The 144,179-nt window shown below is 47.7% G+C and overlaps 1 pseudogene; it reads right to left on the bottom strand.

Annotated features, from left to right (window-relative positions):
- Positions 1 to 117,351: 117,351 nt before the first annotated feature.
- Positions 117,352 to 118,699, bottom strand: LOC147737855 (uncharacterized; annotated as a pseudogene).
- Between the last annotated feature and the right edge of the window lie 25,480 nt (positions 118,700 to 144,179).

Raw genomic sequence — 144,179 nt, 5'->3', positions numbered from 1 at the left:
CTACGCTGCCTTGGTTCCAGAACTCGAACCCTCTTCTGGACTCAGTCTCTGTCTCTACCACTCCTGCATGTTGACATTACAGGACTCTCGATCTCTTCCTCCTCTTCTCTATAAGCTCTTAATTGGTATCAGTCTCTGCACCAGCTCTTGGACCAACTTCATCTGTCTGCTCCACACGTTGGCCTCTCTCTATCTGCTACCTGCTCTCTGATAATATAGATCTCCCTTTCTCTACGGAAATTTCCAGCACTAGGCCGACTCCCACCAAATTCCTGCACCGGTCTCCGGCTGCTTACGCCTTCCGCAGTGGCCACCTGCATATTGCCTCTACCGCCGAAGAGCCAAACACATTCCTTCGATAAGGGCCAGTCTTGACCGGTTCCTCACTAGCGAACAACACGTTAAATTATAAATATCACCTTTGCTCTGCAAGCGCCTCGGACAGACGAGGCAACTATCTAAGATGGACGAGGCAGCTATCCAAGATGGCTGCCCTATGGTTTTCGGGCCTGCAGGCCCGACTAACGGGAAAAGGCACTAAACCCTGTCAAAGCGCATAGTTAAGCCCTACAAATGGACGAAAGTGTTACTAAGACTGAAATGGTAGTAGATTATAGTCACTACTAGTCTAAGAATAGGCTTGAAATTACCCTGGCGTAACAACTTCTAACACATCTTTTGCAAAAAAATGTTAACTACATTGTCATCCGGAAATAGTCATTAGCGCCTACTCATAAGCAAATGACATTTAGAATTCTCTTTCACTTCAAGCTTTCAAAAGTAAATTGAAATAAAAGCAGTATTGAATTTTTTGATATTGTGTACTCTTACCAAAATTTAGAGCATCAATTTTTATATGACACGCCATAGAAAAAAGGAGTTCTTTATATATACTAAACCTTCAGAAACATTTGATTAACCAGTTATAAAGTCACGTCTAGCTTAGTTAGTTTATAATCTTCTTTTTTAATAGAAATTATTTCACATTGTTACTGGATCTGCATGGCTAAACACTTATAAGGTCCCAAAGGCGAGACCTATTGGCTATGCCAATGCTTGTTATTGATTGAGTACAATGAGCAGCAGCACTTTTGATTAGGTCCTGAAGAAAGCCGCAAACACCTCTTTGGAGGATTAATAGGCTGAAACATGTTGACCTCCTATTAACTTTCACTCTGCTGCCCCCACTACCCTGAGCTCATTTTTGTGGTATTTCGTATACCATTCTCTGTAACAAAACATGCCTGAACTCCTCCCTCTCAGTGAGGGGGCTGTACCCTGTACTCTAACTAGGTATAACGGTGGGAGGAGGTTCTGAATGAGGAAGCATGCCAACTATGGTGGGTGAGGGAAATCTTCCCTTTAAAGGGATATTTCATCTTAGCTAGGTCTTCATTTGCAACAGTAATCCTCATAGACCCAAGGGTTTCTTGATTGTGGTAGAAATACATTTTTGATTTTTAATACCACAACGTATAAGAAATTAGGGTACTTTTTTACCCCTTCATTGTACGTTTAAGCACAGGCCATTGCTTGAAATGTTGTGATCAATGTAGGAAAAATACTCTGTGCACTGAGAAAATGTGTTAAAATAACAGAAAGTTGATAATTGCATTTAATACCTTCTCATACCTGGATTTAGCTAGAAGAGAAGTCTGTTAATTCAAGCAGATTATTAATACCACAAGGTATAAGAAATTAGGGGATCTTTATCTGATATCTCTATCAGTAAATTATCTGAAATTATTGGACATAAACTTTTGCAAGTATTATTTCTAAAGATAAAGGAAATTCTATATTTGTCTTTTCTAAACTAACTCCAGTGTGTTTTAACTACAATAACCACCTCTCTCAAAGCAATATTGTGCTTGGTTTAGTGAGAAAGCGAAATGATCTAGGAGAAACCAGGACTGCGCGTCAGTATTTTTCTTAGGAAGCTTTAAGTTAGAGAGTGAAAACACTTTTTAGAATGCCCCAAAAATTGTGACATAGATATTTCAATATGTTTGACAAAAAGAATAGGTACATTTCATGACAATACTGAAATGGGAAATAAAATAATAGAAACAAATATTTACACCACATGACAAAAATATTAGAGACTACATTACAGCAATATATAGGAAATACTGAGGTTCATGTATTAATAATCCATTTGTTAAAAGTGGTTGCTTGTGGAGTAAGCACACTACTGTGTCTGTGATGGCTTTTAAATAAAGGCATTTTTAATGCACCCCATTTTACTTTCAGATTCACAAATGTCCCCCTGGGTTACTACCTCATGAGGCAGTGGAGCTGTGCTTATGACGAGCTGAGCTCGTCATGAACAATGGGTTTCAAAGCCTCTCAGCACAGAGGGGGAATTGCTGCAGCAGTGATGGTGTTAAGGAGGTATTTCGATTTAGAAGGGACACTATTAACATTCCCCTTCCAAATTCTGAATTGTTAAATGGGCTTAGTACATTTCAAAAAGGGGTTTAGCATTTGCAAACTCTGTGAATTACCGAACCAGTGGATTTTTTTTAACAATAAAACCCTTGGTACATGAGTCAATTTTTCTCAATTCCCTCCAAATTAAGTTTGCTAATAATGTTAGTTGAATGATAACCGGTGCACGTACCTATTTAGTGTTAGTGTTGCTTCAGATCAAATGAAAACCATCACACATAACTCTTACACAAGGCTTAAAGACAGAATTTCTGACATCCAGCTTTAATGTTGTGTTAAATAAATTTGCAAATGTTGTCACTTAAACAGGAAAGCATCTAAACCGGTCTCTGGACATAAAATAGGTTGTAATCATAATCTTTGATACATTTTCTGAGTTTCAGGAACAATGTGTGTCTTCTGTGTTTACTCTAAACCACTATAATAAATATATGCAATGCTTTTAGATTTGATCTGTTTGTACTGGTTTCTATTGCAGACAACGATCTAGATTTAGACCAAGGATCAATTCCACCCACAGCTTTTAAAACCTATTTATCATTGATCTTTTAGTGTTATCGCAAATAAAACTGTAATTGAACTGATCTGAGAGATGGACTTCAAGTATTATGCTCAGTCAATTTATTGAACAAACTATGGAGTTAAAATCTGAATAGATTAGATCCACAAACATTGCCTGACCACTGTATTTTACATCAATAGATTACTAATCCGCACATGTTGTCTAAGTACAATTCAATCATCTTCAATTTCTCACGGAGCTAATGCTGGGTCTGTGCGAATCCTTTTAAAATGACATTTAAATGTCAAAGTTCAGGTATTCTAGTTTCAAGCCTTGTCAAACTTTAATGAATGCTATACCTAAAGATGCCCTTCTGTTCCTACATTTTATTGTGCACCATGATTCAGACATGGCATGTTTTTGCTTTCAGAGGTAAAATTCTAAACATATTTATTGTTGTTGCCATCTGACACATTATCACTAATTATCACTAATTGGGAAAATAACAACAAGTGGTCCCGTAATGGACGACACCCTTTGCCTCCTCCAGGCCATGTACCGCATCACCGAGCCCCAGCGCCTCATGGGCGCCTGACCAGACCGTGTGGACCCCACGGCCCGACGCACCCCCGGACTACCTTGAGGCAGCGGGGTGGATGGGCTCTGAGACGACTTGATTTCATTACACTTACCCAGATCTCCGCTCCCTCCCTTTGTCCCGTAGGAAGTGACATTCCTGAGTTCGTCCAAACCCTCGGGTAGAGGATGTCCGGTACCTGGGACACTGTACACTGGCCCTGTTGGCCTGTTTTGGTTCTGTATACTCTCTGCGCCTTTTCTCTTTTTTCTCTCTCTCCTCTTCCTACTTTTCTCTTACACATCCCTCTCTTATTATTCTCTCCCCGCGCTTGCGGAGGGGTGGCATGGTGGGTCCTGCGGGGGTTGGCGCGCTGGAGGCGAGATCAAGCTGCCGCTGTCCTGTCTGCGGGGGGTCTGCTAGGCTGGGTCTTGTGCAACTCCACTCCCCCTTAGTGCTATGACAGCGAACATCCCTACACCCTTGAAGGTCCTTTCCCTCAACGTCAAAGGGCTCAACTCCCCCAACAAGCGAAAGCAGATATGGCGCTACCTCCTACACCACTCCCCTGACATTATTCTCCTCCAGGAGACACACCTTCTCAGGGGAGACATCAAACGCATGGTGCACCCTAGATACCCCACACAGTTCTGGGCATCCTCTGACACCAAGACAGCGGGGGTGGCAATCCTCTGCAGGGCTGGCATTAGGCGGGGACCCATGAAACCCTTCAAAAGCACTGACGGGCGTTTCCTCCGAGCCACGGTACAGATGGGCTGTGCACAGTTCACTCTAGGATGTGTGTATGCGCCCAACCTGTCGCAGGACAAGTACCTCCAGACACTTCTGCGGGATCAGTTCCCATCGGGAGACGCTAATGTAATCCTGGGCGGAGACTTCAATCTTGTTTGGGACCCCGAGCTAGATCGTGCGGGTGCCCCCTTTAACGGCGCGGGAGCAATGTCCTCTACCCTTAGAACGCAGCTTACAGACCTGGGACTCGTGGACGTGTGGCGCTACCACAACCCGGGGACCCGAGACTACTCCTTCTATTCACATTCCCATCGGACATACTCCCGAATCGACTATCTCTTCACCTCCCTTGAATTGGCCCGAGACTCCTTAGCTGCCGCTATATCCGACATCTCCCTGTCGGACCACGCCCACGTGGAGCTTTTGCTGCTGGACCCCCTGGCTCGTGCCACTCGTGAACGCAGATGGGTGCTCCCGCCGAGGGTCCTTCGGGACCCGGATGACGTCGCCAGCATCCCTGACGCCATAGACTCGTATTTCACCGTTAACGACACCCCTGACCTGCCCTTTCACACGGTCTGGGATGCCTTCAAGGCCACCATTCGGGGCCACATCACCTCCCTGGCGGTGGCGCGGAGGAAGGAGGCGTTCAAGATGGAAACCGACCTGGCTAGCGAGATCAAGCTGGCGGAGGCCCGAGACCGGGACTCCCCCACACGGGTGACAAAGAGAACTCTCGCCAATCTCAGGGGGCAACTCCGCACCCTGCGCACCAACAAGGCGGAGCACTCCCTGCTAGCGCTCAAGCAACGGTATTACGAGGGAGGGGACAAGGTTGGTCGCCTACTGGCCGGCAGGCTGCGGGCACGTGCCGCTAGGGCCCACATCGCTAATGTCAAGCGGCAGGATGGCACCTGTGCCACCTCTGAGAGGGCCAAGCAGGCCGCATTTGTCGATTACTACTCCTCTCTGTATGCTGAGGAGCCCACCTCTGCGGAGGCACGGGAGGCCGTTCTCGCGGACTTCGAGGGGTCTCCACTGTCCCCGGCGTGTGCAGCCACGCTAGAGGGCCCCCTGCAAGAGGAGGAAATAACGGAAGCTGTCAAAGACCTCCCCGTGGGGAAAACCCCGGGGCCGGACGGCCTGCCGTTGGCCTTCTATCGCCTGTTCCTGACCCAGCTCCGCCCGCATCTGCTGCGGCTCTACAGCTCCTTCTCTGACACCACTGGCCCGTCCCTCGATATGGGCCTGGCGGAACTTGCCCTGATCCCCAAACCTGGGAAGGATCCCGACCTATGTGCCTCCTACCGCCCCATCGCCCTCCTTAACACCGACCTCAAGATCTACACTAAGATCCTGGCCAAACGGCTGGACCCGCACATGCCGGGATTGGTGAACCCGGACCAGGTGGGATTTATACGGGACCGCCAGGGAGCCGACAATGTTCGCAGGCTGGCGCACTTAGTGGGAAAGGTGCACCATTGGAAAATCCCGGCCTGCCTCCTCTCGTTGGACGCAGAAAAGGCCTTCGACCGGGTTGACTGGGCCTTCCTGCGGGCGGTCCTCGAGAAACTAGGTCTTGGCCCTAACATGATCTCCAGGTGCATGGCCCCTTACCTTGGGCCACAGGCTAGAATTCGGGTCAACGGCCAACTGACATCGCCGCTCTCGATTCACAGGGGCACGAGGCAGGGATGCCCGCTTTCGCTGCTCCTGTTCGCCCTAGCGGTTGAGCCGCTGGCGGAGCTGATTAGGCGCGCTCCTGACATTCATGGCATCCCCCATGGGGGGCGCACTAACAAGGTAGCGCTGTTTGCGGACGATCTGATTCTTACTCTCACGAACCCCCGGGTCTCCCTCCCAGCGGTGCATGAAGTCCTCTCACTGTTTGAGCAGGCGTCCGGCCTTAAAATTAACCACACCAAATCTTGGGCGCTTAACCTCACCATCCCCGAGGAGAAGGTCTCCTTCCTGAAGGGGGTCACACCCTACCGTTGGGCGGATGACCACATTAAATACCTGGGTCTGGACCTCACACCCCACCTTGACTCGTGGTCCTCGAGGAACTGGGCCTCTTGCCGCAAGGAATTCCTGGCGGACCTGCGGAAATGGAAACCCTTGATGATTTCCTGGCTGGGGCGGCTCAACGCGGTCAAGATGTCGGTCCTCCCCCGCATTCTGTATGTTTTCCAGTGCCTCCCCACCCCGATCCCGATTCACTGCATCAGGAACCTCCAACGCGACCTCACGTCCTTCATATGGGGGGGCAAACGACCCCGGTTCTCGCAGAAAGTCCTCATGGAACCGCGAGACAGGGGTGGCCTCGCCTGCCCGAATCTTCTCCACTACTATTGGGCGGCGCATCTCCGGTTCGTGATAGAATGGGGTGCACGCGAAAGCGACAAGCACTGGTTCCACATGGACCGAATGGTCACGGGGCGCACCATATGGGACCTGCCTTGGTTACCGCGTGTGGCGCGCTCCAGAAGTGCATACATGGCGGTCCCCACGAGGACGGTTCTTGAAGTATGGGACAGAGTGGCAGTGTCCAAGGGTCTAACCACGTTCCCCTCTCCACACACCCCCATTGCAGGTAACCCGCACTTTACCCCTGCTGCTCAGACCCGAGCTTTCGAGAGCTGGATACAAGGAGACTGCAGGGTTGCAGGAGATCTTTTTCTTGGTGGGTCGCCTAAATCATGGCTGGACTGCAGGGAAGAATTTAGCCTCCCTTTAACCGCCAGCTTACAGTATGCGCAGCTGCGCCACTGGGTCTCGGGAGACGACATGTATCAGGCTGCTACCAGGGCATATACTCCATTTGAGAAGTTGGCACGCTCCCTCGGGGGACTGAAACGGCTCATCTCCCAGATTTACAACATCCTCCAACACCCCACCACTCCGCCCGCGCATCCCTACCAGAGGCAGTGGCAATCGGCGACTGGCGCTGATATCACGCCATCTCAATGGACTCGACTCTGGAACGACATCCCCAAAACCTACTGCAGCATCCCGCAGAGGGAAAACGGGTACAAGATGCTAACGCAATGGTACTACACCCCCCTGAGACTCAGCAAAATGTTCCCCACTTCCTCGCCACTGTGCTGGAGGTGTGGCACTGCGACTGGTGACTTCGTACACATCTGGTGGTCGTGCCCTACCCTAGCTGTCTTTTGGAAGGAGGTCCTTAGTCACATTAAGAAGATGTTGGGTTTTCCCCTCCCTGAAGAGGTTTGCACGCTCCTGCTGGGCATTCGACCCCCCACACTTAGGGCCCTCACGCGCAGCGACTGGATCCTCACCCTTCACATGTTAGGCGCTGCCAAGCAACTCATTGCTCTGTACTGGAAGCGGGCTGAGGCACCGCCGATAGCATCCTGGTTCGTGCGCCTCTGGCAGGTCCTGACTATGGAGCTGCTCACGGCGCGGATACAATCGAGGGGGGTACGCTTCAAGGCAGTGTGGGAACCTCTCGTGCGTCACCTGTGCTCCATCAGCTATGCCCGCCACATGCCCCCCAGGCTCCGCGCTCTGCAATTGTTCGAGGACGCCCTCATCCCTGCTGACCCGAGCAGACTAGGCTCTTAAGCGCTTCCCCCAGTACTGGTTTGCGTTTCATATCTCCTATCGGCGACCGCAGACACACCCCTCTGACCCTTCTCCGCCCCGCCACTGCTCACTCTTCTTCCGACTTTTTCTTCTTTCCTGCTTGCCACTCTGGCTTCCGCCCCTCTTTGGGGCAGTTTGGTCCCTGTTGGGCCTTTGAAAATGTGACACCATTGCTCTCCCTCACATACGCGCCTCCCCCGCACAACGACACATTGCCAGCATATGGCCGCCTCCTGCTGTATTTTCCCCTAAGCCATGCGGCCGGCCCCCTCCGGGGGTTGTAGGCAGGGCGCTGTGTTAATGGTTCTACCTCCCCTGGTTAGTTATACCTACTGGCTTTTCTCTGCGCGGCCGGCCCCGATACGGGGTTGTAGGCTTATCGCTGTGTTCACAATAAAAACAGATTTGAACAAAAAAAAAAAAAGGTGAATTGAATTCAAATTTAGGTGACAATTTTACAAAAGTGTATGGATTTTGTATATATTTAAAATTGTTGATTTCCAAAAAGGCCTAAATCAATAAATCATTTTGAAATTCAAGTTTATAATTTTAATCCTATTGTTAGAAAAGATTTGATTTTGAACCCCATGAGGCGGTTTCTTTCCAGAAAGCATTCAGATTGTAATCCTGAGTCAAATAATGCTGAGAGTAAAATATTCTAATTGAATTCTAATTACACATGAAATGTTCATTGTTCAATATATTTCTCTTAGTATTTTAATGTAAGGACTTTATTGCTTAAGGAAAATAATTAGTATTTGTTTTTCTATATGTAGGAAGCATTACATTAATGAAACCACTGTATCCCACCTTCTTTTTTTCCTTTCCTGTTCTTCATGAATGTTTCTATTGTTGAACTTTAAAGACTGCCCGAAATTAAGAATTGTGCTCTATATAACTTGCCTGGGTTACAGTTTGTTGATTTTTATGTACAACTTTCGTCTCTTATGTGTATGGCAACTGATGTTCTGTTTTGCTTTAATAATCAACTTATGTTTATTAGGTTTTAATATTCAATAAAATATTTCAAACACAACAAATGGTAGTTGATATGTATTTACAACTGCAGCATTTTTATTGTATGGGCACTTTCAAAGGGGCCAAAAATATGGTCTGCGGGTTGACGGAGTACCACATTGGCATCAAGAGGGAGAGGTTTGGGCAGGTGATTGTGGATACATGAAAAGTTGGAAGTAGGGGGAATAACGCATGTACATTGTGTGGACTGTGACTCCTCGAGTTATTATGAGGGATACCACGCTACCCTGTAAATGAATCCCCTATTGATTATTATCAACAAACTTTATTCGGTTTTATAATAGAAAACCATAAAAGTCATACATAAAATGATGAAACATTTTCCAAGTTACAGATTGACAAATATAATATGTACAAGTTAATCAAAACACAAGATAAAAATTCATGAATTACAGTACCGAAGTTATTCGCAGCTTCACCTGAGTCTAACAGCGAACCGTAAAGCGTATGCAAAACAGTTTCTTTAGAGAGGAGTTGTAAAAAGATAAGAGCTGGTCTCAACCGCCTAAAACCTGTTTTTTTGAGAATGGTAATAATAAATAACTTTCTAGGAACAGCATAAAAACTACAAAACATAAAGTGCATCATGTCCTGACGAGACTCACTGTTGCAGATACAGGGCATGAGGCTCTGGCCTCTGTGGAAGCCGCAAGGGTGTGCCATGAGGTAATGGAAGAGGTTGAGCCGAAACCGGGTCATTGAAAATGATTATGGATGCTTTTAAGCCCTAGAAGATAAGGTTCGCTGGTTGGTACGGTTTTTAAAACGATGTACATACGCACACTAGGCTTACACAGCTCTTTTCCCCCTCTATCACAGCGGCTCATTCCTAAAAAACATTCTTTGACCAGTGAAAAGTCACTCTTACATCTGCGCTCGGGGTTAGCGAAAAGTTCCTACCTACCCAGGAGAGGCCAACTCATATATACTGGAACCATCGGATGCGTGAGACACTGTCAAGTGAAAGGCATTCCCGTAGGATGTCTTTGCTAAGTGTATTTTCTTGCTTAGCCCAAATATTAAGCCACAATGCCAGGGGACGGAAAGTCAGTACATTTGAGCAAATAGGCATTCCCAACTCTTTGTGTACGACATAAAACGAAGTGCTTTGTAGGACAGAAAGGGCCCTTTGCAGGAAAGAGTTTTCAGTACTTTGCGCTGCTCCTACCCCAATGTGGCTGAAAGTCTCTCTCCCATAACTAACCTTTGAGATATATTGGTCTTCATATGTCTTCAAAAGAGCCCCTATTGGCTTCCCTCCCCCTCTGCTGGCAAAGTTAAAAACAGCTGCAAAAGCTTTCACTAGATCCCCTTTCTTCCAAGTAAGCAAAGGGCACCAACTCAAGGAATCGTCAAATTCAACTCCCAAATAGGAGAAAACATTGGTCTTCGGTATTGATGAAAGTCAGAATTTAAAAGTGAACTGCTTAGCTTTACGAGGTCCCACCTGCATAATGAACGACTTGGCATGATGAAACAACAGGTCCAAGTCCTCCATTAAAAGGGCAAAAGAATTCAGAAGAAGTTATAGGCCCCTACCTGTCCTCGCCAAGAGGACTGCGTCGTCTGCGTATAGGAGGACTGGCCGGCTATGCTTGCCTACCTGTGGACAATCCGCATTTGTGGCCAAAAGGGCCTTCTCTGAGGAATTAATATATAGGTTAGATAGAAAGGGTTCTAAAATGCACCCCTGATGCACAACTCTCTTGATGTCAAGCTGACAGGACACGTTCAGGTCCTTTGAATAGCGGACAACTGCAGTTTAATCACGGTGAATAAAATGATGTTACTGTCAATGCCAATGGAGGACATCAACTGCCACAGCTTAGACCTATTGACCCAGTGAAATGCTGAGGACAGGTCCATGAAGGCTAGGTATATGGAGCGGGAACAAACCACAGTGTATTTGTTCAGAACCATGTACAGGTTTAAACACTTCCAAAATGGAACGACGTGGGCGAATGCCGTTTTGGATATCGGATAAAAAGTTGTTTTCCTCAACCCATGATACTATTGTGTCAAGTACCATGCGGCCCACCACCTTCACCAGAGTCCAGCAGAGAAATGGGCCTATAACAATAGGTACTGTCCCGTTATCCCTTTTTAAATGCCGGCACTATAATCGATAAAGCCCAAGAATTTGTGCGGCCAATCTGGACTGCAGTATTGTTGACAGCTGTAAGGACAGGCAACCAGGTTTTCAAGTGGACGATGTAGAGATCTGGTGGGATTCCATCTGGCGCGGGGGCCTTGTTTTTAGATAGACCCAGAATACCGGCACTCACCTCTTGCGTGGTGAAAATAAGTTCTGACTTGCCTTCCACCCTTTCCTGCCCCTCAATACCCTCGAAATTATGTACCCAATCGTCCTCTGTGATTTGGGCATCCAGTAAATTAGCATTATTTCCAGATAGAAATGGGCTGTTAATAATGCCCCAGAACTTTGAGCTATTACGCAGTGTACTAGCCTCCACTAAATTGATCCAGGCCTCCTCCTTCAGGACAGACTCGCGAGTTGCTAGAGCAGCCTTATATGCTCTTCGTAGTCCTTTGACTGCCACCCAGTCTCGGGGCTTAACACCCAAGGCCTGTCTGAGGTTCCTGGAAGCCTGGGAGCACCCAGAGTCAAACCATCGTGGACCTGTTTGCTAACAGGCCCCGTAGAAAGTTCCTTATGACAGTAGACATGGAACCAAATGCATCCATGATGTCCGGAGCACTTGCCTCATCGTCGAGACAGGTGGCAAATTCGCTGCGACACCGAGTTAAAAGGGACTCGTGGAGTAGCTCGTGGACAATACACCCCCACTTTACGCTCATTACCGCTTCCACCTCTTTAAGGGGGACACCAGCCCCCCGCCCACCTTGGTTTGTCCGAGTGTTAGGGTCCAGCCAGTTGAGACACAAATGGGGTTGTGGTCTCTGCATTCACTCGCCTGCACAGAAAAATCGGTAACCAGAGAGTAAAAGGCGGTATATACAAAGGTGAAATCAATAACGGTCTCACACCCTTGCCAATAAAGGTGGGAGTAATGTCTGTTTTCCCCAGAGGCAGCTTATTTATTACAGATGTTAGATCAAATTCAGGCAAGATGAAGTTAAGCTCAACACCCTTGGGAGTATGTTCCACGTGTAAGCCTGCTTGTCGTGCACAGCCCATAGCTTCCACTCCTCCTTGCATGATGTCCCTACACATGCAGTATAAGAGGACAGTGTTAAGCAATTGATGTACACACTTAGTCAGCAAATGAATTCACACACTCCAGAACTGAACTCTAGGCCAATTGTTTTTGTATAAAAAATATACTGTTTTATTTTTAGAACCAAGCAAGCCTGGCACAGGTAAGCATAAAAATACTTTGCGGTAATCATTTACTTGTATGAACACAGTTCAAGTATGCAGTAGAAATTGTACTTTGTTTGATTTACAGGGGAGAAGTAGTATGCAACACTTAGCAAATACAGTACATTGATATGAATAGGCTTTTTCACTAAATTGCAGGTAAGTAACTGTTTGCTTTTCTTTTCTAACTCAGTGCTGGATACCTAGATTCAGCACTGGTACATTTCCTACAAACAGCTAAGTAATTAAGTTTTGGTTATTCACATGATTTTTAAAGAATATTTTCAGTTTTCAAACCTCCACACTTGGAAACTTTTTGGAGCAGTACATTGAAATGAATGGGCTTCTACAATAAATTGCAGTTAAGTTACTTTTTGTGTTACTTTTCTAACTCCGTGCTGGATACTGTCATATAGCTACTTCTTTTCTATATACTGTGCTTAGTTAGCATGAGCTTGTTAAATGTTTAAACGCCATTTTTCCTTTTTGCTTTACTTTTGCACACGACACATAATTGTTATTTTAGCTTTCAACCTAGAAGAGCGTTGTGATTTACTTGGGAAATAATATGTTATTGCTTTGATATCAACTTTGCTCGGTACACTGTCTGCACAGTGCTTCCACGGATAACTCGACACAGTGTTGTTTTGAAGTCTGATCTTCGCACCTTTCTAGACATAACATAAATGCAGCTGCTGCCAGAATCTGGCTCGAAGCAGGTTTTATATTGCTTTGCTGAAAACACATGTAACACACTTGATGGTGCTTCGCATGCAGAGAGCTGGTGGAAGATGATGTGATCCTCTGCCACTGAGATTTTGAGGTATGGGCCCGCCCTGCTAAAACCCAAATGAGACCATTTGGGTTTTAGCTAAATAGGGAGGGTGAGAATTAGGTATTGTTAATTCCTATTCATTACAGCATCTTAGTATGCTGTCACCGTTCGCTTTCTTTGGACTAGTAACTATGCTGATAACTTTGTTTCTTATAATATGTTTGCTTGTGTTATATAAGATACTGCGTTTGAGAACCCTGCATTAGTAAATAAATATTTCAAATATGCACGTGTCCTCATTTACTCCAAGTTCTGGTTTGAAATGATTATATAGCGAAAGAGTGTTCATGTGTTCCACGATACCTGAGGTTCTTTAAGTTCATGTTCTGGTTTGTCTAAACATTGGGAGTTTGTTATGACCAATGAGACACTGTAGCTAGCTCGGTAAGGGGATTTTGGGTACTGAGGTGAGTTTTGGGCCATCCTAATTCACCGAGGTTCCAGGTCTCTATGCACAGTTCTGTAGGAGAACTGAATTCCCGCTACATGGCACCCAACGTGGGGCCTTATATCATGACACTCGAGTAGTATATCATTCAATCCTTAACCCCTTCGCTGTTGTTTCCGGAAAACGGTGCTGTCGGAAAAAACCTACCTATTTGTGAAATAGGTATTTTCAAGCTTGAATTTTACTAAAAAGGTTTCCTTGAATTACTACCCAGTTGTGCTATAAAGTTTGATTGTTTTCCTTAGTTCCTGTGCTGTAATGGCTGCTGTGGACATTCCGCAGCATAGTCTCATTGCGGTGCGCGATCATTTGCGGCAGTACAATGTGCCTTTGGAGGGCTTGGCTGTGATAATGGTGGTGAGTGCGGATCATGCTTACCCTTACGAACTGTTTTATTTGTGGGTGACATTTCCGGAGGTGGACGCTAATTCTGGTGTGTTCCACTCTTACACTCCCTCTGTTGTACCAAATGAATATGCTCCGTTCAGAGCACAGGAAGTTCCTATTGATGTTTGGCAGCATCGAGTTTGGTTTGGTGGCGCCCTACCCCATTCTTTGACCACTCCGCGGTTAGGTCCTTTGTCCATTCCAGGCGCAAGTTGACCTGTTTTGGCTAGTTTTACTCCTCATACTCTGCACAGCAATTGTAACGTAGCTGAACTTCGGAGACTGCACGTGGTCTCCATTGCCGTGATTAGAGCCTTAGTGCACTACATGGGCCGTAATCTTCCTGTTGGACCTCCGGGAGGTGCGGCATTTCCAGCCGGACAGGGTAGTTTGAAACTCAGTCCCGTGATGGTCAATGCTGTAATGGGCAAGAAGCCCCAGATTAAGGATGATTTTCCTTTCTGGCTTGCCGAGAAATTTGACCAGCTGGAAGCTGTATTTCCTAATACGACTCCTGGTGAAAAACACAGGATTCTAACACTTAGTTTGCCGAAAGATTTGGCCCCTGAACTAGTTGACTGTGAGTCCTGGGGTAAGACTTTTGCAGCAGTCTATGCAAGGTGCTACGGCACTCCGTCTATGGCTGTGCTGCCTACGGTCCTTAAACGTGTTCAAGATGATCACGGACCGGAGTCTGCGGTTGAGTTGGGTATGCGCCTGTGTGGCTCCTTTGATGTAGTTTGCGATCTGATCCTTGCTAATGTCAAGAGGGATGCAGTGAACTTTCAGGTAGCGAACGCTTTGGCAGCAATTCCTGATGCCGATAAACCCCGGCAGTTGGCGAGAATTATTGTGGCGGCTTATAAAACGGTGGGCCGCAATAGTAAGGGTCTTAAGCCTTTTTCTGTTAAGGAGAAAAAACAACCCCAGGGGCAAGCTTCGGAAACAGATGTTCAGCCCAAGTCCAAGAAACAGAATTGGCCTAAAAAACAAAAACAGGGAAAGCACAGCAACAACAACAAACACAGGTTTCACGCTCTGCGTCTCCGTTGCCTGGGCAAACAGAACGTTATGACTTGCGCGATCGCGCGACGATTAAAACTCCTGGTCGATTTCAGGCTTCTGATCAACGCTCTCCTCGTTCCTTTCAGGACACATCGGCCTCGTCGACCGGTGGTGGAGGGGGCGGCAGGGGTCGGGGTGGCCAGCAAGGACGTGGCCAGCCCCGCCAGAAAGACGGTGAGGGAAAGCAGGATGACTCGACTCCGAGGAGACCACAGTTTGCCAAAAAGAAAGTCGCGGCTTTAAAAGCGCATCAATATGCCACAGATTGTGAGAACGCGGCTTCGGAATCTGACGTGGGCTCTGACCTTTCTGGACAGTGCGGCGGAGATTACCATAGTGAGAGAGGCCCTCCGTCCACTACTGAAGGTGACAGAGACTGATTCTTATGTTGTGATAGAGACAGCTGATACGAGAGTTGCACCCCCTGATAGACTTTTTGAAATTGTCCTGTTAATCGAAGGTGACATACAGCGAACCATTAAAGGGGTATTTTGGGAGAATCTTTCGTCTACGTATGACATTTTGCTTTCTGAGGCTGACTGACCCCCACCTTTTGTGCTCGCAGCTCCGCGAGGGGAGGAGTTAATCCTCCCCAGTTTCGCGAACACCGTCTCAAAAGAGGATGCGCTGCATTTTGCAGAAGAGTGGGCTCTGGCTCTAGCGCCGGCTGTGTACCGCAATCAGTGTGGTTGGGATAAATTGTCCCCGTGCCACGAGATTCCTTTACGGTCTCAGCCGCAGCCTCAACCTCAATATCCCATACGACGGGAAGCCAAAGCTTCCGTCGCGGCAATCCTTGAACAATTGGAATATCAAGGTGTAATTGAAATATTTGTGTGTCACCGATGAATAACCCTCTTTTTACTGTAAACACGCCTGACGGTTCATATCGTTTGGTGTTGGATTACCGGCATTTAAACTCGCATTGCCGTAACTGTGCAGTACAGAACACCCACGGCTCTGCTCTAGTGAATAGTCTTGTGCATAAGCGGTTCAAAACCACGCTTGACATTTCTAATGGTTTCTATGCCCATAGATTGGATGGTCTGAGTTCCCAATGGACCTCCTTTACTTGCGGCAGTGTCAAAAAACAGTTTCGACGTTTGCCTATGGGCTATAAGAATAGTCCTGGGATTTTTACTGCCCGCATAGTCTCTCTTTTGGAGAGAATCGACCCGGATGCTTGTTCGTATGTGGATGACATATATCTCACAGACAACGAACTTTGGGAGCATCTCTGTCGAGTAAACGGAATAATTTGTAACTTTGCAGATATGGGTTACAAATTTGACTTTGCAAAATCGCACATTGCAGAGTACACAGTGTTGTTTCTGGGCTACGAGCTCAACAATGAAGGAAAAGGTTTGGCTCCTCACTTCCAGGAGAAATGCGCACAGCTGCGCGCTCCAACGACACTGAAAAAATTACAATCTTTACTGGGTTTTTTAAATTTCGGGAGGACATACATTCCGGAATATGCCCAGCGTATCAAGCCTTTGTATGCTTTGATACAACCATCATTTTCCAAATCATGCTGGCTGCCTGAGCATTCAGCTATATTGCAGTCTTTGCAAGCTGATCTGCTCGCCTCTAAATTCTTACAGACTCGTGATAACCAGACCAACCTGGTGATAAGAATTATCCCTGGGACGGTAGGTTTCACGTACCTAACTTTTAACGAAGGAGACACAGTACCTATTGCTTACAAGTCACACTTGTACACTTCGGCTGAAATGCGATTGTCCACTGTGGAGAAAGTGTTGACGGCTTTGCAGATGGCAATTCTTAAAGAACGTGCCCTGTCACAGGGAAAACACATGTTGGTTGTTACCCCATGTCCTGTCTTGGAGGCAGTTACGAAAGCCAGAGTACCTAATTCTAAAGCTTTGCACCCTCGTGGATTCAATGGGCTGCATCCTTGACGTCCCAGGACGTCACGTTTATTTTTGACGCCTCATTACGGTCGCAGGAGTACTTACAGTATGAATTTGTTCATCCGGCTCCTTTAGCAATGCAGCCTTTTGAGGATTTCCATTGCATCATTTACATTGTGGTCGGTGCCATGGTGAACGATGAGTTCAAGTCCAGTGTCGTGCACACGCAGGCACTAGGGGACTGCACCGCACAATTAGCAGAACTTCGTGCTCTGATGCTTGCATTGGAGTACGCAGATCCTAGTATGATGACTTTAATTGTAAGTGATTCTTACTACTGTGTCCAGTCTTACAATGAGAACTTGTTCTTTTGGATTCAGAATGAATTTCGTGATTCCAAGGGTAGCACAATAAAACATAAAATGATCTGGGTCCGAGTGGCTGAGCTTAAAGAGCAGTTGCCACTTGTGTTTGTAATTCATGCTCTTGGCCATCAGCGTGTTGGAGTTCACGCTGTCGGTAACTCGCTTGCTGATGAAGCGACAAAATCAGCAGTATCAAAATATTTAGTTGCAGCAGTTACACGGTCCAAAAGTAAAATAGATGATGACATCTTGGCGGCAGTAGCTGCCACTGAGAAGGGAGGTAAATATCCTACTGGGTTCCCTTCGAAGTACACATACCACTTAAGACCCGACAAGGTTCCTTATGTGAAAATTCCTGAAGTCTGATTCCCAACTTGGATCGCAGAGCTACGTTGATTACAGCGGCGCATGAAGGTGTGGCGTCTGCGGGCGTCTCGGCCACTGTAACTCAGCTACAACAACGTTTCTGGTGGGGGCTGTACAAACAGACGCACGATTATGTCCTTCTATGTGACATCTGCCAGCAGATTAAGCCTTTGACTGCTGCGCGTCCGCCTCAGACACAGTTGTACATATCTAATAAATCATTGGGTTGCGTTTATTTAGATCACTGCGGTCCTTTTTCTTCTGATACTGCGTATAAGTACATCTTAGTAGCTGTTAATTCATGCACACGCTTCGTGTGGGTCTGGCCCCATCGCAGCGCTGATTCACGGACTGTCATATGAGATTTGCGTGTCTTTGTAGGGATTTTTGCCTGTGGTGCCTTCCATTCGGACCAGGGTCCGGCTTTCGCCTCTAAGGCGTATAAGGATGCTATGGTTTCATTGGGGGTCCAAGTCAAGTTTTCGTCTTCATGCAGACCTGAGGGTAATAGTGTAGTGGAACGAATGAACCGTGACTTAAAGCAATCTTTGACAGCTCAAGTTATAGGCACTGGCAGAAACTGGTTGGCCCATCTCAATGGCGTGCAGCGTGCTCTTAATAATCTCCCTAGAAGGTCTCTGGGTGGGCGGACCCCATACAAAATGCTCTTTGGTATCAAGATGTATGTCCCTGACCTCAACGGTCTAGACTGCGTGGCTCAAGCCACAGCCTTTGACGTAGATGAACATTGCAATGTTTTACAGGATCTACAAAAGACCAGAGACAGTCTTGCAAAGGAACATTTGCCCTCCACATCGGATGATGCGTTGCAGATCCCGGTAGTTGGCTGGCTACCCCAAGTTGGAGAACTGGTTCGAGAGAAGATCGATAACAAGAAAGAATTTGGTCCTTCCTACCGAGCTCCGGTTCCCGTTCTTGGAGTGAAGGGCACGAGAACAGTCATTTTACCACCACTTCCAGGTCGTAAGGAAAACAGGTTTATCTCAATTGACAATGTCAAGATACACAGGGTGGCGATTCTTCATAGTATGACACCGGCGGTCTCCTGTCCTTCGATTGTGAGAAATTCTGTTTTGGCCACTACTTCTAATGCTGAGCCAGAAGTGGCCCTGGAGATGCCTGCTTTTTCCCATCCTTTATTAAGTACTTTGCCTATTAATAACATTGATGACCTAGACTACGCCTATCCTGCTGACTTATCGATGCCTGATTTGCAAACACGTTTGGCCACGGAATCCAGATTCTCCTTTGACTCTGTTTCAGTGAATTTGAAAAAACCCTCACGTTTTGCAGTTTATGCCACTTTATTTAAAAAACATTTTTTGGTTCCCCCTTGGACATATATTTGGCTGGTACTTTTTTCATTTTACCTTTGTATGTCAATAGGATTTGTGTTTTATTTTTTCCGTATTATCGATGGACACTATGTCGAGGAGAGAACATGCATTCGGCATCTTAATGGTACTTTGGCCCCCCTTTCCTCGTCGCATTCTGCACACAGACTGAAGAGAGAATTGAGTTTTGTTAACATCACTGCTTGGCCTGTCCTTGATGGGATTGTGTGGGATGCGGTTACATTTCAAAACCATGGCCCTACTGAAGTGGTTAATGTCCCTAATGTACTCAGAGTGAACATGGGGGATGTGGTGAAACAAAACATACGTTCTGATGATTGGGATATACAGGCCGTCGAATCTCTTTTCTCTGATTTTAAATATTATGCTGCCTTTGATGCTGAAGATTTGTATTTAGAATCTGCTAATTATGGTGATTTGTTTTGCTTCCAACATTTTGGTAACCATTATCTACATAAAACAAATTCCAGAAGGAGTACTGTTAATTACACACAGTGGGAACACTGTCCAGCACCGTTACATGGCAGCTCTAGTACATTTTTGAAAAAGTACACTTATTTTACCGACTTTAATCAATCGAATCCTGAGTACTTTTATTTTAAAATGACACAAAAGCCCATGTCCAAAGTTAGACTTACCGATACTAAATTGCTGTATTCGAAGTCCTTCCTAGACAATTTAGCTGTAGAGGGCTATGAGCTATGGAAGGAAACCATTGACCTTAAATCAGTTTGGGGTTCTAAAAGTACAAGGTATTGAGGCTTTGCACCGTGCATGTCTCATCCCAAATCATATGTTGTTTTTGAATTCTACTATTTTCAAGACAACATGCTTTGGATTGGCTACTTCTAAAAAATTAAATACACCTGCTATCTCTGATTTAGAAAAATATTCCGGTTGGAATAATTTTACACAGTTTTCCATTCGAGAATTGCAAACACAGTTGCACAATTCATCCTTTAATATATCCAGTTTGGATCCGAAGGGTTGGGTGATGTGGCACAGAAGCTCGGATTCTTGCCAACGTCGCTTTCTGGGTTTAACTGAAGGATTTACATAAGTCAGGCCTGATCCCCGGTTTGATGTTGACCATTCTGTCACCACTTACTCAGTAGGCAAATTGTGTCAGAATTGGCTTCAACATTCTACATTGGCTGCAGTTAAGTTACATCTATCCAAACTGACCGATGATGTTGATTTGGATGATTTCATAAAGGGCCCGGCTAATGGTAGATCTAAAAGATGGATTTATGCGATTTACAATGAAATCTGGAAAACTTCGCAAGTTGAGGCTGCTAAGCGCCTTAGGGCTATTGATCAAGCTAATTTGGAAAAGGTGCTTGCAGTTGTAGATAATAGTATTAACATGCTTTCTTCGCGCACGTTGAATGAAATTGTATCTTCTGTTGTTGATATTGTGCATGATGAAGTGTCTGTGTTATACCATGGTCAAAATCAATTGCGTTCCATTATGCAATTTGCGTGGACCCTGCAAACGCTTAAGGCTGGTAGGTTGCCTTGGAATTACATGAACGTGTCGTCCCTCTTTGCCCCTTTTAATTTAACGGACAAGCAACGCATGCTTTCAATGCGTGATGCATCCTTTTCCATGTTACACATTGAGAGGTTGGAGTCTTTACCGTTCTCTGTAGCTGAGGCCACTGCTGCAACGTGGCTTATCCACAGATTGATCACATTTCCATTTGCCTTGTACAAATTTACAAATTGTATGCGATATATTGCGATAGGGAGATATGAACCATTAGGCAGCTCGTTTCTCCCTGAAGCATGGTCGCTTCCATTCACTTATAGGTGCCTGAAAGACGAGAAAGAAATGTATCTTAAGGGGGAGGAATGCACAGAGACACCTGATCATTCATTAATATGCAGACACATCCAGTTACACGGTTCTTGTAACCAGGACCGGCCTAATTCAGCCTGTGTTTTGAAAGGTACTCCGGTTCCCGCTATTGTTCCCACGTTCACTTTGCTGGCGAATGGTAGTTATTTACTGTTGAATAACGAGGAATGTTGTGGGTTAATTAAAGGTATCGCTTATGTGGTAACAGTATCAGAACGTGTGGTCTGTTGCAAAAACGTTCTGTATCCTCCTACACATGGGAACTGTGAGGTTTCCATCTGCCCGCGCATCCCAACCTTGAAAGCAGAGTTCAATTGTATGAGTAGAATAAGAGCCCTTTTGTCTCAAAAAGAAGTGGCCCTGAGTTCGGCCCGAGAAACATTTGTCCTTCACATTGCTAACACGCGCACAGAGGTGCAGGGGCTTTTAAATACTGATTTGCCATTACATTTCAGCAAGCTGGTTCATCAAGTCTTTAATGCCTCCTCCACGTCTGGCCTCGCTCATTTTTTTAAAATAGTTAGCAGTGGTCTTATAACTTCCTTCGAGAAAATATTTGGAGTCATCCCTGCTTTCTTTCATTCTTTGTTTTCAAGCCTGTTTGGTGGCTTCCCAGTTTTGCTAGCATTAGCTGCAGGCGTTTTGGTGATATTTTGTTTTATTAAACATGGATGCCCGTCCTGCGTTAATGGCCGCACAGCCCCTCCTGTCAGTGTTTCGCAACCGGATGCTTGATTACTATGGTACACTGCCGCTTGCGACATTAAGCACGGCGTTTGGATTATCGTTTCGGTTTTCCTATTTTACTTGTGTCCAGCCTGTGTTTCATTGCCTGAGCTGCGATTTTGACTGGGCCCTTGATTTGTGTCTCTGCAAGATGGTGTCTCCTGACGTCGATTTCAATCATCTGATGAGCCCCGTAGTTGCTCACGAGTTGGTTTGTTCTGGCGACAGGGTTATGGCCTTGGCAGCGATGCATGGACTAATGGGTCGTTGGGACTTCCTAGCAGCAGCGCATGAATTCTTGGCACAGAGCTTTCTTTAGAACCCACGAGTTGTTGAGTTGTCCTCTGATGATGCTAGAGGATCCAGTGCTGGATTAGCACGTATGTTCTTTCCCACTACTTGATTGGATGGCTGAACTGTTTTCGGATGATGACAGTGATTTCATGCTGGAGGCTGTTGCTGCATATTTTGCATATTCAGTCCTGTCCTGAGGGACCTTCGGGACTTTTTGCTACTTGCACGTTCCTGATTGCATTTTTTTATTACGAAAAGGTCCTTTGTGTACATAGACTTTTGTCAAGCATAGGCCCTATTGAAATGGTTGAATTTGGGCCTTGCTTTAATACGTTTAAGACTTTTTAATTTGGCCGCTGTAAGGCCTTCGCATTAGCTTTTGAATATTGCCTTAGCTCATTATTATTGGACTTTGCTTTCATGTTTATGCCCCTGTTCTGGTCTTGCCTTACATTACTTTTGACCGTGCTCGGATCATTGGGGGGTGTCATATAGCTACTTCTTTTCTATATACTGTGTTTAGTTAGCATGAGCTTGTTAAATGTTTAACCGCCATTTTTCCTTTTTGCTTCACTTTTGCACACAACACATAATTGTTATTTTAGCTTTCAACCTAGAAGAGCGTTGTGATTTACTTGGGAAATAATATGTTATTGCTTTGATATCAACTTTGCTTGGTACACTGTCTGCACAGTGAGTGCTGAAGCTTCCACGGATAACTCGACACAGTGTTGTTGTGAAGTCTGATCTTCGCACCTTTCTAGACATAACATAAATGCAGCTGCTGCCAGAATCTGGTTCGAAGTGGGTTTTATATTGCTTTGCTGAAAACACATGTAACACACTTGATGGTGCTTTGCATGCAGAGAGCTGGTGGAAGATGATGTGATCCTCTGCCACTGAGATTTTGAGGTATGGGCCCGCCCTGCTAAAACCCAAATGAGACCTTCATAGATATAAATACTATGCTAAATAGGGAGGGTGAGAATTAGGTATTGTTAATTCCTATTCATTACAGCATCTTAGTATGCTGTCACCGTTCGCTTTCTATGGATAGTAACTATGCTGATAACTTTGTTTCTTATAATATGTTTGCTTGTGTTATATAAGATACTGCGTTTGAGAACCCTGCATTAGTAAATAAATATTTCAAATATGCACGTGTCCTCATTTACTCCACATTCTGGTTTGAAATGATTATATAGCGAAAGAGTGTTCATGTGTTCCACGATACCTGAGGTTCTTTAAGTTCATGTTCTGGTTTGTCTAAACATTGGGAGTTTGTTATGACCAATGAGACACTGTAGCTAGCTCGGTAAGGGGATTTTGGGTACTGAGGCGAGTTTTGGGCCATCCTAATTCACCGAGGTTCCAGGTCTCTATGCACAGTTCTGTAGGAGAACGGAATTCCCGCTAGATTCCGTCCATCATTCCCTTTTGTATCGCTTTGTTCGCCCTATGTTCAGGGTATGCTCAGACGTGAGTCCCTTGCTCACTTTGCCACTTGATTCAAGATAGCCTGGCTGATGAGGGTTATGAACCCGAAACCGGTCCCAGGATACTTGTTTCCGGTCCAGGGAAGGCATGGCTTGGCAGTTCGGGCTGGACTGTTCCCATGAGGCACAGGGTCAGACTGATTTGCATATGGCCATGTCTGAACTGGGGTAGCGGAGTGAGCTAAAGAATGGTGATGGATTACACCCAGATCAGTTGACTGGGGGTGAGTGTTTGGTTTGCTCAAACGCTCTGTCCATCATCCCCTTTTGTATTGCTTTGGATACCTAGATTCAGCACTGGGACATTCCCTTGAAACAGGTAAGTAAACACGTTTTGGTTATTTGTGCAATTTATAAAAATATTTTTAGATTTCAAAACTCCACACTTCGAAACATTTTGGAGAAAAAGTGTCCATGTTATCCTATGGAGGGAAAACAGGTTAACGGTTCTCAGGTAAGTAATTGACTGTAGGAGTTAAGGTTCTGGGGTTAGACTCAGGGGGTCTCCCAGGGTCAGTGATGCACTGTTGTTGCACCCTCAGCGGCACTAGGACGGGCGGGTGCAGAGTGAGGCCCAATGTTATCCTATGGAGGATAGGGGGCTTCGTTTGGTGGCGGCTGGCAAGCAGGCCACAGGATTGTGGGAGCAAAGCTCCTAGGGTTTAGCTCAAGGCAAGTTGGGGACCAAAGGTGCACCCTCAGCGGCACTAGGGCGCTGGGCGCAGGGGCTGTTTTGAGGTCGGGTGCCCTGTTGATTTCAATGGAGATTCTCCGGGACAATGAAACACTGCAGGCTTGTGGACGAGGATCTTCCAGGAGCGACCACCACTTCTAGTGGTAATTTGGGATCTTGAAGGTTGGTTAGGCACTGCTGGGTTGGGCACACAAGGCCGTGGGGCGTCGGATGTAGGGGTGCCTTTGGACGTCGGATTTTCTTACCCGCTCCGGTCACGGTAGGGGGGTCCTCCTGGATTGAGGCTACAGACGTCTTCTGGAGGCTTGAGGCAAGTTATGGCTCGCCGCATCTCTGGTCAGGATCGCTGGGGGGATCTCCTTGTGGTGTTTTTCCACTAGAGCTCGGGCCTGGTTCGGCGGGTGTGGAGTGGGCTGGATTCAGGCTGGCACCAGAAGCTGCAGTTTAAACACGTCCCCGGTGTTCACAGGAGAAACAGTCTTGAAAGTGAAGGCAGGCGGGTCCTCTGGGTTTTGTGAGGGTGCTGGCTGCTGGAAAGGCCGTGGTTCGCAGGAGCAGGTTCAAGGGGAGAAAGGCCTGTAGGGCTGGGGCCAAGTCAGTGGGCGTCAGCCTCTTAGCTCTGCACGGCTTCTCGTCCTTCTTCTCTTCTTGTCTTGTTGCTGGATCTGAGGAAGGAAGGTTCAGGCTGCCAATAAATACTAAATTTAGGGGCGTTACAGGTAGGTAAAGGGCAGGTACCAATGGGTCCCTTCCCTGGGGTGGGTACAACCCCTATTCTGTCACAATTCAGTGGGAGGGGGGGCAGGAGCCTGTCCCTGGTTGGCTGGGTCCCCCCATCCTCAAGATGGTGGGGACTCGAGGTTGTGCTTCACCTCGCCTCCCCCAACTTAGGGGTGGAGTTGGCAGAGGTGGGCACGCCTCTCTTCCGCACTTGTTTTTCCCGCCAGTTCTCCCGCCCAAAGTGGGGGGTAGAACCAGTGGGGACCCATTGCTGAAAGCGGCAAATGGTCTGGAGAGTCTCACAAAGGTGGCATGCCTTTGAAGCTTCCCCTTCGCGAACCCTGCCTATCCTGGGGGAGGAGGCTTGGCACCTCTTCCCAGGATGTGCATTGTTTCAGGCCCCCGAGAGCAGCAAGCTCTCGACCCAGGCGTCCAGAAACATGTCTGGTGGTGGCAGCCTAAGCAGCCACTCAGTCAGGTCACTAGGAGTTGGTCGAGTTTCAGGGGGCATCTCTAAGATGCCCTCCGTTGTACATTTTACATTAAATACCACACTGGCATCAGTGTGGGTTTAATGTGCTGAGAAGTTTGATATCAAACTTCCCAGTCTTCAGTGTAGCCATTATGGTGCTGTGGAGTTCGTAATGACAAGCTCCCAGCACCATATATTCTTTTTTTTTTTTTCAAATTCTGTTTATTAGCAGTATCATTGTGTACTTAATACAACAGTTCAGTAGAGACATAGTACAGACATTCTAAAAGGTACACATACGTGGGTCAGGTGTCAATGCAACGTATCACATTTTCATTTTGAAATTCTTTTATCCCATCTTCAAGTAAACTAAACTAACTCCCCCCACCCACGCCCACCCACAGCCAGCACTCTGTATGTACATTGAAAAGTATATGTTACATGGCTATAACTGGCATTGCGGCGTCTTATGTTACAATACATCACGGCGTGGTTGGGGACTGTATATCAAACATGCAGACTATCCGTTCCCTGACTGCGCATCCAGGTCTGCCAGGGCTACCGAGGTACACAATAGCATGTACACCTTGGTAGCGAGTTCACATTCTCTCCGCCTCCCAACTTCTACACACCTGAGGTCTCAGAGCTCGTATCTGGGGACCCCTCTGCCTCGAATGCCCCAAGCGTCACATTCCATTCTAGTGAGGACAGGTTCTTCCTTAGGCCTCTACGCTCTTCTCGCTGAAGCGCCTCGCCTTCCGCCTTTCCCCAACGTATTACCTCCGCCCTCCATACCTCTGGGTTCATGGGTCTAGCTGACTTCCATTGCATGGTGATTGTGCGTTTCGCCAAAAGCAAGGCTAGATCCGCGAATCGGGTTGTGACACTTTTTTTACGCTCTGACGGACCAAGTCCGAGTATAGAGTGAGCCAGAGTGGCATATGGCCTGGACGGCGCCAGTTTAATTAGTGCACCCTGTACCGTGTTCCAGTAATACCCCAGCTTCGGGCATTCCCACAGCATGTGTGTCAGACACGCGTTCGCCATACCGCAACGTGGGCAACTATCAAGTGTGGCAGGGAACATTACATGTAGACGGTGTGGCGATAGGTAAGCCCTGTGCAAAATCATGAGTTGTATGAACTTGAATTTGGGGTTCCTGGAGACTTTCTTGGGGAATTTGAGTATACGTTCCCATTCCTTGTCCCTGAATGGTCTTCCCACGTCGTCCTCCCATTTAGTTCTCAAGGGTTGTAAAGAAAGCGCCCTCCCCGTCCTTATGCCGTGTGTGAGCCATTTTGTTAAATGGCTTCCCGTACCCATGAGGTATTGCATCGTCAATAGGGGGTTCGTGGGGGGGTCCGCACCCTCGGTCACCCATGTACTGGCTATGTACCTTCTCACTCGAGCATGTAAGAGGAACGTGCACCCTGGCACGCGGTGGGTCTCGCGAAAGTTCTCGAATGACATAACCTGGCCATTCGCGAACAGGTCACCTAGTTGCGTGACTCCCGTGTCCTGCCATGTCGTGAGCGTCTGGCATGAGAGCAATTCCGTGCCTAGCGGGACCCCCAGAAGTGGTATCGTGGGGGCGTACGAGGACGTCGGGGATGTATACTTCACTGCTCTTTTCCAGTATGTGAGAGCTAGACGTAGCAGTGGGTGGGCATGTCTAGGTATCTCCGCCCCAGTAGTAACAGTGCGTGGATGAACCCTTTCGACTTTTCCGTTTCTGACATGCTAAGTTCGTGTAGGTTGCGGCCCGCCAGCCAGTAGGCCAGCCACTGCAGTTGGCAAGCATAGTTATACGCTCTAAAATCCGGTACACCCATTCCGCCTGATGCAGTAGTAAGTTGTAATTTGGAGAGACTAATTCGTCTACGTCCCGACCCCCACACACATTCTGTCAGTGTCGTATTCAGTTTTTGGAAGACAACTGCTGGGATCAGAAAAGGTAACCCCGTGAAGTAGTAAATTAATCGCGGTAGGACCACCATTTTAGATATGGCTATTCTGCCAGCCACCGACAGTGGTAGCGCGGTCCAGAATTTAACCTGCGATTTCAGTGCTGTAATGCCTTGCCTAGGTTGCCTTCGATCATGGCCTCCGCTTCCCTGTAGATTTGTATCCCTTAATATCAGAAGGTGGACTCAGCTATTTGGAAGGTATGTGGCGCGAACAGCAGCGGGGTGATTGCTCCTGTGTCATGGAAGTGGAACCCGTATGACTTAGGTTCGCTGATAGTAAGGCCCGAAAGTGTACGGAAGTCCTCAAAAATGCCGGGGATAGGGTTTAGGTTACCTCTCAGGTCACGCAGGTATAGAATAATATCGTCTGCATAGGCTGAGACCACATGTGTTGTATCTGCCCTCTGTATGCCCCGGTGTTGGGCCAGTGTGCGAAGTTTGCAAAGTAATGGCTCGAGGGCCAGTATAAAAATGGAGTGGGGATAGTGGGCAGCCCTGCCTGGTCCCCTTCTCTATAGCCAGTGGGGCAGAGATGCACCTGTTTGTGCGCACCCGAGCCGTTGGGTGGGTGTTTAACAGCTTGACCCATGCCACGTATGCAAATGGTATTCCGAAAGCGGTGAGCGTCGCAAACATGAAGTCCCATCTGAGGGAGTCAAAAGCTTGTTTTAGATCTAGGGAGATACACCCCTCTGTCCCCGTTTGTGATTGGCCACTCAGCATTAGTTGACTCAGGCCCCACAGGTTCAGTGCCGTGCTCTTGCCCGGAACAAAGCCACATTGGTCAGTATGTATAAGGTGTTGGATGTACTGAGCCAGTCTCGTTGCCAGGATCTTGCTTAATATCTTCTAGTCCGTATTCAATAAAGATAGTGGTCTGTAATTGGCCAGTTGCATTTCGTTCCTTCCTGGTTTCAGTAGGGAGACAATTAAAGCCTGTAGGGATGATTGCGGCAGGGTGTGCGTACGCAGCGCCAGTGCCTCCCCCTGTCTGTCCTCTAGGCGTGGGAAATCGAGTCCCGACATAAACTCCTCAAATGCCGCGTCTGCGAGGGGTTGGTGTGGGCCATATAGTGTCTCATAGTAGTCCCTGAAGGCGGTGTTAATGGATGTTTGTGTCGTGGCTTGAGCCCCATCCTTATCAGTGACCTCCAGTATGGGCATGTACGCCGGGCCATCTTTCACTATGCGCGCCAGCAGTGGGCCTGATCTATCTGCTTGTGTGTGCTGTTTACATGTGTATTCCCTGTAGTCTACTACGCGCAATTCCTCCAACAGTATAGCATGTTGTATATGAGCCTCTTGCAGTGGTGTGAATGGCAAGTTCGTGCCCGCGGCTTCAGTCTCCAGCATAGCCAGGTGCCCCTCCACCTCCCTAAGTTTCTCCAGTACATTCCTTCTCATACCTACGCGCGCACCCATTGCTTCCCCTCTGATCGACACCTTAAAGGCATCCCATTCGATCTGACGAGAGCTGGCAGTATGCGTGTTTACCGTGAAATAGTGCGCAATCGCCTCTGCTATTGTTGTTTTAAATACAGCATCTTCTAGTAGTTCCGTGTCAAGTCGCCAGATCGGTATAGGCGTCGGGGCCCTCCCCCACTGTATTGTAATTTGTACAGGATTATGGTCTGATAACATTTTCCCCATGTGCTCTGCTAGTGGTAAGGTTTTGGCGCAGAAAACCCAGTCTATCCTGGTGTGTAGGTTATGTGGCGGGGAGTAAAAAGTGTATTCCCTGTCCAGTGTGTGTTTAATACGCCACGCGTCAGCTAGTTCCCAGCCCTCAGCCCATTGCGCCAGTGCTTCTGCTTGCCGCCTGCTTTCAGTAGCCTGCAGGGGTGGGTGTGATCTGTCTAATGCCAGATCTAGAACCGCATTGAAATCCCCGCCCAATACCCAAGGGTATTCTACCCATTACGCCAGGACACCATTGATGCTCAACAAGAAATCAGACTGACCTGAATTCGGTGCATAGATACTACCAAACACAATGGGGAGGCCATCTAACACACCACGTACAAACACATATCTCTCCTCAGGGTCAATTAGTTTTTCCACCAATTTAAAGGGCGTCGAGTTTCTAAACCATACAGCTGCCCCCCTAGAAAACGCTGAGTAGGAGGTGGCAAACAATTGTCCTTTCCACTTTTTTTGAAGTTTCGCCCCTCCACACTGTTCAGATGAGTTTCCTGGGGGCAGGCCACCATTACTTTACGTCTATTAAGTTGTGCTAGGAGTCTGTGCCTCTTTTGTACGGACCCCATCCCCCTCACATTCCAGGTGCACAGTTTGTAGTCAGTAAGGGTCCCCATCAGTAGCCGCAGATGATATAGTCAATAAGCCTCGTGCCAGGGAGGCCATGTGTAAGGTAAGTATAAGATCGAGTGCCCCTTGAACTTGCAACCCCTGAACATTAAGGTCCCCGAGTAAGAACCCCCGAGGTCCAAACGTTGCCGCCCAACGTGGGCGAAAGTTATACAGAAACATGTCTATTCGTTGGGGGGCAGAGACCCACTCACTCTCGCTCAGTGCCTGTCGATGGAACCACAGCGTGCCTAAGCTTGTGTGTGTCCCAAGCCCACAAACCCATCGTCAGTCATACACAAGTTTCATACGTTACCGACCATCACTACGGCGAGCCCCTCAGAATTCCTCAGCCATCTGTGCCGTGATCTTGGGGAACAGCTGTAGGCTGTCCGCGGATCCAGATACCTCTGTCTGTGTGCCTGTTTTACTGCCCGTGTCGAAGGAATCCCTTGCATTATGAGCTGCCACTGCTGCTGTCGTCAGCTGGATCACGTCCGTCGATTTCCCAGAGCGGTCCATACTCGGCCCCCCAGTCGCCGTCGGTGCTTTCGTGTGACTTCCTCCTGATACGGTACGTTGCCGCCCTGCGGTGCGCGTGGAGCCTTCCTCAGCATCTTCTCCAAACGGTTCTTGGGAGGTCGTGGGCGTCAAAGTCACCTCCAACCATTCCGCCGCCTCCTCAGGGGAGTCGAAAAAGTGTGATTTGTTCTCGTTCATGATCTTAAATCGAGCTGGGAACAGCAAGGCATACTTCAAGTTCCTCTCCCGTAGTCTGCGTTTCACGCCCATGAACGTCGACCTGGCCCTTTGTACTGCTGGGGTGAAGTCAGGATACACCGAGATAGTTTTGTTTTCATATCGTAGTGGCGCTTTTTCTCTTGCCACTCTGAGGACCGCGCCCCTATCCCTGTAGTTCAGTGGTCTCGGCGGTGCACCTGGTTTAGGAGGTCTTGCTGGCATCCTGTGCGCCCTCTCGACACTGTACAATTGGGTCAGGTCTTGCGGTCCAACCATTGCCTTTAACCAGTCTTCGACAAATTGTGTTGGGTTCCTCCCCTCACTCCGTTCCGGAATACCCAAAATGCGCACATTATTGCGGCGAGCCCGCCCTTCTGCGTCTTCCAGTTTGTCCCATATTAGCTTGACCTGTTTCTCCATATTCTCCAGTTTAGTCGAATGGTCCGTTTGCTGAGGTATAAGATCACCAAGTGCGAGTTTGTGCTCTGTTACCTTTTCGGCCAGTTTATTATGGTCCGCCCGAAGTACCGACAAACCCGTCGCCATATTGTCCATGCTGAGTTCCAACGCTTCCCGAGAGGCCTTGATTTCGGCCAGGATGAGGTCCAGCTTTGCATCCTGTGTGCATTTTCCCGTCGGTGGTATAATTTCCACGCAAGAGGAGGCCAACGGGTCCTCCGAGCCAGTGGACTGGGTGTTGGCGCCCACGCCCCGGTCATGCATTTTGGTCCGATGTTTCCCCATGGCTCTCGTCTGCAGGGTGGCGGTGGTATGGTACCGCTTGGTTCTAGCAGGATAACGTTCGCCCGTTATTAACACTCCACTTCCGACGACGCACCACGCAGCACAGTGGTCAGCGTAATGGGGCTGGTAAGTGGGGCCACTCGGGAAGGTCCCTTGCTGTAGAAATGTCCCAGCGCCTCGTTATAGTTTGCTCACACTCGCCACACCTGGAACTGCGGCGGGATCCCAGTGATAGACAGCGCCGTGCCTACCACTCCGACGGGCCGCAAGTACCGCCAGTGTAGCAGCGTCCCTGATGTGTCCCTGGGGGGGCTCCTTCATAGGTTAGGCGTCGGCAGTCATGCGGCCCATCCACCATGCATCCCCAGTAGTCCGGTGTGTTTTTGTGTTCCGCGTAGCAGCGTCACTGATGTGTCCCCCGGGGGGGGCTCCTCCATAGGTTAGGTGTAGGCGGCCATGCATCGCCAGTAATCCGGTGGGTGGGCGGCGTTAAGTCAGTCCCGTACCAGACGCCGCAGCCCAGCAGCCCCTCTAACAGTAAGGGCGGCGATTCCGCCGTTATGATGGTCAACAAGATGGTGCCGGGCTCCGTGCCCTAATAAATATGAGGAGCGGCTCGTCGGCGCAGCGCCAGGACCCAGTGCCACGGTGTTTGTGCATCCGCTCTCCTATCTGGGGACAGCCAGGCACCATGCGCTATTCGCCCGCCAGACTCCCAGTAGCGTCACCCCAGTTCTGGCCCTTTGACGGTGAGAGCACCCGTGCCGCGTGTATACTCCCCGGGTGAGTCACCGGTACCTGCTCAAGGGCGGGCGTATGGTTGTCCTCGCTTCCGCTGTCCTTCCTGCCAAGACCTCCTCCAGACAGCGTTCGTCGCCGCCGGCACCCGCGGGGCGCGGACTCCGCTGTCCGATTTCGGCCCGGCTCGGCTGGTAATCGAGGCCGCGGCTTCGCTTTGTGTAATTAGGCAGCACCGGTGCCGCTCGTCCCTTTTGCACACAGTCCTTCCTCAGGACCTGCCGCTGGTCTGTGGCAGTCGGTTACTCCCACCTCGATCTTATGGCGCCGCGATGGGTCGGTAAAGGCCCGGGAACACAGGATATACTGCAAGTGTTGCGGGCATGGGACGGAGCTAACTCGCTACACGTCCGCCATGCTCAGCTCGTGGCCACGCCCCCCAGCACCATATATTCTTAATGGCAGCACTGCACTTACGAATCCCAGGAATAGACTTGGGCACTGTAGGGATATAGGGCTCATGCACCTGTACACTCACCACTGGCATAGGGCACCCAGCTAGAGGGGTGCTGATGTATACCCGGGCAGTGGTTTGTGGGCATGGCACACAAGGATGTGTAACATAGATGAGAGCAGAAGTGCTGCTCACGATTTGAAGGAATGCACTTTTTTTATATGGACATCCAAGGTCCTATTAATTTAAATCCATTCTATTCCAAAAATAAAAGTCCATACGCATTTTTATATATCCATTCTTATTTTTTACTTCTTAGTGATTGTTTCACATTATTATCCAAGTATTGACAATTTTCATACTTGATGCATTTCACATTCAACCCAATGCATTTCGGGTGCAAATGAACCCTTCGTCGGGGGTTTCTAAAGGAAAAAACAAAAGAGCAATTTTTGAGCCCAGAGCTGTGTTTGCATGCATAATTTTCATTTACATAGTGTCAAAACGTAAACATTGTCACTGTTCTTGCTACCTTCGTAAATCAAACTCTAACCTTATCCAAGTTATGCACGATATTTAAGAGCAAAAAAACAACATAAGCGCAACTAGAGTCTAAAAAAGTTAAATTTGTACATCGAATCGGCAAGCGGCAAGCGTTCCGTGTCAGTTACTTACAGAAATGCAATGCGGTGGCCTCGTGCATCCTCTCCTCCAATGGCAATCGAGTTACAATCGCCATCAGAGTTCTATTCTATTTAAGCTACTCCGGTTGGTGGATAATTAATCACGTGGTCGCAACTCGATCGGAAAGCCGAGGAGTTCCAATAACTGAACGTGATGTCAAAAATATTGATGGCCAATCATGTTACAACATTACGCAATGTGTTCCTAGTATAGTCTTATATAAAAGAATCACCTGCGTGATCTCCATAGGTACAATATTACAATCTGCGTAAATTCTATCTACATGGTCTATATGATATTCACTACCCGGCAATCACAATAAAATTGAAAACCGAGTGGAAACCCATTCAGTATGATAGAGATTAAAGTGTAAACTAAATAATCTGGCGGCCATCTTAGAACGGAGTGCTGAACAGAGGTTGAATACACAGATATCAGTAAGCACAATTATGTAACTACATGGTGGCTGTGATACTCGCTTATTAAACCATAAAGAATTGTAAGACATCTAATCTCAAGGTAAACAAATGTTACGGCAGAACATCACAAATTCAAATCTCATCTATCATAAAAAACATGTCAGTTCCAGTCTGTCATTGAGCCCATCCGGCTGCAGACTCCCCATTTTTTTGATCCAGAAATACTCAGATCTTAGTCTCATTTTATGTGTGTCCAAGCCTGGACGTGCTTCCACTACTTCCAACACGGTGAACCTTAATTGGGAAATATTATGACCTGCTTCTGCCCAATGTCCTGCCAATGTTGATTTCAGGTTCTTTTGCCTTATATTGCTTTTGTGTTCTGTTATTCGTATTTTAACTTTACGCTCAGTCTGGCCCACGTATAGTTTTTTCCTTTAGAAACCCCCGACGAAGGGTTCATTTGCACCCGAAATGCATTGGGTTGAATGTGAAATGCATCAAGTATGAAAATTGTCAATACTTGGATAATAATGTGAAACAATCACTAAGAAGTAAAAAATAAGAATGGATATATAAAAATGCGTATGGACTTTTATTTTTGGAATAGAATGGATTTAAATTAATAGGACCTTGGATGTCCATATAAAAAAAGTGCATTCCTTCAAATCGTGAGCAGCACTTCTGCTCTCATCTATGTTGCATTTTCAGAAAGTGTCCCTAGACAAGACACCAACGAGGGAGTCGCACAAACACACAAAGGGAGATTATATACAAATAAAAGTGTGCAACTGGTGAACAATTAAATTTGACACAAGGATGTGTGCCATGTCGACTCTTCACTTTGTTCTGCACCAAGTTACTGCAACAGAAACCCTCTGTTCGAGGCATATGAGCTGCAGAATTCACACTCTGTGCATAGATCGCCATCTGGTGTTGGGTTTGGATGCTTGCACCTTGTTGTCTTTGAAAAAGTCTTTTGTAGTCACGAGATAGGTGACCCCTCCCTTGGACGATAGTGTGCATGGGCATCGACTCCATCCTCAGATTGTTTTTTTCCGCCATCGGGTTCGGATGTAACTTCTGCGCTCCGGTTCGGCACCATATCTCCAAACCTTTTCGACACGCAAACCATCATAAAATTTGACGGTATTGTTTCTCGATCGCGTGACCTTCGACGCGCTCCTCAAATATCCCATTCCGGTAGTCGGCACGGGCCGCTGGGCCTAGCGACGCCATTCTGGCCTACGGCTCATGGAAAGGACTCCACACAGTGACCACCACAAGGTCTGTAATCTGGGTCTCTCGACAGAGCACAACGAGAATAATTTGATCCAAAAAGATCATCCGTGATCGCCGCGCCCGACGACACATCATGGCGCAGCAAGCAGCTCTGGTACCGGTGGACATCTTTGATGAAGGCCAGATATCCCGAAGGAAGATTGTGAGGAACTGCAAATCGTGTCCGAAGCAGACGACTCAGATCACCCCATCCCTCCAGATCAACGAGTGAGTTCCACTGCCGCAACCCCAACCCCACCTGCAAAATAGAAGGCCCTGGTCAAGACTTCGCCTGTTGGCCCCAGCCGTGACCGAAAACAATGTTCAGAAGCCCCGCCCCCGGGCTCGGTTCAAAAGACCAAGGACACGCCTTCAGGCAGCTCGTGACCGAGCAAGCCGCAAATAAGTGTCCCACAGGCTCCATTAGCACCGAAGTCTGGAGCACAGCCTACTCCCAGAAAGAAATCAGCATCGACCACCCCGGCGCCGAAAGAAAAGGCATCTGATCCGAAACCAACACATTCGGAACTGAAAAAGATGTTCAAGGCATGTGGGCTGCTGAATTCATATCTGTGCATAGATCGCCGCCTAGTGTTGGGTCCGGATGATTGCACATTGTTGTCCTGGAAGAGTCTTCGAAGTATCACGAGATAGGTGGCTCCTCCCCTGGACTACAGTGCACATGGGCATCCTCTCCATCCTTAGATTGGTTTTTTCCCCCATTGGGTTCGGATGTGATTTCCAACTCGGAGTTCGGAATCGATAAAAAAACTATTCTAAAAGGCCAAAAGGCCTTCGGGGGCGTCGGTATTGTTATTGCGATCGGTACCGATAACTTTCTTTCTGTAGTTTATACTCGGAACGTCGAATCGGGCCGCGGGGCCTTTTCGACACCAAGGGACGATCGTCGATGGAACGAAGTCCACATAAAAGATGCCCCAACTGTAACTCAAAATTTCCACACATAGATAAACACACTGTGTGTAACAAGTGTTTTTTCTCCGGAACACAATGAAGCCGACTGCTTAGCTTGTGCGCAGTTTCGATCGAAGAAACCGCTTAGGCTTCGAAGAGCAGCGAGGCAGACGATGCAGAAGCAAGCGCCTGAGCCGTAGAACATCTTCAAAGACGACGAAGAAGTCGTCGAAGCTGAGGACTCAGACCAACAGTCGGAGCAGGGGTCGGAACATGACTCCAACTAATACCTCGACGATGAAGACGACATCGTCTAGGTAGGGGACGACAATCCAGGCATAGGAGCCGTCGAGGATGACTCCGGCAAGGACACGGGGCCAACCGTGAGTACGGAGCCCAGTAATGTTACTGAAACGCTTCCAGAGGCTCAGGTCGAGGCATCGCCGGAAGGCCTTAGCCAAGTCCCTACCATCGATTCTATAGCCCCGCAATTCAGCCCGGCTAAGAATATAAGACAAGAGCCGTCACTGCAACATTACCATTCATTGGTAATATCGAAACAGAAAGTGAAGGAAGCAAAACAGAAACCGAAACTGATAGACTTTACAGTCTTCGGATCGAGAGGGGCAGATCCATCGGCGCCGACCATAAAGAAAATGGCCGTCGACCCGGCCGGGTCGCATATGAGGGTTGTCGAGCCGAGGGCCAGTACACCCAGAGACATGCCTACGCTGAAGGCCGTCGAACCGACAAGGTCGATGTCGACGCCAGGCAGCATAAAAAAGAAGGTTGTCTAACCGAAGCAAAGCGTCGACAAGCCGAAGACGGTGCAGACAAAAACACTCGACCCGAAGGCAAGGATCGAGGCTAAGGGGTCCATCGAGCCAAGGCAAGAAATCATCGCTCCAAGCAGCAGGCTTCGAAGACGACACAAGCCCAAAAAGTGATTTTCGAGCCAAAGAAAACGATCGGATCGATAACAATTTCGGCACCGAAGAAGAGTGTCATCCAGACGAAAAAGACTATGGAGGCACAAAAGCCCCTCGGACCGATAAAATTTGGACTTCCAACGCACATGAGGCAAAAAACGGTTGAACCAACAACGGAAATCGACCCGACGCCAACAAAGAAGGCAATAATTGGGAAAAGAGCTCAGCCACATGAAGAGCAAGAGCCCTCAACAGAAGAACAATCAAAGCTGTATGTCGACCCCGATATTGGCAGAGTTACCCTATTAAAAAGGAAAATCAGACCAGATACTTATGGTGAAACCTACCAAATTCCACTAAAGAAAAAAAGAGACTCTTCAACATCTCCTACTCTCTTTGAGCCTATCAGACCACATGTGCAAGAGACATATACATATTCTCCCACACACACAGATGAGGATGTAGAATATGAGGATAATGAAATTTTTAATTATCCTGTGGACAATGACTAGGACAACCAAACTGAACAATGGTCTGACCCTGTAGATCCTGTAGACTCTCAGCCCATGCAAGACAATACTACATACCCTGTAAAGACTTCACCTACAGAGGACACAGCTGGTTTCAATGCATTGCTACAAAGAGCAGCATACAACCACCACGTGGAAATGCATGCAAACCCCATTGAGGAAGACTTCCTTTTTGATACTTTCAACACCTCTGAAAGATCAGTGAAAACATTGCCAATGTTAAAGGGGGTGCTTAAACACGCAGGGGACATATTTAAAGAAACAACCAGGGCACGAGTCATTAACCCTAGGATAGAGAATAAATATAGGCCAGCACCAGTAGACCCTACCTACATTAAGGGACAGCTACCTTTAGACTCTTTGGTAGTATCCAATGCGCGCAAACGTGCAAATTCGCAGACTACTGGCGAGGCTCCACCTCCAGACAAGGAGTCTAAGATTCTGGAGGCCTCGGGCAAAAGGGTAGCTGCTCAAGCAGCTAACATATGGAGAATCTCAAACACACAAGCCCTGTTAGCCAGGTATGACAGGGCCCATTACGACACACTTGAGCAGATTCTCCAGCATCTGCCTGACCTTTATAAGGAACAGGCAGAATACCTAATACAAGAGTGCAAGCTCATATCTAACGCCTCCATCAAGTGTGCGCTAGATGCGGCAGACACAGCAGCCAGGGCTATCAACACCAATGTCATGCTTAGACGACATGCGTGGCTATGCATATCTGGGTTTAAAAATGAGGTTCAAAGCACTTTACTTAATCAACCAGTGAACCCTGATTATTTGTTTGGCCCTAATGTGGACACAATACTGGACAAAATGAAGAAGGATACCGAGACTGCAAAGTCTATGGGAGCCTTGCAGTCACAACAATACAGAGGTGGTTACTTTCGTCGCTCCAGCAACAGAGGAGCTGCGAGAGCAGGCTCAACACAGCAAACCTCATATAACAAGGGGAACACGCAAAACACCTACACCAAGAACAGTAGAGGTGGATACTGGCAATAACAGCAAAGGTAGAGGACGAGGGAATAACACCACCAGATCCTCTGCCAATACCAAACAGTGACTTTCTGTCACTACCCCCAGACCATGTAACACCGGTCGGGGGAAGATTACAACAGTTCCTGCAAGTCTGGGAAAACATAACCACAGACAAGTGGGTGAGGCAAATTATAAAGCATGGCTATTGCCTAGAATTGACCTCCACACCACCCAACATTCCCCCAAGACACCGTCCTATGTCCGCAGAACACCTACACGTATTGCAGCAGGAAGTCATCAGCATGCTACAAAAAGGGGCCATAGAACTAGTACCCTTAGAACACCAAGGTACAGGGGTGTACTCGCTGTACTTTCTAAACCCCAAAAAGGACGGGTCTCTCAGACCAATTTTGGACCTCAGGCCCCTAAACCAATACATTTTATCAGAGCATTTTCACATGCTCACTCTACAGCAGGTGCTACCACTGTTGCGTCAAGGAGACTTCCTCGCAACACTAGACCTCAAAGAGGCATATTTCCATATACCAGTACACCTGGCACACAGGAAATATCTCCGGTTTACAATACAAAACCAGCACTACCAATTCAAAGTCCTTCCTTTTGGGGTGACAACAGCCCCAAGAGTGTTCACCAAGTGCCTCGCGACAGTAGCTGCACATCTGAGAAGACAGCATATTCATGTCTATCCGTATCTGGACGACTGGCTGATACAAGCACAGTCAGCCCAGCAATGTGCCAGCCAAATGTCACGCACAATTCACCTCCTGCACAGTTTAGGTTTCTCGCTGAACTATCCAAAGTCCCATCTTCCGCCGGCCCACGTACAACAATACCTGGGAGCGACTATAGACACTCTGGCAGGAAAAGCACAACCAAATTCTGTCAGAATAAACAGCATTCAGACGCTAATCCAAAAATTCAGGCCACAACACTCGCTCCCAGCCCGAGTGTTTATGCAGCTAATAGGCATGATGGCCTCATACATTTTCATAGTCCCTCACGCAAGACTACACATGCGTCCGCTGCAGGAGTGCCTAGCACGTCAGTGGAACCAGGCTCAAGGACAATTAAGCAACCTAGTGTTGGTGACCAGTCGTGCATACAACTCTCTGCATTGGTGGAATCCACAAAACCTTTGCAAGGGACGACTGTTCCAAGAGCTTGTACCACAAATAGTCTTAACGACGGACGCATCCCTGATAGGGTGGGGAGCCCATGTCCTCTACCACACAGTGCAGGGCTTATGGACCACACAGCAAAAGAAAATGCACATCAACCTACTGGAGCTGATGGCAATTTTTATGGCAATAAAAGCTTTCAAAGTACATCTCTGCAACAAGACCGTGTTGATCCGGATGGACAACATGACTGCGATGTACTACATACAAAAACAGGGAGGAACACACTCTCCGCAGCTGTCGCATCTAGCTCAGAGCATTTGGAAGTGGGCCATTCAAAGGAACATTTTTCTGATGGCAGAACACCTCCCAGGCAAGGACAATCAGATAGCGGATCTGCTCAGCAGACACAGCCAACAGATTTACGAGTGGGAGATTCACCCCACAGTGCTTCAACCATACTTCCAACAGTGGGGACAACCAGAGATAGACCTGTTTGCCACAAAAGAAAAGGCAAAATGCCAGTACTTCGCCGCAAGGTTCCCACACCCGCAGTCTCAGGGCAATGCGATATGGATGAACTGGTCAGGCAAATTTGCCTACGCTTTTCCACCAGCACCGTTGATACCGCTAGTGGCACGCAAATTGCGCCAGCACTCTATGACGCTAATCCTGGTTGCTCCAACATGGGCGAGGCAACCGTGGTACACCACGTTCCTAGAACTTTCCGTGGTGCCTCATCAAAGACTAAAACTAACACCCAGTCTCTTAACGCAGAGCCATGGAGACATTCAGCACCCAGATCCGCAGCAGCTGAACCTTGCAATCTGGCTCCTGAAGTCATAGAGTTTGGCTACCTAAACTTACCTCCTGACTGCATGAACATTATCAAGGAGGCTAGGAGATCTACCACAAGAGCATGCTATGCGGCAAAGTGGAAACGTTTTGCCATTTACGGTAACAACAATGACATAAACCCACTGGACGCATCAACTCAAAATATCATAGGCTATCTTTTGCACCTACACCGCTGCAATCTAGCCTACACATCCATTAGGATACACTTAGCTGCCATAGCAGCTTACCTTCAAAACAGGCAACACCTTTCGCTATTCAGAGTGCCTGCTATTAAAGCATTCATGGAGGGGCTCAAACAAGTGATCCCCCCCAACACACCCACCTTCACCTGTCTGGAACCTAAATGTTGTTTTAACCAGACTAATGGGACCACCTTTTGAACCTTTACACTTGTGTGAAATACAATTTTTAACATGGAATGTGGCTTTTCTCGTAGCGATTACTTCGCTTAGAAGAGTTAGCGAGCTGCAAGCCCTAACTATTCAAGAACCATTCTTCCAAATTCACACAAATAGGGTCGTGCTTAGGACAAACCCTAAATTCATGCCAAAAGTGGTATCCCACTTCCACATCAAACAAACAATAGAACTTCCAGTGGTCTTCCCAAACCCACAGTCAGTTCCTGAAAGGGCTCTACACACACTAGATGTTAAAAGGGCTCTCCTATATTACATAGACAGGACAAAAGATTTCAGGAAAACAAAACAGTTGTTCGTTGCCTTTTCACCACAACACAAAGGAGACCCAATTTCTAAATCTGGACCAGCCAGATGGATAGTTAAGTGCATTCAGATATGTTATCTTAAGGCAAAACGCACTTTAACAGTTCCCCCAAGAGCGCATTCTACACGCAAAATGGGGGCATCCATGGCTTTCCTGGGAAACATTCCTCTAGAAGAAATATGTAAAGCAGCCACGTGGACAACCATACATACTTTCACAAAACACTATTGTGTTGATGTACACTCCAAACAGCAAGCTGCTGTAGGACAGGCTGTTCTAAAAACTCTGTTTCAGACTGCTGCAGCTGGCACAGGTAGCCACTGCTAAGGGAGAGACTGCTATACATTCTATGAACAGATATGAATTCAGCAGCCCACATGCCTCGAGCGGAATATGCTACTTACCAGTATGCATCTGTTCTTGGCATGTCGGGCTGCTGACATTCATATCGCCCACCCTCCTCCCCGGTGCCTGTCGCAGCTGTAGCATTCATTCTAACTCACACTTTCTTGCATGGACATCTCTTACTGTACAATACTCCATCTCTGCCACAATGGCGAAAAACAATCTAAGGATGGAGAGGATGCCAATGCGCACTGTAGTCCAGGGGAGGAGCCATCTATCTCGTGATACTTCGAAGACTCTTCCAGGACAACAATGTGCAATCATCCGGACCCAACACTAGACAGCGATCTATGCACAGATATGAATGTCAGCAGCCCTACATGCCAAGAACAGATGCATACTGGTAAGTAGCATATTCCTTCCGCCTCCACATCGAAGCCGAAGGATCCAAAAACACCTTCCAAGGCTCCGGAGCAGAAATCCAAACCTTGCTTGGACTCGAAAAGATCGGCACCGAAAGCATCTACCGAAGAAGAAGAACTTTTTCGACCGGATCCTATCGATCCGAATAAAAAAACACTCCACATAGACACTAAAACCGGACATGTGTCTACTGTTCCACCCAAGAAGAGGAAACTATATATACCAGGCATTCCTGCAGTGCCTGTTAAGAAACAAAACTGTGCTACTAAACCTATACAACCCTCTTCTCCTGTTCCTCGTACCATCCTATCTCTCCTCCACACTCTCCTACACTTCCACCAAACTCACCATTACCACAGGTCGATGATGATTTATGGGATGGGGGAGGCAACAATGACCCTTTTACAGACCCTGATACCAACACAGACGTACCACAGGACGACTGGGACGATTACGACGACCCGTCGACCCTCCAGACCTCAGTGATCCCCAGGCATACCCAACAAAGCCATCTCCCCCAGATGACAATATTGGTTTTAGTCAGTTGGTAAATAGGGCAGCTACATACCATGGTGTTTCAATGCATTCAGACACTTTTGAGCAGTCAATAAAGAATGTACAAACCCTGCCAATATTAAAAGGTGTCCTTAAACATGCCCCTGACATATTTAAAGACCCTGTTAGGGCTAGAATTCTCAATCTGAGAATTGACAAAAAATATATACCTCTCAATGATCCCGCCTATATCAAAAGTCAACTCCCTTAAGATTCCCTGGTGGTACCTAACGCTAGAAAACTGGTTAATTCTCAGACCTCTGGTGAGGCACCACCTCCGGACAAGAAGTATAAATTATTAGCTGCTTCCGGCAAACGAGTTGCTGCTCAAGCAGCTAATCCCTGGCGGATAGCCAACACACAAGCATTACTTGCTAGGTATGATAGGGCTCACTATGACCAACTAGAAACCCTATTGCAACATTTACCAGATTAATACAAGACCAAGGCCAATGATCTCATCCAAGAGGGTAAATTAATAACCAATGCATCAATCAAGTGTGCCCTTGATGCAGCAGAGACCGCCTCTAGGGCATTTAACACTAGCATGTTCTCAGAAAACATGCTTGGTTGAGGATAGTTGTTTGTACCTCATATTTGAAGCCAGAAATGTGCAACCAGGTGTTCAATCAGCCACAACTTTTTGGACCGGCTGTAGACACCACTCTGGAAAAAATAAAAAAGGACCCGGAGACTGCTAAGTCCATGGGAGCATTACAGTCTCCATCCACACGTGGTTCCTTTCACCGCTATTTCTACAGAGGATAATCCAAGAACATTGGTACAGACACTACTTCCTCTTCATACAAAAACACCACACAAACATCTCCCAGTAGGGGATATTTTAGAGGTGGATACAGGGAAAGTAACAACAAAGGGAGAGGTCGAGGTAACAACAACACTCGCACCTCCTCCGCCAGTAAGCAGTGACTTTCCTCCAGCCCATTCCACTCCGGTCGGAGGGAGACTATCACAGTTCCTACCTGTATGGAATTCCATCACTATGGACAAGTGGGTAAGACATATTATCAAGTATGGTTACTGCCTGGAACTTTCTGCTACTCCCCTCAACTTACCACCCAAACAGCGTCCAATGTCCAGGGAACATCTAACACTCCTCAAACAAGAAGTTCTTTCACTGCTTCAAAAGTACTCAATAGAACCAGTTCCCATAGAACATCAAGGAACAGCTGTTTACTCCCTGTATTTCCTAATCCCCAAAAAAGACGGGACTCTAAGACCAATACTGGACCTCAGACCTCTCAATTTCTACATTCAATCAGATCATTTTCACATGATCACTCTTCAGCAGATTCTTCCACTGCTTCAAAGAGGCGACTTCCTTGACACACTAGATCTCAAGGACTCCTACTTCCAAATTCCCATTTACCCTGCTCACAGGAAATACCTAAGATCCACAGTGGACGGCCAGCTTTATCAGTTCAAGGTCCATCCATTTGGGGTGACCACAGCACTCAGGGTGTTCACAAAGTGCCTTGCAGTAGTAGCAGTGCACTTAAGAAGGCAGCAAATCTACGCATATCCACATACCTGGACGACTGGCTCTTAAAAGCCAAGTCATACTTCAGTGTGTTCATCACACTTATCAAATGATCCAGCTATTACACGACTTAGGGATCACACTAACCTACACCAAGTCACACCTTCAACCCTCCTACGTACATCAGTATCTATGAGCTACAATGGACACTTGCAAAGCTCTGGCATACCCCAATCCAGCCAGAATAGCCAGCATGCAAACCCTCATCACCAAGTTTCAGCCTCAACACTCTCTCTAAGCACAAGTGTTTATGCAGCTAATAGGGATGATGGCCTCTTGCATTTTCATCGTACCTCACGCAAGACTTCAGATGCGCCCTTTGCAAGCATGTTTGGCATGTCAGTGGAATCAGGCTCAGGGACAACTTACAGATCTGGTGTTTTATAGACAGCCAAACACATCGCTCTTTGCAGGGGTGGAACACACAAAACCTTTCCAAAGGACAGCCGTTCCTAGAGCCAGTTTCACAAATAGTGCTAACAACAGACGCATCACTCACAAGTCCGGGAGCCCATTTCCTAAATCACACAATTCAGGGCACGTGGACTGCTCAACAAAAAGCACTCCACATCAATCACCTAGAACCACTGGCAATATTTCGAGTTCCAAGTACATCTTCTCAACAAGGCTGTCTTAGTCCCGATGGACAATATGACAGCAATGTACTACATACAAAAGCAAGGAGGAACACATTCTTTGCAGCTGTCTCACCTAGCGCAAAGTATATGGAGGTGGGCCATTACATAAAACATATATCTCCTGGCAGAACATCTTCCAGGAGTAAACAATCAGATGGCGGATCTGTTAAGTCGTCAGACACGAATGGGAACTTCATCCACAAGTCCTTCAACCTTTCTTCCAAATGTGGGGCCAACCAGACATAGATCTGTTCACCACACACTTTAACGCAAAATGCCACACCTTTGCTGCCATGTTCCCAAACCCATTGTCCAAGGGCAATGCAATATTGATGAACTGCGTACGCTTTTCGGCTACTCCCACTCATCCCACCAGTAGTACGCAAGTTCAAACTGCAGTCTTTCAAGATGATCCTGGTTGCTCCCACATGGGCAATGCAACCATGATTCACAACACTCCTCGAACTCTTAATAGTTCCACACCAAAAACGACATCTGACGCAGAACCCTGGAGAGATAAGGCACCCACATCCAGCACAATTGAATCTAGCAATCTGGCTCCTGAAATCTTGGAGTTCGGTTACCTGAACCTCCCACGGACTGTATGAATATTAGTAAAGAAGCCAAACGCCCCACTACTGGAGCTTGCAATACAGCTAATGGAAAAGATTTGTCATTTACTACTATAACAACAAAATTGACCCATTAGATGCTTCAATTCAGAACATTATTTGCTATTAACTACATCTACAAAGATGACGTTTTGCATACTGATCAATCAGATTACATATAGCTGCTCTTGCAGCCTACTTACAAAACAGGCAACATTTGTCATTGTTTAGGGTACCTGCTATCAAAGCCTTCATGGAAGGCCTTAAAAGAATAATTCCAACCAGACTGCTACCATCTCCAGTGTGGAACCTAAACATTGTTCTTACTGGGCTCATGGGTTCCCCGTTTGAGGCTTTACGCAAATGCGAATTAAAATTCCTTACATGGAAAGTAGCTTTCCTTAACGCAATCATCTCAGGAGAGTAAGAGAGATTCCGGCTTTAACCGTACAAGAAGCTTTTTTAGAAATACATCGCAACAAAGTGGTTCTTAGAACAATCCCAACATTTCTTCCAAAGGTGATTTCTCCATTCCATCTTAATCAATCAGTAGAGTTACCAGTATTTTTCCAAAACCCTGATTCTGTAGCAGAAAGAGGTCTTCACACGCTTGATGTCAAAAGAGCTTTACTTTATTACATAGACGGGGACTAAAGCCTTTAGGAAAACAAAACAACTGTTTGTGGCTTTCTCACCACCTCATAAAGGCAACCCAATTATCAATGCTGGATTTGCCAGGTAGATAGTAAAATGCATTCAAATATGCTATCAGAAAGCAAAATGCATATTAACAATTCCCCCTAGAGCGCCCTCAACACGCCAACTAGGGGCTTCCATGGCATTCTTAGGGAACATTCCCCTAGAAGACATTTGTAAGGCAGCAACATATTCTACCACATACACCCTCACCAAACACTATTGTGTAGATGTACAGGCAAACACTTTTTCAAACCACTGCAACAGATACAGGCAACCACCGCTAGGGGAGACACAGCTGTACAGTCTATGCACAGAGTGTGAATTCTGCGACTCATATGCCTCGAACAGAAAATGCTACTTACCAGTATGCATCTGTTCTTGGCATGTATAGCTGCAGAGATTCACACGCCCCCACCCCCACCTCCCCGGAACCTGTATCTGTTCCAGTGTTATCTTATATACATTCTCATGGACATCTCTGTTTCTTATAAACTCCATCATTTCCCTTCTTGGGGAAAAACAATCTGAGTATGGAGTCGATGCCCATGCGCACTATCGTCCAAGGGAGGAGTCACCTATCTTGTGACTACAAAAGACTTCTTATAAGACAACAACAAGGTGCAAGCATCCGAGCCCCACACCAGATGGCGATCTATGCGCAGAGTGTGAATCTCTGCAGCTCTACATGCCAAGAACAGATGCACACTGGTAAGTAGCATTTTCCTTCCTACAGGTAGCGGAGATGCCAAGGAAAACTAGAGAAACAAAGGTGATAAACCCCCTCTTGGCTCTCCATGACCTGGATGGGGTAGCTGGAACAAAGAGGGTTTTATAGCTACCCAGGTGATAATTATTGTCTACAGCCCAAGTTTTTCAACTTGGGCATCAGAACTCTTAACAAGGGCCAACCATTCGGTGTTCTAAATCTTACTTTCCAGCCCCGCGATATTCTAAGAAGAAATTTACACCCTCCATTCACACTCGATACCTGTTCTGGGGGCTATACATTTCCCTGGGATGCAGGTGCCACAGGGTCCGAGGGACCCACACATTGTCAATCTCAATCTTTTTTAAATTATTTTTTTTTAAATAATTTATTTATTTCCATATCAAATAAAGGAAAACCATAAAGGGTTACAATCAATTTGGCAATAACATTGACAGACACATCAGACCGAGGCTGCTATAAAATGTAGACTATGCATATTATTCTCAGTAATAATCATTATCCCCCCCGACATACGTAGCATTTCCCCACAAATCAGTTTGCCATGTGAAATGTGATACATTCTTTATCAGCGTGTAGCTCTCCTGCCAGTTCGTCCCAAGCCAGTCCACCAGACCACTGTCTCGAAACTAGTGTGATTCCCTACAGAGAGTGTGACATCACACCATACAATGAGAGGCACTGAATGCTATTGTTACCCAGTCAATTCTCCTACATCGTCAATGCCAGTATGTTACGTACATGTCTTGTGTTGTCCTCCCGCGCCACTACGGCGCCCACCCCTGCACGCTCTCCGCCTCCAATTCAGATTGTGTACCGTCGGTGTCATCATCGTCGGCCACAGGCCCCCTCTCCAGGTACAGCGCTCAGTAGTTCTTCAGCCGATTACGAGGGGGGTAACAATTCGCTGTACAATCCTGTTTGCGTGCAGCAATATATCATGTCCCTGTTCCATCTATTTAGTGTCGGAGAAGGCGCAAAGCGGAATGGCTGGCTAGTGTGGCAGCTCCACCGGCCAGGTTGGAAAAAGCGACCTGGCCGATATCACCAACTTTAAGGACACCTAAATACGCTCAAAGTATAGAAATGGCCATCGGAATATAGCGGCAAGATAATGTGAGCTTTGCGGCGCTGAAAGTGCACTGTGGAGACGCTAAAAGGTGCCCGACATCGGAACAGTGTGGCGCGAGACGCAACTTTTCCAAGATTGCGGCGTCCAACTGATGAGCTCCGGAGGACCGCAAATGCCGTGTAATCGACACTCTAATAGCTTGCCAGGTAAAGAGGATGTAGCGCGATTTCCAATGTACTGCCTGACATGCTCGCATAATTAGTGGCTATAGTAGGGGATATAGAGATACGCAGGCAACAAGGTTAGGCTCGCGATTGTGAGTCAGAGACTTAAAATGGCGGCGTCCATCGGCTGATTTGCTTGCTGACAAGCGTGGACTGAGATTGTGACGAGCTGGCGCTCCGATGGCCATATGATACTATGCAATATCTATGATGCTAACTATTGGATGTGTCATTGTGCAAAAAAGGGAATTATGAACATATTGTGCAGCCTAGTACCACACTGCGGTTCAACAGCAATACCCCATAAACCAAACTGTTTGCAAGATGTCACAATGTAATATATGGCGCATTATCCTATGCAACTGGAGAGAAATCTGACTGCTGAAGCCTCCAACTGATGCTAAGACTATCAGGTCCAGGCAGATTCCAACTGCGACACGGTAATGCGGATTGGCGTGCTTTACCACTATCAAGATGGCGACACCCACGGATCTGTGGTAACTACACAGTGCACAATATGTGAGACGGGTGACACCTCACAGTGGTAGATATCTGCTGCGGCTGGTATAAAGAAAGCTAAATATCTGGCTTAATACATGCGGGCACTTCATAACTGGCACAACACGATCAGACTCATAATTGTAGGGCATAACCACTAAGGCAGGAAGTCAAGATCGCAGCGACGGACGGACTGGCTGGATATGGACAAACTGCACTCATTGCCTGAGCAGATTCTACACTTGTGCGCTGCACTGGATTACTAATGAACGCATAAATGTGTGTTGAAAGGCAAAGGTAGCACTTCTAAATTGGGCGATACTGACTCCTACCAAAGGACCTTCAGACACTAGAGATCTCCGTACAGGGACAACTGATCACGCGGTGGTTGGCACACGTCACAGGTGTTTCCAAGTGGTGTGCCGCGGACGACCACTCCACGGCAGGTACGGACATTAAGCGATCTTCTGTGCCACCATGGGTAAACCAGAGAAGCAGCAAACTAAACTACAATTCGAGTCTAAAAAGCCAGCAAAAAAACAAAATGGCAGCATCAGACGTGGACTCAGACGCAGAGGGTGGGACACGAACAAACATGGAAGGCGTATTGCAGGCTATCCAGTAAAGCCTACAAGATATCAATGGAAAGTTAGACACCATCACCCTACGGGTAGATAATATGGCTGCGAAGCTGGACAAACATGGCGAGCGCCTAGTAGAAGCTGAAACTAGCATATCTGCTGTGGAGGATGAAGCACATGGCACAACCACAAAATGTAACGAAATGGAAAAAGTCTTGGAAACCATACGTAATAAAGCGGAAGATTTGGAAGCGCACTCGTGCAGAAATAACGTGCGAAAAGCTGGGATCCCGGAGTCCGCAAACACGGGCAAAATGGAGACGTATGTAAAGGACCTGATCCTGGAAGTGTTTGGCGTGGAGCAACTCTCATCTGTCTTCCTAATTGAACGTGCGCACAGAACTTTAGCCCACGACCTAAGCCGGGTACCACTCCCCGTCCTATAGTAGCACGAGTGCTGAACTATAGCGATAGGGATGTAATCCTACGAATGGCACGTGAAAAAGAAATGATAACCTACAAAGGCAACAAACTGGAATTTTATCCAGATTTTACAATGACAGTCCAACTTGCAAGAAAGGAGTTCAACCCAGTGAAAAAGAAGGTAAGAGATATGGGAATCGAATATGCAATTTTATACCCAGCCAAACTAAAAGTTACCCATGCTGGTCGAACCAACATTCTTCTAACGCCAAAAGCCACACAGGACTACCTGAAAGGCCTCAACAAGAAGCGGAAAGAAAACCTCAGAGGAGATCAGCAGCAGGACTCGGAGTGAAAGGTAGCTGAATATTGTCGACACCTGACTTACAGAAGGTACATTTTTGGAGAATGTGCAGCATTGAGACTCGGAGTGTTCAACATGCATGGTGTCCACGTTGCGACGGTAGGAACAGTACTACATCTATGTCTGACAGCACTGGACACAAGGATGAACTAGAGACAAGAACGGTTGTCAAAACTCCGTATGCTGTATATAGACACATGGCTAGCGACATATGCACAAGGTTGCCGACGACGGCGAGCCATTACCTCCTAGCTATATGTTGCTGTGAGATGGTTGGTGCGCTGCAGCACATGTATGGTTTGGACTGCTGAAAGGCCGAGAGGACGACGCTAACATGATGGCGATTGATAAGTATATGTTCCCATGCACTAACTGCACCACTAATGTTTGAAGTAAGTTACAAATGCTAGATTATGGATATTCTCTCTCCCATGTATAGCGTGTAGCTGGCCGCATGAGGTTATATGACCATGACTACTGAAATGTTGGGCACAAGAAAACTGTTGTTATTAACCTGGAATGTACGAGGCCTGAACTCCCCAAAAAAGATACGTCAGGTATTAGCATATCTGGATCGTCACAGTGTAGATATAGCTCTCCTCCAAGAGGCACACTTAGCACAAAAAGGTAACAACACAATGGGGAACCGCTGGGCAGAATCCATGCACATGTCATCATACTCGTCTTACGCTAGGGGTGTCATCATCCTGGTGAGAAAAGGCGTACAGTTTAGCTAAGACACTACTGACACAGATGGAACGGGTCGCTATGTAATCATAACAGGCACTATACGGGGCCACAAACTCGCTATAATTAATACATACGGACCTAACATTGACGACTCTGACTTTTATGGCACTCTAGAGAAGAAACTATGCGCACTACAAGATGTCCAGATAAACTGGGGAGGTAACTTCAATGTAGCATTGAAAAACGACAAAGACCGCTCAGGGGTGACACATGAACCGCATAGGCGAGCGTAATGTAAACTGTCGGACATTATGTCTATACATCAGCTTAATGATGTCTGGAGGGCCCAAAACCCAGAGGCACTGGAAGCCACGAATATATTGGCCGCAAACAACAGTTGGTCTTGTATTGATTACTGGTTAGTTTCCAATGAGGTCATGTTATGGACAAACACGGTGACACACCTGGCAAGGACACTATCGGACCATAACCCGGTAAGGCTAACATTAACGATACCCCAATACACACCACCACCGTACAGTTGGCGCTTCAATGCGAAGGCATTGCTGGACCCAATATATAAAGACACAATTGATCAGGCTATAAAATACTATTTTGAGCTTAATCTATCTAGCACGGACAACCCTGGGCTGCTGTGGGAAGCATTTAAAGCCACCATCAGGGGCACATGCATAAGCACCACTACAGGCATACTGAGGGATATTAGGAGGCAAATTGCATTGAGAGACGAAAAATTGTGTGCGTTGGAACTAGAATATGATAAAACGGGTTCTGCTAAGATATATTAGAGTCCCTTACATTTGAGTCCTACTAACTGAATATCAGGATTACGCAAATGACGAGCTCAAATATGTACAGGAAAGGAAAATAGCACCTGCATACGGGGAGGGCGGGAGACCTGGCGACCTGGCAAAGCATTAGCTGAGAAAATATGCTCTGGCCATGCTCCTCAGGTGGTGACCATGATCAGGGATGCTAATGGTGACCAGAAATATGGCACACAAGCTATATTGCAAGAATTTATGACTACGTATGGGGACCTCTGCACAGCGCAACAAACGACAACATCTGTAGGGATTTTAGAATATTTGAAAGATGTGACCATAGCGTGGTTGTCTGACACGCAGAGGAAATACTTGGCACTGCCTATCACGGTAGAAGAGGTGACAGAAACTATCAAGTCATTGCCGAACGGCAAAGCTCCGGGCCCAGACGGGTTTATCTGCAAGTTTTATAAAACATTCGCGGATAGACTGGCGCCTCACCTGGTGGCATTATATGGGGACGCACACGTAAAGCAGATCTTACCATGGACACTACGAGAGGCTTTAATAATCACACTCCTGAAACCCAATAAAGATCCGGAGTATTGCGAATCCTACAGGCCACTATCTCTCATAAACGTAGACACTAAAATATTAGCCAAGCTCTTGGCCGCTAGACTCCAACCCCTACTACATGGTTTGATTTTGCCGGATCAATCTGGCTTTATCCCGGCCAGATCCACAGCACATAATAAGCGAACGCTCTTCGCGCTATCCCACTATCTGCTCCCAGACACCAAAGCAGCCGCGATATTACTAGACGCAGCCAAAGCGTTTGACACCATAGAATGGAACTACCTGCATACAGTCCTGCTACGGATAGGCTTTCCCCCCATGTTTTTACAGTGCTATATACAGCCCTGATGGCAAGGATTAAAGTAAACAGATACCTTTCGGAACCCATAGCTATAACCAGGGGGGCGAGACAGGGATGTCCACTCTCACCCTTATTATTTGCAATAGCGCTAGAACCCTTAGCCTGTAAAATAAGACAGCACCACCATTACTCAGCATTGCAGTTCCCACAAAGACCCCTTCATATCTCACTATATGCGGACAATATGGTGCTATATGTTAGAGATTTGAGCATAAATTTAAACCCCCTTCTCCGTGACTATATAAAATTCGGACAATATTCAGGCTTAAAAATCAACTGAGCTAAATTCTTTATCCTACCACTAACAGACACCACAGGACCACATGCGCTGGGTTATCCGCTGGAATGGCAGGAAGACCCGATTAAATATATGGGGGTTTGGTTCCATTGAGACCCAGAGGTAGTGATTCGAACAAACTACGGTAGAACAAAAGACACATTAAAGGTAGAACAGATCGATGGATTCAATTACCTCTGTCACTAGCAGATAGGCTAGCAATAGTGAAAATGGTGGTCCTCCCAAAACTGCTGTATCTATTTAATAAAATTCCAATTCAGCCTCCAGCAGAAATTTTTAAGAGAATAACTACTATGGTGCTCAAACTTATTTGGGCAAACACTCAGGCCAGAATCAAGCTATGTAATATGACACTGCCTTACTCGCAGGGAGGATTTCAGGTACCAGACTTTCTACTCTATTATTTATGGGCTCAGGCGCAATATGCACACTTTTGGTATCATAAAATGCCACATATCACCCATGTTGCGATTGAGGAAGGGGACGCGGTGCCAGTGCCATTAGATGCTGTTATAACACACACTAGACCTTCACTGCACTGTAGAGATATAAACACAATAGATACCACGAACAAGGCATGGCAAAGAATCGGCCGTAAAGCCAACAAATTGCCCCTCTACGCCCAAGCACTGCTACTACATAATCATCCGGAGTTAACGGTCACCCAAGAAGAAGTGGGGATGAAACTGCTGCAACAAGCTGGCATTGACCACATGGGGGATCTGTATGTTAACGGTAGATTTAAGATGATTGAAGACCTGACATATATCAGTAACCAAACATTGCTCTTCACATTCACCTATTATAGATTGCAAAGGGCGATTAGGAAACTGTACCCGACGTATCCAGAGGAACCACCACAGTTAGAACTACTTATTACAACCCCAAATCCTCAGCACATGGTATCTAGGCTCTACACCAAACTACAAGACGAATGGGCGGGTAACACAAAAGTAGCAATGGAAAGATGGAATGAAGGTCTGGAATTGCCACTCACAGAGGAGGAATGGTCCACAACATGCACTTTGATAGGCCTACTCACGCCGAATGGCAATTTGAGATTGCTACATTATAAGTATTTACATCAGACATATCACACCCCAGCTAGGCTGTGCTAGAGTCCAGATGCCAAAGATGTAACATGGACAACGCAGATTTTTTGCATCTCGCGTGGTCATCCACAAAAGTGGCGCAATATTGGGAAGAAGTCACTCAGATATTGGCGGAAATGCTGGGTACTGTGGTTGATTGCTTGATACGGATATGTTTGTTGGGTCTGGTGACGCATGTAAAGGCAATGAAAAAAAGAAATTTTGTGTAATAGCACTGTTAATGGCCAAGAGGCAGGTTTCGATATGCTGGGGAAGCAGGAAAGCTCCGACGGTGAAGCAATGGTTGAAAGACCTGACGTATTGTAAGGACACCTTGCAAACATACGAGGAAGAATTACCAACCAAATCGAAGCCCAAGGATTATTGGACATTACTAATCGCATATTTGCAGATCCATCCAGTAGACCAAAATGTACAGTAATTATGATGTATAAGTATACCCAAAAGACTTTTAGAAATGTACGGATTTGTGCACAGGATGTTGTAGTGCAGTGGTCAATGTTGTTTTGTTTTGTTTTTTTGTATTTTCTCAAAAGCTTGAACATTTTCTATCTTGAAAATACCAGTAAACAAAGTTAACACAAATCTATTTAGTGTCAGAACGGACCCTCTCATCCAAGTGAGGGCTACGCACCTCTTGGCCACCAGGAAGGCAATATCCACCAGACGACGAAGTTCCGGCACGATATCTTTGGAATATCCCAGCAACGCAAGCAACGGTTGAGGGGACAACGATAAGTCAGTGACCCTGTTTACCTCTGTAAACTGTGTGCCAAAAATCCGCTACTTTCGGGCATAGCCAGGCAAGGTGTAAGAAGTCTGCAGAGTGCACCCTGCATCTTTCACAGCCCGAGTGTCTCGTAACCCATATCTGTACAAGCGCTCAGGAGAGTAGTATACCCTATTAAGGAATTTAAAATGCAGTAGCCGGTGGCGGCCGTTAAGGGACACTCTTCTGGCGTTGGCACAGCAGTATCTCCATTTGTCCTCAGGAAGATCGATCTCTAAATCCGCCTGCCACGCTAACCTGGGTTTAGCGTAATGCGCTGTTTTCTCCGTCAATGTGTCGCGATATAGACGGGATATTAGACGTGCCGGAGATTTAGCAGTGACTACATAGTCGTATGTCCGTACCGACGGTGGTTCTTCCATATCTTCCCCGAGCAGTTCTCTCAGGGCAGTCCTCACCCTGTGGAACTGGAACCGAGCAAGAGGCTGTGTGCGTGGACCGTCTCCTGCATCCACCTCTACCCACGTACGAGCCTTGCCATTAAGAAAAAGATCGCCCATGGTAGTTAAGTTTAATTTTGCAAGTGCTAATAGAACACCCCTGTCTCTGCATGGGCCTAGCCATGAGCACCATTCTAGTTTGGCCCCCGGTGCATATAGGAGCGAACAGGCTTGAGCATCCATAAGACGGTGCCAAGCATGAGTGACCGCATTCAGGGAGTCTGAGGCCCGTGCGTCTGTCACGGGGACGAGCCATGAGTGCCGGTAACGGAGTTGGGTCTGCTACTATTCCCTCGATAAGTATGTGGGGGGCCGGTCCGTGCATCCAGCAAAACGTGTGTGCTCCCTGAGCAGCTCGATAATATAGTTCCAGATCAGGAGCCTGTAAGCCTCCGTCCTCATAAGGTCTGATAAGGATATCCCAAGCTACCATGGGTTGTTTGCCGGCCCAGATCAGCCGTAATATCAAGGTATGCAAGTGCTTAAAAAACATGGTGGACAACACCATGGGGATATTGCTGAAAAGGAATAAGAAACGGGGGAGTACGATCATTTTTAATATTGAGATGCGGCCCATTAATGAAAGTGGAAGTTTGATCCATTTCTCTACATCATCTTCCAGTTTGGAGACAGCAACCCCATAATTTTCCCGTAGGACCACCTCCGCGTCCGTGTGAAGCCTTATGCCCAGGTACGAATCTACTCTGCTAGTGGCAGGGGTGAGAGGAAACATCACAGTTTTGTTCCAGTTCACTTTAATCCCAGATAGTGACCCAAACAAGACCACCTCTCTCAACACTCTAGATAAATTTGCGTCTGGGTCACACACATAAAGTAGGGTGTCGTCCGCATATGTGGACACTTTCAGATTGTACCCAGGGAAACGGATACCACGGTGCCCATGGTATTCCCGCAGGGCGCACGCGAGAGGCTCCGCCACCAGGGCGTAAAGGAGAGGGGAGAGGGGGCAGCCCTGTCTCGTGCCGCGCCCAATACCGAAGGAATCCGACCTGAATGATCCTATGCGGACACGCGCCGTTGGTGATGTGTATAGCGTGTTTAGCAGTTGTAAGAAAAGTTCCTCAAAGCCCATGCGTTGCATCACCGCCCTGAGGAAAGGCCATTCAACAGAATCAAACGCCTTCTCCATATCCAGGAATACCGCTACTGCCGGCACTTCCTGTCTCATATGCTGGAATGCTGCAAACACTGTTCGCAAATTATAGGTCAAGGTATGGCTGAGAACAAATCTCGCCTGCTCGGGGGCCACAAGAGTCGGTACCAGTGGGCTAATACGATTCGCTATTATTTTTGCAAAGATCTTTGCATCTACATTATTAAGAGATAGCGGTCGACAGGAGGCACAGTCCTCCGGAGGCTTGCCCGGTTTTAGGAGAGCTATAATAACTGCCTCACGCATTGTTGGGGGCATCCGTCCGCATTCTGCGATCTGTTCAACAAGCTTCAGCAGCTTGGGGAGCAGTAGCTCAGAGAACGTCTTGTAAAATGAGGCAGGAAAACCATCGCTACCCGGTGCACTGCACGCCCTCATAGACAACAGCGCCCAGACAATCTCTTCCCTCTCGAACGGACGCGTCAGGAACTCACGGTGTGTGTTGGCGAGCCAAGGCAATTGGATATGTGTCAGATAGTCCTTGATGCGCTCGTCCGGCACCGAGCCTCTTGAGGCGTACAATTCAGCATAATATTCACGAAAACGGGCTGCCGCCGCTGCGTCATCTATCGCCTCTCCAGTGTGTTGGGAGGTCAGAGCTGGTGTGTTAACATTCTGTCTGCGCTGCTTAGCTATCTTGGCCAAAACCGCACCCGGGCGTTCACTCTCGCCATAAGATCTGGCAATAGCATATTTCCCGATATGCTTTACCTCAGCATCCGCCTCTTCGCGATATTCACGAATCGTTTGCGCTAATTCCTGTGTCAGGTCTACACTCGGATCCTGCAACCAACGTGCTTCGATGTCTTTCAGTCTGTTCTCTAAAAGCGACAGTCGATCCCGGATAGATTTGAGGACTCCAGCGTGTTTAGAAATAAGGACGCCGCGGATATACGCTTTAAAGGTCTCCCATACCGTAAGGTATGAGTCTACCATGCCCTCATTCCTGCTAAAGAAGTCTTCTATTGCGGTAGCCACTTCCTCGCGAAAAGCGTCATGTAGCAGCGCATATGGGGGCAGTCGCCAGGAAAAAGGCAGCGGGCGACGCGCCGGGCGCAGAGGGTTATCAGCACCGGGGAGTGGTCCGAATAAGTACGCGGTAGCATCTTACACGCCTGTACCCTGGAGAGAGGCTAAAGTTGATCCTACCCAGTGGCAAGGATCTCTCCACAAATGACCTCCCCTCGCTATACAACATAAATATGGTATCCCTGCTTGACAAACTAGCACCCCTGAAACTTAAAAAAAAAGGAGCCGTACCGTCCCGATCCTGGTTCGACTCGGACATCAACGACGAAAGGGAACAATTAAGGGCCTCAGAAAGACGCCTATAGGAGCATGCCCACTTCCTTCCACCACGATCAACTTAGATCTATCAGGAAGAAATAGAACAGTCATATCAAGAACAAAAAATCTGTATATTTTCGCTCTGCACTGGATTGCGCAAAAAACAGACCCAAGGAGCTCTTCAAGATCATCAGACAACAAACCTCCAAACCTGATACGTCCCTGGGACAAGCTTCCAAAGAACGGTGCGACAACTTTGCCACCTTCTTCAATGACAAGATCTCCAAGATCGAGCGCTCACTAGACATCAACTGTACCTCCCCTCACCTTAGCAGCCCAGCCGGGGTGCTCAGCTACGCTCCCATTCCCAACACCAAATCCTGGTCACTCTTACAACCCATTCCAGAGGAAGAGATAGTCAAACTTATTTCCACCTCTAAACCTTCATCTCACACACTAGACCCTCTCCCGGCTTAACTCACCCAAAAATTGAAACTCTCCCTTGCTCCACTCTGGTGCAGGATTATTAACAACTCCCTAAAAACCCGAATCGTTCCAGATTGTCTGAAAGTCGGTCAAGTCACCCCACTGCTGAAAAAACCAGGCCTTGACATAAACGACCTAAACAACTTCAGACCTGTCTCAAACCTTCCTCATCTTTCAAAAATCCTGGAAAGATGCATACTCCAACAATTAACTCAACACCTTGACAATACCAACCTCCTCTACTCCCATCAGTCGGGTTCCAGGAAAGGATGTAGAACTGAAAGCGCAATCCTCAACATAATTGATGATATTCAGAAATCACTGGACTCAGACCAATGCTGCCTCCTTATTCTCCTAGACCTATCGGCAGCATTCGATACAGTTGACCACAAACTTCTCCTCAAAGCTCTTGAAGAAAGGGCTGGTTTAAATGAGGTGGTCCTTAAATGGTTCTCCTCATTCCTTCTCAACCGCTTCCAGAAAACCTAAATCAGATGCTTCGAAACTGACCTGCAACCAGTCTTGAGGGGAGTCCCCCGAGGACCAGTGATCTCCCCCCTACTCTTTAACATTTATATGGAACCCCTCGCCGCCTTACTCAGGAAAGCTAACATCCCTTTTCACCTATATGCTGATGACACCCAAATCTACCTGGAAATCTCCTCTGCCAAAGACATACAAAGACTCAATGAAACACTAAGAGATGCACAACGTTGGCTATCAAGCAATCATTTAAAACTGAACCCGTACAAAACCGAACTACTCCTCATCTCGAACAAAGAAGAGAACCCTCAAGTGGCTGAGTGGCTAAAGAAGATTGATGCGCTCAACGGGAACCTTTCCCTGGCCGATTCTGTCAAATCATTTGGAATCACGCTAGACTCAAAACTGAACATGACCAAACACATTAAGATTTCGGCTAAGAGCGACTTCCTTAATCTGAAGCTACTAAACAAAATAAAACATTTCATTCCACCCAATGACCTCAAACAAGCCACTCAAGCATTGATGCTGTCAAGACTGGACTATGGAAACGCAGTCCTCTCTGGAATTGCGAAAATACACCTTGCTCAGCTAAAAACAACCCTCAATACTGCTGCCAGAATGGTAACGGGATTAAAGAAATTTGACCACATCTCTCCTGCCCTCAAAGAACTCAAGTGGCTACCCATAGAAATATGGGCGAACTTCACCCACAAAGCTCTCCACTCAGGCAAACCCCAATATCTGGCGTCTAAAATCAAAAAAGAAGGACAGAACAGGAACCTCAGAAGCTCCAATACCTTACTGCTTATCCCGCTAAAACCTCGAAAACAAAAAAACGCGGCCAGATCCTTCGCCCGCAATGCACCCAAAATATGGAACTCCAACCCCCCCACATCAGAACTATTCCCTCCTTCACTAAATTAAAAAGACAGCTTAAAATCCTTTTCCTCGCTCGATCTCCAGCGATCAGATAGGATCTATCGGAGTGCTGAAAATGACTCTTTGCCTCTCCCAGCTGTGGGATAACAAGTCCTTGTAAGGGACCCACTCATCATCTTCTTTAATACGACTCACGCCCGAACTGTCTCATTGTTTTGCTATTTGTTAGGCTCCCTTTTGCTCGCTTTATTGTAATATGTTATGCTCTTGCATGTTTTGCTATGCAATTGCTGTGAAGCGCTCCAATACCATCCGGACAGGTTAGCGCTATACAAAACTTCATAAATAAAATAAATAAATTTAAAAAAATTACAATCTGGAGCACTATTTTCTTAAAAGACTTTCTCTAACCTGCTATTGCAGGCTGGACACGCTCACCCGCAACGTAATGACTTTTTTTTTGCAATGCGTCATACCCTGCTTGGACTTTTATAATGGTGGTCACTCTACTTTTCTTTTGTCGTGCGTGTCTCGTCCATCTTTATTTTTGAAACATTGTATTTTTTTTCTCCCAAAGTGGCACAATGCTAATAGAGCCCACGTGTCTTCTTTTTAAAATGTGTGGCTCTACTGGCTTGCCCCTCTCATGAAACGTGATACTTTATCAAAAAACATATATATAAACATATATATATATATATGAGACGAACTCCGTTATGTCCCAAACGCTGCTTAGAACACCAACGAAACCGGACCCAATTGGAAATTTGCAAAATGTTTTTATTTCATCCTTGTGCAGACAAACACGCCGCCATGACGCGTTTCGCGACCTCGATCCCTTGATCACATGACATGGTCCGGCAAATCACCGATCATTTTAAAGTGCAAGTTAGTAATCAGCTGACCCCTCAGCCTGTGGACATAAAAAACAGACTTCAGCCTGGTCAGGAATAGATGCACGACATATTCACATGTAAGATTCCAGTGCAAACAAATTACTCATGGTCCATATGATTTAAAATACAACATGTATAAATAAGAGATAAACGAAGTGAGAAAATTATAATTATTTTCCTCCAATTAAAACTCTTTATCCTCATATTACCCTCAAGCAGGTTCCCATCAATTGAATTGATTAAATTTTAAAAAACTAATTAAAAGAATAAAGTGCTTTCGTATATATATATATATATATGGAAACAGTCCCTCCCAGCAAAGAGAGACTCAGAGGCCGAAGGGGTTTTCAGAGCAGCCTGCTCGTGTTTATTCCTCTCCTACCAGCGGTGGCGAATGCATTTCGGCTTTGACAGCCTTCCTCAGCGCCCAACGCAGAACACACCCATCAATCCCCACCTGTGTGAAATACTGTCCAGCGCCCGCTGCTCCTCCCCCTAATGAAGTGGTCACACCCTTAGCAGTTAGTTGTAGATGAAGAAACTACAGTTCCCAGCAGGCACTGTAACGTCCAGCCTGGGTGGGTGGTGTGGCGGAGTGAGGCAAACAATGGGTTCGCGCTGATTACAGGTAGGTTGTGTGCACATCCGAGGTGGGGAACAACCACGGCCGGCTCCCCTGGTCCCCTTACTCCGCAACTTCCAGCTCCACAGAAACACAGGCGGGGCAGGGGCAGTCAATGCGGACTTTGCACCATTCGGTAAAATACCTGAGTCTCCCCGGATTTTTCTGTGGCTGCTGGCGGTCCCAAGGAACTGTCGATACCTCGACGTTATTCAGCTGCAAGCAGTCTGAGGCCAGTGTTTGTCCTTTGACCCTTAGTGTAGTATATATATATATCTATTCCAACACTATCCACACAATCGATACTGAAAGCAGAGAGCACACTGGTATCCTTACAGAAGATGCTTTATTGCAAACTCCCTCACCCCCTCCCACCCCCCTGAAAGACGCGTTTCGCCTCACAGCTTCGCCAGTGTCGGTTTACTGTGCAAAACGAGCGGCCATTTCTAGTCGTGAAACATCACAAGGACTACATAAACATAAAAGAAGGACCTCGACAGGAGCTAAATGTCGCGGCCATCTTATAGCATGTTTAGTTCAATACATGGTTGTAAAAAAGGCTGTTTAGTAAAGTGCTATGTGCATTAAAATAAAAAAAATAAAACATTTGCATATAGGGGAATCACAAATCAAAAATATCTAATGTGACACATATAACAAATATAACAAAGATCATTTCATGAGGTTTGCTGTAATAGTTCATAACCTTACATTAATATATGTCCAAAAAACCAGTCGGTGTCAATAGATTTTCATACATTCTCATTCATTGAGTTTATATATTCTATATTATATTATATATTATATATATAAAAAATTATATATATATATATATATATACATATATATATATATATATATATATATATATATATATATATATATATATATATATATATATATATATTAGGAACACTCTGCATCCACTTGACACCAATTTCAGTATATATATATTTCCAAATGCATATGACGCTCTGAGGATGCCCTGCCTGGCAGACCGGGGCTCTTGGTGTATAAAACAAGGACCCCCTGAACAACAAATATTTCGGCTCCAAGGTCAGGGAAAAGTACATATATGTAAACATCAACCTAGGCAATCACAACTGCTTGTCTTATTCAATGATGTAAGGGCAAAAGACCATTCTCGAAGATGAAATTACAGTTTTTATTGTCAACACATCAGTAAATTATCGAAAATCGGTTAAAAATCAGTTATTTAATAAACCAAAGATTAAAAATAGTTCAAAGAACTATACATGAAATATCAACATAAAATACAATAAATATACAGAGGAATGGGGAAGAAAACCTAACAGGGTATAAAAAAGGAATATATGTGGCACATTAATAAATAATTAATTATAAATTATTTATTAATGTGCCACATATATTCCTGTAATTTCATCTTCGAGAATGGTCTTTTGCCCTTACATCATTGAATAAGACCGGGGCTCTTACCATGGGCGTCGTCCATATCATATATTCCAAAAGAGACAGCTTCTGCTTCCAGAGGCAAATAGAGCCCACCAGCCGGTGTAGCCGTTTAAAATCCTTTATTAATTCATTGGAAGGTTCAGCATAACACATTTCAGCCTCCTCTAGGCTTTATTCATATGCATCATGTGATGTGGTCAGTTGACCTGTTGTTAAACCCCACAGGTCATATCAACACTAAAGATGGACAACAAGTGAAGTTACATGCATTTGTTTGAATACTAAAGTAGTAGCTGTAGTGGTACTCTGGTACAATTTTGACAAGTAAGAATATTTATATCTTGTATCCAAGCCAATAATTAGCATCTAAATCAAGGCTTATTAGCAAACCATGTGTCAAGTTTGTTTTGTCAAAACCACAGTAAGTCATCCCTTTTCACAGTTCTTACTTTTATTACAGGCCTGTTCTATCACTTTCTTAGAGTAGCCTCTTTCTCTGAATCTCACTTTCATCTTATTCATTTCATCATAGAAGGCTTCCTCGGAGCTACAGTTCCTTCTTGCCCTAAGAAGTTCCCCGTATGGTATGCTGTTCATTACATTCTTGGAGTAACAGCTATCAGCATGCAGGAAACTGTTACCAGCTGTTTTTTTGCAAAATATTGTGCTTTCCAATTTGTTGTTAAAAACCCTTATTTTTACATTAGAAATTCAATTTCATTTGCATGTACTTCACTAGAAAATCTAAGATTAAATTCATTCCTATTAAGGGTTTTCACAAAATCATTAGTGTCCATTTCTGTCCTCTCCAAATACAAAATACAAAACAGCAAAATAAAATACATCCACGCTTAAAGGAATCGGGCTCGTCATTGGTTTTTGTACAAAGAAACCAAGGAGTTGAAATTGGAGGTTCTCTACCTCACCGTGAGCCCGCCGACGTCTGAGGAAGGAGAATTTGCGATATTGCTTGGACATATATATATATATATATATATATATATATATATATATATATATATATATATAACAAGGTTCACAAGTTACCCAAAGGGCGGGGCTCACTCCACGATCAGCGCGTTCCACACAGGAGGAGAGAAAGGCATAACCAGCCTCAGCAGAGCCTGACGCGTTTCGGGATCCTCCCTTCTTCAAAGGCTTTTCTGCTACCGAATGACAGCCAACAACAAGAAACCGGTATTTGTCCCTCTTTTATTGTGACATTTGCACTCAGGTGAGTAAAATATCCACACAGCATTCTGGGACCGGTAGTCTTTGCCATGAAACCCCAGTGGGCTGAAGGCTGCAATTCAGTAAAATAGTTCTGTAATCACAGGTGTGCCTCTCGTATTCTCCCCCGTTCAAGTTTGCACCAGAAAGGTCTGATCCGCAGTTTGTTCCAACCCGCAGCAGAACCGCAAGCATATGCGGCGGTGCGCCCCCTGGCCGGGTCAGCCATACATATAACAAGGTTCACAAGTTACCCAAAGGGCGGGGCTCACTCCACGATCAGCGCGTTCCACACAGGAGGAGAGAAAGGCATAACCAGCCTCAGCAGAGCCTGACGCGTTTCGGGATCCTCCCTTCTTCAAAGGCTTTTCTGCTACCGAATGACAGCCAACAACAAGAAACCGGTATTTGTCCCTCTTTTATTGTGACATTTGCACTCAGGTGAGTAAAATATCCACACAGCATTCTGGGACCGGTAGTCTTTGCCATGAAACCCCAGTGGGCTGAAGGCTGCAATTCAGTAAAATAGTTCTGTAATCACGGGTGTGCCTCTCGTATTCTCCCCCGTTCAAGTTTGCACCAGAAAGGTCTGATCCGCAGTTTGTTCCAACCCGCAGCAGAACCGCAAGCATATGCGGCGGTGCGCCCCCTGGCCGGGTCAGCCATACATATAACAAGGTTCACAAGTTACCCAAAGGGCGGGGCTCACTTCACGATCAGCGCGTTCCACACAGGAGGAGAGAAAGGCATAACCAGCCTCAGCAGAGCCTGACGCGTTTCGGGATCCTCCCTTCTTCAAAGGCTTTTCTGCTACCGAATGACAGCCAACAACAAGAAACCGGTATTTGTCCCTCTTTTATTGTGACATTTGCACTCAGGTGAGTAAAATATCCACACAGCATTCTGGGACCGGTAGTCTTTGCTTAGCATGTACATTTACTCACCTGAGTGTCATTTTGGAATAAAAGTGGGAGTATTTCTGGAGTCCTTTTGGCGGCAGTCATTGAGTGTGCAGAGAGCCTCAGAAGAAGGGCGTAGCCCGAAACGCGTCAGGCACTGCTGACGTTGGATGTTCCTGTTTCTTGCCCCAATTTGAACGCGCTGATGTAGAGTGCGCCCCGCACCCTTGGGTACTTGTGAACCTTCATATATTCCGGTCGACCCGGCCGGGGGCGCACCACCGTGGATCTCTGGCGGTTCCGCCTGCTGGTGTGTTGATCAGTGTGGCAGATTCATCTGGCGTCAACTGGAAAGGGTGAGAACTGAGCAGAAGCACCCGTGAATTCGAACTTATTTCACTTGATGTCTGCTTCCAGCCCACTGGGGTTTCATATCAAGGACTACCAGTCCCAGAATGCTTAGCATGTACATTTACTCACCTGAGTGTCATTTTGGAATAAAAGTGGGAGTATTTCTGGAGTCCTTTTGGCGGCAGTCATTGAGTGTGCAGAGAGCCTCAGAAGAAGGGCGTAGCCCGAAACGCGTCAGGCACTGCTGACGTTGGATGTTCCTGTTTCTTGCCCCAATTTGAACGCGCTGATGTAGAGTGCGCCCCGCACCCTTGGGTACTTGTGAACCTTCATATATTCCGGTCGACCCGGCCGGGGGGCGCACCACCGTGGATCTCTGGCGGTTCCGCCTGCTGGTGTGTTGATCAGTGTGGCAGATTCATCTGGCGTCAACTGGAAAGGGTGAGAACTGAGCAGAAGCACCCGTGAATTCGAACTTATTTCACTTGATGTCTGCTTCCAGCCCACTGGGGTTTCATATCAAGGACTACCAGTCCCAGAATGCTTAGCATGTACATTTACTCACCTGAGTGTCATTTTGGAATAAAAGTGGGAGTATTTCTGGAGTCCTTTTGGCGGCAGTCATTGAGTGTGCAGAGAGCCTCAGAAGAAGGGCGTAGCCCGAAACGCGTCAGGCACTGCTGACGTTGGATGTTCCTGTTTCTTGCCCCAATTTGAACGCGCTGATGTAGAGTGCGCCCCGCACCCTTGGGTACTTGTGAACCTTCATATATTCCGGTCGACCCGGCCGGGGGGCGCACCACCGTGGATCTCTGGCGGTTCCGCCTGCTGGTGTGTTGATCAGTGTGGCAGATTCATCTGGCGTCAACTGGAAAGGGTGAGAACTGAGCAGAAGCACCCGTGAATTCGAACTTATTTCACTTGATGTCTGCTTCCAGCCCACTGGGGTTTCATATCAAGGACTACCAGTCCCAGAATGCTTAGCATGTACATTTACTCACCTGAGTGTCATTTTGGAATAAAAGTGGGAGTATTTCTGGAGTCCTTTTGGCGGCAGTCATTGAGTGTGCAGAGAGCCTCAGAAGAAGGGCGTAGCCCGAAACGCGTCAGGCACTGCTGACGTTGGATGTTCCTGTTTCTTGCCCCAATTTGAACGCGCTGATGTAGAGTGCGCCCCGCACCCTTGGGTACTTGTGAACCTTCATATATTCCGGTCGACCCGGTCGGGGGGCGCACCACCGTGGATCTCTGGCGGTTCCGCCTGCTGGTGTGTTGATCAGTGTGGCAGATTCATCTGGCGTCAACTGGAAAGGGTGAGAACTGAGCAGAAGCACCCGTGAATTCGAACTTATTTCACTTGATGTCTGCTTCCAGCCCACTGGGGTTTCATATCAAGGACTACCAGTCCCAGAATGCTTAGCATGTACATTTACTCACCTGAGTGTCATTTTGGAATAAAAGTGGGAGTATTTCTGGAGTCCTTTTGGCGGCAGTCATTGAGTGTGCAGAGAGCCTCAGAAGAAGGGCGTAGCCCGAAACGCGTCAGGCACTGCTGACGTTGGATGTTCCTGTTTCTTGCCCCAATTTGAACGCGCTGATGTAGAGTGCGCCCCGCACCCTTGGGTACTTGTGAACCTTCATATATTCCGGTCGACCCGGCCGGGGGGCGCACCACCGTGGATCTCTGGCGGTTCCGCCTGCTGGTGTGTTGATCAGTGTGGCAGATTCATCTGGCGTCAACTGGAAAGGGTGAGAACTGAGCAGAAGCACCCGTGAATTCGAACTTATTTCACTTGATGTCTGCTTCCAGCCCACTGGGGTTTCATATCAAGGACTACCAGTCCCAGAATGCTTAGCATGTACATTTACTCACCTGAGTGTCATTTTGGAATAAAAGTGGGAGTATTTCTGGAGTCCTTTTGGCGGCAGTCATTGAGTGTGCAGAGAGCCTCAGAAGAAGGGCGTAGCCCGAAACGCGTCAGGCACTGCTGACGTTGGATGTTCCTGTTTCTTGCCCCAATTTGAACGCGCTGATGTAGAGTGCGCCCCGCACCCTTGGGTACTTGTGAACCTTCATATATTCCGGTCGACCCGGCCGGGGGGCGCACCACCGTGGATCTCTGGCGGTTCCGCCTGCTGGTGTGTTGATCAGTGTGGCAGATTCATCTGGCGTCAACTGGAAAGGGTGAGAACTGAGCAGAAGCACCCGTGAATTCGAACTTATTTCACTTGATGTCTGCTTCCAGCCCACTGGGGTTTCATATCAAGGACTACCAGTCCCAGAATGCTTAGCATGTACATTTACTCACCTGAGTGTCATTTTGGAATAAAAGTGGGAGTATTTCTGGAGTCCTTTTGGCGGCAGTCATTGAGTGTGCAGAGAGCCTCAGAAGAAGGGCGTAGCCCGAAACGCGTCAGGCACTGCTGACGTTGGATGTTCCTGTTTCTTGCCCCAATTTGAACGCGCTGATGTAGAGTGCGCCCCGCACCCTTGGGTACTTGTGAACCTTCATATATTCCGGTCGACCCGGCCGGGGGGCGCACCACCGTGGATCTCTGGCGGTTCCGCCTGCTGGTGTGTTGATCAGTGTGGCAGATTCATCTGGCGTCAACTGGAAAGGGTGAGAACTGAGCAGAAGCACCCGTGAATTCGAACTTATTTCACTTGATGTCTGCTTCCAGCCCACTGGGGTTTCATATCAAGGACTACCAGTCCCAGAATGCTTAGCATGTACATTTACTCACCTGAGTGTCATTTTGGAATAAAAGTGGGAGTATTTCTGGAGTCCTTTTGGCGGCAGTCATTGAGTGTGCAGAGAGCCTCAGAAGAAGGGCGTAGCCCGAAACGCGTCAGGCACTGCTGACGTTGGATGTTCCTGTTTCTTGCCCCAATTTGAACGCGCTGATGTAGAGTGCGCCCCGCACCCTTGGGTACTTGTGAACCTTCATATATTCCGGTCGACCCGGCCGGGGGGCGCACCACCGTGGATCTCTGGCGGTTCCGCCTGCTGGTGTGTTGATCAGTGTGGCAGATTCATCTGGCGTCAACTGGAAAGGGTGAGAACTGAGCAGAAGCACCCGTGAATTCGAACTTATTTCACTTGATGTCTGCTTCCAGCCCACTGGGGTTTCATATCAAGGACTACCAGTCCCAGAATGCTTAGCATGTACATTTACTCACCTGAGTGTCATTTTGGAATAAAAGTGGGAGTATTTCTGGAGTCCTTTTGGCGGCAGTCATTGAGTGTGCAGAGAGCCTCAGAAGAAGGGCGTAGCCCGAAACGCGTCAGGCACTGCTGACGTTGGATGTTCCTGTTTCTTGCCCCAATTTGAACGCGCTGATGTAGAGTGCGCCCCGCACCCTTGGGTACTTGTGAACCTTCATATATTCCGGTCGACCCGGCCGGGGGGCGCACCACCGTGGATCTCTGGCGGTTCCGCCTGCTGGTGTGTTGATCAGTGTGGCAGATTCATCTGGCGTCAACTGGAAAGGGTGAGAACTGAGCAGAAGCACCCGTGAATTCGAACTTATTTCACTTGATGTCTGCTTCCAGCCCACTGGGGTTTCATATCAAGGACTACCAGTCCCAGAATGCTTAGCATGTACATTTACTCACCTGAGTGTCATTTTGGAATAAAAGTGGGAGTATTTCTGGAGTCCTTTTGGCGGCAGTCATTGAGTGTGCAGAGAGCCTCAGAAGAAGGGCGTAGCCCGAAACGCGTCAGGCACTGCTGACGTTGGATGTTCCTGTTTCTTGCCCCAATTTGAACGCGCTGATGTAGAGTGCGCCCCGCACCCTTGGGTACTTGTGAACCTTCATATATTCCGGTCGACCCGGCCGGGGGGCGCACCACCGTGGATCTCTGGCGGTTCCGCCTGCTGGTGTGTTGATCAGTGTGGCAGATTCATCTGGCGTCAACTGGAAAGGGTGAGAACTGAGCAGAAGCACCCGTGAATTCGAACTTATTTCACTTGATGTCTGCTTCCAGCCCACTGGGGTTTCATATCAAGGACTACCAGTCCCAGAATGCTTAGCATGTACATTTACTCACCTGAGTGTCATTTTGGAATAAAAGTGGGAGTATTTCTGGAGTCCTTTTGGCGGCAGTCATTGAGTGTGCAGAGAGCCTCAGAAGAAGGGCGTAGCCCGAAACGCGTCAGGCACTGCTGACGTTGGATGTTCCTGTTTCTTGCCCCAATTTGAACGCGCTGATGTAGAGTGCGCCCCGCACCCTTGGGTACTTGTGAACCTTCATATATTCCGGTCGACCCGGCCGGGGGGCGCACCACCGTGGATCTCTGGCGGTTCCGCCTGCTGGTGTGTTGATCAGTGTGGCAGATTCATCTGGCGTCAACTGGAAAGGGTGAGAACTGAGCAGAAGCACCCGTGAATTCGAACTTATTTCACTTGATGTCTGCTTCCAGCCCACTGGGGTTTCATATCAAGGACTACCAGTCCCAGAATGCTTAGCATGTACATTTACTCACCTGAGTGTCATTTTGGAATAAAAGTGGGAGTATTTCTGGAGTCCTTTTGGCGGCAGTCATTGAGTGTGCAGAGAGCCTCAGAAGAAGGGCGTAGCCCGAAACGCGTCAGGCACTGCTGACGTTGGATGTTCCTGTTTCTTGCCCCAATTTGAACGCGCTGATGTAGAGTGCGCCCCGCACCCTTGGGTACTTGTGAACCTTCATATATTCCGGTCGACCCGGCCGGGGGGCGCACCACCGTGGATCTCTGGCGGTTCCGCCTGCTGGTGTGTTGATCAGTGTGGCAGATTCGTCTGGCGTCAACTGGAAAGGGTGAGAACTGAGCAGAAGCACCCGTGAATTCGAACTTATTTCACTTGATGTCTGCTTCCAGCCCACTGGGGTTTCATATCAAGGACTACCAGTCCCAGAATGCTTAGCATGTACATTTACTCACCTGAGTGTCATTTTGGAATAAAAGTGGGAGTATTTCTGGAGTCCTTTTGGCGGCAGTCATTGAGTGTGCAGAGAGCCTCAGAAGAAGGGCGTAGCCCGAAACGCGTCAGGCACTGCTGACGTTGGATGTTCCTGTTTCTTGCCCCAATTTGAACGCGCTGATGTAGAGTGCGCCCCGCACCCTTGGGTACTTGTGAACCTTCATATATTCCGGTCGACCCGGCCGGGGGGCGCACCACCGTGGATCTCTGGCGGTTCCGCCTGCTGGTGTGTTGATCAGTGTGGCAGATTCATCTGGCGTCAACTGGAAAGGGTGAGAACTGAGCAGAAGCACCCGTGAATTCGAACTTATTTCACTTGATGTCTGCTTCCAGCCCACTGGGGTTTCATATCAAGGACTACCAGTCCCAGAATGCTTAGCATGTACATTTACTCACCTGAGTGTCATTTTGGAATAAAAGTGGGAGTATTTCTGGAGTCCTTTTGGCGGCAGTCATTGAGTGTGCAGAGAGCCTCAGAAGAAGGGCGTAGCCCGAAACGCGTCAGGCACTGCTGACGTTGGATGTTCCTGTTTCTTGCCCCAATTTGAACGCGCTGATGTAGAGTGCGCCCCGCACCCTTGGGTACTTGTGAACCTTCATATATTCCGGTCGACCCGGCCGGGGGGCGCACCACCGTGGATCTCTGGCGGTTCCGCCTGCTGGTGTGTTGATCAGTGTGGCAGATTCATCTGGCGTCAACTGGAAAGGGTGAGAACTGAGCAGAAGCACCCGTGAATTCGAACTTATTTCACTTGATGTCTGCTTCCAGCCCACTGGGGTTTCATATCAAGGACTACCAGTCCCAGAATGCTTAGCATGTACATTTACTCACCTGAGTGTCATTTTGGAATAAAAGTGGGAGTATTTCTGGAGTCCTTTTGGCGGCAGTCATTGAGTGTGCAGAGAGCCTCAGAAGAAGGGCGTAGCCCGAAACGCGTCAGGCACTGCTGACGTTGGATGTTCCTGTTTCTTGCCCCAATTTGAACGCGCTGATGTAGAGTGCGCCCCGCACCCTTGGGTACTTGTGAACCTTCATATATTCCGGTCGACCCGGCCGGGGGGCGCACCACCGTGGATCTCTGGCGGTTCCGCCTGCTGGTGTGTTGATCAGTGTGGCAGTTTATCTGGCGTCAACTGGAAAGGGTGAGAACTGAGCAGAAGCACCCGTGAATTCGAACTTATTTTACTTGATGTCTGCTTCCAGCCCACTGGGGTTTCATATCAAGGACTACCAGTCCCAGAATGCTTAGCATGTACATTTACTCACCTGAGTGTCATTTTGGAATAAAAGTGGGAGTATTTCTGGAGTCCTTTTGGCGGCAGTCATTGAGTGTGCAGAGAGCCTCAGAAGAAGGGCGTAGCCCGAAACGCGTCAGGCACTGCTGACGTTGGATGTTCCTGTTTCTTGCCCCAATTTGAACGCGCTGATGTAGAGTGCGCCCCGCACCCTTGGGTACTTGTGAACCTTCATATATATATATATATATATATATATATATATATATATATATATATATATATATATATATATATATATATATATATATATATATATATATTTTTACAAAGGCCAAGTAATCTTTAACAAAGTTTCTGAGGAAGTAATCAACATATTTTGAGATGTTTTCTGTGATTCTCCCAATAGAGGAAACAATGGGTCTCCCTGGTAGTGTGATGGGATTATTGTGTATTTTAGGGAGTAGGTAAAAAATAGGGAGTCTTGGGTAATCCAGTTTTAAATAACAAAGTTCTTCCCAGTGTAATATGCCATTGGTTCTCCATCCATCTAGTCTTTGCCACATGGCTATGATGCTTTGATTGTATTCCCTATGTCGCTTTTGGAGTAGAAGTGTATGTCTTCTAGTTGCCTCAATGCTTCCTGTATATACATTTCTTTGTCCCAACTCGCTATGTTACCTCCTTTATCCGAAGGGCGGATCACAACAGTGTCGTCTTTAGCCAAGGGTTGTAATTTGTCATTTTGGGTTTGGGATATATTCCAGTCAGTGGCTTTATTTTTCTTTTGTTCTCGGGTTGTAATGAGTTGTGAATCATGGTCTCTTGGAATTTGTCAATGTTATCTGTAGAATTTAGATTTGTGTTTAAAACCTGTTATGGTCACTTGGTTGGTGATGATGTTCATACATGTTAATGTCTCTGTCTCTTCGGGTCTATTTCTGCCAGTAAACTTGCATGGCTAGGAGGGGCCTACGTCTCTGATACATTGTGTTCCATTCTCTGTAGGTGTAATATTTGAGGCATGGTTCATTGAATTTAGGGAATCCGGCGCAATCTCTGATCCTTCTTAATATGGTTTATATCGTTTATGCCATTTCTTTAGTTTCACTTTTCTGATGTAGTTAGAAATGTCAATTCTTGTTTCTGGGTAGTTGAAGTGGTTGATGGGGCAAAAGGAAAGAACTAGATACAACGTTCTTTTTGTCCAGTGTAGCGAGTGGTCTTTTCGATAAGTTTACAATAGTTTTGCTTACCATGTCATTATCCATCATTGCTTCTTGGAGGTTATTGCCTTGTTTCCCATTGGCATTTTTCCTCGTCCTCTGCCTCTTCTGTTTCCTCTGTTTGTCTCGCTTTCTTCTCTGCTTATTTCATCCATGTTTCTTCCCCCGCCTCTCCCTCTCTGTCCCATGCCTCTTCCTCGTGTTCTCTGGGTGGGTGTTGCTCTCGGAGTTTGCCTTCCTGTCCTCATGATGATGATGATGATATGGGGCTTGTTAAGCATGCGAATGCGGAGGTGTCTTGGCGCTGATTGGTGTAGGCAGAAGCAGGGGATGAGCCAGATCTAGTCGGGTGTAAACATCCAGGTTTTCAAGGCCTTCCTGAAAGCTTAAAGGTTAGATTGTAATCTAAGTGCCGCTGGCAGCTTGTGCCACAGTTTTGCCGCACAGCAAGACATGGACCGGCCACCCCATCTGGCCCTTCGGAACTTAGGAGTGCAGATCAGGCTAAGACTGGCCCATCGTAGATTTCGAGATGGAATATAGGGCCTGAACATTTCTTGACAGTCATCTGAACCCCCCGTATTGTGCTTTGTGCACCAAGCAGAGTGCCTTAGATTCTATTATCTGCCGCCCAGGGAGCCAATGTAATGCTCTTATTCCGTGAGACATAGGGTGACAGGGAGATTTAAAATTAAATATGCTGCCCCATTCTGCAATGTTTTCAACTTGTTAATCTGGTGTTTATCAATACCTAGAAACATAGCATTGCAATAGTTCAATTTGGACAGAAAAAGGGCCACCATTACCGTCTTCTGTAACTTAGGAGGGATGAGGTTCCGTGACAATTGTAAGAGGTGTTTTCGACTCGTACGAATATGATCGAGTCTGATATCTATGAACCGCAAATGACGAGTTTAGTGGGTGTACGCAGTTTCATTGTGCTAACCTAAACCGTTCGTCTGTTACGTGGGTATTTCTATTTGTACCCACGGGTTCCATCTTAGATACGGCATCCATTTTGTCTCTTGCCCTCAAGTAGCCAGCGAACGGACGTTGTCTGCTTCGCGACCCTGGGACTCCCAAGATATTTGCGGAAGACACATGTCCTTTGTAAGTGTCTTCATGATGAGGGGGATGCCACTGTAAAGCAGATGGTGCCGCTCGAGGCTCATCTTGCCGCACGGACTTATTGTCTCAGCCGTGCATCTCATTAGGCACGTCCCTTTGATGCCTGTATCTCGTGTTTCCCGATACCTCCCCTTTTATACCCTTTTCGTTTTCCCCACTGTCTCCGTCTTCCTCTACACCTGTTCTTGTTCCTATTTCGATCTGTTTATTACCGATTGGAATGCACTAATGTTGGGAAGATGGGTTTTTACAGTTGGGAACCGCCAAATGTTTCCGCACTTATGTTCCGGGCCTTGTGTGTTTCAAAGTGACCAAAACGACCCCTCTGGGGGATGATTGTGGGAACCGGGTCATAAACTTTTGTGTTCAATATAACTCTATGAGGAAATTGTGTATAAAAGGAGCGATTCACAGAACCAATTTGAAGCAGTCTCCCCAAGTTGCACGTGTGTTGCTTGTCGTGACTTCTGTGTTCCCTGCAGTAAATAAACCTTGAATCTTTGACGTCGAAGGAAGTGTCCCGTGTCTCTGTGATTTGTACGCCGGAGCAGGTTCCCCACGAAGGTTTCAGGTGTTGTGCCCTGGCACCGCTGGGTTCTAAATAACCCAGTCCTTCAGTTGGCGCCCAACGTGGGGCTGCATCAGTGGTACCGGTCCAAGCCCGACGATCGTGAGGAACTTCGTGTGAAATCTCCCAGGGAAGGTGCACCCCGCTTCATCGATCCTGTTGTCGAAATAAGTGGCCCGAAGACTTTTCCCGCGAAGATTCCCGCCTCCTGACGGCTGTGACGGACTGCTGCCCTGACTGTAGACCTGTTTTGGCGCCTGGCGTAGACCTTGGTAGAGCGAGACGATTGACGGGCCTTCCTGGTGACGCCATCGATCTTTGAGTTAAGTATTTGTGGGTCGCTCCCTGAGTCCTTGGTTGTTGACACTTTAGCGAGTGTTTTTGTTGTTGACGCTGTGAGAGTGTTTTTGTCGATGACACTTTGCTAGCGTATTTTGTCGTGTTGTTTGACGACTGCAGCCGCCAAAAACCGAGGGTTTTGTTCTTTGCTGGGACTTGGTAAATCCCGTAACCCTTGAAGTTTGTGGAACTCGGCTAGTGTGCAAGATGCCTGGTCGCAGTACTTTGTTTAGTTGTTTCAGACCTTGTGGTACGGATTCCCGACTGGAGGACTCATGTCCGATACCTCCGGTTGGAACTCCGACTTATGAACTGTACAGTAAACATGGGCTAGGCCCAATTACTTTTAATGATTACTGGATCAAATACACAAAGAAGGACGGTGACCTTCGTTGGCCACCTCATGGTAGCTTCGAGGCCCCGATCTTAGATAATCTAGAGATTAAATTGTTCGAAAGGAAGTCAAGGCCGGCCATGTTTGATGCCTTTCGGTTGTGGCGTAAAGAAGCCCGACAGAAAGAAATCAGACAGACTAAACGAAATCAGCGAGATAATGTTGCTACTATAGTGAAGAAAGCAGAGCAATTTCAGCGCGACAAGGAGGTTAAGGATAAGGAAGTGTTTGATAGACTACAGCGTATGACCGTGGATAAATGTTATCCCGCTTTGCCTACGGAGTCGGAAAAGAAGGAAGAGACAGTTGAGGATCCTTTAATGTCTTATCTTATGAAGTCGCCACCTCCGTATGTACAGGGTACCGCAGCTCCCGTGGTACCTGCTGTACCTATTCCTCCGCCTATTCTTCCTGTGCCTGTTCCTCAACCTGCACCCGTTCTTCCGACTGTTCCTGCTCCTTTGCCTACTGCTATCCCTACTGCTCCTCCGCTTCCACATACTCCTGCTCCCGCTACCGCTCCTGTTTTGTTAACTCCTGCTGTTGCTACTGTTTCTACTTCTTCGCTTGTTAGCCCTGTGTCCTATACTTCTCCCTCTACTCGTTCCCGTAATTCTCCTCTTGCGGCTAGTTTCTTTCATTCGCTCGGACCTGTTCTTGGGTCTGCTGGTTCCGATGGTCCTCAGAGACGTAGTCAGCTTCCTGGTAACAGAGAATGCGCTTCGCTATATAATATGGCGATGGGTTGGATGATGCATCCTCTTCGAAATCCGCCACGTGTTGTACTCGACACATTTTGTCAATTCAATATACCAACTCAAAGGTTTGTGTTCGAGGAAATGTGTAAGGTCCTACGTGATCAGATATCGGCCGACGCACCTGACGAGGTGCTGACCGCTTTGTCTGATCTTCAGCTTCAGTTCTCGAACGGACTGATAGTGGATACCAACGTTCGACGTGCTGTTGAGCGGTTGCTATCTTTCCGTCCCACTCCTATACCTCAAGCCTTGTTTGTTGAGGATGTTGAAAGACTGCCAGATGAGTCTGGTCAGTTTCCTATGCGTGAAGTTCCACCAGTATGGATGCCAGGTGATGCCACCCGAGCACCGCCGATTCTGCCACATTTCCAGAGAGTGTGGATACATCTCCCATGGAAACGCTCAGAAGTGTTACAGGTGAAGCAATCTTTGCCTGACCCTCGCAAAAATCCTACAGGGTATTACAAGGAATTATCGCAGCTCGTAGATGCTACGATAATGAACCTTGCTGATATTGATATGCTATTTGGCAATGTTGTACCGCAACCGGTATGGGCTAAGATTCGGCACGAAGATCACGCAAACGAATTGGGTGGCGATTGGGCTGCTCTTACTGCGGCCGATACGCGACAAGTTGGCGGGGCTAAGCCTGAACAGCTCATTACTGCTCTCCCTCAAAGAATAATAACGTTAATGAAAACTCTTATGCCAGCTATGAGGGTAAATTGGGACAAATTATCAGCTTGTAAACAAAAGAAAGATGAGAGTGTCTCCGACTTCTTTACGAGGTTTGAGGAGGCTTTCATCGATCATAGTGGTCAGGATATGAGCACTGAGGGTGGCCAAAGGTTGTTCGTGGACAAATTTGTCTCTAACTTACTGCCCGATTTGAGCAATAAATTAAAGAATTCAGAGAGTGCGTGGGCCGTTTCTACTTCAGCTCAGATATTGGCCACAGCACAATATTATGAGAACCGGGAGAAAGAAGAGAACGACCGCGCTGATAAAAAGACGAAAGAGCTTAAAACTAAAGTGTTGCTTCAGCAAGCATATCCTCCACGTTCGAATCAGAATGCATCCCAACAGAATAGATCGCAGTCGCCATCGAATCGATCGCAGCCGCGTAATGATTCCTCCTCCCAAAGATCATCGTTAGGGTACAATCAATGTGCTTATTGTAGACAGGAGGGACACATTAAATTCAATTGCCCTGTTTTGAACGATCGTAATAGCGGTAATTCATCTAAAGGAGGTCGCGGTGGTTCGCATCAGGTATCACGCGGTAGGGGTCGTGGTGCCCAAAATGATCGTTCTGAAAACTCGTCTAATTCTAATAACTGTTTCGATCAACGTGGATCATCGCAAGGACGATCTGCGCAGTACAATGTAGATGATTATTACGTCGATCAGGGAACTGACGACAGTAATTACTAGGACAGCCAAAGACAAGGAGAGGGAGTGGTATCAGTTCCGGTTGATCAGAGAGGGCCTTACGTCGCAGTTGCTACATCGGGCGTCGTGGAGCCTTTTCTGTTGGACACTGGTGCAGCGAAAAGTTCCATTAAGCATTCGAAACTCCCTGGCGCACCTTTGTCTGGCTTAACAAATGTTTCCGTTGGATTCTCTGGCGCCCCCGTTAGCAATCCAGTTTTGCGCCCTTTGCCCCTTATAATCGGGCCACGTGAGCTTCAAGCTCCGTTAATTTTGACTACTGGCTGTGGTGAAAATCTTTTGGGTCTGGATTTGCTTAAACGTTTGTATGCAACTTTGTATTGTTCTTCTGCGGGTGTAAAGCTTACGTTAGGAGAGAGGGTTGTCTCTCCTATGTATTTGTCTCTCGATAAGCTTCCACCGGAATTGAATTCTCTTCCTGCGTCTTTGTGGGCAACAGGTCCCAATGATGTGGGCCTGCTTGATATCTCCCCTTATGTTGTTCAGTTGAAATCTAATGTGCGATTGCCACGTATTCCCCAGTATCGTATCTCTCTTGATGGTGAACGAGCATTGTTAGCGATCATTTATGACCTGATCGAGAAAGATGTTATTGAAGAGACTCGGGGAAACGTGTGCAACAGCCCTGTACTGCCCATTCTTAAACGAACTGATCCTTCAAAACCACCCGTTTATCGTTTTGTTATTGATTTACGGGAGGTGAATAAAATTGTGGTTCCTCAATTCCCTGTTGTGCCTGACATCACGGCGCTACTGACTCTGATTCCAGCTTCTGCATCGTGGTTTTCGGTGATTGATTTGAAAAATGCGTTTTTCAGCATCCCGATTGCCGAGGAGAGCAGAGACCTTTTCGGTTTCTCTCTTGGTGGACGCAGCTTCCGGTTTAAGCGCGCTCCTCAGGGCTACTGTGAAAGTCCGTCGATTTACAGTCAAGCCTTGAAGGGTCAACTGGATGCGTTTAGGTTGCCGGTCGGTGCGGCCTTAATCCAATACGTCGATGACTTATTGGTGGCTGCTGATACTCAGGACATTTGCAAAATTGCTACAGTGTCGTTGCTGCAACATCTCTGTGAGTTGAATCATAAGGTGTCCCCTTCTAAACTCCAATATTGTTGTCAAGAAGTAACCTATCTTGGTCACTTATTGTCAAAGGAGGGAAGGAGGTTGACCCCAGAGAGGATTGCAGCGATTGCGCGAATGGCTGTGCCAAAAACCCAAAGAGATGTACGTGCCTTTCTAGGTATCACGTCGTACTGCAGGCAATGGATTCCTAATTTTTCATTGCTAGCGAAACCATTGGTGGCTCTTACGTGCAAGGATGTTTCAACTCCTTTACCATGGACGGATGAATGTCAGAAAAGTTTTTCTGAACTGCGTGATTCATTGTGTTCGGCTCCTGTGTTGGGTACTCCCGACTATAGCAAGCCGTTTACATTATATGTTCACGAGAGGGAAGGTTGTGCTTTGAGTGTTTTAACGCAACCTTTTGGTGGTAAACATCGTCCATGTGCATATTTTTCCTCGACCTTGGACCCAGTAGCTAGAGCATTGCCGAGTTGTTTGAGAGCAACTGCGGCAGCTGCGGTCTCCATCCGACAATCAGCAGGACTGGTCATGGATAATATGCTTACGGTGATGGTTCCGCATGCAGTCGATACTCTTTTGAATCGTACGAAAACTCAGCACTTGACGAGTGCGAGGTTGTCTGGGTACGAGCTGACGTTGCTGGCAAGTCATATTCAGAGAAAACGTTGCAATGTTCTGAACCCGGCGACTTTGTTACCAATTAGCGCAGAGTCAGATGAAGTAGCAGAACATGATTGTTACTTGAGGACAGAAGAAGAAACAAAAGGTCGAGTGGACCTTAAAAACACTCCATTGGAAGATCTGGATGGTACACTGTATGTGGATGGGTCATGTTTTAAGTTGCCGAATGGCGATGTGACTACTACTTATGCTGTTGTAACGTTGAATACTGTTGTTGAGACTGCAAGGTTGAATCAGAATTCTGCCCAGGCTGCAGAGTTGATCGCTCTCACTAGAGCGTGTGTGTTAGCAAAAGGGAAACGTGTGAATGTGTTTACCGACAGCCAATATGCATTTGGCGTCGCACATAGCTTTGGACGACTGTGGAGAGAGAGAGGTTTCTTGACGTCACACGGTACGAAGATTCAGCATGGCCAGCTTGTGAATGATCTTTTGGATGCACTTACGTTGCCTAAACAAGTAGCGATTGTTAAATGTAGTGCGCATCGTAAGGTGACGGATGATGTTGGTCGTGGTAATGCGTTTGCAGACGAGATTGCTAAGGAGACTGCCCGGAACCTTAGCACTCGAATGTATGTGACGAGTTCGGTTAGGTGGCCTATAGAATCGAACATGTGTGAAGACACTATTGAAAGTGTGAAAGAAATTCAGAATGAGGCCACCGAGACTGAAAAGGCGAAGTGGAAAGAAAGCACGGGAAAGTTGGAGGCGAATGGTTGTTGGATTGATTTGTCGGATCAGAAAAGATGGTTGTTGCCCGATGCGTATGTACTGGCCGTTGTGACAATGGCGCATGGGTTAGCACATATTAGCGCGAAAGGTATTTGTAAGTTGCTGTCCCCTGTGTGGAAGAATGATGGTATTACGAAATGTGCTGAACGTCTGGTGAAGAATTGTATGGTGTGCATGATGTACAATCCTGGCAAAGGAACCCCAACTCCTCCTGGCAGTTTTGCTTCCCCTTCATGTCCCTTTGAGGTGATCCAATTGGACTTCATCCATATGGAGCGATGCAATAACCTGAAATACGTTTTAGTAGTGGTTTGCGCATTCTCCCGATGGATCGAGGCCTATCCTCTCAAAGACAATACTGCTTTGTCTACTGCGAAAATCCTACTGAAGGAATACTTTCCTCGGTACGGAATGCCTAGAGTTGTGTTGTCAGATAACAGAAGTGAGTTTGTGGGAAGTGTGATGAAGAGTGTGTGTAAAGGCCTTGGAGTTAATCAGAAATTCCATAGTGCCAATCATCCCCAGTCAGCTGGATTGGTTGAGGGGTATAACGGTACCCTTAAACTGAAACTAGCAAAGATTCAGGCTACGACTGGTCTTTCGTGGCCTGACGCTTTACCTTTAGCATTACTGTCAACTAGGGCGACTGTACACTCCCGAGTAGGGCTTAGTCCCTATGGAATAGTGTTCGGTCGCCCTGCGAATGTTTGGGGGGTTCCTAGGCCAGGTATTTTCTGTGATCTTGAGTATCCAATGTTGATCGATTACCTTCATGACTTGACTGCTAAACTGAGGTTAATTCACCAACAGGTTCACGACGCACTGCCAACGCAGACGGAGGGTGCAGGCCACCAGCTTCAGCTCGGAGATTGGGTGGTGACGCGAAACTTTTCGCGCAAGAACAACTTGGACCCGAGGTTTACTGGACCCTACCAGGTTCTCCTTGCCACGAGGACTGCTGTTCGTCTCGAGGGACGTAAGAATTGGGTGCACGCCACCCATACCAAGAAGGTCCCTATCCCTTTGCCGGCAGACCCGTGGGTGAGGAGAGGCATTGCATCAACTGAAACCGAAGGATTGTCGGCGTTTGTACCTTTCAGCGACGCACAGCCTGTTGGAGAATCCTCAGCGCAGCAGAAAGACTCTGTTGAACAATTGTCATCAAAAGACTCAAGACCAGAACACTCAACTGATCAGCAGGACGCTGTCTCTTCAACGGATCCTTTGTTTGACGAGCAGACACGTCCTGGGAAAACCCGATATTTTTTGCGATCTAGCACTAAAGACTAATAAAAGATCCTGCTTTGCTGTATTGACAACTGCATTATCCCGTTTTCCGTGATCAGTTTTGAACGTTCATATTATTGTAATTATTCTTGTGTATATACATTGAGCTTCATTCCTTATACTTTTGCTTCCACAGCCGAGAGACATTGTTTTTGCATATACATATATTGTGCATCAAAGGCCGTAGGGCCGCGCGCGTACTTCCTTCTGGTTAGTAGGTCTTGACGCTAGGTTAAAGACCGTCGGTTCCTGGGAACTCCTAGGGATTGACTGTTGCTACACAGAAGGAAGTGCGTCAAGAAACGTTGCGGACGGTCGTAGGGAATGGCATTTGCGAAGCTGATGGACTTGGAAGAAGCTCAGATACAAAGATTCAAGCTGCAACAACTTAGTCGTACGAAATGTTTTATATTTCAAGTGTTTATGTTATTCTTGACTGTTTCTGCATTCTTGGCGGGTGGGGTGTATTATATGACCTCTGGTTTTCTATCTCCTGTTTTACCTACTCCTACACCTGATCCTAAACTTACTACTGTTGCTTCTCCCCATTCCTTTCATGTCTTACCCGAACACGAGCAGGCTAGACGTGCAGAATTCCGCAATAATTCCTTTATTCAGCTCCTTCACCAGCATCAGTTAGTGGTTAACACTACTAATTGTTGGGTGTGTGGGTTGATGCCACATACTACGGATAAGGGAATTCCATATCTGGTGTTACCGTATAGCTCCCAAGGGTCTGCTCGAGCATTTCAAACAATGTTTCGAAGCGCACTGGGTTTCCACCCCATTCGAGAACCACGTTCCCCCTACTCTGGTCCTACCTCGTATCAAAAACCTTTGTCGATAGCAATAGAGGACTTAGACAGCGATATCTATGATCCCTCGCTTATTCCCGAAGAAGAGATACAAGCTTATAGGGTCCTGAGTAGAGGCGAGTATAGTGTGTTCACGAGTGAAAAGCAGCTTAAAAGCTCACCTCCGATATGGGTCGTACCCCACATTGGTAATTTTTGTCTAATAGGTCGTGGCCGAAGATCGAAAGCCCGACTTGGAGAGAGTGCTTGCACTGAAAATTATATGCTGCCGATGGTCTCGTCCCCTGTGTTTCTGGCTGCCAAGGGTACATACTTTATCTGCCATGATCGTGCATATGCATGGTTGCCCGCTGACTTCATGGGCTCATGTTTCATTGCAAATCTGTTGCCTCCGACGTTCACTGTAGATGCCGATTATCATAAGACTAGAGTTGTGCGAGGCGTAATTAGCAAAGAGGATACTGCCGGTCAAGAGGCAGGAGACTTTTTCAAGGGTTTCCTCCCGTTTTGGGGACCTATGGTTAATAGTAGGAACCTGAGACAGTTGACTCGAGTGGTAGAATCAACAGCTAATATTACTGCCAGTGCCCTTGGTAATATCACCACAGAACTTCAGGCGGATAGACTTATGACATTACAAAACCGTATGGTTTTAGATGTCATTTTAGCAGACCGAGGTGGGGTATGTAAGGTGATCCATTCGAGCTGCTGCATTTTCATTCCAGATAATGCTCCGACCGTTTATCAAGCCATCTCGAAGTTGCATAAGATCTCCGAATCCATACACGTGGATGTAGGGGATTGGACGCTACTTGGGTGGTTTTGGGGCCTGATGTCGACTTGGGGTTGGAAGATTCTGATGATCATCGGAGTTGTCGTGGCGTTCCTGTTCACGTGTTGCCTTTGTGTGCAGTGCGGTCCTGCCTTATGTGGCCTCTGTGCTACAACGTGTATGAGACAGCCGCCTGTTACCAATGGAACTCGGTTGGACAGAGCTATGCTACAACAACATCTAGATGGTCTGATGAATATCGAGTATGATTCCGACTAGTGCTTGCCTACATGAGGGCAAAAGGAGCGTCTGAGGTTCCGTGACAATTGTAAGTGGTGTTTTCGACTCGTACGAATATGATCGAGTCTGATATCTATGAACCGCAAATGACGAGTTTAGTGGGTGTACGCAGTTTCATTGTGCTAACCTAAACCGTTCGTCTGTTACGTGGGTATTTCTATCTGTACCCACGGGTTCCATCTTAGATACGGCATCCATTTTGTCTCTTGCCCTCAAGTAGCCAGCGAACGGACGTTGTCTGCTTCGCGACCCTGGGACTCCCAAGATATTTGCGGAAGACACATGTCCTTTGTAAGTGTCTTCATGATGAGGGGGATGCCACTGTAAAGCAGATGGTGCCGCTCGAGGCTTATCTTGCCGCACGGACTTATTGTCTCAGCCGTGCATCTCATTAGGCACGTCCCTTTGATGCCTGTATCTCGTGTTTCCCGATACCTCCCCTTTTATACCCTTTTCGTTTTCCCCACTGTCTCCGTCTTCCTCTACACATGTTCTTGTTCCTATTTCGATCTGTTTATTACCGATTGGAATGCACTAATGTTGGGAAGATGGGTTTTTACAGTTGGGAACCGCCAAATGTTTCCGCACTTATGTTCCGGGCCTTGTGTGTTTCAAAGTGACCAAAACGACCCCTCTGGGGGATGATTGTGGGAACCGGGTCATAAACTTTTGTGTTCAATATAACTCTATGAGGAAATTGTGTATAAAAGGAGCGATTCACAGAACCAATTTGAAGCAGTCTCCCCAAGTTGCACGTGTGTTGCTTGTCGTGACTTCTGTGTTCCCTGCAGTAAATAAACCTTGAATCTTTGACGTCGAAGGAAGTGTCCCGTGTCTCTGTGATTTGTACGCCGGAGCAGGTTACCCACGAAGGTTTCAGGTGTTGTGCCCTGGCACCGCTGGGTTCTAAATAACCCAGTCCTTCAGGGATAAAAATAAAGATTTTACAAAGGGTCTTTAGCAGGAAAAAACTGGCAGACGTTAGACTGTTGACCTGTGCTGACATATTGAGTTTATCGTCGAAAATAATTCAGAGATTCCTGACCTTCCTGAGCAGAAGTAGGCATTCCCCTGCCTCTAACGGCCACCAGGACTTGTTCCATAATGATGCAGTCCCATTTTCGAACTCCATCACTTCAGTCTTTCCTGTGTTTATCTTCGGAAAGCTCAGACTCATCCACTTCATAATGTCCTTTAGGCAGGAGTGGAAACTGGCGCCTGTTATCTCAGGCCTATCTGACAGGGATATCACCAGTTGAGAGTCGTCGGCATATGACACATATGTGAAGCCATGTTTCCTAGCCAGTGTTGCTAATGGTTTCACATAGACGTTAAACAACGTCGGGGACAGAGCAGATCGCTGCGGAACACCACAGGGCAGATTGAAACTGTCCGATTCTAAGCCGTCCCACCTCAAACTCTGTTTCCTATCCTGTAGAAAGGAAGAGAAAAGCGCCAGAGCCGAGCCCCCAATTCCCACCTCCCATAGTCGCCGCACCAACACCGTGTGGTTCATGGTGTTGAATGCGTCCGACAGATCAAGGAGGACGAGGATTGCCCTACCCCCGCCATGATGCGAAACTCATCTAAAAACGTTGTAGGGACTCCAGGTTTCCATTGTCGGTTTGCCCATCTTTCATTTGCTTGGTTTGGGCTACATCAACATCGCTGCTGGTGACTGAGTCAGTTCCACTAGCTGTCTCACTTTGTTCTTCAATGGGTATACCTTGCATTCATTTTTCCTACAGGTAATCATACTTATGACTGTAAGTTAGAATCCTGCCCGATTCATAGTCTATACAGTCCTTGTGGAGTTTCCTTTGTTTTCGGTTCTTGATAGATATTCTCCTTGTATCCCTTCATCCGTGTTTTCAATTCTTCTACATATTTTCTGATTGTTTCTTGTTCTTTGTGGTATTTCAGTTCGTCTTCCAATATTTTGAGTTCTTTCAGTATTTCTTCCCAAGCATATTTGACAAGAATTGTTAGCATATTTTTGGAGCTCTGGGCCGAATTCTGCGACCATTCCTCAAGCATTTTAGGATTAGGGGATTCATACGACGGAGTGGTATATATCCTTAGGCCATATGGAACCATAGCCTTATCGATGTAGTAAGGATATGGCTTCCCACCACTTTGAGGTTTCTGTTTTTTTGAGTTTCTCCATTCTTTTCAGTTTATCATGTAGTGTTCTGTTGGATCCCAACCAGCCCGAGCACTGCAGGAATGTAGCACACACCAATCCCCTTTCCCTGACCACTGACCACTCACAGAATGACCACTATGAGTAAGGCAATGACCCAGAAAAGAGGGTGGTATAATGAGACACCAAGTCTACCACCCTTGTGAGTCACTAGGACACTGCTCCCTTCTTCCTTCACGCTTCTGCACCTGTAAGAAAGACAACCATTCATATAAACATTGTCCACAGGGCAGGTCCCTGTCCTTTTAGACCATGCCCCTGTATACACATAAACAACCCCTCTCACCGGTTTGATGCGCAGGCTTTGCTTCGTGAAGAACTCTTGAACACTTCTCAGGCATGAGCGCCAAGACGCTAAGAATCGGCAGTGTTCACAAAAAGGAAAGGGAGAACTTTAGCTGTGTCCTTCGTTAACAGGGGAAAAAGGATTTAACTTATTCCATAAAAAACCCCTGAGTAAATATCAAAGCAAAAGGGAAACCGGGACGTTTCCTATCCAGGAGCGGGGTCCCATAACAATCCCAGCGCCGATAGAACACTCTCGCGGAGTGACCCAAAACGTCACTTCCGCGAATAACGACGTGAACAGGCGTCTAACTGAGCGCGCTGTACACAACTCCGTTACAACTCTACGGCGGTAAAAGCCTTCACACGCCGCGTACACCGTCAGCTAGGAAAACGGGGACAGGTTTCCCTACAACAACCGGGACAGCAAACAAAGGGACACTGGGGAAAAACACAACCCGGGACCTACGCTACTGAGCACAACAAGGGGGCCAAGGGACGGGGAAAGGAATAGACAAACAGGGGCAAGGCAACAGGATTTCTTCTCACGAGCCCGTGAGAAGACCAGAGGAAAGGGATCGATCAGCAGATCAGCTTTCTCGTCAGCAGCCAGCAACCGGAATCCAAAATAGGCGATTTCAAGCAACGAGTGAAAGGTAGGACTACCCTTATATCCTACAGGTCATTGATCATGTGATACCGGGGCATGGTCACTAACAAGGGACTAGCTGCTCTAAACCCTAACAGTACCCCCCCCCCAATGATCCTCCCAACCGGGCGGGGTTTCGAAGGGTGATGTCTGTGAAATAACCGCACCAACCGAGGTGCGTGCACTCCCCCAGCTGGTTCCCAGGTCCTGTCCTCCTGTGTATAACCTTTCCAATCCACCAAATAAAAGAGGCGACCCCTAACCCGCTTAGAGTCCATGATAGCCCGAACCTCGAATTCCTCTTGGCCATCCACCACCACAGGAGGAGGAGGGGGCAAAACTTGAGCCGATGGTATATAAGGCTTCAGTAACGATGTATGGAATACAGGATGGACTCCATACTCGGGAGGCAATTCAAGCTTCATCGCCACGGGGTTGATGACCTGGATGATAGGGAACGGACCTACAAACCGGGGTTGCAACTTGCGTGACCCACCCAACCTCAGGTGCGAGATGCCAACCACACCGAATCCCCAACCTTATAGGCGGGAGCAGGGACACGATGCTTATCTGCCTGTGCCTTCATTGTTACCTTAGCCTCCCTTAACCTGTCCTTTGCCATTCCCCAGATCTCATTCAGTCGTTCACACACAACATCAATAGCTGGCATGCGGCCCGTGGGTTGAATAGCGACGGCTCTGGGATGATATCCTAGGGAACAAAAGAAGGGAGTCATACCCAATGCGGAGTGCAGACTGTTATTATACGCAAATTCCGCAATGGGTAGAGCCGTCACCCAGTCACAAGAAAGAGCAGTAACCAGACATCTTAAGTACTGTTCCATCGTCTGGTTAGTCCGCTCCGTCTGGCCGTCCGACTGAGGATGGTAAGCCGAGGACAAACGGATCTCCGTCTTGAGTACAGAACATAACTCCGTCCAGAAATGGGAGACGAACTGTGCTCCTCTGTCAGAAATGATAACCTCGGGCAACCCATGCAACCGTACCACCGAAGACATAAAAACCACTGCCATCTCTTTGGCCGTAGGGAGTTTGGACAGGGGAATAAAATGCGCCATTTTTGTGAACAAGTCCACTACCACCAAAATGGTGGTAAAACCAGAAACAGAGGGTAGTTCTGTCACGAAATCCATGCTTAAGGTATGCCAGGGGGAAGGAGGAACCTCCAAGGGCTGCAAGAGGCCAGAGGGCATATTGTGTGATGGTTTACTGGTGGCACAAACAGGACAAGCACCCACATAGTCCCGCACGTCACCCATCATGGCCTCCCACCAAAACCACCTCTTGCACATATCACTGGTCTTTCTCATACCTGGGTGTGCCACCAAGGCCGAGGAATGACACCATTCCAGTACCTCGTTCCTCAAGCTGGGGGGCACAAACAACCTATCCTCGTTATACAAAACCCCATCCTTCTCCTGCACCAAAGGGATAGAAGAGTAAGGGGCCAGGTCTATATGGCGCATGTGTTCCTTGACTATGGATGCGAAATCCTCCGCACACAGAGCCCCTATGACCCTTTCTTCAGCAATCATAGCTCTACCTGAACCCAACGATCCCTCCTCCTTGGGATCCACATGGATCCGGGAAAGCGCATCAGATTTAACCTGTTGGGCTGCGGGTCTATAAGTTATCACAAAATCGTATTCATTAAAGAATAGAACCCACCTCATCTGGCGAGGAGTCAACGCCCTGGCTGATCGGAAGAACTCCAGATTTTTGTGATCGGTGTAAATGGTGATTACGTGCCTCGCGCCCCATAAATAATGGCGCCACTCCTCAAAGGCCAGCTTCACAGCAAGCAATTCACGCTCCGCCACCGTGTAAATGCGTTCCGCTGGCAACAGTGTCTTAGAAAAGAACGCTATAGGGTGCAGATGGCCTGAGGCTTCATCACGTTGAGACAGCACCCCACCCACGGCACACAGAGATGCGTCGGTCTCTACGAAGAACGGCAGGGCAGGATCAGGGTGCACCAATACAGGCGCAGATGTGAAACATGTCAACAGTGTTTGAAAGGCACCCTGAGTCACACTGGTCCACTCGAAAGGGACTCCCTTCCTTAACAGACGGGTCATGGGTGCCACTATGTCCGAGAAATGCGTGATAAAACGCCGATAAAAGTTAGCGAACCCCAGCAACACCTGTATATGCTTTGTCGTAGTCGGAACCGGCCAGGTAGCAATGGCCTGGATCTTCTTCGGGTCCATCCGAATACCTCTAGCCGAGATTACGAACCCCAAAAATTCGACCTCTGTGGTACTGAATTGGCACTTCTCCAGCTTGGCATATAGATGATGCTCCTGCAATGTTTGAAGCACCTGTTTTACGTGTTCAACATGCTCGGCCCCTTTTTCCGAATAGACCAGTATATCATCCAGATACACAATGACAGTTTGGTCCAAAAATCTATTGAGGACCTCATTGATAAAAAACTGGAACGCTGCCGGCGCATTGCACAATCCAAACGGCATCACCATATACTCGAAGAGGCCGTACTTTGTCCTGAAGGCCGTCTTCCACTCATCTCCGGGTCTGACCCTAATAAGATGGTATGCGCCCCGCAAGTCCAATTTGGTGAATACCGTTGCCTTGCGGAGCTGGTCCAACAACACGGAGATGAGCGGAAGAGGGTACCTGTTCTTTACAGTGGCGGTGTTTAACATTCTATAGTCCACACAGGCCCTCAAGGTCCCTTCTTTCTTAGGTATGAAAAAGATGGCCGATGACACTGGAGAGGAAGAGGGACGGATGAAGCCGAGCTGTAACATCTCGTCTATGTACTCTTTCAGGTGTCTCTCTTCGGGTTCCGAAAGAGCGTATACCCGACTACAGGGTAGGGGAACACCCGGCACCAGATCTATTTTACAATCGTATGTACGATGTGGGGGAAGCGCTTGAGCACAGTCTTTATCGAAGACATCCTGAAAGGCTGCATATGGGGGCGGGACAGTGCTCACCTCCGCTACCCCACAAGTCAAAGGATTAACCTGCTCCCCTGCCATCGCATAACAATTACCCAAACAATGCACGGAGTCCAGAGTCACCAGCCTCTGCACCCAATCGATCCGTGGGTTGTGCTTTTGTAGCCATGGAACCCCCAACACCAACCCAAAGGAAGGTGCGTCGATCAAATCGAAAACCACTGTTTCCGAATGCCCGTTTTCACACAACAACTGTAAGGGCATGGTCTGTCGAGTAATGTTTCCAGAAGACATTTCTGACCCATCAATTGCCCTCACTGGCTCAGGTTGTTCTTTCAGATGACAAGGAACCATCAATTTCTCGGCCATTGAAATGTCCATGAAATTCCCGGTAGCACCGGAGTCCAGCAATATTGACACCGGAACATGGTTCTGGGCTGTAAGCAGCAATAGGGCATTGACTACAAAGTGTCTAGGAACTAGATCCAGGGCCCCCACTACCTCATACTGTTCCTGTCGTTCTTCACCCGTACCCCGATCCACCATTATACAGGCTACTTTTTTCCCAAACCCTGTCCCTGACGGCTTCACCGGGCAGTCCTTTGTAAAATGACCCCCTTGCCCACAATACAAGCACAGGTTCTTTTCTCTCCTTCTCTTCTTTTCCTCCGGAGTCAGAGGTCCCCGGACCCCTCCTATTTCCATAGGTTCGGGGGCTGTCTTGTTCTCTCCTACAGTCTTTACTTCAGCCCTCACAAAACCTCCCCGAGATGACTGAAACCGGTTCCTCTCTCCCCGCCTTTCCGTTACTCTGTGGTTCAACTTAACCACTAGGTCAATGAACGCAGCACAATCCTCCGGCGGATCCACTACCTGTGACACTATGTCTTTTAGTTCCTCGCAAAGGCCTTGATAAAACAGTGACGTCCGTTTCTCAATGGGCCAGTGTGTCTCAGATATCAGCCGATTAAAGGTAGCTATATACACCAATAGATCCTGTTTGCCCTGCCGCAGTTTCAGGAGCTCTGCATCGCTTGCCTGCATAAATGCGTGTTTCGCGAACAGACCTCGCATCAATTCCTTAAAGGCGGTGTAATTATATAACACACGGTCGTCGCTTTCAACCAAGGGTATAGCCCATTGGGCCGCATTGCCAGCCAGATATGAGAGTGCGAATGCAACCTTAGCAGAGTCATCGGGAAACGCACTTGGTCTACACATAAAGTGTAGTTGGCACTGATTTACAAACATCCCGAATTTATCGCTATCCCCGTTAAACCTTTCCGGGGGAGCCAAAGGCACTGCCACAGGAGTTGTCACAGTAACAGCTATAGGAGTACTCCCGCCCGCCGTACTTGGTCTTGCTCCGCCCCCATACTGGAAGGTAGCAGGTTGAATAACAGGGTTCGGCACTCTGGGTGGGATTGTCTGTTCTCTAGCCCTCACCGCTACTAACTCTTGTTTCAGACCTACATTTTCCTGTTGTAACTCCTGAACTTGTGCCTGCAGTGTCTGAACTGCCCCCATAATATCCTGCAACGTAAGGGCCCCTGCACCCCCAGTCTCATCCATACTAGTCCAGGCAGTGCTGTTATCGTGGGCTTGAAATTCTGTTGGATCCCAACCAGCCCGAGCACTGCAGGAACGTAGCACACACCAATCCCCTTTCCCTGACCACTGACCACTCACAGAATGACCACTATGAGTAAGGCAATGACCCAGAAAAGAGGGTGGTATAATGAGACACCAAGTCTACCACCCTTGTGAGTCACTAGGACACTGCTCCCTTCTTCCTTCACGCTTCTGCACCTGTAAGAAAGACAACCATTCATATAAACATTGTCCACAGGGCAGGTCCCTGTCCTTTTAGACCATGCCCCTGTATACACATAAACAACCCCTCTCACCGGTTTGATGCGCAGGCTTTGCTTCGTGAAGAACTCTTGAACACTTCTCAGGCATGAGCGCCAAGACGCTAAGAATCGGCAGTGTTCACAAAAAGGAAAGGGAGAACTTTAGCTGTGTCCTTCGTTAACAGGGGAAAAAGGATTTAACTTATTCCATAAAAAACCCCTGAGTAAATATCAAAGCAAAAGGGAAACCGGGACGTTTCCTATCCAGGAGCGGGGTCCCATAACAATCCCAGCGCCGATAGAACACTCTCGCGGAGTGACCCAAAACGTCACTTCCACGAATAACGACGTGAACAGGCGTCTAACTGAGCGCGCTGTACACAACTCCGTTACAACTCTACGGCGGTAAAAGCCTTCACACGCCGCGTACACCGTCAGCTAGGAAAACGGGGACAGGTTTCCCTACATCAACCGGGACAGCAAACAAAGGGACACTGGGGAAAAACACAACGCGGGACCTACGCTACTGAGCACAACAAGGGGGCCAAGGGACGGGGAAAGGAATAGACAAACAGGGGCAAGGCAACAGGATTTCTTCTCACGAGCCCGTGAGAAGACCAGAGGAAAGGGATCGATCAGCAGATCAGCTTTCTCGTCAGCAGCCAGCAACCGGAATCCAAAATAGGCGATTTCAAGCAACGAGTGAAAGGTAGGACTACCCTTATATCCTACAGGTCATTGATCATGTGATACCGGGGCATGGTCACTAACAAGGGACTAGCTGCTCTAAACCCTAACATGTTCAATCCTTTATTATTGAAACACATATTTGTTGTTGTTTGCTGGGGGCTCTTGTGAATAGGCTTCGTGCAGCCAGACGTCTTTCCGATTCCTCATCCATTATGCGTATGTACAAGCGATAGGTGAAATACTGTATATAAATAGTGAGAGTGAGGATATTGCTGTGACTAGTTATGCAGCTGGAACTCATTCTTCAATACACCTTGGCGCATATATATATATCCTTGCTCCCAGAAACACCAGCCTGCTGCACTCTGATAGCGGGTGCTCGTTCAGCGGGGGTGTACCCGCTCGACAATCACAGCTCCAAAGTTTCACCAGATCTCGCTCATCCGGTAAAGAAACAGCACTCACAAGGGGGGGGTTCAATCCAGTTTTTTATTGAAACCCTTCGAACACAAGACGCGTTTAGGCAATCAGCCTTTGTCAGTTGTGAACAAAGCCCACGGTGATCTCGCAGTTTTTTATAATCATACAGCGCAAAACGTGTCTTGGAATCAACAACATGGAAAGAGGACTGTTTCTTTTCATACCAATCGCCATTTTGTAACGGCAAATAGTACCTCTACTCGTAAATACATGATAGTACACTGCTTGCTATGAATACGGCAATATCCAAGTCTTTATCCAACGTCTGCAATTACAACATTATAAGACTTCTACGTCCATACAATCAAGCCCTGAATGGGCAATTGCAAACTGTGATCAATGCATTTGTTTATGTTATCACGCCCTGTATGGGCTGTTTACCACTTTCCCAATTGTTCACTCTCACATTTTGTTAACAGCGTATAGGTTCCCAATAACACGTCTATGTACAAATTAATTGTTACATGTCTTACTGAAAACGAGAAATTCATATTAAATCTTGTACTGTATACATATCATTTAATTCCTGTATTCTATTCCCTCATCCCAAATGTACTGCCAATTCCTCGTTGCTGTTGAGACCTGTCGGACTTTTTGTTTGGAGGTCTATTATTTAACGAGATTCTAGCCGTCTCAATTTGGATAGCCGATCCCCACCTCTAGGTGGGAGGAGCAGGTGGCCTGGGCTGCTACTAACCAAACGTGGAATGATAAAATTAAGGTATGGCATCGATATATCGATGATCTTTTTATCATATTCGATGGTTCAGTTGAAGAAGCTGCAGCGTACATAGAAGTACTGAATGACAATGTTGTAAATCTGAGATTTAGCGGGGAGATTAGTGTCTCCAGTGTAAACTACCTAGATCTTACTGTATACATAGAGGAGGGACAACTACATACGAAATTGTTCAGGAAATCTACGGCAGAGAATTCTACGTTATAAGCTACCAGTAACCACCCTACTAAACTGAAGAACAGCATCCCTTACCGTGAACTGTTAAGGCAAAAGAGGAATAATTCCAATGACTCAGAATTCCAGAAGGCTGCCAAACAATGTATACATCGATTTAGAACTAGAGGGTACAGTGAAGGAGTATTGAAAAATGCTTTAGAGAGAGTCAATAGGCTATCTAGGTGTGATTTACTAAAAGAACAGGACAGAGCTAAAGATGAGAAAGGAACCTTTAGACTAATCACCACATTCTCGGACAATGCAGGAGATCTGAAAAGAATACTGCACAAGAATTGGAATATCCTGCTGACTGATCAGACTCTAAGGGGAGAATTACCTTCCAATCCACTTGTCACTTTCAGAAAAGCTAAGGCACTAAAAGACCATCTAGTGCATAGCCACCATACCACAAAACAGGATAACAGCAAAATGCCCCAGTTAAATGGCTTTTATCCTTGTGGTAGATGCAAGGCATGTAAAATCAGTAAGCATACTTTTTTTTAATTTAAAAAAAAAAAATGTGAAACCTTTATTGTGCAACATAAGCATACAGTTACGGGCCCACAACCACACGGGCCGGCCTCGAAAACAATTGGTAGCACAAGAAGCAAGGATAGAGCAGCCCGGCAGTCCCAAACAACAAAATACGGCAAGTGTCCAAGACGTGGCATATAGAAAGAGGGACCGCCGGGTACAGGAGAAGTTAGGTTAATTTTAAAGTTTGTAGATAAGAAGGATCAGATGCGGCAATCCACCGAAAGCACACGGCAGGCAACGAACCAGCGAATTAGCAACAAAACGAGGGAGAATAATTGAAAAAGCAGCAGAAAATAATACTCATCAGGATAATAGCAAATTCAAACAGTACATGCTGGCCATCGCCCGCCCCACGGACGTAGTACACCCAAATCCACGAGAGCAACAATATCAACAGCGGAGAGAGTATACAGCGCTACACCTAAACACCTGACTGACCCAAAGTAGAAGGGGAAAAGTAAGAGAAATCAAGAAAAGACAAGAGAGAAAATAAGGCCCATAGAAACTGAAACTAAACATAATCCCCACCCCCAACCCCCCACCCTGCACGCATGCGGAGGCTACGGCCTACCCCCCCCTAGCAGTGTGCCTGTCGCCCATAATCGAACCCGAAATTTAGAACAGAAAAGGGAAGAAGAAAAGAAAAAGAAATAGCCTAATACACATAAGACCGGAGGAGGGCCATACGGATACACCCAAAACTACCAGCATATATCACTCCGGCCGCCCGCTCCCAGACCCCGCCACCAATACAATACCCATGTTCAATATCCCCGGTAGTCCATCAGCATCCCAGCAGTACAAGCGAAAACAGTCCCGACATGAGAGGAGGCACCCTCAACCTTGCCCCCTGCGATGCGAAGCAGAGACATAGTCCAGTCTCGCAGTAGACATCATGGAAGAGGCGAGCGAGCAAAGTGACCACATCCGAGTGGGGTGATGCCCAGTAAAGTCCATTCAACACGCAGTCCTGTAGATACCAGTGGAGCAGAAAGAGGCAGCGCACAGCAGTGATCCTCCAAAATCGGCGAGCCCAGTCGATAAGAACCGCTCCAGGATAGGGGAGTAAGTCATGCCAGTAGCCCCCGGAGGAGTCGCTAAACATTGCGCCCGGCTACGTTTCCCCAGCCACAGCGCAGTTCCAGAATCTTCAATCCTCCCCAAGGATATTACAACCGGCACCTCAGCAGTATTAGGGTCACGCACCCCCAATGTGTCGATAGCAACCGAGGAGGAGGAACCACAGAAGGCAGAAACAGGGTGCGGCACAGTATCCTGCTCTCGGAGGCGTCCGCGGGCAGGCAAGGGTGTTGCAGATAAAATCACATCCAGCCGGTCCCCCAGTTCACGGGCAGCAGTACACAGGGCCGCTCTCAGAGTACCCAGGGCGCCCAATATGTCACCAATCAGCACTGGTGCATCGGGGAGAGAGGACACAACATTCCCCTGCACACAAGGCGAATCAATGCAGCACTGTCCCGGAAGCCGGCCACCATCGCCCTCCGCAATCCGCTGATCCCCACGCCAATGCACACCATGGCACAGCCATTCTGAGGGCACAAGGGAAGCACACTTCATGGTCGCACAGTGTCGAAGTGGCGTGGGCAAACGCCCGCTTCTTCAATAACAGCCCAGGGTCCGCTGGCTCCGTAGATACATGCAGGCTGTAAAATGGGGCCCAGCACAGCACACTAGGAAACAAAGTATCAGGCAAGCCGGCCCGGGCTGAGGATACAATACAATGTTTCCCCCTCAGCGGCGGTGCCCAAAGCCTGTGAAGCAGTGATGCGGGATGCAAGGAGCAAATACGTGCCTGCCACGTTACCTGGCCGACTCCGATCTGCCTGTAATGGCCGCTGTTGTTGGGAGCAGGACCGGCCAGTCGGAGAACAAAGACCCGGTCACAGCCGCGCAGCGCCAGGAGGAGGCGGGGGCGTCTTAGCACTCCCGCTGCCGGGATCAAGCAAAGAAGCACATCAATAGATCCGGGTTCGCCTCCCGGTTCCGCGAACGCCACTCGGTAGCAGGATAGACAGCAGGATAGGGCGGAAACCGGGAGAAAGGCGAGAGGGTCGGCGGAGCCGAGGAATCAGGCGGCCATCATGGTTGCGAGCTAAGCTCCTCCCCAGTAAGCGTACTTTGACATACAAGATGCCAGGTCTTAGGACACCCAAAAAGATTCCTCACCTGGTCAACGCCATATGCAATATACTGTCTGATATGCCCCTGTGGGCTGAGATATATCAGCAGTACTATAAATCCAGTCAAATTGCGTATTTTAGAGCATTTGCGGGCTATTAATAATATTGATGAGGCATACCCTGTCGCGAGACATTTCAACAAAGTTCATGGGCACAACAGGGACCTGTTGTCCTATTTCTGTCTCGACAGTGTACCTGTACAACCTAGAGGTGGGGATCGGCTATCCAAATTGAGACGGCTAGAATCTCGTTAAATAATAGACCTCCAAACAAAAAGTCCGTAAGGTCTCAACAGCAACGAGGAATTGGCAGTACATTTGGGATGAGGGAATAGAATACAGGAATTAAATGATATGTATACAGTACAAGATTTAATATGAATTTCTCGTTTTCACTAAGACATGTAACAATTAATTTGTACATAGACTTGTTATTGGGAACCTATACGCTGTTAACAAAATGTGAGAGTGAACAATTGGGAAAGTGGTAAACAGCCCATACAGGGCGTGATAACATAAACAAATGCATTGATCACAGTTTGCAATTGCCCATTCAGGGCTTGATTGTATGGACGTAGAAGTCTTATAATGTTGTCATTGCAGACGTTGGATAAAGACTTGGATATTGCCGTATTCATAGCAAGCAGTGTACTATCATGTATTTACGAGTAGAGGTACTATTTGCCGTTACAAAATGGCGATTGGTATGAAAAGAAACAGTCCTCTTTCCATGTTGTTGATTCCAAGACACGTTTTGCGCTGTATGATTATAAAAAACTGCGAGATCACCGTGGGCTTTGTTCACAACTGACAAAGGCTGATTGCCTAAACGCGTCTTGTGTGCGAAGGGTTTCAATAAAAAACTGGATTGAACCCCCCCTTGTGAGTGCTGTTTCTTTACCGGATGAGCGAGATCTGGTGAAACTTGGGAGCTGTGATATATATATATATATATATAAAACAGTCTTGAACTTTTTAGAAACAGTCACTGGATGATGTCATCAGTGATGTCATTTGTGATGTCATCAGTGCTGTTACTGACCATGTCATGAGTGATGTAATATTTGACGTCATCAGCAGTGCATTGCGGGGGTGCGAGTTACAGTTAGGTCTACTAACTATAACAGACGAAATTCTCTGGTTTTATACGAGTGAAATGTCCAAATAAATATAACGTCCCTAAAACCTGTGGTTTTTTCAGTGAATTTCTAAGGTGTTTTAAATGCTAATCCCTAACATTCTTGGACTCCTTTTCTTCTCTGCCCCCGCTTGACGTATCACCCCAAAACTTTCAAGACAGGAGCTGACCGGTGTGACCCATTCATTTTAAGAATTTTGTGAAGATTCGTCAGACAGCGCCAAAGATATTGGCAAATCAAAAAAACACTTTTCCCTGAGAAAATAGGTCCTTAATAGAGCTACCTACTGGTGAGGGCCAGTAGGTAATATATAAAACGTTTTGCACAGGGCACGCTGTAAGAAGAGCGTCCGCGCACCTTGCTTCTGTTCGGCGTAAGGAGGGGGATGGGACCAGTCCCTCGCCACAGCCTATTGATGCCCTGTAAACAGAGCAGTTAAACTTGGCCGGGTGGGAGGGAGTAGACAGCCTCTCACTTCAAGGAAACTGCGGTGGCAGAGCCTGCTTTATTTTATTTGAAAAGTTTTATAAAGTGCCAACATGACCCGTCCGGGTAACAGAGCGCTGTACACAAAAGCAAACAATATGAACGGGAAAGGTAACAAATTTAACAAATAAGCAGACAGTTGAATAATAACGTGAAAGAGAAATGACCAGGAAATAGGAAGTATAAAGCAATACAAATGCATCATTGATCATTTAATAGTCCTGAAGACCTGAAGTATTAGTTTGGATGGTTTCAAGTATATTTTTGCAAGTAACTATTCAGGAGCAAACCTTTGACTTTTTTTTTTAATGTAGCAATCGAAGGGTTGGATCTGATTTAGACAGGAAGAGCAATCCCAATTCTTGACCCCAGACCAGCGAAGGCTCGGTTATAGGTTTTCTTCTTATTTTTTTTTTTTTTTTTATTGAGATCCATTAAAATTTACAAATCAACTATATATCACAGTGTCAATATTAACGAATGCACTTCTGATCAATAAATACTTCATACATGTTCAGGATTAAAAAAGGAATGCATAATTCAAATAAAAGCCAGAGTAAATTTGGGCTGAAGATCGTAAGAGACCCGATATATTACCAATCCTCACTTTAAGAGCAGTTAAAGTATCTATAATGCAATAAAGTGCACATTGGATTAGAGTATAGAGATATATCTACAGAAAGAGCTTTTGATGGATTTTCATCATAAAAGAATAAATACAATACTATTTTTTTTTAAAGTGACTAAAGTGTCTGTAGTGCATTAAAGTGCCGTAAATTGTGCAAATATATCGGCATATGGAGCTTCTAATGATGTTTCATCATATTAACAATCCATCCATAATAACTTTGGACTAAAAATCGTAAAAGACCCAATACAGTACCAATTTCTCGTTTTATGAGCAATTAAAGTGTCTATAATGCGTTAAAGTGCAAATCGGGATATAGCAACAAGAAGAACATCTGATAATATTGCAGCATTAAAAAGACCGAATACAGTACCGACTTTCTTTTCTTCTTTTTTTTAAATGACTAAAGTGTCTGTTGTGCATAGAAATGCAGTGAAGTATAAAACTATAACAGCATATGAGGCTTCTGATATTTCATCAGATTAACAGTACATTGAAATTTTGAGCTTGCTCGAGTATTTCGTCGAAATATGATTCCCATATTTTTTCAAATTTCCTAATCCCCCCATTTCGCATTGCAAATAAACATTCACTATTTCTATCCTACTTCATTTCCCTGATACACTCGCACTTTGTTGGTACCTGACATGATTGCCATCTTTGAAGCAGCAGCGACCTGGCGACCGCCATCGCAATATATATTAATTTAACCCATTTTTCAGATAGACACAGGGAAGAATCATCACCCAAAACTTTCAGCCAACTGCTAGAGTCCAGTTTAATTAGACATTCGGCCTCCAAATGTCAAATAATATCATTCCAGAACCCCTGAATTAAAGGACATTATGCAATAATATGTGTCCAGTTAGCTGTCGCCTGGTTTGAACTGATAAAACACTGCCTAAATTGATTAGGATAAACCTGGGGTAGGAACTGTGGGGTTCTATATAGCAGACAGAAGCTAAAAAAAGCTTCTGGTGCCAATTAGCTCCTCGTAACATACTAAAAGTAAGTTTATTCACTTCGGTCCACATTCTCACTGTTATCTCCAGCCCTTCATGTTTTTCCCATTTTATTATTGCCTTCTGGGGAAGATCTGGACCTTTAAGAGGAGCCAAAAAAAATTCCCACTCCCCATGTTTCCACACAATTACCAAAACTAGTTTTATTAGTGCATGCAGTGTTTTTTCGTAAACATCAGGATTTTTATAGAAGATATACGAGCCCAGTTATTAATACTTCGACCCCCTTATCCAAACTCCCTTTTGTATTCAGAAATCGAGAATCATCCGAAATTATTCAAAAATGGGCTGAGGCCGTGTTAGAGATGGGGTAGCATGGTGCAGAGCGGGCGGGCCAAACTCCAGAGGACATGTGCAAAATATCCAACCAGTACACACAGGCGACACACAAGGCACACCACAAAAAGAGTCCACACCAGTTTGGGTAAAAAACAGTAGGTGTATTATCAAATCAACACAGTAGAACATAATCACAGTGGCATGTAAATGGTGCCAGCCGGTACTGGGTAATGGTTTGCTCTGGGGACTATTTACATGGCAGCGCCCAACGGGCCGCTGGCAGAACCATTTCTGGTACAGTTCGGGTGTAAGGAAGGGTGAATGATGAAGGTACAGTCTCTCACTAAGTATGTAACATTGCAATAAACACGGCAGGCCAGTCTAGAACCACACTATGCACCAGCCTGGAAGGAACACATTAGACATGTAACAACAGGCATTAAAACTCTACCGCCTTAGGCATAAATGTATTGGCATAAATCAGGTGGTCCAACGCTGTAGCCTTAGGGAGAAAGAACATTACCGGCATAACTGCGTAGCATCCGTAACATAAGAGCAGTAGGCCTCAGAAGCAAAACACACACTTTAGCAAATGCGTCAACATTTAGGCAACATTACTGGCCTCAGAACCTTAGTAGGCGTAGGCATAAACATGCGAGCATAAGTCACATCAGGACATTAACATACATCCTGGGCATGAGCCACATCCTGCATAAAAACCCATAAGGCCTGGCCTCAGCACCATAGCGATAACCATAAAACCTTGTCAGTAAGCATTAACATAAACCAGGGCCTGAATCACGGCTGGTATCACATTGGGTACGATCAGATTAGCAGGGCATAGGCAGGACCAAGCTTCAAACACAACAAGCCCCCCCAGGTGGCATAAGAACATTAGGGGAGAACTTGTCACATACCACGGGTCCACTATGCATAGACGCACTGGTGTAACTCACATTGGCCTAAATCCATTAGGGATATGGAACCTCACAGTAGGGCACCACACCTGACCTTAGCGTGGGCCCCCTGGGGCATCAAGCTAGAGACAGCAACCTGGGCCTAAACTACATTAATTCAGACATGGCGCTCCATCCGGCAGATATCCTGGGGCCTTGCAAGTCCAGTCACTGCCACTGCCCACTGTCCAGCGGGGCAGTGGTGTCCAGTAAAATTTGTTCAGGGTCCAGCTGGAGCCCCTCCGGCCCCACACACAGGTGGCTGCTCGTTGCAGCTACCCACTGTCAGTCGGGGCAGCTGAGGAAACCGGGCCGGCACGGACGCTCCCTGCGTCCTCTGCATAGGACCTACGGGGGCGTACACTGACACTATGCCCCGGGGCCCCCTTCCTCTCGACCGCCAGTCCCCCTACTGAGCCCCTCACTCCCGGGACTCCTCTGGGCTCCGCTCGTGCTGGGCTGGTGCTGCGGGGCACTCTCTCTCTCACAGAGCCCTGCCAGCGTCAGCGCTGCTTCCCTGGGCACCAGCAGTGCCCCCAAACAGGTTCTGCTGCTCCTCTTTGTGGGGGCGGGGCTCTCAGGACGTGTTCATGGGCACGAGGCTCCAGACAGCTTCCGGGGCCTCCTTCCTTTCTCCACCTGTGCTGCCTTGCCCACGAGTATTTACAACAAGGGGTGGTGAGGGACAGAGTCTCTGAATTAAGCAGAAAGCTCTCACCCAGTCAAGAGATCAGGGCTAGATCCAACACCGTTTTTTAGCTCACTGCACCATCCCAGTTTCAGAGCCTGGCTGTATGCAAATTAGTCTGTTCCTGTCCCAGTGCATGATGGGAACAGGGCAAACCAAACTACAAAAGCCAATTCTTACACTGGGAAGGAAACAAGCTCCCGGGGACCGGTTTCTGGCATTACAGCCGTCTTCGGCCCGGTTTGCTTGAATCCTGATGGTGCAATGAGCAAGGGACTCATGTCTGAGTATACCCTTCCACACTTAGGGTGGACAAAAAATATTTACAACAAGGGGTGGTGAGGGACAGAGTCTCTGAATTAAGCAGAAAGCTCTCACCCAGTCAAGAGATCAGGGCTAGATCCAACACCGTTTTTTAGCTCACTGCACCATCTCAGTTTCAGAACCTGGCTGTATGCAAATTAGTCTGTTCCTGTCCCAGTGCATGATGGGAACAGGGCAAACCAAACTACAAAAGCCAATTCTTACACTGGGAAGGAAACAAGCTCCCGGGGACCGGTTTCTGGCATTACAGCCGTCTTCGGCCCGGTTTGCTTGAATCCTGATGGTGCAATGAGCAAGGGACTCATGTCTGAGTATACCCGAGGGCACTGACTGGCGGGTTGGGCTCCCGCTCCAGTCTCTCGTCACTCCCGGGGCTCCCCTGTCACCACGGGAACCCCGCAACGTCACCACTTGGTGGCTCCCGGCTCGCACCAAGCCCAGCGCGGCGCCCCTGATCCCGGCCGGACCTCGGCGACGCTCCACCCCGTCCCAGCTGGGCTGCCTGACTTCCGCATCGCATCTACAGCGTGGACTCTTCCCGGGTTGCAGAGGTGATTCTGGCAGTGTTCTGCGGGTTGGGCACCCGCTCAGCTTTAAACGCCGACGATTCTCCCGGGCAGCGGCGGTGACTCCAGGCGGCAATGAGGGGTAGGCTCCCTCGTACTTCAATCAGCACCACGTTGTGGCACACACGCGGGGTAGGCACCCGCTTTCTTGGTAATGGTGAGAGGGGGCACACACGCGGGATGGGCACCCGCGATGGCGGCGATAACGCGGGGTAGGCTCCCACGGGGTTTCTAATCAGGCACCTCTGTTGTGACGGCAATGAGGGGTAGGCTCCCTCTAGGGCACAAGCACACACACGGGGTGGGCCCCCGCGGGGTGGGCACCCGCCGGGTATGCTCCCGCTATATTTCCAAATACACGGCTCTCCCTGGCAGCACGCTCTTCCCCTCCTTTGGGTCATGGAGTATAGCGCTTAATAGGCGCTAGGCAGCCCCACCAGCTTCAGGGGCCAAAGGCAGTGCTCCTCTTCGCCTGCGCAGTCAATATAGCGCGCCACCCTCCCAAGCGCTAGATAGCAGCCAGGACACAGTCAGTTGACGTGTAGCGCCCACCAGATATAGCGCTCACCTTGCGCAGGGCATGCAGTCAGGGTCCCACAAGGTGCTAGGGTGCAGGCGGGGAGTACAGGCTAGTCCAATATAGCGCTCTCCGTCTTCACGGACTAGTCAGCAGAGCAGCAGGCACAGTCGTAGCGCTCACGAGGCGCTAGGAAGGGGAGCAGCAGGCACTACTGGGCCGGGTCAACAGTTAGTGGGCACTCATCAGGACAGGGCGGTAGGTCCTAGAAACCATCTTCCTCTATAACATGGCACTCCTGTACAGCCGCCTGGACTCCAGCAGCGGGCTCTCACTGGCCCTTTGGACAGTGGAGGGGGGCAGATGGGCTCACGGGCCAACACACCGGCCCATGTGGCGGCTCCCCCTGGCAGCAGGTCCCCTCTCTCTCAAGTCCATGCTCTGACTTAGCACATGGTGGCACAGCCCCCCTACTTAAACGCCCCTCACCCCTTCCACCAGACAGTGCCAGAAGCTTCTAGAAGCATCTAGGGAACTAGTTCTAACTGGCTCAGGGGGAGGTGTAGACCACCCTGGGTACCAGGCTTTCCCTCCAAATGCTGGGATGGCTGGGAACCGAACATCTAGACTGCTAACCCACCACAGTCAGGTGGCAAAACACACAGCCATGGCATCCATTTTAAAAGCGACACTTCACCAGGGTGCATTCTTGCAATGGGGGAATTACAGGTGCGCACACAATTACATTACATTTAACATGGCATCTCACACCACACATGGCCTATACATTTCTCAACCATGGGGGGAGACATCTTAAAACAGGGGGGTGAAAAGCGAAAAATTTGGGGGGAAATGGGCCAAGTCCAACAGGCCGGATTAGAGAAAATCGTACTTTATTGCAATAGATAGCTGGCTCAATATTTCCGAAATGCATGATTTAATTCAAATTAATTTCCTTCTTCTTCGGTCCTATAGAATGTTGTACACATTTCTTAGTAATGTGGATATAGGTTTTCTTCTTATTGAATTTTTGTGGTTTAAACATGAGATTCCTAGAGCTTATTAGGGATCTATTAAAGCCAGATAGTTTGTTTGTTTGCCAGGTAAACTGGAGTGTTCTAGTGAAGCGCTTTATGTGTCAGACAGGCAATCTTGAAACAAATCTTTGCTTCTAAGGGGAGCTACTTGAGTTGAGTTACGTCTGGTGTGATATGTTCACGTTTTCTTGAACCAGTAATGAGTCTGGCAGCAAAATTCAGAGTAGACCTTAAAGGGGCCAGTTTGGCTTTGAGAAATCCAGCTAGGGTCACAATTCCATAATCTAAGCGAGAGCTAAATAGTGACTAGACTGCTTGTTTCATGTCAACGGGATGTCGGAAGGGTTTGATTTTCATTAAGGTATTAAGTTGGTGATTAGCACCGCTGGTTGTTGCCCTAATGTGGTCTTGCATATTCAGGTGTTTGTCCAGCATTATGCCTAAATGATCTAGTTGAGGCCACAATATGAGGAGTGCAATTTAGGGCCATTAGTTGTTTGAGCCAGACATGAATGGGGGTAGAATGATTGCGAGGGGAGATCAGGAGGTATTAGAATTTCAGACTATTTAGCATGAGATTATTGTGGGTTAACCAATTTTGCGTTTTTGCAAGGGCAGCGTTAAGTGTTTTGATGTCCTCCGGAGTAGAGATTTTCAAGTACCGTTGAGTATTGTCTGCATACATGGGGAAGTCTAGGGAGCCGCATATAATACATCAAAGTGGCAAAACTCTGAGGAATCAGCAGACAAACATGGCAGGAGCCTTTGGGGCAAAGGGTAGCTCATTCAGGAGTTGGGTTACATCCAAGGGGGACATAAAGGCACTTACCTCCCATCTGTCAGCAGTTCAAGTGGCCGCTGCATTTTATGAGCTTAAAGCAAGCCCAAAAATTAGAAACTTCTGCTGGAGTGTATGGTAGTAAAAGATAGCCACAGCTGGGTAGCAGTGGGTCCCTCACAACCCTGGTACCACTGAACCTGCTGCAATAAAGAAAGCTATTCCTTAGTGTCAACATAGGGAGGAGCAAGCAATGAAGCAAAAAATGCAAACAATGTAAAATGCAAGCAAATGAAATGAAAATATATGCCAATTCGTAATCTGATGCCAGCTTCACATTTGCCAATTGCAGTATGCTGGCAGACTTGGCACAAACATCTGTATACTGGCTGGTGCTTGATAATCCAGCAGTCGGGTAGGAGAACAGCTTGCCGTGTTGATGTGTTCCATTATATACATGTATTGATTTCAGTCAGTGTTTGGAGATCGCTATTGAGATGCAGATCTCATGGTACTGCAACTTCTTGCAGGTCATGTTTATTTAGCTGGAAGAAGTACAGGGATAACAAGGTGCCAGCCAATAGACTGCAGCCTGGTTATCTCATAAGGAAATCAGGCATGTTGCTTTGATTGGCCCTGTGACCACCACATCGCATCCTAGCAGTGGACCAGGTCATGCCGGTGTAGAACACTGCCAAAAGCAAAAGAACAGGTGTTGAGAGAGGTCTCTACCGGTCACTCTTTTTGTGTAGTAGACGGCTCCCCTTAAGTATAAAAATCTAGAACCAAATAAAATACTTTGGTGACAGGCTTGGGGGAAAATCTGGCTCATGTTAGGGGGTAAAGGAAAGGAGGACAAGGACTAGGAAGAGAAAACGGACCAGAGGGCCAAGCAAACCAGAACTAGGTGACCAAGGAAACCAGGGACAGGTAGACAAGAACCAGGTCTCAAAGGGTAAGGAAAACCAAAAACAAGGGGGCAGGAAAAATATAACAAGGTAACAAGAACTATGACCAGGCGGACAATGAACATGAGGCCCAGTGCTAGGTGGAGATGGGCCAAGCTGACCAAGGTCCAGGAAGCTCGCAGTCACATCACTAGGACCTGCATTAACTAGAGCGTGAGATCAGGGAGGTCCAGGGACTATATAAAGAGGTCTGCTCCGGCCTTGCATTCTAGGGGGTGCATGGAAGTCCAGAACTAAGTACAACAAAATCAGGAGCAGGCGCACTAGGGTAAGTGGACAAGGACAAGCAAGACCAGTCACTGTGGGCCTAGCTATGGATGAGGGGCAGCGGGAGAACCAGGACCAGATGGAAAAGAAGCAGGAGGAAATGCCCCAGGCTCCTAAGGATCAGAGTCATAAGGAAACACTACAGGAACGATCAGAACAAGGCGTACAAAGTTCATGACATAGAGGAGCCAAGGTGCAGGATCAAGAGGAGCAGGAGGTAGAGGACTAGGTATACAGGGACCATGATGACTGCAGTCAGTTGGCCAGTGACTAAGGCCAGGAGGATAAGGGTCCAGGACAACCAGGGTATGCAGGACTGAGAAGACGAAGGGAGCTATAACCCATGGAGACAAGAACCAGGAGTCTCTGCTTCAAGAACAAAGACGAGGAGGACAAAGAACACTAGGACATGACCTAGCAGCACTTTGACTTCAAGAACGAGCTGAAGAGCCAGCAGGACCAGTGGGAACTGGAGGACTAGGAACAGGAGAAGAAGCAGGAACATATGGATAAAGACCTGGATAGCTAGACGCTGATGGTTGATACCAGGCCTTGAGGACCATATCTTGGAAAACTAAGGATCTGGATTGGTGAGACTAGAACGAGGTCCAGCTGGACGACTAGTGTTGTGATAGCCCTCTAGGGATGAGTGTTGCGCTCTATAAATACAGTAAATAAAAAAGACCAGGGCGGCCAAGTGTACAAGTACCAGCGCCCTGGAGGACGAGGAGAAGGAGAGCCTCAGGGGCCAGACCAAGAAGGACCAGTTCCTGAAAGACCAGGACTGAGTGACTTATACTGCCTGGTGCCAACCAGAATTATACTCTTTCCAAGTCAGTGCCTGCCCCGGTTTTCAGGTAGGACATCTGGCCACCCCTAACTCCAAGGAGTTTTGCCATCGATGTGACATTTCATAGTCATTCAAATACTGGAAACCGTTCACCAGTTCTTCGGATTAAGTGCTAATTATTCAAGATTTAATATAAAGCACTAACCAAATTTAATTTAACTGTTTATGTCAGCCTCATCATTATTTTCAAAATGCAGTTCCGCTTAATCCCCTTCTACTCCAGGAAACACAAAATCAGTTCTAGAGCGTTTTCCGTCTGTCATTTTACCAGGAATTTTGCCAAGGTTGTTTTGGAATTTCTAAGCCCCACCACCTGTACCCCCAAAAGATGAAAATTAGTGCTGCTGCTTTCACATTTATCCGGGATCCAGCAGCACGTCTCTTGTACCGGAGCCTTTCTTGAACCCAGATGACGCATCTCTCCTCCTTTCTAAGCACGATAACACAAGAGGAAAGCCGCCTCTGCGGATGGGCCGCAAGAAGAGGGTGGGCCCCACATCCGAGCCCATGCACGGGGCGACCCCGCTCATCACTGCTGTATTAATGCCACAAATCACACACACAAGCTGCGGCTGAATCGGGGATTTAATAAAGCTCAAGACCCTGCGTGCGCCGCTATGGGAGGGTGAGTCTTTCCTCAGAATCTGATGCGCCTGCGTAGTTAGGCAAGAAGAATCTACTACGCATGTGCAATGGGGGTGAATCTCCTGCATATGCGTAGTGAGGATGAGAGAAATCTGCCCATGCGCAGTTAACTATCGATCTCCCCCTTAACCTGAGAATATGGTTGAGTGCTGAGGATTGAAAAATGTCCTAGTTAGCATGAAGGAAAGTTTCAGTTCTATTAAGGACGCGGAGGTGAGGATTATGCATATTTTTCTTCACTCTTTATTAATAGCAAGTTCAAAGGTAAAAGTAAAAGCAACACTGCAACAATACTACAACTCCCATGAACCACAGGGAGTAACCATGGTCACCAATAGTCCAATCCAGTAATAGTCCGATAATCTATATAACACATAACACATCGCAGTCCTTCCTATTCTTCACTGAAGGAAGTAAAGCACGATGTTCCTCATTCGGTCTTTGATTCTGAACCTAAGACGATATGGTGGAAAAACTTCCCAAGAACATACACCATATAACAGGCATGGTATAACAGTTCACAACGCAACAAAACATCTGAGAATAACTACAGTAACCACATCATTAGTTTATCAATTCCTAAGTACGACTACCATAGTCCAATAACATTTATATAAAGTGTCTGTTTGTCAGGTAGAGAACATTGCTCTTGTCACCACAGTACATAGCATTGCATTGAAGTTGAGTAAGATCCAGAATTCTTCCCTGTTAGACACATAGTTCAGTTCACTAAGTTCCTCCAAGGGTGGGTAGCATGGGAGATCATGCCTGGGGGGGATAATCCTCGTGTCCGTGTCCTTAATAGAATTAAAACTTTCCTTCATGCTAACGAATACATTTGTCATTCTATGTTAGGACCGGAGACGAGGATTATGCCTGTTTAAAGCTTACCACAAGTACGTCTGCATCACAGTTTGGTTTAGAATCGGCCCCATTCATTTCCTAGTTCTTTAACGAAAGTGTTGCCGAACAGGGTACCCTATGTTATCGGGCCTGCCGCCGAGGTTGAAAGTTCTTCCAACTAGGGGTTGATTTTGATCAGAAGGGAGTAACGTTGTTCTGCTGAGAGAGCGCAGTTGATGTTGACGGTGCCCAGGAGGTAGATCGCTCTCTGTGCCCAGCATGCAACGTCCTCTGTGGGGAGAGGATTCCCTTACTGACTAGCCTGTTCCGCTAGTTTGATGATCTTGGTTAAGGGCCCACCACGTCCAGGAGCTTGTCCCGGCAGACTCGCCATGACCTGTCTACCCCTTTCTTAGGATCCCTCATGTACTTAGCAAAGAAGGTGCATCATTTGGGATTAATCTCTGGGGTCGCTGTCACCGTATCGCGAAGGGAAGGTCAGGGACATTTGACACTTAGGCTTGCCCTAACTTCTTTACTGAGAGGCTGGCGGCTTTTGCGCTCCTCACACACTGCCACTTTCTTCTCTGGGACCCACTCTGCGGAGCATGGTGGATAGATTCCTTCTGTGTTGAACATGTCACTAGGGGCATTGTCTCCCTCTGCCCGAGTCTTGTGCCTCATCGGAGGAGGCTTCGTCATCCTCAACATCACCTTCGCCGGACACACACTCGACGCCGTCTTCTCATCCAGCAAAGACATCGCCTTCAGCCACGCCACAGGACTCCACTGGACGGACCACAGCTGCGTCCACTTCACCTTCAGAAGAACGACGATCCACCACCACCAGCAACAGGTTGCCCGAAGAAGCTGGAACAAGATCACAGCCGACCAGCTCGCCGCTTCCCTGAGCCAGCACCCTCCCGCCAGCTCAGCGAACCCCAGCCAGGCCGCCGACAACCTCACGAAGTGGATCAGCAACTGCGCGGACGAACTCGCCCCTCTGAGGACCCCGCCCAGCAGACCCGGCAGCAAGAAAGCCCCATGGTTCACCGACGAACTCAAGAGCTCCAAGAAGAACTGCCGAGCCCTCGAGAAAGTCTGGAGAAGGGAACCAACACCGGACAACATGACCACCCTCAAGCTTGCCACCCGGAAGCACCACCAACTGATCCGCGCCACCAAGAAAACTGCATTCAAGGACCGGCTGGACAACAACGCACACAACTGCAAGGAACTCTTCAACATCGTGAAAGAGCTCTCCAACCCCAACGCCGGAAACAACGACATCACCCCATCGCAAGACCTCTGCAACTCCCTCGCCTCCTACTTCCACAACAAGATCGCGGACATACACAACAGCTTCAGCATTCAACCGACGCACGCCACGACCGCAGCAACGTCGCCCACCACCACCCTCCGCGCCTGGACTCCGATCAGCACCGAAGACACCGTCCGCATGATGAACTCCATCCACTCCGGATCTCCGACCGACCCCTGCCCTCACCACGTCTTCAACAAGGCCGACGCTGTCATCGCACCCCACCTGCGGGACATCATCAACACCTCCTTCGACACCGCCACCTTCCCGGAGAGCTGGAAGCACGCCAAACTCAGCGCTCTACTAAAGAAACCAACAGCGGACCCCACCGAACTCAAGAATTACCGCCCCATCTCGCTCCTCCCGTTTCCAGCCAAAGTCATCGAGAAGACCATCAACAAACAGCTGGCCGCCTTCCTCGGGACGAATGGATCCCTCGACCCCTCACAGTCTGGCTTCCGAGCCAACCACAGCACAGAGACCGCCCTCATCGCTGCCACCGATGACATCCGAGCCCTGATGGACAACGGAGAAACAGCGGCCCTCATCCTCCTAGACCTCTCCGCGGCATTCAACACTGTCTGCCACCGCACCCTAGTGCAGCGCCTCAGCAACGTCGGAATCCAGGAGAAGGCACTGGAATGGATCGTCTCCTTCCTCGACGGAAGAACACAGAGAGTCCGTCTACCACCGTACAAGTCAGAGGCCACCGAAGTCATCTGCGGCGTCCCTCAAGGATCCTCGCTGAGCCCCACCCTCTTCAGCGTCTACATGAGCCCCCTCGCGGCCATCGCACGACAACACAACCTCAACATCATCTCCTACGCCGACGACACCCAGCTGATCCTCTCCCTGACCAACGACCCCGCCGCCGCCAGAGCCAACCTTCACGAAGGAATGAAAGATGTAGCCGAGTGGATGACGACCAGCCGCCTGAAACTGAACTCAGACAAGACGGAAGTCCTCATCCTGGGCTCCTCGCCCTCCGCCTGGGACGACTCCTGGTGGCCACCCGCCCTGGGCACCACACCCAAACCGACAGACCACGCACGCAACCTGGGCTTCATCCTGGACTCCTCCCTCTCCATGACCAGACAAGTCAATGCAGTCTCCTCGTCGTGCTTCAACATCCTGCGCATGCTACGGAAGATCTTCCGGTGGATCCCCACCGAGACCAGGAAGACGGTCACCCAGGCCCTCGTCACCAGCCGACTGGACTACGGCAACGCCCTCTACGCCGGAACCACCGCCAAGCTCCAGAAGAGACTCCAGCGGATCCAGAACGCCTCAGCCAGACTCATCCTCGACATCCCACGAAACAGCCACATCTCCGGACATCTGAGAGACCTGCATTGGCTCCCCGTCAACAAAAGAATCACCTTCCGTCTCCTCACCCACGCACACAAAGCCCTACACGATCAAGGCCCGAGCTACCTCAACAACCGCATCAACTTCTATGCTCCCAAACGACACCTCCGATCAGCCAGTCACGCCCTCGCCACCGTCCCCCGCATCCGAAGAACAACAACAGGAGGAAGGTCCTTCTCCTACCTGGCCGCCAAGACCTGGAACTCCCTCCCTCCCGACCTGCGCCTGACCCAAGACCACCTCTCCTTCAAGAAGAAGCTCAAGACCTGGCTGTTCGAGCAGTAGCAGCACCCGCCCCCCCCCCAAAGCGCCTTGAGACCCTCCGGGTAAGCAGTGTGCTCTATAAATGTCTTTGATTGATTGATTGATTGATTCACCCATATCGGAGAACCACTCTTTGGGATCGAAATCCATTGAGATGTCATCGCCCATTACTCCGGGTATTTCTTCCTCCCGGTAGGGTGCATCCTTATAAGCGTGCACGTACTCTTGTAGAAGACTTCAGTCAAACAGCTAAAGCCTTCCAGGTGCCCCCTGTTTCGCTTGCCGGCCTTGCGTGTGGGGACTGAGGTCATCACAACCAGGCCCAGCCCCCCGTCCCCCGGTATACCTCTGTAATCATAGGCCGACAGTTTGGCGACACTCTTCTTCAGAGGGGCAAGCTCTATGATATGGCTATGAGATACGGCTTGGGGAAATAACTTATCCATCTCTGCAGGAAGGTGTCATTGTGGGGGCCAAACCTCCTCATAGGCACATGAGGGTGTATAGTTGTGTTCTCTCTGGGATTGCATCTTTTTTAAGGGTGAGAGCACCAATACGTCATAAGGTATATAAGTGGGCAGCCCCCTTGCTGGTGCTCCGAAGTGGTGTTCCAGGCAGTAACCAATTTCAGGGGTGTACGCTGCTTGCCTGCACCACACAAAAGTTTTAATTGGGCTTAGCACTGTTTGTCTTACCGCCTCTGTGGTGTCAGGTGAGGGTTGGAGAGAGGAGGCACACAGCGGGAGTACGCTTCACCTCTCTTCAGCGGTACGTGCTGCCGGAGCGCTGACTTATCTTCCATATCAATGCCATGTTTGTCGGCCGAAAGACCCAGCTCAAAGGGGGTTTATCCCTGGGCAGACTATAGCTACCAATATATTCGACGCGTCCTGGCTATTATGGAGGCTGGTCACTATGACCAGGAGAACGCAACGGTATTTGCGGTTGATATTGAAAAGTCTTTCGATACCCTTGAATGGCACTATCTCTACGAGGCGATGCTGCTTATGGGACTGTGAGAGCAACTTGTGGTCTGGACGTAATTGCAGTATATCAGACCAAAAGCCAGAGTACGTACCGGCCGAAATATATCGACGAGATACTTAGTGGAGAAAGCGATGAGTCAGGCGTGCCCCCTGTCTCCACTGCTCTTTGCTATTACGATGGAACCTCTGGCACCATGTGCGAGAACTGGCAGGGCACTTAGGGGTCTCACAATGAGAGAAACTGCCACAGCCTAGCACTATATGCAGATGGTTTGCTGCTCTTTTTTCATGACACAGAAGAGAATTTATATGGGGGCAAGAGACCTGTTGGAGGAATTTGGCCGGCTATCTGGGCTGGGGGTCAACTGGCAGAAATCCAAGCTCTTCCCCCTGGCGCGGAGAGAACAACTTACAATTGAGCAGCGGGAACCCCGGTGCTTAACATACCTGGGGGTCAAGATCTACCACAACAGAGTTAATCTACTTGAGGATAATGTGGGATGCGTGATTGGAACCCCGAGGTCCTTCATGAACTTTTTGGGGGCACTTCCGCTTTCAGTGATGGGAAGGATAGCCCTTTTGAAGACAGTGGCTCTCCCCCGGTTCCGCCACATTTTTACTACCCTTTCCCGGTGGATACCAGGGGCACAGTTCAGAGAACTGAAAACCCTGAGCAGAGTTTATTTGGGGATTAGGGCATCGGAGAGTGGCATTGGCTACCATGCAGCGCCAGACAGTGAAATGAGGGCTCGCATGCTCTGATTTCTAGCAATATTACCCCTGACACTTGTGCATGCCTTAGAGACACCTGGGAAACAAATGTTGGGCAGTTGCAGAATGAGGAATGGACGTTTGCTCTGATGGCCTCTCTTGAGGCTGCAATTCATATACTTATATAGGTTATAGTTGGCCCCTACTGATTATCGAAAATCGTCAAAGGATCAAGACCGGAATACTTGCATTGTAGCCACACACCAGAGATTTATTTTAATCACATGGTTTTCCTAGGTCCAGTCTTAAAGCCTTTCTAGGAGAGAATATTTGGAGCACTGCTGAGAGTCCTGCAGGACAGGGCATTACCAATCTGTTCGTGCAAGACGCAAACATAAATTTCACTTGAACAGAAACTAATTGTCAAATAGGTTGATCAATCTAAAATTGGGAAAATCTTCTGGGGCCTCTTTCTGTGGACCTTCCTCTTGACCAACAATAGGACCAGAGCTAGTAGTCGGATCCATTTGTTCCACCAAGTGGGTTTTCTCATGTAGAGTCAAACTCTTTTTCACGATTGACACTGCCTTGGAATTTGAGCACTGATACGTTTTTCTAGAGTGGAAGTTCTCTTTTGAAATAGGTGGATTATTTTATCTTCAGTGTTTCTGGCAATTCCAGCACTTTTAAGGATTTATTTTATATTAGCGTTTCTAGGTTTGATTTTCTTTGGCATACATGCCAAGACAGGATGCAGTTCTTTCGAGTCACGTTTACACCTGATTGGGCAGCTCGTCCATGTTCTCATATAAACTGTGTCTGTTTTGTTTGATATTTTATATTCAGTTGCAGCTGTGGGCATTTTTACATCTTCGGGGTCTTATAGGCCCTGGAGGGAAGCCCACTGGACCAGCAGAGGCTATGGCCTTTAGCCCTACATTAGGACAGTTCACCAAATGTTGTGAGCTCTACCACGGCTAGCAGCGACCTCTGTACCTTCAGTGGCGCTGCCATTCTAGCGGCTCTGCTGAAGGCACTGGACCTTCACCAAGTAGGCATCCCATTTTTGGTACCCGCTCTGCAAACTTTTTTGTTGGCAAGTAACAAATTCTCAGGGCAGTACTTAGTTTCTTTAAAACAAACACACAAATAATGAATTTCTTATAAAAGGAAACATGCAAAAATACCTTCCCAAAAAATTCAAACTGAATTACAAGAGTAGAACAAAAAAAGCACTTATTTGCTAACAAACCAATATATTATCCATTTATTTATATTTACACCGACACACCCACACATTTATATGTATATATATATATGTGTGCATATATATTGTTTAAAGGCATATGTTGGTAAGAAGCACAGAAGGACATCAATTCTACAAAAACCGGTACATATTCTATAAAACAATACCAGAGCGATTAAAATGTGAGACATATGTGTAGAAACAATATTGTGAAACACCAGTCCATAGAACTTTTAAAGGCATGGCAAAGTAGTTTTTGTACTAGCAGCAGAGTACAAAGTTCCCCGGAGGAGGTGTGAATGTGTGGAGATAGGGAATGGAGTAGTCAATACTGTGACTAGAAGGGTTCCCTAGTCGGAACTATGAGAGCCTCATACACCCAGAGTATTAGGTGTGAAACACACCTTTACCGGAGGGTATCCAGTGTCATCATCGACTCACTGCCCCTCGACAGCCCGCGCTGCAATGCCTGCCGGAGTACCAGAAGGTACTCTTTTAGCGGGGTTCTTTAGTTCCTTGCCGATGGTGGGTGTGCGTGAGGAAATGAAAAAGTGTAGTCAGTGTAAACGTGAGTGATAATAAAAAGGGTAAGACAGTCCACACTGAATTTTATTAACGTGGCTGGTTCCCTGGTTAAAAGGGGTGAGAGGGGAGCTAGAGACCGTAACAGTGTACAGAACTTTAACTCAACCCCCTGGTGTGGTCAACATGTTTCTAGCCGGAAGGAGATTCGTCAGGACCTAAATACAGTACTACACAGAAAAACACATAAGGACTAAATGCTCATTCGATATGTAGACGGTAAATACAACCTCTCACAGTCGGAGAAAAAGAGGGCCACGGGGTCCTGCTCTATTTAGGCGACCTAGAGGTGGGGGAAAAAAATATTAACAATGAAAGAACAGGTGAAGTCACATAAAGCATTAGTGACTATTAAGCACCCAAGGTGTACTGTGACTATAGTGACAAATCTCCACGTTGTGAGGGGTGGCGGGGGCATTTCCATGTGGAGGGAAAGTAATTGTACCAAGCTGTGGTCGCAAAATCCCTTCTAAAACTGACGCAGGTGGATCTCACACTGGAGGGTAACCATCATGCGCTAAGAACAGAGCTAAGGGGTGAAGCCAAAACCTGTCATAAAAACACCCAATAATCATAAAAAGCGAGAATGTTCTTACCCTAAGGGAATTGGATAAGGCCTCGCAGCATGCTCCCGTGAGGCCAGCGCTAGTGGGTTACTGGAACCTGTAGGGATTAGAAGGAAGGTCAGGGGTGGCAATCGGACCAGTAGTTTAAGGGGGGGCTAAGGATTCAGGAAGAAAACACCCTGTAGGCTGGTGGGGAAAGTGGCCTCAATGGTGACAACCCTCAAAAAGAAAGAAATAGCTGGCCGGAAGGAATCCCGCAATGCAATGTACACTGGGAGGTTAAGAGGAGGGAACCCCCATTCTTCTAACAGAGGGAGAGCACTAGTGTGATGCTAGGTGCATAGTGCATTAGCAAGTATGCAACACAAGGTAGAGACCGGTACCATGAAGACAAGGCAGTCCGTGAGGGGAACCACATTCTTGAGACATGCACAAATAAAGAATGTCGGACTAACCATGTGTAGTGCTCAAATGTCACTGAGGTCGAGTGGAACCTGCTGCTGGTGGGGTGTGCGCTTAGAGGTTGGTGGCGTGAGGCGAAGGAAGAGGGCGAAAAGCAGGAAAAAGACTACACCCACATAGGAAGTAGGCCGATAGTGACACAGCTGTTGCCCTTTAATCTTAGTGGTAAATAGCCATCCTCTTAGGGAGCTGCAGGGGTTGCCGGCAGGGATGGGCAGGGTGTGGTGTAAGATGACAGGCAATTCCAATGGGTATGGAAACTCGCGCTGGGCTCGCTTCTACAAAAGGAGGCTCAGGGGTTCAACATGACAACAACACGCTTACCTCGAGTAAGGCGCTGGAACGGCGGAACACCTACCCCTCACGCTCGCGGCACCTGGTCAGGGTGCGGAGCAGCTGGTGAGTGAGTACACCGGTGTCCGCCATTATGTGGGTGGAAGTCTGATGACGTCGGGATGGCATCATTAGTGGCGCGTCCCTCGCGCCTAATGCGCATGCGCAAGCTGGATCCACTAGCGCGGTGTTCTATTACAATGCAGGACGGCTTGAGGTGGCGGCCATGTTGGTGGGGGCGTGATAGGAGTGTTGGATATATCATGCTAGCGGATGATCCCCCAAGGTGGCCGGGGAATGGAGCAAGAGGGGCGGACATCCATCCAGTGAGTACAATATATGTCAATGTAGATAACGGGCAATAACCACCGACTAGCGTGTGTCACGCAGGCTTCATGTATGCTCGCCCAGTACTGAGGTATGGCCCTGTGCCTACAAACAGATGGTGCAGATCGGATTTCATCTCGGCTGGAGTGCTGGTTTCAGGGGTTAGGATTCCCTCTTGTGTTGCCTGATTCAGTGATAGGGAAGCCTAAGTGAAGTGGGGAAAATGGATTCTAAATGCAAATCTCGGCTCTATGTCAATGCGTCAGGATATGGGGAGGGCTCATTAATTACGACAGATGCTTGAGAAGTCCCTCTAGTGGGCGAGAATCCACCAAATCAAAAGTAGGTGTATGAGGCGGTGTCTGGATGGTACTCATGTGGTCAGTGGTGATGGGGGAAGTAGAGCCTTTGTTGACGGAGTAATTGAATTGGTAGGGGAATCACAGTCAGTGTCTGTTTAAATGACAGTCGGTGACTAGATATTGTTGGGGGTGACCAAAAGGCACTGGCCAAGGATGGTTATCAAGAGGGCGGCTATTGGGGGTACACACACCGGGCAGGTTAAAGGGATGTAGTGGTAAGGTTGGGGGTCTTATCTTGAGATGGTCGTCCAAGGAATAGCGTCATTGAGCCCCATGGTGTCTAGTTGTAGTTTTTGTAATCAGCGAGCTCCCCGTAGGTTAGAGGTATGGTAAGGGAACTGGACGGATAGTCCAAACAGGGCAATATATAGATGTGGCAACATCCTTTTTTATGCCCCTAACTGGTTGTGTCTTGGGTGGCATCTCCTCTCGCAGATATTATTGATGGATTTCGACTCCTATTCCTTATGGGTCTCCTCAGGACATGGACTGTGGCCGTTGGGTAGTATTTTCAAAAGAAATAATCTAGGTCATCATAGGGAGGATATGTAAGGGGAAAAACAGGACAGAATAGATGTGAGGATGACAATGTATGAAGTGTAAACAGACCTAGTATCTTCCAGTTCAAGGAGCTGGAGAAATACCCTGTCTTGGTGAAGATGAAAGTTTGAGGTTTCAATGATTAATTAATACGTTGGTGCTAACTCTTGCCACAATCGTGTTGGGACAAACCTTTGTGTTGGAATAATTTGTGCGGATTCAGGTGCTTTGTTTAAGCAGGTGAGCAGACATAGGCAAATTGTCAGATATAAAAATGTATATTCCTTAATCGGGCAGCAATGGCAAGTGTAATTCTGTAATTACAATAACGGTGTCAATGCAAATTGGTGTTTAACATGCGTGCCGCCTCATGACATTAGTGAAGGATCATGTGGATGTAGCCCACGTTCATTAGAAAGGGTTATGGTGCTGCCGCACGCCGAAGTTACGTAGGAGTTTACTTCAGTTAGGGGAAGTGCTAAGACAGAGCTTGAGCAGAGTAATCGATTATGAAAAATTATTATGTGAATTCTAGATCCTATATTTGCTGTGACTTAAATGTGGGTTAATTAGCAAGGGCATACCGAATGAAAGAGTCACGAGAATTGAGATCCCTTCGTAACGATTACAAATATATAATGGCCAAATTGATGCAGAAGGAGCTTTCGCCCCGGATGAAGGGGTCACTGCGTTTTCCTACACTCAACTACCATAACTCCCCAGGCGATCTTGGGTAGGCAGAAAAAGTGAAGGTCATCACTTCCTACTGAGGGAAAGATGAATGCCATTTTCACCCAATGGCCCTGTTGAGCATGAACCAGCAGGTCAAAGGATTATGCCTGTGGTGCAGCAGAAGCTCCGCCTATGTACAGCCTGTGATTTCTCCAACTCTGAACAGAGTGAAAGAACCGCTAGTTTGGTGAGGCGAGCACTGCTGAAAAACGACGGTGCTCTATCTCCAGCAAACACCAAATGACAACACTTGCGTCTTTGTGTGCATGTTATAGGATAATATGACTGAAACCTCTAGAAATATATCTAGGTTTATAAGTTTCTCCTTTATGGCCATGTCTGGTTTTCTGGTAAAAGGCTATAAATTGGATTTGATGTTTGATTGGATTCTAATCTCTTTTCTTTACACAATTCCGTCTGGAGCACGATCCCACTGTGTGTTGGATTCTGCAATGCTTCAATGTGTAACTTTGCTGAAAAAATACTTCAGATAGTACAGAATTCTCACTAAATTTAGAGGACCAGAGCCTTGATACAGAATAACTGCATTTGCCTCCAATGGCATACAGAACAACATTTTAAATCCTCTGCACTGTCTTTAAAGTAAAGGGTAGACATGGACCTAAATGTCACCAGTGACTGAACCTGAACTATATTCCAAAGAGCAACCTGAAATCTTGTGATATAAATCGGATAGTTTATGCCAGGAACAACTGAAAAACCCTACGGTGAAAAAAAAAACTTTTGGAATTCTCTGTATCCAGAATAATATAACTAATCTTACAATGCAAAAAAAAGTGAAAACAAGCCTATTTAAAGAAGCTTTCCTAGCCACCCAGGAAACTTTTGAGATTATCTCCGAACAGTGTGTATTCTTTCATGCTGAATGAGATTACCTATGTGATTGAAGCTTTTCAGGCACCGTTAAGGCTCTTCTCCAGTGTGCCTTTTCTCATGTCGAATAAGACTGGATTTGAGACTGAAACATTTCTGGCACTCCGAGCAGTGATAAGGCTTTTCTTCAGTATGTGTTCTCTCATGTTGAGTGAGAATGTATTTGTGAGTGAAAGTTTTCTGGCACTCCAAGCACTGATATGGCTTTTGTCCAGTGTGTGTTTTCTCATGTCGAATGAGACTAATTTTGAGACTGAAGCTTTTCTGGCACTCCGAGCACTGATACGGTTTTTGCCCAGTGTGTAGTCTTTCATGTTGAGTTAGACTGCCTTTGTGACTGAAGCTTTTCCGGCACTCCGAGCACTGATAAGGCTTTTCTCCCGTGTGTGTTCTCTCATGTTGAGTGAGATTGAATTTATGACTAAAACATTTCTGGCACTCCGAGCACTGATATGGCTTTTGTCCAGTGTGTGTTTTCTCATGTCGAATGAAACTAATTTTGAGACTGAAGCTTTTCTGGCACTCCGAGCACTGATACGGTTTTTGCTCAGTGTGTATTCTTTCATGTTGAGGTAGTTTGGCTTTGCTAATGAAGCTTTTCCGGCACTCCGAGCACTGATAAGGCTTTTCTCAAGTGTGTGTTCTCTCATGTTTAGTGAGATTGAATTTAAGACTGAAACTTTTCTGGCACTCTGAGCACTGATATGGCTTTTGTCCATTGTGTGTTTTCTCATGTCGAATGAGACTAGTTTTGAGACTGAAGCTTTTCTGGCACTCCGAACACTGATACGGTTTTTGCTCAGTGTGTATTCTTTCATGTTGAGTTAGATTGGCTTTGATATTGAAGCTTTTCTGGCACTCCAAGCACTGATAAGGCTTTTCTCCGGCGTGTGTGTTCTCTCATGTTGAGTGGGATTGAATTTATGACTGAAACTTTTCTGGCACTCCGAGCACTGATACGGCTTTTCTCCAGTGTGTGTTTTCTCATGTCGTATGAGACTAATTTTGAGACTGAAGCTTTTCTGGCACTCTGAGCACTGATAAGGCTTTTCTCCAGTGTGTGTTCTCTCATGTTGAGTGACTTTGAACTTTTGACTGAAACTTTTCTGGCACTCCGAGCACTGATACGGCTTTTCTCCAGTGTGTCTTCTCTCATGTTGAGTGAGATTGAAGTCATGACTGAAACTTTTCTGGCACTTAGAGCACTGATAAGGTTTTTGACAAGTGTGTGTTCTCTCATGTTGAGTGAGATTGAATTTTTGAGTGAAACTTTTCTGGCATCTCATCTCAACAGGCATCTTTGCTTATTCATCCTTCAAATCTTCCTGGAGCATTCCTATTGCACTTTGGACGACGTCTCTAACAGGTTACAGTCTCATACAGTCTCCGGATGGATTCTTATCAGCAGTTACTCATTTTATGAGTCAAGCATTTCCCACATTAATTTAGGAGTTTTATAAAGCAGAGATAAGATGTTAGACTGGTGTTTAGTGTTTACAAGTGCTTTTGCATACAAGTTATGGCAAGACAAGAAAACACTAAGGATTACCATTAGCAAAATAAACATTTCCTTTTAACTTTGCTTTTCCTTGCAAATGGTATTAAGCACTGTGGCTACTGAGACATGTTGTCCATTTCCTTTTGTGAGACAATCAACATTTATGATTCATTTCTACCACAGCAGTGTGATGTATTTCAAATGTTTGCCTAAGTTTTAAATTAGTTTGATAAATAGAGATGGCGGCATAATCCTCTCTATATATTAGATATGGCACTGTGATTTTATTATTTATTTATTTTATAGTTTGAAATGTCTCAATAATGTCAGATTGCTTAAAACATTGAGTGGCAGGATTAGAACAGTATATTTGGACATTATCATAATGACAATAATTCAAGATAGCCTGAACAAAGTGGGTTTTAAGGGCTTCCGAAAACTGTACAGAGTATGTTGAGTCCAGATTTACAGAGGCAAGGGAAGACGTGGATATTGCAAGAAAGATAGTTTTAAACTATTGTGGCATTAAAGTTTATTACTTCTATCAGAGAGTATCTTTGGCTACTGAGTCCTATTTGAGTGTGTTCACTTTCTTGAAATCCAGGAAAGACATTTAACAAGGACTTTCGTTTACACTGTGTTTGTTCTTGCTGGTCTTTTAATAATCAGATGACAAAAATGTGTTCTCTCACTTTCAAGTAGTTCTAACAATGCCGCTGACATTTAAGCAAGGATATGTTTTAGCTCATGGTCAGCTTCTCTAGGACCTTTCATCAGATTGCATTAACATCAATAGTTAACTTACTTTAATGAGCAGTGCATGGACCTCCTCTTATCTGCTTACATTTGTAAGTAATAAAATATCTTCTGATAATGAAAATGTGTTTGTAATTAGTGCTTGCACTGGACCTACATTTGGGTTTGATTTACATTTAAGAAGCCATTCAATTCTGATAACTCACACTTGATTAAACCTTCTGAACTCTTTACTTTGAGGCTGTGTGAAGCACAATAAAATATTTGAATTAGAAAAATCAGCTTCAGGCCTAGTAGTTTTCTCTGTTCTCAGTTGGCTGCCACACTTGCTTTTAAAGTTTTTGCAAACTTAGAACTTCGGGTCATTTTCACTTTCTCAAAACAATCATTCTTGTTCGTCTTCACCTTCTCAAAACAATCATTCTTGTTTGTGGAGGTTTTGTTGTTTGGTATTAAGTCACTATTTTGATTTCACAGTCCATTCTTTGCCACCCTGTAGAATTCAATTGAAATAGTTAATAAAAGCAAATTGTCAAAAAGAGATATTTATTAGCCGATTCAATTAATAGAGTTGTCATTTTTAGAATGGAAGTAGAGAAGGTTTGAGCTGCTTTGCGAGGAGTTTGTAGTGACACAGTGCGCAACAGGAGCAGGAGACCACTAGGACCAAAGCAGCAGGCACAAGGCGGCCACTGGTACCCAGCTCCTGCAGTTGTTTAAGTAATGTCAGATCATGAATTGGCCTTTTCTGGGTGCAGGGGCCTTGCAATTTCCAGAGTACTCGTTACTACATTTGCATGGAAAATACAACATTTAGAGAAAAGGGAGGGGGTGCCGGGACAAGGATGAGGGGCTACATCTGTTTGTGTGGTCTTTGCCGAGAAGAACAAGTTACTTACCTTCGGTAACGCTTTTTCTGGTAGATACAGTATCTGCCTGTGGATTCCTCACCTTGTGAATATCTCCCTTGCGTCCGCAACATTCGGAAATTCTTTTGTAGCTTCCCGCCGACGTGGACGACGTCATAGAGGCACGGCATCGCACGCGACTCTGGTGACATCAGCGACATTACAATAGGCCCACGCCGGGTGATGACGTCAGTTCCGCCCTTTTTTCCGTGGCTTCGAGGCACACGGACGGACCAATGACAGTAGGAATATACACAGTATACACAGTACACAAATGTCAAGGTAACACACACAGTGTGAAACAAATGCAAATATTTTACAGTAACTTCGGAATAGAAGAGTGGACAACGGGGAGGCGGGTGGGTCAGTGAGGAATCCACAGGCAGATACTGTATCTACCAGAAAAAGCGTTACCAAAGGTAAGTAACTTGTTCTTCTGATAGATACATCTGCCAGTGGATTCCTCACCTTGTGAATAGAGTCCCACAGCAGTCCCCACTCCCGGAGTAGGGTGTCCACTCTCCTATACCAGAAAATCCTGGAGGACAGAGCACGTAAAGTGACCCTCCCTCCTCACCTCGGCATCCAAGCAGTAATGCTTAGCGAAAGCGTGGAGGGAGGTCCAAGTCGCAGCCCTACAAATATCCTCTACAGGAACACCCATAGATAAAGCAGAAGTTGACGACTTAGCTCTAGTAGAGTGAGCTCTTATACCCTCTGGAGGTTCCTTACCGGCCAAAGAGTAGCAGATCTTTATACAGAGGATGATCCATCTTGAAAGAGTGCGCTTGTGCACCGCTCTTCCTTTCTTGCAGCCACCAAATCCAACGAAGAGCTGGTCATCCACTCGATAGTCTCTAGTCCTATCGAGATAAAAGCTCACCGCCCTCTTAGGGTCCAGGCGGTGTAGTCTCTCCTCCTCCTTGGAAGGGTGAGGGGGAGGATAAAAGGTAGGAAGGGTAATAGACTGTCCTTGTTGGAAGGGAGTTACCACCTTAAGGAGAAAAGCAGCCCTGGTCCTAAGAACCATTCGATCAGCATGAATGGTCAAGAATGGGGGCTTGGAACTAAGAGCTTGAAGCTCACTCACCCTCCTTGCCGATGTGATCGCAACCAGGAAGACCGTCTTAAAAAACAAAAGCCTCATGGGACACTTGTGTAAGGGTTCAAAGAGAGAACCCATCAAGAAGGTTAAAACAAGATTTAAATCCCATTGAGGCACAATAAAGGGAGTAGGAGGGAACTTATTTGTGAGGCCCTTCAAAAACCTTAAAACCACTGGAGACTTGAAAAGAGACGGCTGATCCGGCAAACAGAGAAATGCCGACAATGCCGAAAGATAACCCTTGACTGTGGCAACAGCAAATCCTTGCTGTGCCAAAGAAAGAGCGAATTGAAAAATATCGGACAAACAAGCCTTCAAAGGGTCAACAGATTTCTCCCCACACCAAGAGACAAATTTAGACCATCTATATGAATAAATGGATTTAGTGGAGTCACGCCTATCCGAAAGAATGACATCCACCACATCGTGTGGGAGAGAAAAGGAGTTCAGGTTGCCCCATTCAATCTCCAGGCATGAAGGTGTAATGTCTGGAGGTGGGGGTGTAGAACCTGCCCCTCCATCTGTGAGAGGAGATCTGCCCTGAACGGGAGACGGAGCGGCGGGCGAGAGGAGAGGTGGAGAAGATCCGTGTACCACACCCTTCTTGGCCAATCCGGGGCAACCAGAATAACTTGTGCCCGGTCTTGGTTAATCTTCCTCAGAACCCGAGGAATCAAAGGTATGGGAGGAAAAGCGTAAAAGAGTTGATTTCCCCAACTCAATTGAAACGCGTCCCCCAAGGCTCCTTGCATTGGATACTGGAGACTGTAGAATGATGGGCAGTGAGCATTCTCGCGAGTGGCAAACAGGTCCACTCGAGGAGTCCCCGACGTCTGAAAGACTTGACGAACCACCTCCGGGTGAAGCCTCCACTCGTGGTCGGCCGAGAACTGCCGACTGAGACTGTCTGCACGTACGTTCAGAACTCCGGCCAGATGATTCGCCAACAGACAAATCTGATGGTCCTGAACCCAAGACCAGAGGCGCAGAGACACTGCGACCCCACTCCTCCCTGCTTGTTGTCATACCACATCACGGTGGTGTTGTCCGTCAGGACCTGAACAGACCGACTGCGAAGGGAAGGGAGTAAGGCCTTGAGTGCCAACTGAATCACCCGTAACTCTAGAAGGTTGATGTGAAGCAACCTTTCCTCTGGAGACCAAAGAACTTTGACCTCCAGATCCCCCAGATGAGCACCCCAACCTAGAGTGGATGCATCCGTAATCACTGTGGCCACCGGGGGAGGCAGATGAAAAGGCTTTCCCTGAGAAAGATTGCCTTCCACGCTCCACCAAGATAGATCCGCCGCAGTTTCTCTGGAGATCCTCACAGACTCCCTGAGAATTCCGTTGTGTTGATACCACTGCCTGCGGAGGCACCACTGGAGCGCCCTCGTGTGCCAGCGTGCATGGTTGACCAACAGAATGCAAGAAGCCATCAGACCGGGCAGGCGAAGGACCTTCAGGACTGGAACGACTGCTCCATTTAAAAATAAAGGAATCATTTCCTGTATGTCGCGAATTCTTTGAGGAGGAGGGAATGCACGACATACAGTTGTGTCCAGTACCGCACCTATGAACAGGATGCGTTGGGAGGGCACAGGTGAGACTTGGGTACATTTATTGAAAAACCCAACTGGTACAACAACTGAGTTGTCTCCTGCAGATGCTGGAGCACTTTCTCTGACGACTTTGCGTTGATCAGCCAGTCGTCCAAATAGGGGAATACTGGAACCCCCGATCTTCTGAGATGTGCAACCACCACCGCCATCACCTTGGTGAAGACTCGAAGCGCAGTAGTAATTCCAAAAGGAAGGACCGCAAACTGATAATGTTGCGATCCCACCGTGAAACGGAGATACTTCCTGTGCGACTTCAGGATTGGGATGTGAAAATATGCATCCTGCAAGTCGAGCGACCCCATCCAGTCTTCTTCCAGCTTTGCCTGAAGAACCTGCGCAAGGGTGAGCATCATGAACTTCTCTTGTTTTAGATAAAGATTCAAGATCCTGAGATCCAGGATTGGACGAAGTCTGCCATCCTTCTTGGGAATCAGGAAATACCGGGAGTAGCATACCTGACCCCTTTCCTGCTCTGGAACCACCTCTATCGCACCCTTTCTTAATAGTGTCTGTACTTCCTCCTGCAGAAGTAAGAGGTGTTCCTCCGTGCAAAAACCTTGGCAAGGAGGGTAATTGGGAGGAAATTCCCGAAACAGAAGAGCATACCCATTTTCTACGAGATTGAGAACCCAAAGATCTGATGTAACCGATTCCCAATCCCGTAGAAAGTGGGTAAGCCGACCACCCACCGGACCCACATGATCCTGAATGGCGGATCTAGGGCTGCTTTTTTGAGGCTGGGGGGTTGGAAGAGGTGGAGGAGGAGGAGGCCTGACGACCTCTAGGACGAGCTCTTTGTTTACCCCTGTACGACTTATACAAGGGATCTGCTGCTGCTGCTGACCTTGCCGATAGGAGCGAAAGGGAGAGCGTCCGAATCCTCTAATCCTTCTGGTAGAAGAACCCCTGGTCTGAAGCCCTAAAGATTTGGCAGTAGCCCTACTGTCCTTAAATCTTTCCAAGGCAGCATCAGCTTTTTTACCAAAGAGTCCAGCACCATCAAACGGCAGATCTAACAAAGCAGCCTGAACATCTGCTGAAAAGTTTGAAGATTTCAGCCAAGCTGATCTTCTTGTGGCAACCACAGAACCCATGATGCGTGCCACCAAATCCGCAGTGTCCAGTCCACTTTGTATTACCTGATGAGCCGCTGCCTGTGCATCCGTTATCACCTCTTCAAAATCCTTCCTGCTGTCATCAGGGATCTTAGGTGCCAGAAGACGCAGTGTGTCCATGAGAGCATGTACATATCTCCCCATAAGGCAAATGGCATTGGTTGACTTTAATGCCATACTCGCAGAAGAAAAGGTCTTTTTAGCAACCTGATCTTGTTTCTTCGCATCTTTATCCCCAGGCACTTGAGGAAATGCACTCATAGTCTTTTTGGAACAGGCTTCCTGGATCACTAAACTTTCAGGTGAAGGATGAGAAGTCAAAAAAGCAGGGTCTTCAGGAGCAACCCTGTACCTTCTTGCCACACTCCTGGAAATTGCTGGTGCTGTAAGTGGCTTTTTCCAAACTTCCATAAAAGGCTCCCTTAAAGCTTCATTAAAGGGGAATAATGGTTCCACCACAGAACTGGGTGAATGCAGAACCTCAGTTAGTAGATTGGACTTAAATTCTACTGTTGGTAGAGTCAAATTCAAAAGTTCCGCTGCCTTCCTCATGACCAAGTGATAAGGCTGAACGTCTTTTGAACGGGCATCAGACACAGAAGGTAACTCCCACTCTGGAGAAAACTCCAGGCCACTAGCCTCCGCCAGTTTATCGAAACAGTCATCCTCAAGCTCACCTTCTTCCATTTCAGCTTGAGCTTCTGTATATCTCTGTTCTTCTATGAGGCGCTGAGTCTCCCTCCTGGACCTTTCCTTCACACGCCACGCCGTCAGATCCATCAACGACTCCGACGGATCCGGAACCGACGTCGGTATCGAATCTGATGGCATAGTGGCTTGGTCTCGAGGTCAAATCGGAGCAGACGACGTCGGTATCGGCGTCGACGACCTCGGCGGAGCCGGGTATTGCCACGGTGGTGTCTGAGTCGGCATGAATGGCATAAATGGAGCCGGAGCATAGGAGTGTGGAACTCCTAAATTGAAGGCTAGTGGACCCATGGGACCCGAAGGCGCACCAGAGGGGTACCAAGCCCTTGAAAACACACCATACATAGCGTTCAAAAACGCTGATGGGTCTTGGCCCGGGGCTGGAAATGGTGGCTGAAGACCCTCGGGCTGGCCTTGAGGTGGTTCCAAATTCGGCTCTTCCACAGGTGCAGTAATTCTCACCCACTGGAACCTCTTCCTCATCCTCACGGGCCGGGAACGACGCCGGAAAATGTACCGGAGACTGAGCCGGAACCTGCGATTCCGAAGGTGACGCCTTACCTTCTGGATCTAAGTCCTCCTCCGGAGGAGGAGGAACCACCTTCGAACGTACCTTCTTGGGTGACTTCGACCTCGAGTCCGAATCCCTACCGGAGTGACGTCGGGACTCATGTCTTCTTTTCTTATGCTTCTTCCTTGACTTCGAAGCATGATCTGATGATGACTTCGAAGACGACTCCGCTCGAGGCCTTGATCTCGACGCCGATCTCGACCTCGCCCTTCTCGAACGAGACCTCGAAGACTTTTTCCCTCTCAGCTTCGCCACCAGAAGTTTGGTCTCTCTCTCTCTCGCAGAGCCTTTGGGTTCATCTTCCGACATGAAGAGCATTCATCAACACATGATCGGAACTTAAACACCAGATGCAATCTTCTGCGGGTCCGTAATAGACATCATTTTCCCACACTCTCTGCAAGGCTTGAAGCCAGTCTTCTTTGTCGACATCGCGAAGGACACAAAGAAACAGAAAAGTGAAGAAAATAGCAATAAAGTTACTAAGAGGCTACAGAGATTCCCCGAAACCGTTAGCGTCGACGACGCGGAAAAAAGGGAACTGACGTCATCACGCCGGCGTGGGCCTACTGTAGTGTCGCTGACGTCACCAGAGTAGCGTGCGATGCCGTGCCTCTATGACGTCGTCCACGTCCACGTCGGCATGAAGCTACAAAAGAATTTCTGAATGTTTCTGACGCAAGGGGGATATTCACAAGGTGAGGAATCCACTGGCAGATGTATCTATCAGAAGCACAAGTTACTTACCTTCGGTAACGATATATCTGTAAGAAACATTAGTAGTGATAGATTCCCTACCTTATAATTACTCCCAGGCGTCAGACTGGATCCGATTTCGTCAGCAATACTGCTGCACGTCAGTAGGCGTCGTCGTGCGGCTCCGCGTACATAGTTGGCGTCGGGATGACGTCGCTTGAGCTACTAAGACACGCCAACGAACACTGACGTCAGTTCTGTACACGACTTTCCGTGCAAGAAACTGACCACTGGTGCCATGAAACTAAGGCCCTGAAAGGGATGACCTTAACACTAAAAATCAGTTTGCAGAATGGGGAGGATGGGTGGGTGGTAAGGAATCTATCACTACTAATGTTTCTTACAGATATATCGTTATCAAAGGTAAGTAACTTGTGCATCTGAAAGAAACACATAGTGATAGATTCCTTATCTTAGAATAGATGCCCCAGCAATACCAACCCCGGTGGTGTGTCTGCGAACCAAGATCACACCAGAAAGTCCTGGAGAACAGAACGGCCAAAGAAGCCGTCTCTACGGACTTGGCTGTCCAGGCAGTAGTGCTTGGTAAAAGTGTGCAGCGAAGCCCACGTATCTGCCTGACAGGTGTCCTGCAAGGGAACTCCTTGTCCCAGAGCAGTAGTGGCTGCTGTCACCCTGGTAGAGTGGGCGCACAACCACACCGGAGGCTCCTTTTTAGCCAAAGAGTAACAAGCGTGTATGCAATGAACGACCCACCGAGAGGTGGTCTATTTGTGCACAGCCTGACCTTTCTTGGCGCCCATGTAGCCAACAAAGAGCTGGTCATCCACCGGGAACTTTTGTGCGCGGCTCAGATAGAAAGAGAGCGCACGTTTTGGGTCCAGATGATGGAGGCTCTCTTCCTATTTAAAGGGATGCGGAGGTTGAAAGAAGGTGGGCAAAGTGATGGTCTGCCCGATGTGAAAGGCAGTGACAATCTTTGGCAGAAAAGAAGGAGGAGTCCTTAGAACAACTTTGTCCGGATGGACAGAGATAAAAGGAGGCTTAGAAGAAAGAGCCTGGAGCTCACTCTCTCTTCTGGCAGAGGTAATGACAACCAGGAAAGCAGTGTTTAGAGTGAGAAGACGAAGACGGCAATTATGAAGTGGCTCAAATGGAGCGCACATCAGAAAGGTAAGAACTCGATTCAAGTCCCACTGAGGCATCACAAAAGGAACAGGAGGAAACATGTGTATTATGCCTTTCAAGAATCTATTTACAACAGGGGACTTGAAAAGGGAAGGCTGGTCTAGGCGCCTTAAAAAGGCGGTAATGGCCCAGAGTTATCCCATGATAGAGTCCAGAGCAGAGCCCTGCTGGGCCAAAGAGAGAAGAAAAAAAAAGGATGCCTTTGCTGTGCACCATGTCACAAACCTATTCCACCTACAGGCGTATACCGTCTTAGTGGAGGGATGCCTGGCTGCCAAAATAACATTACAGACTTCGGGGGCAGTCTGAAAGACGTCAACTGCCGCCGCTCATGCTCCACGCAAGGAGGTGGAGGCTAGACAGGTTGGGGTGGAGGACCGTCCCCTGCTTCTGCGACAGTAGATCCTCCCGAAGAGGCAGACTGATTGGGTGAATCGATGCTCATACTGAGTAGCTCGGGATACCATACTTTTCGAGCCCAGTCTGGAGCCACAATAATAACTTTGGCCCAGTCGCACCTGATCTTCAACACTCTGGGCAGAAATGGTATAGGCGGAAAGGCATTCAACAGACCGCAACTCCACTCACAGCAAAAAGCGTCGCTGAGCGAGTGCCGCCTTAGAAATTCCAACGCGCAAAACTGACATTGCGTGTTCCCTTCGGTGGCGAATGGATCTAACCAAGGCTCTCCCCACTGCTGAAAGAGACCTTGCGCCACGTCCGAGTTCAGACGCCATTCGTGATCTATCATGCACCCGCGGCTGTCGGCGGCTGAATTAGTCTGCCCTGCCGTTCAAGGAACCTGGCAGGTGTTGACCCACAAGGGACATGCCCTGATGTTCCAGCCAAGCCCAGAGGCGCAGAGCCTCTTGGCATAGGGTCCACGACCCCACCCCGCCCTGTTTGTTGCCGTACCACATGGCAGTGGTGTTGTCTGTGAACACCTGCAATACTCTCCTCATGACATATGAGAAGTATGCCTTCAGTGCAAGTCGGATCGTCCGAAGCTCCAGCAGGTTGATGTGGAGCCTGGACTCCTCTGGAGACCACAGGCCTCTGATCTCCGCCTCCCCAAGTGACCGTTCCATATCAGAAGGGAGGCATCTGTCACAACTATATGTTGCGGTTGGGGATGGGAGAGGGATCTGCCATTGAGCCAATTGAGATTGGTGAGCCATCACTGCAATTGCCGTGCAGTGCCCTCAGAGATCTGGACGTGATCGGACAGGTTACCCTGATGCTGTGCCCACTGGAACTTCAGGTCCCACTGCAGAGTCCGCATATGCCATCGGGCATGATCCACAAGCAGGATGCAGGAGGCCATCCGGCCCAGGAGCTGGAGGGTCATCCTGACCAAAACCCGGCGGGACAGAGGCTGAAAGATCAGAATCATAGCCTGAATGTCCCGGACTCAGTGTTCGGGAGGATAAACTCAAAACCACGCCGAGTCCAGAACTGCTCCGATGAAAAGGAGCTTCTGGGAGGGAACCAGGTGCGACTTTGGCACATTGATGGAAAACCCTAGCAAATGCAGGAGGTCAGCCATCGTCTGGAGTTGGGAGACAACTGCCTGGGCCAAGCCCACCTTCAATAACCAGTCGTCGAGATAGGGAAAGATTGAAACCCCTGATCTGCACAGATGAGCTGCGACCACTGCGATCACTTTCGTGAACACCCGAGGGGTGCTGGTAAGGCCAAAGGGGAGCACGGTGAACAGAAATTGCTCGCGGCCTACCGTGTCTGCCTTATTGCCAAAAAGGCGAATGCCATCAAAGGGCATGTCCATCAAGGTATTCTGGACATCCCCTGAAAAGCCAGTTGTCCTCAACCAGGCGTGGTGCCGAACCGCCACTGTCGTGGAAATCGACCTGCCCAGTGAGTCGGCGGTGTCCAGCCCACAACGTATGGTGAACTTAGCTGCGTCTCTCCCAGCCACAACCGCCTGGGAAAGAACTGCCTGGGCCTCCCCTGGGCAGTTGGGCAGCACCTGTGCAACCGTGTCCCACAGAGAGTTTGTATGACGGCCCAAGAGGCAAGCAGTGTTCACCTACCGCAGCCCTAAGCTGGCAGATGAAAACAGCTTCTTGCCAAGCTGATACAGCTTCTTGGATTCCCTATCCGGTGGTGCGGTGGAGAACCCGCTCTGGGATGCTGAGGCTTGGACCAATAAGCTCCCAGGGGTGGGGTGTTGGGTAAGGAAGAGGGGGGTCACCCGTGGCGGGCAATGGCGTCAGGCCACGTTCTTATCCACAGGAGCCCCTGTGTTGGGCCTGGGCCAGGTGCCCAAAAGAACGTCTGACAGTGTTTCTTTAAAAGGCAGCAAGGGCTCCGAACAGGTAGCTGCCGGTTGGAGCACTTCTGTCTGGAGGTTAGTCCTAACGGCCACCGTAGAGAGTTCGAGGTGGAGAGCCTCGGCTGCCCTACGCAACACCACTGCATAACTGGCTCTATCCTCCTTAGCCACGGTAGGAAGAAATGCATGCCAAGGTCAGGTGAGGTGTCAAGACCACTGGCCTCCCCAAATCCTCTGCCCAGTCTGCATCATATTTTTACCAAAATCGGGGGTTTGCCCTAATAATCCGCCTACATCTGGGCAAGAAAGACCAAGCAAGAACAAAAGCAATGCAGCAGAATGGATACAGCAACAATTATTTTAATAAATGATGTAAACCTGAATTAGTCCATCAATGAGAAATCATTCTCTAACCAGCCAATTGTCTTAGTTCAAAAACACACTCACACTAGGCTGTAGATCCGATGTAAATCGTTATATATCCAGATATTTTATATATGTTTTTTCATCCCATGTACAATAAACACTTACTTACAAGAACATTAAAGCAAACAAACAATACACTTAAGTATCTGAAGACAACACAGAATCCTTAGGACCTCAATGTTGGTGGTGCTGCGAAACAAACTTAGAAGAACAAAAATACTATTCGCAGTTCACATTAATCATGATCGCCCTTGTGTCAATACCTCTTACGGTATATGTCATTACACCCTTTTACACGATTAACAGGTGTTACAAATATTTCTTTTTATACATGAGTTCGAATAGTATAGGGCTTCTTTTTATATCTGGTCGACGTGTTTCAGCCTGTTTAATTTGGGCCTCATAAGGACTGTGGGCCAAAGGAAAAGCGGACTCCATCATCGCACCCAAACTTCGGAACATCATCAACAACTCCTTCATATCCGCCACCTTCCCGGAGAGCTGGAAGCACGCAGAGATCAGCTCCCTCCTGAAGAAACACACCGCAGACCCCCCAGACCTCAAGAACTTCCGCCCCACCTCGCTCCTCCCCTTCCCTGCAAAAGTCATCAAGAAAACTGTCAACAAACAGCTGACAGCCTTCCTGGAGACGAACGGCTCCCTCGACCCATCGCTGTCCAGATTCCGAGCGAACCACAGCACCGAGACCACTCTCACCGCGGCCACCGACGACATCCGGACCCTGCTTGGCAATGGAGAAACCGCCGTCCTCATCCTGCTCGACCTTTAGGCTGCGTTTGACACGGTCTGCCACCGCACCCTGACAACCCGCCTCCGCCACGGTGGGATCCAAGGATAGGGCCTGGAATGGATCACCTCCTTCCTCTCCGACCGAACCCAAAGAGTCCGTCTCCCGCCCTTCCTCGCAGAAGCCACCAAGATCATCTGCGGCGTACCTCAAGGCTCCTCGCTCAGCCCCACCCTCTTCAATGTCTACATGAGCCCCCTCGCAGCCATCACACACAAGCACAACCTCAACATCATCTCCTACGCCGAAGATACCCAACTGATCCTCTCCCTCACCAAAAACCCCACCTCCGCCAGAGCCAGCTTCCAGGACGGAATGAAAGACATTGCAGACTGGATGAAGCTCAGCCGCCTGTAGCAGACATCATTGAAAGTCCGGAACCCCCAATGCACGCTTTCAAAAAGGCAAAGAATATCAGAGACTATGTTGGCCATTCTCTGCTGGATACACCGCAAGCACCATCTATACAAAGGCTATTGAATCTCCCGGAAGTAGTAGGCCACTTTCGCTGCACAACATGTAAAGCCTGACCTACGTGCTGGGAAACCAAACAAGTCATCCATAACAATTCAACTGCAGATCTTAAATCTTTTACAAATTGCAACTCAAGTGGAGTCATATATGCGATCATCTGCCCTTGTGAACTCATGTACATTGGGCAAACCAAACAGAAAGTTAAGAACAGAATTTTCCAACATTGCAGCAGAATTCTTTGTCAGACTACAGGGGCACCCATGGTGGAACACTACAAGGAAAAAACTCACACACCAGAATCTATGAAGTGGGTTGTACTAGAAAAAATCACTCTGGGTCCACGGGGCGGCAATCTCAATTCCATCTTAAACATAAGAGAATGTAAATGGATGCAAAAGTTTAACACCATAAATGATGGTCTTAATGAACTGGACGCGAACTTTGCACAGATAGCAGGACTAGACCCTGAATAAAGACAGGCCACATCCTAGACAGCTTGATACCACGCACCAACCACTTATGTCAGGTGTCAGAGACCACCCCTCACACAGATAATCACTTGATATCACCAACCGTAACTAGTTATAATGCGAACACAACACAGACTGGCAACCAAAGTGTTATGTATGTAATACTATCCCTACATTTTTGTTGTGTAATTATGACAGCCACCATATGAATATCAAATCTTTAAGTTCTTTAGCACGTATGTGGAATGTGTCTATAGCACACAGGTCTCCTAGGGGCGATCTAATTACCATAAGCTGAATAATGATGTGTTTAACGTTGCCATTCAGACAGTATGATCTAATTACCATAAGCTGAATAATGATGTGTTTAACTTTGCCATTCAGTATGTATCAATAGGTTGTTATATATTTAGATGCTAAATAGTCGTTATGTATATAGATGTGTTATGAGAAATCCAATAACCATAAGATGAACAACGATGTGCCCAACTTGCCAATTTAGACACCTTGAAGCGATATGTCTATATGACACTGTGTCCACGTTTTTTAGAAAGATGAGAACGACTGTAAGCCCATACAATGAACACCGACGCGGCCAAGTTTTGGCATTCACCCTTATGATTACAGTGGATCCTACGATCATTATGACACACGCAGTACACACATGACTTAAGACTGCTTAGGAGTACCTAACATCCCTCCACTGAGTGATAAATGACCCCTTTTAATAAAAGAAATGGTTCACTTCCATAACACTTATCACAAAAAACTAGGTCATCTAAGGAATATAACTATGTACCTCACGATGTGTTAACTTTGTGCACCCCCATACCACGCAATACTCTTTCAAGAGAGCCCAATATACTCTTCAGCGAGAGTCCCCAGTGTGACGTTGGGGCATTCACACAGAGCAGCCGCGGATTGGCTGCCTGAGACGAGTCCCTGCTTGCAGCATCTAGCGGCAGCACCTCGCGGATCGCAGCTCCACAACCTTGGAGGACGCGACGCGAGAAGTCGATTACAAGACTGATCCCAGGTATGTGTGCTCCCTGGAGCACTAAACAGGATATTACACGTGGCACCGACCCTGCGGGGTTCACGCGGTAATTATTTTAAAGATTAAACAATGCAGTGTACAGCACCGAGATTTAAGGGCGTTTTGGCCTCCACGGCCTATGCTTTACGGCCTTAATAATACACTATCTCACAAAGGGGAATTTATACTTTTAAACGAACGAAGGCACAGTAATCACAAATACTTGGCCTAATGGCAAATCATTATACCAACACAACGGTTTTATACAAACCCACTATCCAGCCACATAATCTCACGAAGGGGAATTAAATATTTTAAACGAATACAGGCATATCAATGATATTTATTTTGCCTAACTTATATTAACACAGCAGTTGTATTTAAATCAATCAGCCATACAATCACACCTAGTTTTTCTAAATGGATAATTGAATCGGTGCCAATAGTTGTATTGACCTTAGTTTATCTCATGCCCTATTTCAGAAAGATGTGTGGTGCATGATGAAGATAAATACGAAGAATTCCCAATGAGCTCCGCTACACCATAGGATGAAAACTTTAAGTTAGTGTTAAAGAGTGAGTTTCACTTCCATGCGATTTGGTTTAAAGAGGTGATTAGCATTCCCGCTCAAAACCTCCCTCTATACATTTCAGAAACGACTAGGAGCACAATCAGGCCCCAGACGTGACGCGAGGACTACCGTCCGCCATATTATATGTAGGTAATTCGCTGAATAGACCTACTATTAAGTGTCTGTTCACCACATAGATTAATAACACAAGCTAATGCTATGTTTTCCAGGCTCTCATTTGTCCTGATGAAGACCCCAACATGAGGGATAACTAACCCTTTCACACCACGGGGGTCGAAACGTAGACTACGCCATAAACCTACACACCATAGAGCAAAAAGAATGATGGAATCTCATCTATGTGTGATGTAATGTGGGAACATTGTAAATACATTATTTGTAAAGGCGTTACAATTCAAATGTGATGTAACATTATCATACCACCTTTACCCTGTCCTTCACAAACCCTTCACTCCCCTTTCTCCTTGCACTGAGAGCACCTACAATACAATGCTTTCATAATTATAATGATGAAATACGTTTGATTTTGAATTAAATATATGCAGTGAGAACTATAACTGATGAGCTTATATGTGTAATAAATATAATTGAATTATGTACACTGCATATCCCATTCTCATTATATTATGTGAATTCAAAGAGGAATCGGAAATGTGGTGTTCTTAATATACACTAGAATGCAAGTTATTGTTAATGAACTCGAACCATTCCTTATTTATACTTACACAGTGACCCAGGTCCATGAGTTTTGAGGGCTGACCCCTTTTTTGAACTGAAACTGAACTCAGACAAGACGGAAGTCCTCATCATCGGCCCATCCATCTCCGCCTGGGACGACTCCTGGTGGCCCCCTGCTCTGGGCCCCCCACCCAAGCCCACGGACCACGCACGCAACCTGGGCTTCATCCTTGACTCCTCCCTCATGATGGCCAGGCAAGTTAATGCCGTTACCTCCTCCTGCTTCAACACACTCCGCATGCTCCGTAAGATCTTCCGCTGGATCCCCACTGGAACCAGGAAAACGGTCACCCAGGCCCTCGTCACCAGCCGTGTGGACTACGGGAACGCCCTCTACGCTGGGTCACCGCCAAACTACAGAAAAGACTCCAGAGCATCCAGAACGCCTCAGCACGACTCGTCTTGGACATCCCCCGACACAGCCACATCTCCGCCCACCTGAGGGACCTGCACTGGCTCCCCGTCAGCAAGAGGATCCCGTTCAGACTCCTCACCCACGCACACAAGGCTCTCCATGACTTGGGCACCGAATACCTCAACAACCGCCTCACTTTCTACACGCCAACCCGCCAGCTCCGCTCCGCCAGCCTCGCCCTCGCCACCGTCCCACGGATCCGCAGAACCACCACTGAAGGAAGATCCTTCACCTACCTGGCAGCCAAGACCTGGAACACCCTCCCCACCCACCTACGACTCACCCAGGACCATCTCTCCTTCAGGAAGCAACTCAAGACCTGGCTTTTCGGGCAGTAGCAGCCCCCCTCGCCCCCAGCGCCTTGAGACCCTAGCGGGTGAGTAGCGCGCTTTACAAATACTCTTGATTGATTGATTGAAAGGAAACCTGTAACACAAGTAAAAACACCTTCTTGTGTATACTTAAACATAAGTATTGAGATATTTACAATTTATATAAATGTATGTGGGGATCAACAACACCACAATCTCCCAAACATGTCACCAATTGAGTGAATCTCAGCTGTGGACAACAGTAGAGCTCGAGAAATGCGAAAAGTGCGTTTTTAGCAAGTAACAGAGAGAGGATAGCGCGAGCATGACTCTACTCACATTATTTCCTCGGAACAGTGCTCTGTGATAAATAGGAAAGTGTCAAAGAAAAGGAGAACATAAACAAAGTAATCCCAAGAGTTCAAGGGTCCTACAATCTGTGCTCAAATGACTCTTAAAAAGATCTCAAAATCAACGGAATGTATCCCTGCATGTCTACCTTGCAGGAATGGCTGCTACCGGGTCTGCATGGAGGTCTCCAGTCTCGGCCAAGCTAATCACAGCAGGATATATACTCCACGTCTCTGTGTGGAGACATACACATAATCTTCAAGGCACATTTCTATGACTAGCAAGTTATTATTACTCACATCAACTTATATGTGCCACTCGAAAAAACAATGTGGAAAGTTAATATAATTTTATATGACAACGCTGGCACGACTATCTCACATGACTGGTGCAAACCGGTTAAAGACGCCTACAGCAAGGGAATGCAACAAACTCAGAACTTACGGGTAAAATGATGGAGGATTCAAAAAGGCGTCAGTCTTTGCTCAAGTGGTTCGTGATAATCCAAAGTAAATACTCTTAGACAGTCGGTCTACAAAATCAAAAGCCTGCGTGAGTATTCCATGTGTAAAGGTAGTTCAGGTTTAGAATATATAAGGAAACTATCTACAAGCTAAGGGGAGCTTACCTCTTAGTCGACCTTTCTTTCGCCCGACCCCTATCTCTTTGATTTCGGAACGCCACGTAACAGACTAGGAACGAAAAAGAACTCTCACCGGCAGTGGACAGTAAAGACAGACTACTACAACCTTCTCTACATTCTCCAGCTTACATTATATGCTGGTTACGCTGTTGCACTCGCTGACAAATATATAGTGCCACACAACTAGAGGGCAAAAAAAAAAAGAGAGAAAGGGGGTCGGTTGTTTGAAATATTAAAACAAGAAAAAAAGAAGAATGCATGTGCTTGCTAAAAATAAAATTCAAAAGAACCATCACCAAGTAAAAGGGTTTATATTATCTATGAAAGGTATCTATATTGCTACACCCCTCATTATGACCTCTCCCTGTTGTCCCGCACAATATCAATAATGTCAATTAGACTCCATGAATTACATAGAGTTGTACACCGTACAAAGGATACCTCGGAGGAAGAGACATATAAAGTTGTATACGACAGAAAAATACATAAATCGTCACCTGGACTTCAAACAGATCCCTCTTAGTAATTGAACATACTTTATTTCCCTATAACCTCATCAGTGTAAGATGAAAAAAGGTTAATAACTTTATGTCTCAACGGGCACATGATATAATAGTGTATATCTCTCTCTGGTTGTCATTGCTGATTGGACAGTCTAAGATGAAAAAAGGAAAACCACTTTATATCAAGACAAACACATGGTGTAAAAGAGTATATCTCTCTCTGGTTGTCAATACTTATTGGACAGTCTCAGATGAAAAAAGGAAAACCACTTCATATCGAGACAAACACATGGGGTAAAAGAGTATATCTCTCTCTGGTTATCAATAAGGATTTGGAAACAAATAATATTTTCTCAAAGTCCAAATTTCGCCTCTGTCATTAAGTCCTGTGGTCGCTGTATGATATTTCTCGATCAGTCTATCCTCTAATCTGTTTAGCTTAGTCTGTATAATTTCCTGAGTGTTGTTATGAACTTTAATTAGTACTGTCCAACTGATATTGATCTCACTATGGCCATGACTCAAATAGTGCTCTACCAGTGGAGCTCCAATGATTTTGCACTTTATTCGAAATTTGTGTTGTAAAATGCGATTCTTTATCGGCTGTGTAGTTTGACCGATATAGTGCTTATTACATGGACAGGTGACACAATAAACAACTTTCTTTGTGTTACAATTACTGAATGCTCTCCGGGTATGTCGTTGTCCATTAATCATCACTTCTTTAGAATCTTTTGGCAATATACATGCCACACACTGTTGGCACCTGAAGTGACCCACCACTGGCAGTAGGCCGCATCATAAGCAGAGTCTTGTGGGGGGCGTGGCTTAGCACGCAATGGAGACGGACGTGCCCGGGTTGAGCTCCTGCCTGAGCTCCCCTACCCCGGGTCATTTCACCGACAAAACTTGTCCTTTTCGGCCCGAAACTGCTGGCGGACCTGCCCGTAACCCCTCACTGTGTGCTGGCTGATCCCGGAGAAGATTGGCTGCGGGGCCCCGTTCCGGCGCCGAGCGCAGCACTGAGGCCGGTCTGCCTGCGACACTGCCGGGGTGCCCAGCTACGTGAGGCCGGGGATTCTGACGGGCTGCTGGGCCCCGAGTTGCGGCCTACAGGGCACATTGCCGGGCCCATGGCGATAGCTGGGTGGCCCCTGGCGAAGCCGGATCCGGCCCTACGATCCGCCCGAACTGAAGCGGCGGCGCCTGTGACCTCTGAAGGTGCCGGTAGGAGTGACGGCGTACCGAAGACGGCTAAGACCCTGCGCTGACGGAAGCCGATAACAGCGAGCCTGGAGGGACTCAAGGGCAAGGAGGTGAGCGCCTGATCTACAGAAACGTTCCCAAGCTGGCGATCCAGAGCGACGAAGCAGCGCCTGGGAGAGGACAGTACCTTCCCCCTCCCCACAGCAAGTTGTCCCCTCTGGACACCGCCGGGCAGAGACCAGAGCTGGGTGGGGCGGCCTGCTCTCGGAGACGCTGGGGCTGGGAGGCGTCTGGAGATGGCTGTGTGCCCCCCCCCGCCACCGGGGTGGCCTGCAGCGGTGGGCTGCTGCGCCTGGGAGCGGGGACTCTGGCGGGGCGCGACGGCCTACAATGGACATTCACACCACCCCACGCCAGTGAAGGCGACGCACACCCTGAGTAGCTGCCGGGGGCGACTTGGCGGCCCCCCCGTCCCCCGGAGCGGACCAGCGCCACTGCCAGACATATCCTGTGCGCCACCACCACGCCAAGCCTGCGCGCCTGGGCGCCGCGGACACTGCGGGATGTCTTGTGCGGACCGGGGACACCAGCGAAGCTGCGAGAGCCCACAGAGGACGCTCACCTCCTGCCTAAAATACGCTAACCTCCCACGACCTGGCACTACTAGCGCTACGACGGACGGCGCTAATCGCATACCGCCCAGAGGTCCACCACCGCGACATCCGGACACTTGGATAGAGAGCGCCCTTCTCCCCAGAGGAAACCTGAGACTTGCAGAGACAATCCCACCCATGCGTCTGCATTTTGCGCGTTGAGACATTTCCCCCTCTTGATAGCAGGAGCTACTTGCACGCACTGCCTGGCCCATGTCTGGAGGGTGATGACACGCACTGGATCAGGAAACGCATCGGCGAAAGGGAAGCAAACGAAACCGACGCCCAAGATGGACGCAGAGCACGTGGTGTCAAAATTGGACAGCATACTGGCGGCCATGGAGAGGATGGAAGAATCCCTTCAGCAGTCGCGCACCTCCCTATAGACCAGGATAGATGGCGTGGCAATAGACCTGACCCACCTCAGAGCCGACCACAAGAAACTACAAGATCGCACCGCGACACTGGAGGGCGCAGTGGCAGCCGTGGAACCGAAGGTGACCCAAGCTGACAAGCACATAGAAGATCTCCTGAACAGGGTGGAGTTTCTAGAAGACCGCGCTGAAGATGTGGAAGGACGGGCGCAAAGAAATAACATCCGCTTAGTGGGCATTCTGGAGAAATGGAAGGGGATGGACCCTGCTCGCCGGGTGGAAGACTGGCTACGTGACCTGCTGCCAGAAGACACGCTCTTACCCCACTTTGTGGTGGAACGGGCCCACCGAGTACCCACGAGGCCGCTTCCCCCCTGGCTCTAACCCCAGACCATTTATCCTCCGCGTCCTAAACTGCGACGCAATACTGCGCGAGTCTAGGAAACTGGAGGAAGTCAACATAGACAATGCCACAGTGATGTTCTTCCCTGACTACACCGTGCAAGTAGAGAGACAGAGACACTCCTTTCTAGCAGTGAAGAGACGACTGCGCCAAGCGGATCTCAAATACTCACTCCTCTTCCCTGCCAAACTAAGAGTGGTAGCACGGGACAAGACGCACTTCTTCACAAGCCCTGAGGAAGCGGAGGCCTGGCTAGATGGAGGAATGCCGGAAGCGCCCAGGAAGGTGCAGGGAACCACTACCACGGAGCAAACTCGCGGACCGAGACGCCGCCGCCGCCGCAAAATGCCCACGTCCCCACAGACTCGAGACACGACAGCGCACCCTCCATCAATGGACCAGATCCCTCAGGAGCAGCAGGATGCCCTGCGCAGAGTAGTGGAAATCAGCAGCTCCCCGGCCCAATCGCCACACCCGAACGCCAGCCCGACCACATCCCTAACAGACGATGAAGCGGTCTACGGCATACCGGATACCCAGCGCTCTGAGGAGCTCCCGGACATCATACCTCAGACAGTGGAACTTTTTGGCTGAACGGGATCAAGACGCACCTTGCCTCCGGAATACAGCGCAGACTCAACCAGACAGTTGCCTGGCTGACTCGCCTCCCAATAGGTAAACTGTGTAACTACCTGCAGCTGAAGCCACCCCAACTCGGGGGGATTAAGAGTGGGCCAGACACTGTGAGTAGCTTTTTGGTTAATACACATGGCTCAGCCACCCACTGACATGAAATTATCATTTAGACTATAGCAGTATACATACTAGCCGACACTACTTTGGCCGCTCGAGGAGGGGGATCTCCCCCGGTAGCCCCTGCCCCCACCCCTCGATGCTTGGGAGCGCCGCTGACATCGCACTAAGCGGCAAGGACTGGGCGTCCGCCAGACAGCAACTGCCTCTCTGCCCACCCGGGAGGGATGCTGCACTCCCCATGGACTAAACCGTAATTCCTATTGTTACAACATAAGTCACACAATACCCCCTAGAACTGTATAGTTTACGAGCTCACTCGAGTGATTGGACGGCGACATGTTGTGCAGCCGACCTTTTGGCATTTTTGCTTATGTTGCCATGTTGAGGCTATATGTTCTCCCTCTCCTCCCTACCCTTCCACACCGCTGGAGATCATTGCATTTTGTGCTGAGAAATAGAAGCAATTTCACAACGTGGTTGAGACACTGGGCTTGGTGGGGAGTCTTGCTTGGGGACTTGACATGTGGGGGAACTGGAGGAAATTGCAAATGCGAAATCTATGGCTGACATATCTGCACCTGGAACTTCAGGGGAATGCACACACCAGCTAGGCGCTACCAAATTTACTCATACCTAAAGCGACACAAGATAAACATAGCACTGCTCATGGAATCACACCTGAATAAGGCAGAGGTACAGGCACTACACCGCAGATGGCCCAGACAGCTCTATGCCACAGCCTACTCCTCATATGCTCGTGGTGCGCTGATATGGGTCCGTCCTAGGACCCCCTGGACAGTCACGGACACTACCATAGACCAGGCGGGCAGGTTTGTTGCCGCACAAGGCAGGCTAGATGGGCAACAGGTAGTACTAGTGTCCTTATATTCCCCAAACACTGATCAGGGAGGCTTCCTGACGCGCCTCTCCACGGTAATGGTGACCTGGCATGCGGCACCATTGATACTGGGCGGGGACTACAACTGCGCACTAGATACGATACTAGATCGCTCCACCCCACCCCCAATTGGTGCACCTACGCGAGGTGCCACGAAGGCATTGCTTGAGTGGGCCGCGCAATGGGACCTCCATGATGTTTGGAGATCACACAACCCTGGGACACAGGTTTATTCCTATTACTCAGGCGCTCACGACTTGCATGTCCATCTAGACAGATTCATGGCATCTACTGACCTCCTACCCCTAGTAACAGATGCACGCTACATGGGCCGCACACATTCAGACAATAACCCACACTTTTTGTCCATAGCTTGGGAACGCCCACGCCCCCCCGTACCCACCTGGCGACTGCAGCCTGCACTGCTACTTGACGCGGCTTTCCGCGATTCCCTACTCACACGCACTGCTCAGTACTTTGAGGACAACGCAGACACAGCGTCCTCCCCCCAGGTAGAATGGGACACCTTCAAGGTAGTGATCCGAGGCCACTGTTTGAGGACACAGGCCACATGAGGCACCTACTGAAAGGCGACTTGACCAGGCTGGAATCTGACTTGCTAGATAGGGAGGAAGAGGCAATTGAAGGCGATGCTGACTCGCTCTAGGGGGCACACGCAGAGCATGCACGCCTACTGGAGCGACTCCGCAACATTAACTATGCTGCACATTCGGCGAGGACGCACCACCTGAGTGACAGACCTGGCAAGCTACTGGCCTGGCTGATTTCGCAGGAGACTCGCTCGACCCCAGTGACGGCCATACACGTGGAAGGGAGGGGCTTACTGTATTCGCAGCGCCATATACATGACAGATTCACCACCCACTATAATGCACTATATCGCTCCCGATTACCAAACCCCACCCCGACATTACTGACTTCCTCTCCCCTCTGCAGCTGCCACAGCTGACTACTGCGCAACAGGACGAACTGGGAGCCTCGCTCGAGCCTGATGAGGTCCGCAAAGCAATATTTCATTTATCTAACGGCAAATCCCCGGGCCCAGATGGACTCCCTGCCGTATTTTACAAGGCTGGCTCAGATATCCTCGTCCCAGAACTTCTGAAAATGTACGCTGCAGCGGCGGAGGACACAGCCTTACCCCCCACGTTAAATGAGGCCAATCTCATCTCTATCCTCAAACCTGACAAAGACAGCACACGGATGGGCTCTTATCGCCCCCTGGCACTGCTAAACATGGACTAGAAAATACTAGCCTCCACGCTAGCCTGGAGACTGGCCCCCTATGTGCCCCACCTGGTACACCAGGACCAGAACGGCTTTGTCCCGAGGCGTCACACATCCCACAACATTCGCCGCCTCTTCCGGATACAAGAGTATGCTACCCAGCAGTGGCCCAGAGCAAGATGCCTGATACTAGATCTGGAGAAGGCCTTTGACTCGGTTGAGTGGCCGTACTTGAGAGCAGTTACGGAGAAGTACCAACTAGGAGGAGACTATGAAGTCATGGTGGGTCTAATGTATGACAAACCGACAGTACGAGTCCGCACAGGCTCACTACTCTCAGACACCATTCGGGTGCGAAGGGGCACTAGGCAAGGCTGCCCCTTGTCACCTTTACTGTTTTCTCTAGCCATGGAGCCCTTGGCCACAATCCTCAGGACCCAGGGTCCTGAATGGGGGAACCCACTGGCGGATGGCCTACATGCAGTGTCGCTATATGCAGACGACTTATTGCTATACATTAGAGACATAACCGGCATTGCTGCCTCCCTAACTGACGTCTTCCGAACATTCGAGGAGATGTCAGGACTACGGGTTAATTGGTCCAAATCAGGGGCTTATCCCTTTAGCCCGGATACGCCCGATTGCGACATCCGACTGGGCGGAGGAAGACTGCAATGGTACCCCACCACATTCCGATACCTAGGGATACGAATATACCGGGATCCAATAGACGTCCTGGAGGGGAATCTCCTGCGGACAATCGCCTCGATTCGGGCACAAATCGGCTTCTGGAACACCCTACCCCTCAACGTACCTAGCCGTATAGCACTGACCAAAATGATTGTACTGCCTAGGCTGCTGTACTATTTCGCCAACATTCCCACGTATGCGCCCAATAAAATATTTCGCGATTTGGAGATTCTGCTGCGTAGCCTCATCTGGAATGCGGGCCGGCCCCGAGTAGCGCTGACCAAGCTGTACATGCCCACTGAATTGGGAGGCCTGGCGGTCCCCAACATGGAGCTGTACTACCTCTCGGCACAGATGCAATGGGTGTCGGGGTGGCTCAGCGGCAACCATCTAGAGGATACTGCCTCGAACACTGCTGCCTGGACACAAGCACAAATTTGCACACTGTTCCATCCGATAACTCGAACTCCCTGCCCCTCCCAGTTGCACCTAGCGGTGGTGCGCAGGTGCTTCCTGCGATGTTTACGACTCACCCGGGCAACGAAACCATATGCCCCGATACTACCCTTTCTGGGCACTCCCGGACCGACGGGCACACTCACTGAGACTCGATTGACCAGCTGGACACAGGCAGGGGTGGACACACAGAGTGACCTGTATGCAGATGGGGCACTGCTCACTTTCGCGGACCTAGCGGCTGGCACGGAACTCCCAGCTGGTCAATTCCTACTGCATGCGTCTCTCTTGCGCACGCTTACTGCCTCCTGGGGCGACATGACAGAGGAACTACCGATGCACAACTTCATACAGTATCTGCACGTTATGGGTAACGGCTCGCACGTCATACACTGGCTGGCGCAGGCCGTACAGACGCACTCACAACTGTCCACGCTGCCGCTACGGGAAAAGTGGGCTACAGACAGGGAAAGGGACTGGACTGATAAGGAATGGGCGAGGACCGTAGCTGGCCCAACGAATATCCCACGCAACCCCCGCTTCAAAATTATTCAATTCTACATATTGCACCATGCTTATCTCACGCCTGATAAAATAAATAGATACTTTTCAACCACTGATGCCGCCTGTCCACGCTGCTCTCTGACAGGAGCTGATCTCTTACACATGCTGTGGCACTGTCCTGACATAAGAACGTACTGGGACGAAGTCATGACTCTACTCACAAGTAGCACAGACGAGAAGTTACCACACACATGGGAGGCATGCATCCTGGGGCTATACAAGCGCACAAAACTTAACAAAGTGCAGACGCGCCTCTGGGACATGGGGCTCATAACGGCCAAG

This window comes from Lissotriton vulgaris, chromosome 1_1, assembly GCF_964263255.1.
Source record: "Lissotriton vulgaris chromosome 1_1, aLisVul1.2, whole genome shotgun sequence".
Taxonomy (NCBI): Eukaryota; Metazoa; Chordata; class Amphibia; order Caudata; family Salamandridae; genus Lissotriton; species Lissotriton vulgaris.
This window is presented reverse-complemented; position numbering and strand designations above follow the sequence as displayed.